This window comes from Prionailurus bengalensis, chromosome B1 (assembly GCF_016509475.1).
Source record: "Prionailurus bengalensis isolate Pbe53 chromosome B1, Fcat_Pben_1.1_paternal_pri, whole genome shotgun sequence".
NCBI classification, from domain to species: Eukaryota; Metazoa; Chordata; class Mammalia; order Carnivora; family Felidae; genus Prionailurus; species Prionailurus bengalensis.
The window spans coordinates 202,040,017-202,161,912 of record NC_057344.1 but is presented as its reverse complement, the minus strand read 5'-3'; the positions used below and the strand labels follow the sequence as shown (position 1 = coordinate 202,161,912).

General features: G+C 51.1%; 1 protein-coding gene and 1 long non-coding RNA gene across 7 annotated transcripts; one reads left to right on the top strand and one right to left on the bottom strand.

Annotated features, from left to right (window-relative positions):
- Window positions 1–4,689: 4,689 nt before the first annotated feature.
- On the bottom strand, window positions 4,690–99,184 carry KIAA0232 (KIAA0232 ortholog). 6 transcript variants are annotated; one of them, XM_043573025.1, is made up of 10 exons: window positions 98,932–99,184; window positions 64,921–65,417; window positions 46,723–46,860; window positions 35,021–35,087; window positions 33,726–33,807; window positions 28,396–31,693; window positions 26,639–26,710; window positions 22,044–22,152; window positions 17,091–17,188; window positions 12,617–15,130 (listed from the first exon to the last, which is right to left on the bottom strand). In XM_043573025.1, the coding sequence occupies exons 2-10, from the start codon at window positions 65,149–65,151 to the stop codon at window positions 14,951–14,953; spliced, it is 4,275 nt and encodes a 1,424-aa protein (XP_043428960.1). In that variant the 5' UTR covers window positions 65,152–65,417; window positions 98,932–99,184; the 3' UTR covers window positions 12,617–14,950. The 6 variants fall into 6 exon arrangements, with proteins under 6 accessions (XP_043428963.1, XP_043428960.1, XP_043428961.1 ...); XM_043573028.1 differs by lacking the exons at window positions 12,617–15,130; window positions 17,091–17,188 and adding an exon at window positions 4,690–4,819 and having other exon boundaries at window positions 98,932–99,122; XM_043573026.1 differs by lacking the exon at window positions 26,639–26,710 and having other exon boundaries at window positions 98,932–99,122.
- A 358-nt stretch (window positions 99,185–99,542) lies between these two features.
- On the top strand, window positions 99,543–103,474 carry LOC122479076. Its single transcript, XR_006296225.1, has 3 exons — window positions 99,543–100,265; window positions 101,472–102,137; window positions 103,168–103,474. It is a non-coding gene; the product is annotated as an uncharacterized LOC122479076 (long non-coding RNA).
- The last annotated feature ends 18,422 nt before the right edge of the window (window positions 103,475–121,896 follow it).

Here is a 121,896-nt window from a genome sequence, read left to right as displayed (position 1 = left end):
ATTGCCCAGAATGATGCTCACTACCGTGGTTCCCCGTGAGGGCCGCAAAGCCATTGCAGAGGAGCGAGCGGTGGCCGTCAGCTCCCTCCGCTCAGTTCCAGGCCTGGGACTGGCCGACCCCTCCCCGGCTGTGCCCAGAAGCCTTCCCGCCTGCCCCAGCTTGCCCCACCTACAAGGCTCACTGCACCTTCACCGCGCAAGTTGTGTGAGGGTTAGAGACAAAGGAAATGGCAGTGACGGCTAAATGTAAAAAATTGTCTGGCTTTGTCAGTTTCTGGCATGTTTGAGGAGCTCTTGGCACCTCCCCAGTAATATAATGCGCAGAAAGTGTGTTGGTCAAGGGTGGGGGGAGGGGTGCTGGGAGTCCTCAGAGACCCCACCCCATGGAAGGTCATCTTCAAGCCTTGACCTCTGAGCCTCCCTGGCAGGGAGGCTTCCTAAGCAGGAGCAGGTGTCTGATACCCATGGAAACCACCCCTATACCAGCCCCACGCTGGGCTCTGGCCACACCAGAGCCACTGACCCCCCACAGTTCCTGCCCTCACGATCCCCAGTCTCAAGGGGCGGATAGACAGGCCACCTCCAAATTCAGCGCCATCTCCTTGTAGGGAACATGGTTAACCGACCAGAGGCAGACCCCAGAGGGTCATAAGCACAGCGTCAGGACGCTGACAGGTCCTCAAGGCCATCCCTCAGAGGGGAAACTGAGGCCCAGAGGGCAAGTGGGGTAGGAGGTGGGCACAGGACGCGGCCAGAGGTCTCCTGCCCTGCCAAACCACCTTTGCATCCCTTCTCAGGAGAGGGGGATCTAGTCTCCCAAACGCACATTTTCTCAGACTCTTCCTCAGCCCCCAAATGTGAGCTCCATAAATATTTGTTGATGGATGAATAAATGTTGCCCGTGGCTGGCCCCGTACCCGGTGCCATCCCAGCTGCTCTGTGCCCTCCTGGCTGTTCACCCCATTAGCACAGTTGAGCCCCACAGCCCACCAAGCTGGCGCAGTGACTGGCCTTTTGCAGGTAAGCAAACGGGCGCTGGGCAGCGAGGCTGCTCGGCCGGGAGCCCCAAGCTTGTTTTCTGCTGTGCAGAAGCTCTCGCCCGCTCGCCATCCTCCCGCCCACCCTCTGCCACCCCAGCCTCTGTTCAGAGCCACCAGGGCCAGACTGTCCCCGCGAGGTGGAGGCGGAGTGAACAGCTTGGTTTATTTCAAAGGAGCATCCCCCTGGCCACGCGTTTTCAGAAATCCACCAGAAAGCATGTCCTTTCTGCCTTTGTTCCTTGTTGTGTTAACCTCCTTCACCACGGACATGGGAGTGCTCATTTTCTTGGAAACAGGGCCTGGAATTTGGGGTTCTCTTGTTGCTTCTGGAAATCGAGCGAAATGATTAAAAAACAACAACAGAAAACGGAGACGGGGCCGGAGGTCAGCCTTCCCACAACCTCAGGCCCAGAGAAGAAAACCAGAGACAGAGACTGAAAAGTGCCAGAACCAGAGAAGCCACCGTGAGCCTCCGCGCTTTGCTGCCAGAAGCAGGCCTCAGGCCCTCACCCCAGAGCCTTCAACCGGTACTCTACCCACTGTTTTTTTGTTTTGGCTTTTTAAAGTTTACTTTTCGAGAGAGCGAGAAAGAGCGGGGGAGGGGCAGAGAGCGGGAAACAGAATCCCAAGCAGGCTCCGCACCGCCAGCCACAGAGCTGGACTTGGGGCTCGATCTCATGAACCCCGTGAGATGCTGCCCTGAGCCGAAACCGAGCCTGGGACGCTTAACCAACCGAGCTGGTGCCCCACTCACAGTTTTAACGGGTGCAGTGACCTGTTTCCTACCAGTAGTAGATTAAAATCAGTGAACGCAGGGAGGCAGAACTGGTAGTAACACAGTCACGAACAAGGGAAGGCACGGCTCCAAAAAGGAAAAGGCAAAAGAAAAAAATTATAACGTAGAATCTCTTCGGTCTAATAACACACCTGAAAGGAGCTACCCTGATAAAGTTGCCCCAGGGGCCTGGGCGGCTCACTCAGTTAAGCGTCCGACTTCAGCTCGGGTCATGATCTCCAGGTCTGTGGGTTCAAGCCCCGTGTCAAGTTCTGTGCTGATAGCTCAGAGCCTGGAGCCTGCTTTGGATTCTGTGTCTCCCTCTCTCTCCGCCTCACCTGCCCACGCTCCTCTCTCTCTCTCAAAAATAAATTTAAAACCACATTACAGTATAATCAAAGAGTATGGAATATTCCACAGGCATTAACAGGAAGAAACGCTGACGTGAGTGAGTATCAGAACACAAATGATTATCTTCTGTCCCTACACACTTTGAAGCTGTTAGATTTCCCGACAAGTACGTGCTCTGTTTATAACGAAGACGTACTAAGATGTCCACTGATGGGGAACCAGTGGATTTCAAGAAGCACAGTCAACCTTCGGATGAGGGCTGTGCGGCCCGGGCCCCTTCGTACGGAAGCCCTGAGATAAACGAGGCAAACCCCATTCCCGGGCTCGTGCTCCAAGAGGCTGGGGACTCCGTGCACCGCCAGACAACGCAACAGAGCCGCGTGCCTGTGGTCTGCGTGGTCCACGCTCTGCAACAGCGTCTCCAACCATTCTAGCAACCCTATGAGGCTGTACTGTTGTCCCATTTTACTGGGAATGCTTGACCCCAGGTGGATCTGGCCCCACATCAAAGGTCGCTCATTCCCAGAGCACCCCACATAATAGATGAGAAAAAGTGAGTTCCGATGAAACCAATGGACCTTCCAACTTATGGAACGCATGGCCTTGCTGGGGCGAGGGGGAGCCCCCCGGGGGCCCCCTGTGGCTTCTGGCTTCCTGAATCTTAAGAGGTGCCCAGGACTGGAGGCCTTTAAGGCTGTGGGTACAAAGGAAACAGAAAGTGCCTGGGGGTGGAGATCCGCGTTCCAGCATACCACAGTGGAATTTTCCAAATAGCCTCGTTTTTTTAAAGGCATCACTCAGTCGCCTGCCACTGCCACCATCAGAAAGCAGAGCCTGATTTAGAAGCTGTGGGGTCAGGCCCCACGTGGGAGCGCACGAGGAGGGTGCAGAGGGGGCAGCTCTGTCCCACACGTGATGATCCACCGTGGGCCACTCCTCGTGGCCACCCGTGAGGCTCCGTCACCGGGCCTGAGGTCTCTCCAGACTCAACCCAAACTACCTGGGTGGTCCTCACATCCGAGCTGTTGCCCCGGCTCTGCCCTCTACCCGGAAGCCCTGACTCCCTTCTTGCTCTAGGGCCCGGGCCCTCCAGTGAGTGACTCCCAGTGTTACCCTGGGTGCTGCCGTCCCCCAGCAACCGCACCCGTGTTGGGCTCCCGGCCGCCCTCCCGGATACCCCGTTGCCTTGTAGGGTCTCCGCACAGTCCTCCGGTCCCTCGGAGGCAGCCGGGACCCACACCGAGGAGGGCAGACCACACCTCACGTGTGTCTGCTCCCTTCATCCCTGCACCTGCCTGGGTCACAGAGAAGAAACTGAGGCTCAGACAGGGGAACCTTCCAGGCCAAGGCCCCACAGCAGCTAAGTACACGGGCAGGATCTGAACCTCCTGCCCCAGGGGGTGAGACCCCACCCACACTACACTCACCCCTCGCTGAGTCTTGGTTTGCTCACCTGTAAGATGGGGCTGGCCGTCGATCACCACATCCGTGGGCTCTTGGGAGGACTTGGGAAGACAGGGCTCCTGGGGAGACGGGGGGCCGAGTGGGATCAGGGAGGGGCAGGTGGGGGTCCTCGCGCAGGAGGGGGCACGCGCAGCACCACTCAGAGGAGGTGAGGGGGTGGGTTCCGGGGTGCACGGACTCGGGTCCACACTCTGGGGGACACAGAGGCCGGCCAGCCTGCCTCAGCTCCCCATCAGGGCTCCAAGCAGGTGTCTGAACCGAAAACGTACAAGCGCAGGAGGCCCCCACAAGCCCCTCCAGAGGCTTTTGCGGGGAGACCACGGAGGGTGAGAAAAGAGGCCCAGGTTCAGAGCCAGGACCCGGGGCGCCGTCCCAGGCTAACGGCTCACTACACCGGTGCGCTGATGCGGGAGGGGAGGGGAGTTTAACACATCTGGCGGGAGTCCCGAGGTCTGAAGGGTGGGAAGGCTCTTCTGTCTGCCCCGCATCGGCCTGGCCCTGGGAAGTGAAGCCCAGCAAGGCTTTGGGCCACCCGTGTAGGGGCGCGGACACTGGCCCCTCCCTGGGGCAGACAGGGCGTGAAAGCCTTGCTGTCCGTCGGCCTCTAGGAACCCAGGGGAGGGGCGCCAGTGCAGGCAGGGGTCTGCAGGCTCCAGGCTCCAAGCTGTGTCAGCCCAGAGCCCCACGCGGGGCTCGAACCCACCAACTGGGACATTCGAAGTCGGACGCTTAACCGCCTGAGCCACCCAGGTGGCCCGGCAACGGTCCCTTCTGACCCCACCTGGACTCGTCAGAGTTAGGCTCCACTGCTGAGCGAAAACCTCACTTTCCCCACTTCGGACTTACTTGTTTTCATCTTCAGAACCAGTGTAATTGTGGAAGGTGTCAAATCTCTACCAAGGAGCCATCACGGTGCAGTGAAGCCCCAGGCCCGCAGCTCAACCCTGACCCTCCCCACACACGGGGGTCTATTTTCCCTGCACTTTGAAGTGTATCTCAGGTCACAGCCTGGTCTATGCACATCCCCAGCAGCAGTCTTTTTCTTGGCCTTCTTCTGTGTTTCGATTCCTGTTTCAGAGAATGGTGGAGGCTGGTGAAGAAATACGGACCGTGTCGGGCCACGCTGGTCTCCGTGTCGCCCAGTGTCGGTGGATGTGCTGCTCAAGTGGGCACAAAACTGTCAGCACACCTGATAAAATTAACAAGAATTCCTCAATATATCCCAACGTCCCAATTATCTTTAAAAATGTCTTTTTATAGCAGCCAAATCAAGTTTCAAAGGCAACAAACTGCACTTGGTACATAGATCTCCTACATCCCTTTTAATCTAAATAGTTCCCCCTTTGATGGGGCGCCTGGGGGGCTCAGCCGGTTAAGCGTCCGACTTCGGCTCAGGTCATGATTTCACCGTCTGTGAGTTTGAGCCCCGAGTCGGGCTCTGTGCTGACAGCTGGGAGCCTGGAGCCTGCTTCGGATTGTGTCTCCCTCTCTCTCTGCCCCTCCCCTGCTCATGTGTCTCTCTCTCTCTCAAAAAATAAATAAACATTAAAAAATTAAACAAAAAATAGTTCCCCCTTCGAAACAAAAGCAAAAATGAACTCTTGGGACCTCATCAAGATAAAAAGCTTCTGCAGAGAGAAAGAAACAAGCAACAACACTAAAAGGCAGCTGATGGAAGGGAAGAAGATATTTGCAAATGACATATTGGATAAAGGGTTAACCGACTATAAAGAACTTACCAAACTCAACACCCCCCAAAAATAATAATCCAGTGAAGAAATGGGCAAAAGACATGAACAGACACTTCTCCAAAGAAGACATCCAGATGGCCAACAGACACATGAAAAGATGCTCCACGTCACTCATCATCAGGGAAATAGAAATCAAAACCACCATGAGATACCACCTCGCACCTGTCAGAATGGCTAACATGAACAACTCAGGCAACAACAGATGTTGGCGAAGAAGCAGGAGAGAGGGGAACCCTCTTGCGCCATCGGTGGGAGTGCAAACTGGTCCAGCCACTCTGGAGAGCAGTGTGGAGGTCCCTCAGCAAGTTGAAAATAAAACTACCCTAAGACCAGCAAGTGCACTACCAGTCGCATCAAGAATGAAATGTTGCCATTCGCCACGACATGGATGGTTCTAGAGTGTATTCCACTAAGCAAAATAAGTCAGAGAAAGACAAATACCATATGATCACTTTCCTACATGGAATTTAAGGAACAAAACAGAGGAACATAAGGGACGGGTGGGAACAGAAGAGAGGGAAATGATAGGAGTCTCTCTTTTTTCAGAAGAATCTATTCATTTTTTTTAAAGTTTATTTTTATTTATTTTGAGAGAGAGAGAGAAAGCAAGCAAGGGAGGGGCAGAGAGAGAGAGAATCCCAAGCAGGTTCGGTGCTGTCAGTGCAGAGTTGGACGTGGGGTTTGAACTCACGAACCGTGAGATCATGACCTGAGCCGAAATCAAGAGTCGGATGCTTACCCGACAGACACACCCAGATGCCCCCAAATCATAAGGGACTCTTAATGATAGAGAAAAACCTGAGGGTTGAGGGAGGGAGGTGGGTGGGGGATGGGCTGGATGGGTGATGGGCATTAAGGAGGGCACTTGTGATGAATCACTAGATTCTATTCCTGAAACCAATCATTGCACTCTATGTTAACTAACTAGAATTTAAACAAAAATTTGAAAAGAAAGACAAATAAATAGCTCCTCCTTTGTTTCTCCTGTGCCATATATTTGTTGGTGACACGGGATCGCGTATCTTGCAGAATTTTCCACATTGTGGATCCGCCTGGTGGTGGCATTTAGCAAGCTCCTCTCCCCCCACCATTTCCTACAAACTTAGACTTTCATCTCAAGCTGTGGTTCTCAGCCGAGGGCGATTTTGCCCCCAGAGGACATTTGGCCAAGTCCTCTGAAACGGGTCCCTTGGGAAGCTCTGATTTGGGGACAGAAGCAGGGACCCGTCTCGGGGTCACTCCGAGAGCCCAAAGGTGTACTTCCTGTACGTCCCATGAGGAGTCAGCGGCTCGCCTCACTTTGAGTGATGTCACCTTGGACTAGCGGGTCCCCATGCTGTCAGTGTCACCACCTGATGGGTTAGCATCATCTCGGTCTAACCACGAGGGCTGCAGAATATGGGGAGACCTGTTATTTTTAGCGGAATGCAGTTATGACTTTAATGCTCCCTCACACACAGTTTCCAAAGGGCTTTTCCATCCAGGACCAAATAGCCAAACTCACTGCTATGCTGGAGGCGGGCTGGATGATCTCCGAATGATTTTCTCCAGACGAGGAGTCGGGTCAGAACAGGGACACGGACTGTGTAAGACCCCGTAGGTCAGCAATAGCACCAGGCTAAGCCCAGACAGGTTCACCTGCCCAGAGCTCCATTCACAGGAGTCTCCTGAGCTCGCCCGACTGTAGGAAAGGGAGGAAATGCCACCGCGAGCCTCTTTGAAAAGCTGCAAAAGTTCTAGAAGATTCTTTCGTGTCAGCTAATTCTAAAATCTCTCTCCATAGGTGGGGGGATGGGCTAAACGGGTGATGGGCATTAAGTGGGGAGGGCACCTGTGATGAGTGCTGGGTTTTATATGTAAGTGATGAATCACTCAATTTTACACCTGAAACCACTGTTACACTGTATGTTAAACTAGCTTGGATTTAAATAAAATTTAAAAATCATATAAAAATAAAAATGCTTTTAAAAAATAAAAGAATCCCTATCCAAGCTCGGAGACCACTGTTCTGCCCAGAACGAAATGGTGCCCCTGTTCACACCCCTTCATGCTCCCTGTGACCTCTAGGATGAACCCTTCCCAAGAGGCATCCCCACCTGGACGCTGCCGGTCAGACTCCCATCCACTCACAGGGATGCTGGTGTGGTTTGACCAGTTGACTCTGGTGGCCACTAGAGGGGAAATCGCACCTTCCCAGCACCTATTCGTGCTTTCCTCTAAACCTGGCATAGGTCTTCCCTTTCTGGTTTTACAGAGGAGGAAACTGAGGCTGGAGAGTGTGAATGGCTTGCCAAGGGCCACATGGCTCGAGTTAGGACTAATGGCTGGAGGCGTTGGCCCTGGGAAGGGAGGGCGGAGGCTCCTCGCTGCACACTCCATCCGGTTTCCTAGGCCCAGGGAGGCTGTGCCCGAGCAGCGGTTTCCCCTGCTTTCCGAGATCGGTGGCCAAAGCCGGAAAGCCAGACGCTGCCAAGAAGGAAACCACTCTGTCAGCTGCCCATCTGGACAGTGATGGCCGGAGACAGAGCCTCTCCAGATGAAACGGGTCACTCACTCTGGAGGAAGGGCCACGCCCCCTCCGAGTGTGTAGAATCAGCGGTCGTGCCTCCCTCCTCCCCGTGCCCTGCCCGGAGATGCCGCATGACCTTGGCGAGGCCGCCCGGCCGGTCGGGGCCGAGCTGGGCCTCACCACCAGCCTCACCTCGGGACTTCCCGTGGCCCCAGACAGGCTGCCAGGCAGGGAAACTCAGGGGTAAGATAAGGAAGAGTCTTCTGATGTAGAGGGCTCCCGGGACTTGGAGGGGTCCTCACCCCTGCCCTCAAACCCCTTTAGGAATGGTCGTGGCTCGGGTGGGCTGGAGAGACCCTCTGAAGGTTGCGAAGGAGAGATGAAGAGGACGCTGTAGGACCTTTATCGCCAAAGAACCAGGACTGAAGGAGGTTTACGGACTTAGAAAAATAAAATGTATTACCGGCACCAGCTTTTAGGGCCTGGCGCACAGTAGGATCCTCATACAGATCTGTTGAACGAACGAATGTTTCCAAACCCTATTTGAGACCAAGGCCAGAGATCAATGTTTCCTCCCAATTAGCAGCTTAATGCCAACATGAAGACACCCGGGCCCCCAAAAGACCCCAACTCGCGGTCCCCAAGGCTCACCAGCCTTGTCCGGGTAACAATGTCACCCGTGATGGCACTCAGTTTGGGAGAAGCGTATGTGAGTGGGGGTGACCCAGGTTCAGCGTGAGGAAGTCACCCAGAGATCAGCGTCTCTCCACTTCCTTCCCCCTCCCCCCTGCTCAGGAAGGGGTGGTGCAGGTGGGGGGTGGGCGTCTGGGCACACTGGAGGGGGGTGGTGGGGAGGAGCCCAGGACCACCAGACCGGCATCCTGGCGAGGCCCTTATGCGGTGAAGGGCGGGGGGGAGGGGGGTGGGCCGGGAGGGGGCTGCCAGGTGCCTGCAGGCTCCCCAGGGTGGGGTATCGAGGCCTTGCAGGTGGGGGTGGGGGGGGGGTAGCGACCAGATCAGGAGCGCAGGGCAGCGAGGAGCCAAGGGCCAGGTCTGCCACTGACAGTTGGGGGTCCCGCACGTCTCTGAGCATTTCCCCGGTCCGTGATCACTGGGCCGGAGCGAGGCCTGAGAGCGGAGGCTCGTCAGGTGGCCTAGCAGGGAGCCAGGGCACCGGGCTGCCCTTTACCGCTGGCTGGCAGCGTGCGTTTGCAGGAGGATGTGGTGGACACGGTTGACATTTGTGACCAGCAGGAGTTGGGGCCCCTGGCCTGTGAGAGGAGCTGGAGTCAAGCCCGGAAGGGGGTCAGGACTTGCCCGAGGCCCTCGATGACCCCCAGGGAGCCGTGGGGTGGAGCCTGGGATTTAGGGCACCCGGGCCAGGCCTCCTTCAATGCCCCTTCCTCTTCTGCAAAGGGAGAAGGCAGCAAAGGAAGAAGCCGTCCCCTGGCTGGGCCAGCGGCCTCAGGCTCCCCCACCAGGCCAGGCCCACGGTGGGTCAGGTTCCCACGGGGGGGTCTCCCCTCTGCCTGGGGGTCTGAGGAGGGGCTGGGGCAGTGGGGGAGGGGCGGCCACAGGGGCGGGAAGGCGGGCCCCGGGCCCCAGACCCTGCGGCAGACTGCAAGCTCGGCACGGGACGGGCCTGGACGGCCGGGAAGGGCCCGGACGCCGGGGACGGGCTCTGGCTGAGGCAGTGGTCGGATCAGAGCAGGAGCCCGGGGGTCGGCGGGGGAAGTGGGGCTGACTGGCCCACGACACAGGGGTGTGTGGAGCCGGACAGAAGCCTGCGGAGATGGAACTCCCCGGACTGTGCCATGAAGTGGCCCCGCGTCTCAGCTGCAGCCGCCCACGTACCTGCCCCCTCACCCCAGACTCCGCTCTGACGGGCCCCCCCGGCCCGGACACCACCCGGAGCAGGGGGGACAGTGGGACCTCACCCTGAGGCCGGGGCTTTGCTCCCCCCCGCCATCGATGCAGCAGGGGAAGGAAGGGGCCGCCTGGGGATGGGAGCTCCTTCCGAAAGGTACCGACGGGGGTGCGACAGCCTCCCGGGCGGCCGCTCCAGGACCGCACCTCGCGGACTGTGGCCTCGCTGCCCGGCTGTGCCAGTTCCTCTTTACAACCGACTCCACGGGACGCGCGGTTACGGTCGCCACTTACACGCAGTTCGAATCTTGGCTCCACCTTTCAGCGGGTGCCAGACCTTAGCGAGTGCCTCGGTTTTGCCGCCTGTAAAACGGGGCAAACGCACCCACCTCTTGGGGTTAACAGGGCAGGACACCTGGAAGAAGGACACAGGCAGGCGGACACCGTCCCGGTGTGAGGCGGTGGCATCCCCGCCGGTCACCGCTCGTCAGTCGGGTGGGGCGACCGCTCCTGACGGCGTCTCTCCCACACCAGTGACGCAAGGCCGGTGGCGGGAAGCTGGGGGCGGCTGTGACGCGGCAGCTCCCTTCCCGGCCTCTGTGCCCGCAACAGAGCCCGCCCGTGATGCCATCCACCCGCCGGCTGGGCCCTTCTTTCCGTTCCTGGACTGCTGTGCAGACACAGGCCACCGGGCGCTGCACGGCCACTTACCCACGTGCCCGGAGTCTGCCGGGGGTGGCGTCTGCGGTGACAGGAGCAGCAGCATCGGTCACAAGAGCAGCGGCTGAACGCTTGGCGTACTTTGAGAGAGGGCTTTACGCCCTGGGTGTGAGCAGCACTCGGCTGTGATGCCACAGTCCCGGGGACAGAGCCCAAGCTCCGGGTGGTCACGCGAGGAGCAGAGGCCCAGCCCGGCACCCCCACCCCCCGCTGGCAGGTGCGGGCACCCAGGCAGCAAGTACGCGGGCCACGGGGCGCAGCTTCCGGGGACGATCTGTGCACCTGCACAGGGGACCTCCCTGCTGCGCTAACATCCTCCACTCCTGCCTCGGGCACTTCCGGGGAGCTGGCTCTCCGCGCCACCTCCCCGCCCGAGTGGGCACTGCTGCTCTACCGGTGAGGGCTCAGGTCACACCCCTGCAGTCATGATTAAGGTAGGCAGATCCTGAGGGCGCCTGGGGGGGCTCAGTCGGTTAAGCGCCTGACTCCTGGTTTCGGCCCAGGTCATCTCACGGCTTGGGAGTTTGAGTCCCGCGTCGGGCTTCACGCTGACGGTGCGGAGCCTGCTTGGGATTCTCTCTCTCCCTCTCTGCCTCTCCCCCTGCTCACTTTCCCTCTCAAAATAAATGTTAAAAACTTAAAAATAAATAAAGAGGTAGATCCTGGAGGTCTCCTGAATCCCAGCGACCGGTCAGTCAGAAGCTAACACTGAGAGTGCTTACTAGGCAGGAGACCCTGTTGTAAGCATCTGACTTGCATCAGTTTACCCAATGTCACACAGCCAGCAGTTGGACCTAGGTTTCCACATTAAGAGGGCCCTTATCCAGGGGTCACTTCAGATATGGGGCGCAGGGCGGGGGGGGGCACGGGATAGGGGCTTTATAACAAAAGGAGTTGGGGCAGCCGTCCAACTAGCTGGTAAAAAATGAGGCTGAATCCTTAAGCCTCGCTCCTGGTATAAAATACACACGCTTCAAGGATCAACTCTACAGGGGCGCCTGGCTGGGCCAGTCGGTAGAGCACACGACTCTTGATCTCCGTCCAGGTCGTGAGTTCAAGCCCCACCACGGGGCATGAAGCTTACTTAAGGGGGGAAAAAAAAAATCGATTCTACATAAAGTATACGGGTTCTAGAAAAACAGAGAAACGTATTTTTATACTCTTTTAAAGGTGAAGAAAGCATTTAAAAAACATGCCTACACATCCCAGAAACCATAAAAAAAATGGATGAAACAAAATTTAAATGATTCTCCTCCGCCCCAGATTAAAGACAATGCCAACCTGAAAAGGCACCGGCCTCAAATAACCCGAGCTGAGTGTCCGCTGACAGGTGGAGAGAAACAGGACGGACAAGGGGCGGGGGACGCTGTGACAGGCACGGGTGCTGCACAGGCTAGGGGTCTCCCTTCAGGAGTGAGCGTACAAGGAAGGGCACACGGGTTTGAAGGTGTCCGCATTAGTGCTATTCAGGATACGGAATACACATAAAAGGAACGTTCTTAAATGTTGAGCAATGAGGAAAGTGTTGTATCTACAGACTGGAATAACGCAGCTATAAAAAGTTAAACAGGTCTACAATTCCTGCCACGAAAAGACATCTGAGTAAGCACCTATTTCCCACGTCACGGGGCAGTGTAGCTCCACCTTGTGCTATAAGCTTCTCTCCGTATGTTCAAACATACATTCAGCCGTCGAGAAAAGTGTTTTTGCAGAAATGTTAGCAGCGACCATCTCACGGCGATGGAAGTAGAGTTCTCCCTTATACTTTTAAAAATACACTGATTTCTTTTTCTACGATAAACATCGATGTTTATATGTACTCCCCGTCCCGCCCCCTCCCCCCGGAACAAAAAGACGAAGTTTTGTCTACAGCTACAGACAGAAATCCGTGTTCTGTGCAAGATTCAGGTAGTAGTTGGGAGGGAGGGAGGAGGGATGGACCCATTTCTCAACAGACCACCCCCCTCCCTCTGCAGCAAAGCAGCAGGCCAACACTTTGAGCGAGGCCCGTAAGAGCTAAATCAGCTTCTTCCGAACGAGGTGAACCGGCCACTTCCCACCTCCCGCCGCACGGAGCGGAGACAGGCCGCGCCTCTTCAGAAAAGAGCCTTTGCCGTGATAAATGAAGACAGCCAACCGTTTTTCAAATTTTTTATTTGGTGTTAACTCCACAAGAAAACAAAAAATCAGTTACTCTGGTGTACGTGAAATCAGAACAATACAACCACGGGGAAACAATCTCAGCCCAGGAATGGAAAACGGGTACTTCAGTGCTACGGGTACGCAATGCGCTTCATACCACAGTGCGTTTCAGCGTTTTGCCAACTTTTTAAAAAATGCTTTTTCTTTGTGATCATCCATTCACAAAACTAAAAACCACACTTTCAACTCTGCTGCTGAAAGCCTCCAGGCTTCAGCCACTTAGCTATGAAAACAAATAAATACATAATCTGTTAATCCCCCTGCCCACTTATAATCCAACCCCATCCCCCCCCCTCCCGCCCCCCCCCCCCACCCCCGTGGAAGATGCAGGGTCTTCCTACCGGTGCGAAGGGAAGTCGGCACCTTTGCCACCTGGAGCCCTGTCTTGATAAAAAGCAGCTGTCCAAAATCAACTGAGCTAAAGGTTGTGTCTGAAATATATTTATTTGGTCTCTGCTACATTAAGCAACGATTTCTAGAATGATCGTCACCGTAGTGATTTTAGGAATTTACAACTTCCAATTCTTTTTTGCCTTTGCTGTTAAATTGTATTTCAGTGCAGATGCTAATCACTTTTTAGGAAGCTCCGGAAGAAAGAAAAATACATAAAACCTTATAAAGTCTGTAAATAAATAACAGCAACGTAAACCTTACACACGCGCGCGCACACGCACACACACGCACACACGCCCACTTTAAAGTGTCAAAAGATGTGCTGTATAAAAACAAACCCTGCCGTGGGGCGAGATCCGAGCCAACCGTCCATCAGGTCTCTCACAGCGAGGACACACACAACCGGGACGACCCCAGAGCCTCGGGGTCGCTCGCCCGTGTCATCAACGACGAGAAGGGCAACACCACCCAGCGCCCGAAGCACATCAGGGATTCCTCGGCCACTTCACCCCCAGCCGGTCACCGCACACGTGTGCTGCCCGCCGAGGGCAGTGGTGACGCGGTCTCGTCTGTGTCACGCTTTTCTGCCATTCCTGACGACACAGACGTGCCAAACTGATGCTACAAATTAGGTTGTTTTGTTTTGTCTTTTTCGTAAGGAGTTAGTTTAAAAGGAAACACAATCTGGTTTTACAAACACCGCTCCTCCCAGCTTCACCTGCTGCCCGGCGGCGTGAAAGCGCGAGGAAGTGGCCATCATGAGTGGACGGGACTGGTGTGAGACGGACTGACCCCTGGGTCCCCACGAGAGCGGAAAGCGAGTCCCATGAAGCAATCGCACAGGTATGGGAGAAACTGTTACTCCCCCCGCCCCCAACCCACCACACAGAACTTGCCCAGAACATTCTCTCAAACACAAAATGAGATCTAAGCTCTACTAAAATCACAGCCACAACGGGAGCTAGCTGCAGCAGCCGAGGTTTCTTCGGGGTGACGAGGTGGCCTTTACTGCACGTCAGACGTTTCTCATTTAGAGTTCTGGAGGCTTCGAGTCAATGGAGGTCACCAGCAAACCATAATTTGCAACTAAGATCCAAACCACAAACAACCCGGAAGGGGTGTTTTGGCATAAACGTAACTGCAACGTAAGAACGGGCTGGGGGTACGCTCTCTACCCCGCTGGGCCTCGTACGCCACCCGACACCCCAAAGCCTTGGCTCCTTCAGCTAGCAAGAAATCACACACCATAGTATCTTCCATGATACTTGGGGGGGAGAATCCTAAGATAGAAAACACAGTATCGTGTAAGTCTCTAAAAGCACACCCTTGCGGCTCCCACTTCAAATGCACATGAGATCTGACTGAATGAAGACCGTGGATGAGTCACTCATGCTTCCCTCCTGCCTTCAGGAAGGCACCGATCCATTGCAGGGGTAGGTGTCTAGGTCCCAGTTCTTAGAGAACAAAGCCTAAAGGTCCCAAAGCTCAAGTCTCTGGAGAGCGGAAGTGGTTGCGGACACCGCGGTGCTAGGGTAACAGTGACCGGGCTGCAGCCAGCAGGACCGTAGCTGCAGTCGAGATGCGGAACGCAGGGCTACTCCTAGACAAGCACATGCACACCCATTCTGGATTTGACAACACAATCTAGTCTATTTCAAATAGCCAAGAATTTAACAGCTTGGAGGAAAAAAAAAAAAAAAGTTCAACAGGATAGCTGTCCTCAACTCTAAAATAAGCAAGAAGAGAAAGATAATTACTGATCTGAATCAGTTAATTGAAGAAGAACCCTAAGTTGTTGTTTTAGATTAACAGGCCTCACAAAAGGGTAATTTGCCATCACAGATCGTTTTCAAAAATTAATTTGCACTACGCTGCAGGTTTAGAGATGAGTTCGAGAAAAGAGCTCCTCTTCGCCAGGGTCCGCCCACTCGCCCCCACCGTCCGAGCCGGAGCCTTCCGAGCCGGAGCTGGCGCTGGAGGAGATCTTTCTGTGGAAGCCGTTGGGTTTTGCTCCGGCATTTCTCTCTCCTGCACACCTTGCTTCATAAACAGAAGACACCTGGGATGAAAGGAACAGTTTCAACAGATCAAAAGCCAGGTTTTTTTCACAAGGGCTACGCGAAATACTCTTGACACAGAGATCAAGTAACAAGTCCATGGTTTTCTCGGGGAGAGTTACACACCACGAAGCTTCGCTGCTTCAAAGCAAAACCACCTCTCCTTCCTGATCCGTAAGGCGTCCAGAACCCTAACTCGGTATGTTCGGTCCCTGGGACAAAACGTTCTGTACATCAGGGCTGCCCAGAAACAGCAGTCTAAGTGCCGACCACGGGTGGGGACGAGGCTGGGCGTGGGGACCCCCGCCCTGCCGTGTCTCCCTGCCACGTGGGGAGAGCCCCCAGCAAGCAGACCAACCAACGCAACCACACGCTGCGGTGCAAACCAGGCGACGTGGCCAACGGGGAAGGGGAGAAAGGACACACACACACACTCCAGACAGGTGGGCAGGGAAAGAGCTCTTCCAAAGAGTCCTCAGCTGAAGGTGGAAAAGTGAGCCCCATAGGAGTAAGAGCCAGAGGTTGTCCGGGAGCCTGGCCTCAGACACGGAGTCCTACAAACCCCCTGTCGTGTGGGACAGTCCCCCCACCCCCCCCCACACCAGGTGGTCAGCACCTCTGTCCCCCAGGACACTAAATGCAAATGGCAGCCCTTCCCTAGTCACAGGAACGACCAGTGCCCGCCCCCAACTCAGGCAGAGTGATCAGCAACAGCACCCTCCCTCCACAGCAACTAGCAATGGTCCCCGACCCCCGAGGTGACTACCAAGGCCTCCTTCCCTCCCCCCACAGTAGCCGGCAACGTGCCACCCCCCACCGGCCGCTTCCCCCCCGGGTCACCTTAATTAGCAACGTCCCCACCCCCATAGCAACCAGCTCGCCCCGTCACGGCAACCAGCGGCACCCCCTCCCCCCGGCCACGGGAACTAGCAGCCCCCCCGTCATACTTATGACACCCCCATTTCCAGTTGGGCAGCGCCACCCCTGGTTGGGCCCCTGAGGCGGAAGCAGAAAGACAGCTGCGCGGAAGGAGGGAGAAGGGAGGGTGCGAGGCCAGAGGCACGCGAGGGCAGAGCGCAGTGACAAGAGGCCACCGTGGTTAGGAGCGTGAGTCGCAGAGTCCCAGCAGAGGCTACGGCTCAGGTCTGCACTTGCGGCCAGACACGCGGTCCCCAGTCTGTGCGGAACAGCACAGTGGCGGCACCGGTCGGGCATCGCGAGGGCCAGCGAGGGGACACCCGACCCAGACGGGGCACGGGAGACGAGGCGGAAAGAGGTGCAACAGCTGACGGGTGGGGCGGGACGGCGTGTGCAGGTGACAGAGGCCGGACAGCGGCGGCTGAGCTCGGGTGCGGCAGGGCGCCATTCGCTGAGGTGGGACAGACTGGTGGGGGGAGGCCCACAGGCCTGTGGGTGATTTGGGGGAAAGTCCTCGCGGGACCTGAGCTGACACGGAGAAGACAGACACGTTTCCTTCGGTTCACTGGCCTGCCTGCCGGGAGCTTGTAGAAACCCGACGCGGCCCGGTGCCAGGGCTGAGACCAGAGCGCCGCACTGGGCGTGTGGAGGGGACAGGAAGGCGGAGTCTGGCCACAGAGCCCAGCTCGAGGGCTCTGTGGTGGTGCCCACCCAAGGGCTCGTTGGGGAGCGACAGGTCCACCAACTGGTGGGCAGAAATGCCCGGGGCGGCACTGGGAAGGACAGGCTGGGGGAGCGAAGGAGGGGCTGTGGGAAGCCTTGGAGGTAAGCAGACGAGGAGGGAGGCGATGCAGACGTGGGCTGAGGGCCACGGGGAGGAGGAAGGTCACACCCACAGAGCTGGGTGACCCGGGACAGTGGGCGGGCGGGCGGGCGGGCGGGAGCTCCCAGGGCTCTCGGGCTGTAGCCTGAGTGGCAGAGATGGGGATGGGGTGGGGGGGTGTGTGGCCGTTAGTAAGTTAGTAAGGAGGACAGTCCACTTACCCTATTAAAATCTAATGGACGCTCTTCGTTACTGGGCATGTCTTTACCATCTGGACACTCTTCTATACCATTCTCTCCCTTGGCATTTGTATAACATTCTTAATCATTTTGAATGGAGAGGGGAAAAGAGGGAGAGGGGGGGAAATTTCATTAAGACATGGTTATGAAACATACATTCCTGTGTCATTTTTTGCTGACAAGTGAGATCAGTTAGGTCTACCAGCCCTTCGGCGAGTTGGACTAGTCACTAAGAGCAGACACGGTCACCACTGGCCAGCCAGGTGTGCACGAGCAAACTGCTACGCCCATTTAAAAATTCTGATAAACCGTTTATCGAGTTTTTGAAAAACAGGCTGGCATAACACACGCGCCTGTCATCCCACCGTGAGACACCCGTTCAGCAAATACTCGCACCCGTAATGTGACAGGCCCTGGGAACACAGGACGAAGACCAACAAGGCCAAGCTCTCAAGAGCGTATGGAGCGGGAAGGGAGACCGACGATATACTGTACGTGGTCACACGAGAAACAAGCAGCCAGGAGGAAGTGACAAGAGAGAGCAGCAGCCTTGTTTGCTCCCCCCAAGTCCACACCACGCTGAAGGACGCCGTTACGGTATCTGGACAACAGGGAAGGGAAAGGCGGCTAGTGGTTTGGGTAGGTACGCGGCCCCCAGAAGGGGACGGATCTGGAGGCTACGATTAGAAGGAATCCGCAATCGTCGAGCGCAAAGCTTCTCAACGCTGGAGCTTTAAGCAGAGTCTGCCCAGGCCCCACGTGAAACCCCGACTGAGCCGCGCGCTGGGCCCGGGTCCAGGCAGCAGCCGCGACAAGCCCCCCAGGTGGTTCTGACGCCCTCCTGTCTTTGTCTAGACCAGCCCCCGCACCCCTGCACAGACACAGTGCCAGCCTGACACAGACCCTGGCTTTGAATCCCTGTGTCCAAGTCCCCTAATGCCCCCAACCGAGCATCCGTTTCCCGCCGCCTGCGGTCCAGCTACGGGGCGTTCAAAGGCATGGCGCGCTCCCCGTGCGTGAGACCAGGGACGACAGGGTCGGCGCTCCAGGACTGCTGTGCCCAAGGGACGGCCTTTCACCGAGGCCGCACCGGCCGCACCACGCTCCCCATGACCTCTAGCTCTCTCTGCTGTCTCAGGACCTCGAAGTTACCAGCTCGGGCTCTGGGACTAGACGGACGTCACAGCGGATCCCCCGTTCTGCCACACACCTGTGACGTGACACGGCAGATCACTGTCCCTCTTTTGAGCCCCAGCTCCCGCATCTCTGCCACGGGGTCCCCCCTCGCCCTCACACAGTCCTGTGCGAGGTAAAGAGACGACGCGTGTGCAGCCCCAAATGTGGCCCCGGCACTCAGTGACACCTTCTACCGCTGCTATGAACCCAGACCCGGGCTTATTCATCCCTTCTGGGCAGTCACCGGACCAAGTTCTCGCAGTCCCCACGCCCCACCCAGTTCGTTACCACGTGAACCAGGTGAGCGAGTGTCTCAGGGAAGGTGACTAGTTCCTGGACTAGAAGACGCGCCCAGACAGCTGCATCCAACCCCACCGCGATCCTTCCTGTCCTGCTTTAGGAATTCTGTACGTCCAAAGGGAGTCTGTGCTGAGCGCGGACGACGTTCCTCACGATGCTCATGTGGACGGTCCCCACGTTCTAGGCTAGGACCACGCACCAGTCCCACGCCATGCGTGTCACTCCTCGCGAGTATCCCCTCGGGGAGGCACGATCTGCAGCCTCCTTTTACAAGCGATGGAGACACACAAGGCCTGGTCACGGCCCAAAGGTCTGGCCATGGAAGCCCTGGAGTCCTGGTCCGTTTTGTCTCCCGAGCCCGTTTTATCTCCACGGAGTCCCCGCACGGCCTTCTCTGTTAAGACTAAATAATACCCACACTTACAATGAGCCTTCCAAACATCTCAACTCCAGTGCGGGAGAGCTCTAGAGACCCCCATCCGGGAAGATCTGTCAGGACACAGTGTGCAGGGCCCTGGTGCTCCGGCTCCTTGCTTCTGGCCAACCCCGTCCCCCACCACACTCTCACACGGTTCCCCCTTGGCCGGGCCCCCCAGGCTATGCCGAATGCATCCAGCTCCCGCACCAGCCAGGGCTTCTCAGGGGGCACCTCTCCCCGCAGGTAGCCCCAACTGTCACACGGCTCACGTCCCTGCCCTCTCCGGTCTCTGCACAGACATTCCCGCAATCAGGAGAGCAGGAAGGAGGGCCGTCTGCCTCTGCGTTCCCAGTGCCCGGCACGAGGGCGCGTAAGACATGCTGGCCGCGTGGTTGCGCGTGTGAACGCACGGCAAGGCCGGCAGGAGGCAGGGTGCGGGGCGTGGGCCTCCAGGCCAGACGGGCGCCCCCGCCGCAGGGCACCTGGCGCTGCCCTACTGTCGAAGGGCACGGCCCCCTCTCCTTCCCAGCGAGGCCGAAAGCTTCCAGGTCAGCCCCTTAGAGCAGCACACGCTCATTATCAATCATCAGCCACGCTGGAAGCTTCAGGGGCAGAGGGGAAGGCTGAGGCTGCCTGGTTTCCTGGCTGACCCGCTCCTGAGACCGCACGCCCCCCCCCCCCGCCCCCGCCCCCACAGGCCGACAGAAGGCGGCTGTGGCGCCACCATCAGCACAAGGCAACTGTGCAGGGATTTAATGCAGTTGTGAGTGGAAGGTCGTTCAAAAGCCTGGTGAACGTTACTCATCCACTGAGAATTTCTGTATTTGCCACCTCACAATTAAAAAAGCATCACGCACTGACCATTGCTTACGACACCTACCTGGGACTGTACTGGTCACCAGGGACCCACAGCTGAGAGTCGGGACGGACTCCTTACTAACACACGAAACTAGACTAAGGCTGTGCAGACGGCCCTTGACACACTAACAAAAGCATGAACTCAGTGTCTGAAAAATCACCCTAACCTCCCAGAGGGATTGGTCTTCCTAGACCCCTGGCCCTGCCTGCTGCCACATCCCTCTCTCCCTCTGGCACTTTCTGGGTGGTCCTCTCACTGCCCTACTCTGGGCACTCAGCCTCCCCTACCTGTATTCCTGTTAACTCATCTCTGACTTAACACTCACCCGGTGCAGCACGATGGACATACGCCAAGGCCAGATTTGTGCTCCCATCACCCCGGCGCCCCCCTGGGCACCGCGTACAGACAGCTACCACAGAGAACGAAGCTTCTGGACCACAGGAAGACAGCCTGGACGCAAGCCTGAGCTCGATGGCTAATACGCATGATTCGGACAAAGTACCAAACCTGAATCTTAGAGCTTCCTCATCTGAAAACTTCAGCTGACATCTCACAAGGCTATTGTGGGGCCTACGTATCAGATTGAGAGCACCTGGTAAATAATAAAAGGGGACCCAGATATTAGCTAATGCTAAGGCAACAGGCCTTTAATAAATGCGGTTAGGTAAGCAAAGATGCTACAACTGAGGCCCTCGCCCTGCACTTTGGGAGCCAGCGAGCCTCTGGGAAGGAGGAAGGCGAGCTTTGGGGGAGGCGATTTGGGGCTCACAGAATAGAGAGAAGCAACCACCCCGCCTCCCGCCCGGGCGGAGAGGCCGAGCTGCAGAGGGAGGCCGGCGCAGGCGTTCTGCGCGCCGGAGTGCGCGAGGCCTGGTGGCCAGCGAGGAGTGTCACTGGCTCCACGTTCGTTACAAAACAACCGGAGACGGGGCAGACCTGCGGACGTATAAATGCTAACAGGCGGCTTACGTGCCCCTTCCAGCTCTAACAGGGGAGACCAGACGCTGCAGCCGACAGGAGCCCCCGAAACAGGAGCCCAGAGTCTCCCTGGGCCCACCCCCTGGAGCGAGCCCACGGCCTTCACAGTCCTCGCCTCGCCCCGGACTTCAGGTCAGGACTTTCTATAGCTTCTGGGCATGCTCACCCGAGAAGCCCACAGACCAAATGTGCTGCTGCCCCATGTCCCCCACCGCCAGCCCCCTCCAGCCCCACCCTGCTGCTCGGCCCTCACAGACTCACTTCAGTGAGCCCCGGCCTCCTCTCCGAAACCTCTCCTCGCCGCCCCCCCATCTACTCCCCCAGCAGCGCCTGAGGCCAGGCACTGACCCTGTCACTCGCAGACCCCTGCAGGGGCCTAGAGCCCCAGTCGGTACCTTCGGCTTTTCAACTGCTCCTCAATCCCCTCTCCGCTCTGCTGATAGAATGGTTTTAAAACACACACCTGGGGGCACCTGGGTGACTCACTCGGTTAGGTGGCAGACTCTCGGTTTCGGCTCAGGCCATGATCTCACAGTTTCGTGAGTTCAAGCCGCGCATCGGGCTCCGTGCTGATGGTGCGGAGCCTGCTTGGGTCTCTCTTTCTCTGCGTCCCTCCCCCACTCTCTCAAAATTAATAAATCAAAAAAAATTTTTTTTAAATAATAAAACACACCTCTGCCGAGATACCCTCCAATTCGCAATCTTTTAAACGACCTTCCCTTCCTGCAGGTTAAACCTGACCTAATTCGGCAGAGCTCCCAAACCTCCCGATGGGCTCCTTCCCTGCCTGCCTGTCCAGCCTCAGCTTACAACCCAGCTGGGCCCGATGGGTCCCTGTTCCCTCCACCTGCCAGAGATCCTCTTGCCCCAGCATAGGCTGTTCTCTTTCACGGGCTCTGCCCTTGCCCGGCTTCCCCATCTGGGCGTCTTCCTGAAGATCCCCCCATAGCTGATGATTTCTGCCCCACGATTCACTGGGATCCTGCCCGGATGCGGTCAAAGGTCGGTCCTGCTTTCAGGAATCCGAATGCCTTTCCCCACATCAGGCTAAGGGCAGGATGTAGTTCTCATCTCTGTGTCTCCAGTGTCTCACAAATGCTGGCTACACGAAAGCCTCTTGGTAAATGTTTTCTGGACTGATACTCATAGTGGAAGAATTGCTCGTAACGAATTAGAAATCTGAACGAAAGAATCAATGACCTACCTTCACACTCTGACGCAGGAAAAAGAGGAGAGTACAAGGCTTTTTCCCACCAAGTCTGTTTTTCTTGACTTCTATTCATTCCTTGAACATCAGTGTTCAATACAGGAAACTGTTGAGGTTAAACAAACACAGAAAGAAGTTTACAAGCTTTCAGGATAAAAGAGAAAATTCAAGAATTATTAACTATGAACTATAAATCCAGGATTTTTAAATGATGACTATTTTTTTTTTTTGAAGTAGGCTTCATGCGTCTGACTTCAGCTCAGGTCATGATCTTGCAGTCCGTGAGTTCGAGCCCCGCGTCGGGCTCTGTGCTGACAGCTCAGAGCCTGGAGCCTATTTCAGATTCTGTGTCTCCCTCTCTCTGACCCTCCCCCCTTCGTGCTCTGTCTCTGTCTCTGTCTCTCTCTCTCTCAAAAATAAATAAATGTTAAAAAAAAAAAAAAAAAATTTAAAGTAGGCTTCATGCCCAGCACAGAGCACAATGTGGAGCCTGAACTCACGACCCTGAGATCGAGACCTGAGCTGAGATCAAGAGTTGGACGCTTAACGGACTTGAGCCACCCAGACACCCCAAACTAACATTTGTTTTTGTGTTTTTAATACTATCCTAGACAAGGTGAATTTATTTATTTTAAAGATTCTATTTTTAAGTAATCTCTACACCCATTGTGGGTCTTGAACCCAAGCGCCCCAACAAGGTGAATTTAAAAAGCCAAAGTGTTCGTAGCACATAAAAGAAGTTTTTCTTAAGAAGCATTTATATTGGAAGTGGAATGAAAATCTTTTTAGAGACACAACAAAAACTCTTACGAGGCAGAATATTCCCCATAAACATCCCCAGGTAAGGCAGATTTCTGTATTTTGGAAATGCAGAGAAGTAACAGGGCAGTCCCAAGTCTCCACTGGTGTGCAGTGCTCTGGAGAAAAGGGAGGACCCTCTTCTTCACGCGCGCGGGCAGGAGGGAGTTGAAGACGATGCGGGACAGAAAGAAACGGTACAGGCAGAGTTACCAACCTAAACGTCTTTGTAACTCAAGCATCTGCTTTGCTGAGACCAGAGGACGGTGAAACTAAATCCAAATAAAGGACTGTGAATATTGCACGCGTCTTTACTGTTTTAGAGAATGTTCTGTTATTGTTAAGTGTTCAAGGTTGAAACCTGAGCTATTTTAGCAACCAATGACCATCAATCCTGACAGGATTCTGTTACTCTCTTACGTATAAGTTGTTTTATGGGTCTAAGACTTTTTGATTCAATAATGGATTTTTTATTATTTACCTAACGGGAAACACCACCAAGTCTCATTTTTCGCTTAACCTCGCGGAAACACTCTTAAATGAGAAACTGAAGAACCCAGCGAGGCCAGCGAACCCTCACTAAGTTCTCCCCCAGCTTATTTCAACGCTAGCGGTCAGTACGACTACTTACTAAGCAGAACTCACAGGGCTAGCCTCACGCACATGAAGCCAGCAATAGCCAAGGTCTACAGCGTTCAAGATAATTAACTGTATCCAGCACATTACTTCACAGAACCCTAAGATCTTTCTGGAAGGGCCTTGCCTTCGCTCCAAGGCCCACCTACTCTATGCCAGATGGCAGCTCAGTGCTACCTGGGAGCAACACAGTCACCCTCACCCCCAGAGCACCACTGAAAGCAGACGGATTTGGAGGCAACAAGTTCCTACCTGCAAAAGAAAATGTCCCAGGCAGCGGTGGAGGGATCGGTGTTGACTCGCGCAAGGGCAGCTGTATGGCTCACCGTGAAACCCTGTCTCGAGACCGCGGGGGTGGGGGCCAGGTTAAGAAAGGGAGAAAGAACTCATCGCGGACGGTGGGAGGCAGCTGGAGAGCAAGCCGGAGGGGCCGGCATGAATGGAGAGGAGGCTGGAGCAGGACAGGCAGTGAGCTTCTTACGGGCAGGGCCCATGTCTCACGGATCTGTGCACCTCCGGGCACAAGGCACACTCAAAGCAGACACTCGATGCCTGCTGGCCTGAAGAAAAGGCGCCACCTGCATGCAGGTCCCTGATCATCTGGTGTGCCATCCTCTGCCTCCCCACGCCGCCCCCCCTCTCAGGCTGAAACCACTGTTAAAGTCACCCCAGTTTCTGCTATGCTTTTAGGATGTTTTCTGCCTCCTCCCCTGAATGTCAGTCAAAGGCACAGACTTCTTTGTGCCGTTCCATGCTACACCGAACACACACCCGATGAACCTGCACTATCTTACGACCTCTTTCCACTCCGCTATCTACAGCTTCTGGGTTGGTCAGCAAAGATGACCACGCTTTGCATAAAGGACGTCCACTGTATGCACGGATTCAACTTCTGGTTGGCGGAGAACGGACGAAGGGAAAGCAGGCGAGAACACAGCTGGGACGGGCCGGGCGCCTCTGCCGCAGCTCCGCTCTGCCTCTCCCCCAGACGGCTTCTCATCTGCAAGCCTGTCTTCAAATCACACCTTGGCTGAGAGCCGGCCCCGAGCACCTACTTCTTGGCAAGTCCTCCAGGCACCCCGACGTGCCCTCTCCCTGGCGCAGGCACACCAGTGAACACTATAATCAGTCACATGCTGTCGGTGAATGTCACCGGCAAAGGCAGGGCTCCGTGCGTGTCCCCAGCACCCAGCCCGGCGCCTGGACAGAGTGGGCTCCCGAGAAATATTCAATGAATGAAGGAAACAGTGCAAAAACAGAGAAGACATGTATTTGGGCCAGAAAGCCTGACCAGAAACGTTTCTGCCACCAGATGGGACACTCAAATTCCACTCTTTAGGAGCCGGAAGCTGGGTAGAGGCCCCACCCAGAACTCTCACTGAGCTCCTGGGTCTGGGAGAACAAAGGTGACTGGTGGTCCTGAGGCTACTCCGGGAAGAGTACTGTGGCCCCCCGGCCACAGTCAGCCCTCAGGTATCCGGGTCACGGGAGGAAAGGAAAGCGAATATAAACGGAGGGACGCGGCGTGTGCACAGAGAACGGGTTCTCCTTTACTGACAGCAAGTGGCAGGCAGCAGGAACCACTCGGGCTCCGTCCCGGACCCTGGGGTCAGTGGCACACGTGGGCCGGGTGCCATGCCCCAAGGGCCAAGGACGGCCCCCCCACCCGTTCATCAGAGCCTCTGACCGCCAGGCGTCCTCTCCTGGCCGGACCACAAACTCCTGGAGACGGCTCGACCCTCTGCTGTCTCCCCACGCTGCAAAGAGCACGGCACCAAGTTGGCGACCGAGTGAACAACGAGGAGACCATTTACGCCACAAACTTAGGCACAAACGGACACCCGAGGCACGCTCCGCTGCTCCTCACCTCCGTCCTGTACTTGAGAAGCCACGAACTAACTGCTGGCAGGTGGTCTATGGACGCGAGAAACTCCAAGCCTTTTCACCTTTGCTTGTGCTGTCCGTTCTGCCCCGAGCGCCCTGCTCCTTTCCCTGCTGCCCTGGGACACTCAGGGGTGTTCAGAGAGCCTCTGGGACCCTCGCTGCCGGGAGGGCTCTGCTCTGGGCTCCCACGGCAGCCTGTGCTCACCTCCGCCACACCACCTACCGTGTGGCCTACAATTACATTCGCCCAAATGCCCTAAAAGATAAGGAACCGGCTACGTAAATCAGAGCACATCTGTCCACACACTGGAACCGAAAAGGAAAGGCGATTATAATAAAATGCCATTTCTGTGAAAAGAAAAAAAGAAAGAAAAAAAATCTATGCAAATGTGTATTTGCTTCTACGTGCCTAAATATCCTGGAAGGACGTACCAGAACACATGCTCATGGCTGCTGGGGAGGGACCTGTTCACTGTGTGTATCCACCCTCCTGTACCTTCGGAGTTTGAGCCCTATGACTAAAGTGCCTATTTCAATTAAAATAATCCGCTTGCAAACTGGTCTTCGTAACAAGACTGAATTCTTCAAGGGCAAGGATGATGTCCTGTTCATCCAGGACATCTACCTTAGCGATAAGCAGGTAACAGGTATTCAAAACATGTTTGCTGAAACTGACTGAACTGAACTTTTGAAAAGAATCCACACTCCTGGGCACCAATGCTATTAGAATTTCTACATTTTAAGTTTTCTGTTTTATTTTGTCATTTCCAAGGAAACTCTGCACCCAACCCAAGGGGCTTGAACTCACCATCACCACCCTGAGATCAAAAGTCAATGCTCTGCCACTGAACAAGCCAGGTACCCCTAGAATTCCTACACGTTAGTCCACCCGCTCTGAAAAGGTGGCCTTTGAACAGTGACCTTCACAACGGGGCTCCCAGACTGCCCCCTCTTGGGAAAGGGGGGAAGACGACCCTCGTAGGGACTCCCCTAGACTGACCAGGCAGTGTGGCGGTGGAAAGGTATACCCTCTGCTCCAAGCCTGGCTCCGTGCTGTCCTGTCAGACCCTCTCCCAACCTCCCCGTGCCTCAGATCAATCTATGATGGGAGCTCTGACCCCACTCTACACCCCAGCACCTCTGCCCAGAGGCCGGGCCGAGAGCCGCTGCTGCAGGGAGACCAGCAGACAACCCCACAAGGCCCTCTGAGGACTTTACTAGAGGCCTTCCAAGACAACCCAGAATGCTCATAACACGTAAATCCATCAACATACTAGAAAGCGAAGGAATATGGCAGTGGTATGATGTAGAATCTCGCTTCTTCCCTCTTTTTCTTTCTTCCCAATCTGGAACCAGGTGAAATACAAAGTACATAAAGGAAAATTCGAGGATAAAAAGAGGGGCAATAAACAGACAGATAAAGGCTAACAACATTATTGGTTTTCTTTCTTGGCAGCTCGGATTTCAATGTTTCAATGGGATTCAGTTCACACCTACAGGTCTCTGGGCAAGCTAACCAGAGCAGTGACTCTCTGCGGGGCTTCCTCCCATCACGAGCGCCCGCGTCCCACCTAGGCACTGACCCCGCAAGGGAGGAAGGCAGAGTCTATATCCGTAAGGAGCTTATAACCTAACAAGAAAAAGTACATACGTGACTCACGAAAAATGGGAAATGTGGGGCGCCTGGGTGGCTCAGTCGGTTAACTGTCCAACTCGGGGTCAGGTCACGATCTCGTGGCTCAGGAGTTCGAGCCCCGCGCTGGGCTCCGTGCTGACAGCCCAGAGCCTGGAGCCTGCTTCCGATTCTGTCTTCTCTTGCTCTGCCCCTCCCCTGCTCACACTCTGTCTCTGTCTCTCTCTCAAAAATAAGCAAGCATTAAAAAAAAAAAGGAAAAAAAAGGAAAATGCAATAGACAAAGAGGCACAGGGTGCATGAGAAGAGAAGGGAGAAATTACTTCCGATGCTGGTGGGGGTGGAGAAGGAGAGAGGGAAGGAAATCAGGGAGCGGGTCAAAAGGCGGTAGGGTCTGGAGAGCCTCTTGGTACAGGGGGGTACAGGTAGGATTTAGACACAGAAGGGGTGGGTGGAGCGGGCACGGGGACAGATGGCAGGTAGGACATCTAGTGGCTCTCTGGCCACTCGCGGCAGGACTTGTAAACACCTCCAACTATCTTTTTAATAAGCTGCTCCTGGAAAAAGGCCAGGCACGGCCAAATAACGGTTGGGAAACAGGCAGATCACTGTGCTTTGTTGTGAAACAGGTTATTACCTCAAGTGTGATTTCTAGCGCACTCAACTGAACCTCGAACCACTTCTCGGGAACAAAGGGGATCGTGACTCCCATTCACAGAACGACTACTACTAACGAACCTCGTCTGACAGACTCAACACGCAATCCACACAGCTCGAGGAGTATGTACTTGGTACAAAGCGAGGAACGTCATCGTGGTTCTGCGGAAGCCCTTCTGCCACATCTGGACCGTGGGCTGGTTTTCACGCGTACCACAATCCACGCGAGAGCACTCGACATAGACGTGGTTTATTTTACGTGTGAAACTCAGTTTCAAACCGATCAGCCTCTCGGAGGCCCTCGGGCGGGCGGGCTCGCTTGCTCGCTCGGAAACCGTCCGCTTCGGCTTCCAAAGGGCAAAGGGCAAAGGGCAAAGGGCCTTCTGCGGAGTTCGGAGCCACTTCCCGATCCATCACCTTCCCAGTCTGGAACGCTTGAGGATGAAGGATGAGGTTCTGCCTGATGCACGGTACGTGCAGACCAAGACAACACTCGAGAAGCTCCTATCCTGTGATTTAAAAATGTCTTTCCTCTGCAGAAGACGTCTCCTGTCTGGCTCAAAGTTATAACCATCAAATGCACCTTAAGTCCTTACGTAAAGTCATGAGAACGTAAGTTTTAAGACATTCAAGCTGATTTCCCAACAACTGAACCCTATCCCTCACCGCCCGATACGGCCGTGCTTACACTCAAGCCCAATGCACAGCTTTCACCACGTAGCCACGCGCGCACACACCTACCTCTCCCAGCTGTCCCGCAGAAACTGGATTATCTTCATAAGCAGGAAACTGACAACCTGCTTTGCAACTGCAGAAATTATTAATTTCTTCCTCGCATTGTGCCATTATTTTACAATTTGCTTCTGAGCTTTCTAAAGCAATTTCCGGAGATTCGTTCATGCTACACTCCAAACACTGATTCCGCTTCCCCGCTGGCAGGATCCCGGCTGATTCCTCCTGAGAATCCAGCGATGTCTGAGCGCTCTTTTCCATGCCAGACTTTTTTAACCTGGGAAGGAATTTTCCAGACTCGAGCTCTGATTTTCCATAGTAATGGCCTTCTTTCTCCGCATCTTCTTCCAGCGGCTGGAGATCTGCCTGTGGATCTTCAAACGCATCGGCTTGAGAAGGAACGGGGATATTTGCTTCCTCTTTCTCAGATTCAAATTCCGACTCACTTCCTCCTCCTGGGGACAGCTCGGACGCAGAAATGGGGCGGAAGTGAGTCCTCGGAGAGATCCGAATGGCCCTGTACTGTGTTCTGTCGACGCCACATATCCTGGGGTGAAAAACTTCGCCGTCCGAATCAGAGCACAGGATGGATTTCGGCTTAAAACTGGGGCTGAAAGAGGCAATCCCTTCGGGTTCGAATGAACACTCCACGTGAAGGACTTGTGAGAACGGATTGCTTAAGTCAAAGGAAGAGAAGGAATATTCAAGCCCAGGATCCTCAACCTGAAAGTTACCACAAGCTCCTAGTAAGTCTTCATGGAAGATAAAAGAAAATCCCTTATTTAATCCATTTTCCCCACTCCTCGGCGGATCGTTCTGCTCAAACGACACGAAGGGTTTCCACAACTGCCTGTGACCGGGAGCGAAACTGTTTCCCGGGGTCATGAAGACATCCGTACCTGCTATGGTCACCACGTCAGAGGCCGCACACTGCAGCAGGCTTCCTTTCGTGGGACCGGGCGGGACGACCGCCCACTCCCCGTCGCTGCTGAAGGTCTTGAGTTCTCCGTAAACTCCTCCGAGAATGAAGGTGTTCTCTTTGTCCTGGGCCACGTCCCAAGGTTTCGAGGGTGTCGTGTAGTCGCCACCGTCCACCTTCGACAGCTCCCCGGACGCGAAAGCTCGCTTCTCCGGGCTCTCCTTCTGGCCCTCCCACAGACGGTACTCCGACCTCTGCACGGCCTTGCTGGGCTCCCGGAGGGTCTCCGCCTCGGCCTCGGCGTCCAGGCAGCAGCAGTAGTTGTTGACATCTGTCGGGAACAACTCCTCGTCCGTTCGCTCCACGTCCGCCGTAGCGACAGAACCCCCGTCTGCCATCTGTGTCCAAATGTCTTTAATGACCCCTGAGCTGTAACCGCCTCCACGTGGACCGCTCTCGCCACAGCCTCGCGCAGTTTCCAAGGTCTTGGGTTCCGTCTTTTGTTCCAGCTGAATACCGCAGACAGATTCTAGCTTCGATGTTTGTTTGAAGACTAAGGTGGGAATTTCTCCCAACGTTCTACTGTTTTGCTGGCAAGTTTCGTCTTGCAGGAAATCTAGGAGTTCTTCATCTACATAATTTGACGAGACTCTAGGAACCACATAATTCATATCTTCTGCGTTAAACTGCGTGGACTCTTCAAACTGAATATTTAACGTCTCGTTGTCTGAACGCGTCTCTTCCGAATGGGACCATGGGCTACAAGTTCTTGTTGAGAGATTAGAACAGTGTTCGTTTTCTTCAAAGGCACTATTTTTGGTCCATATTAGCAATCTAGACTGTGTTTTCCCAAGCATATTAGCACTAGAATCTGTATTTTCATTCCCCAAGTTGAGTGTTTCAAAAGAAAACGGTAAAACAGAATTACTGCATTGCACTTCAAACACTGAAAAACAAGAGTTTATACCAGATCCTTCATTAATATCTGAAAAGAGCTCCTGATTGCCAGCAAGCAAATGTGGGTTGAGCGCCGTGCTGTCCAAGATCGGGGAGAGTCTGATTGGAGAATCCCCCCCAAAACTCTCCCCGTCGGCATCGCCCGAGCTGGATGAACAGCACTCCCAGAACTGAGCCAGATTGCCGAGGTCTTGCAGGAATAAGCCCTCGGCGCCCACGGAGCTGGTAGAATCTGTCCATATTGCACGTTCCCCTTGCAACTCCATTCCATCTAACACTATGCAACATTCTGCCTCAAAATCGGTTTTCTCTTTGCTTTTTTGTCGAATCATATTCAAGATCCGACTTTCTCCTTGCGTGGTTTCTGAGGCACCAGGATCCAACATGGATTGATCAATGTCCACTTCATAGAAGTGTGTTAATTCTGACAGATGAATACCATCCAGATATTTGTTGTCCTCCGGGAGAGGACAGAACGAGGTCCCAGTGAGGTCAACGTCCTCATTGATGACCGCAGGCATTTCTACAAAATGACCATCAATGAAAGTACCTGCTGCGAGGTATGTTTTATGCATATTATTGTTGCTGATACAAAGACCGTGCACGGACTCTGACAACTCGTCCACCGCCTCCGACGGCAGGTCGCTCGCATCCGGTCTGTTTCGGTAGGTGGTCTCTAGCTTGCTTTTCCTGCTCAGAGGAACGAAATACTCGGCAATCGGCTCCGTGTACCACAGCGGCTCCTCCTTGTACTCCCTGTCGTTTCTGCTCTCCAGGGACGGGTCTCTTCCTTCGGCGCTCCCGGGGTCTCTCCTCCCCGGGTCCTTCAGGGGCCTCTTCCCGCGCCGGCACAGCGGCTTGACGGAGCCGCCGCCACCCCCGCTGCCGCTGCTGCTGCTGCCGGCGGCGTGGACGGCCCGCTCGGCCTTGTCGCCGGGCTTCAGCGACAGCCTGCCCGGCCCGTTCCGCCCCTTCTTGTTCCGAACTTCTCGCGTCTTGTGTCGGACTTTCACGCACTTCACGGAGGCTTTTAGTTCTCCGCGAGGACCGCTCGAACTTGAGCCCGCTTCACTCGAGCCGGAGGACCACGAGCGAGGGCGAATCCGTCCCTCAGGTTTGTGCCGGACCTGCTTTTTGTACAGGCCGGGCTTCTCTTCCGTGGCGCCGTGCCCGAACCTGTCCTCCTTCTCGCTTCTGCTCTTGCTCTGGGCTCTCTCGTGTGCGGTGGTGCCCGCCTCGCGGCTTCTCTCCTTGCTCGCTTCGCCTTCGCTGTTGCAGTCTTTGGGGGAGGACGTGTCTGTGCTGGCGGGGGGCGCCGTGGACGACGACGAAGAGCTGGAGTAAGAACAGACTTTAGACCTGTTCCACACGGTCATGATCTCCTGCAGGCAGACCGGCTTCTCGGACAGCGGTGGGAACGCTTCGTAGTACCTGAAACACAGAGGGAAGGCTTCAAGGCGGGCACTCAGACGTACGAGACACAGCAGGCGACGTCGCCTCCCGTTTTAACAGCCACCACCGACGTCACCCACGAACCATGAACTTTAAAGCCAAAAACGAGCGACACAGCAAAACACGCCTTACGTTTAGTCCCGTGTCTTGAGCGACTTTATGTCCAGCACGGACACGAGCCCTCGAAGGATATTTAGAATATTGGGAAGAGGACGGTTTTCGCCCTTAAGGTCTTAACTGAGAAGTCACAAAGGACAAACACAATGCAGTGGCAAGCAAGTCATCTCTTGGTAAGAAATAGCTGCATCTGAGTCTCCGCTCACGTGACTTACTATGCTGGTGACTTGAAGCTCGTTATCTGCGGTCCGTCCCGTCCGCATTCTCAGCCGTACAAGGGCGGCCACGGGACTTCTCTCCCGAGGCCCTGTGGAGCACGGGGAGGGGAGGAATTTGAAAGCTGGAGCGCACGAGCTCTGAAGCCACGCTCCCCGACTGGGAACCTTGACGCTGCCCTGACTAGCTGTGTGACCTCAGGCATGTGACAGAACGTCTCCGCGGCCTAGGAAACACACGTAATACTTTTAACTGCCTCACAGAGCTGTGAGGAGCAAAGGAATTAATGCACGAGAGGAGCGGGAATATTATGGGACTGTCGTCACCGTTACATTTTCTCAGGAGCCATGCCCGGCATTAAGTCAGACACGGCACGGATGAGGAAGGGTACTCGGGTGTTCTGGCAAGAGGATGCTGGTGCGGCCCAGAACCATTAGGAAAAGTGGACCACAGCAGAGCCCTGACGTTCCAGAAACGTCGCAGTCTGGGGAGTACCGCTTGTGAGGCACAGGAACCTGTGTGCACACGAAACCCGAGGAGGCCAGCGACTACTGGAAATGCAGGGTAGGTAGAGCCACGGAGCCTGCTTCTGCAGGGCCTGAAAACAAGGAAGACGACTTTCCAATCTGCCAAGAAGCCGGTAGTCCCGGCAAATCTTAGAACAAGACGGACTGCCAAAGCAAGAATCTAGAGTCGGGTTGCCTACCAAGGGCACCGTACTCTGGAGGCAACAGTCAAGGTCACATGTGAGGGGACAAAAGGCCATGTTTTCGAAGGGCCTATGTTTGATTCTCCTTTCCAGTCTCTACCAGAGCTGTCTAATGGGAATACATCGTGAACCTCACAGAGCATTTTTAACCTCCTAGGAGTCACATTAGAAGTGCAAGAAAACACAGGTGAAAGGGAATCCAATGATGTAGTTTACTTAACCAAATATATCCACAACATCATCCTTGCAACATATAATTGATATTTTAAAATAGTAATGTAATATTTTACATTCCTTTTTATACCAAATTTGTAATCTCGTGAGAGTTCTATATTTACAGCACATCTCAATTTGAAGTGGCCACACTTCAGGTGCTAAACAGCCACACGTGACTTACGGTGGCCACACTGGACAGCAAGCACCCGTCCACATCAACCAATAAAAGCTATTTTCACCTGAAGTTCTACAAGTTCGTAAGATTCAAATAAACTGTACAATAAGCAAGTTCTGCTTATAAAGCAGCTGATTTTACCGGCCATCTACAAACAAAGGACTCAGAGCACCTTCAGGAGACAAGCTTGACAAGGTCAACGACTCGCCCACACTTCGTTGTACGCAGCCGTGGAACCCCGCTTTCCCTGCGTGCAGAACAAGGATGAGCCCACTTTCTCACAGCCGTCTCCGGGGACTGGTGTGACGGCACACTGGGTGCACAGTCAGTAACAACCGTGTTTCATTCGCTCACCCGGTTCCCAAATCCTGATTCAGTACATATGACAAGGACACGACCGTCTCATTCACCTCTGAATCCTCCGTGTCACGCACACAGTAAGTGCTCAACACGTGTTTCCTGGATTATAAAATGGGAGACTGAATACGAGACAACAAACAAAACCAGTAAAGCACACAGCAGTTATCAGTCGGATTTCGAACCATGCACATTTTGTTAATGAATACAATCTTACGTACATTTCCACTTGGTCCTTGGCGGTAGGGGATAATTCTGCCTCTGGAGAGGGAGACCCCTCTAACTTTTTGTGAATCTTCTCTTCTGTTATGAAACAAAAATTCAGAAAGATTGGTCTTATATCTAGTTAGCAAATGATATATATATATATATATATATTTTTTTTTTTTTTTTAAGTTTCTCAAGGAACTTTAGTCGGAAATCATATAGGCTTAGTGGCTTGAAAAGAACTCTATACCCATTTGCCTTCTTATCAATAAAGATCTACTTCTTCACGGCACCAGAGGCAATTCTCTAGCCTCACCATACTGACGGGGGGCTGAGGGGTGAGAGCTGTTCGCCTCATCACTGACACAGGGCTCTAGAGGCACCTGACTGACAGACTGACGTCCCCTATTAATTACAGCAGAAGCAGAGAGACCACCTGTTTAATTCCAGAAATTATTTTCTCGCTAAATTCCCCACTCAAGGACTTTGTACTGACTCCTCTCAACCGATACGAATCTGTTAAGAAAATCCATTACGATCAGCTCTCTTACAGCATCTCTGAGCAAGGGCTGTGTTTCAATAAAACTGAAGCAAAGGGCTATACTCTCAGCTTAGCTCATGGTACCTACTGCCTTAGGTTAAAAACAAACAAACTGTGCCCTTAGAAGGAAGGCTCAAGGGTCACTGGGCAGCAAAATGGCCATGAAGAGGGCAAGAAAAACAAAGACCCTTAACTTTAACACATAGCTTTCACTCCAAGGGCTTGCAGAAAAGTTGGCCCAAGAAGCCGTGAGGATTCACGAGTCGAAAAGACTTTAACGAGCTTCAAAGACTGCCCTTCCAAAAAACCTCCAAGAGTCAAGGCAGAAATTCCTGTCAAATCTGAAATAATCACTGTCAACACCCTCGGAGGCCTTGATGTCAACGGGCAGATATTCACGGGGGACAAGGATGGGAAGGAGGAAATATCGCTCCCGATCCCGATCCCTGGATTTTGATGTGAACGTGACACCAAACATCCCTTCATCGTGAGCGCGCCCGTGGATTAAGTGACCCCTCTGAGAGCAGGGACCTATCGACAAGGGACAGCTAAGGGTGACCCAGAAGCCACTAAGAGCTGAAGACACAGCATGATGCTGCCATGGAGACACACTGAACACAAAGACTTTCTTCTTCTTGTCTGTCTCTGGCCGATCCTAGGGTGTCCTCGACCATCTCCCTTGGTGCCCGCGGCCCTGGTGCGAACGGCCCGCTGTGTGCAGGGCGCAAACAGCCTACTGTGTGCAGGCCCTCCAGGGGCTACGCTCACCTTGCTTACTCTGCAGGTCTTTCAGTCTGGAGCAGAGCTCCTCCACCAGAGTCTCGATGCCAGAGCTCTGCGTGAGAACAAAACACACATTAGTTTACTGACGGGTGTATACAAACTCAGGTGTCTGCACACCCTTGCTTTCACATACAAGTCTGACAAACCTTCCACGTTCCAAATGAAATGCGTTACCAATACGTAAACAACACAAGAGTTGAAAAGCTACAGACAGGTTTGCTGATCCAATTTAGTACACATATTTTACTAGTAAAGTGTATTCAACGGCACCTGGTGATAAAATGTGAAAGTATGAATGTACCGCCCAGAATGGCTGGTCTTCCCCGGGGGTACGGCATGTCACCCACGGTGCAGCCTACGGACCTGAACGCTCATCGTATGGCCAACGGTCACCATCAAAAACAATATTTGATATCTGCGTGAGGAAATCTCGTACCGGACTCAGTACAAAGAGGGGGAAGAAAGTCACAAACATCGCGTGCAGCTCCTCTGGGAGCTCACGGTCTAGAGAAAACAAGGCAATTGTGTTCTTTTCTCCAGTGAACACTGACGGCTGCAACAAGAAAGCACTCGGAGCCACGGCCCTGAGCGAGTGAGAGAGCCTTGTCTTCTTTTAAAGGTCACGAGCAGGGCACAGAAGAGCCTGAAACTGGGAGGGGAACAAGAAGAGCCAAAGCTCCCGGAGGGACAGACGCTGGAAACACGCACAAACAAATAATCGTTGGCTACGAAGACTTTGAAACTTGGAAGTTTTTCTATTTCTCACAGGAAGAAAGAAAAGTCCTTCACAGAGTATGAAAAGGGAAGACGAATTTCCGAGGACCTTTACTCAGTGGTCGAAGGTCCTATTTAAACCGGAACGGAGTCTCTCTCCGGTGGGCGCCATCCGGACAGGTGCACGGGACTCCGCTCCACCCGCCGCCCTCATGGGGCCTTGAGGGGCTAAAATAGAACTGTTCCCCATTCACTGAACTCAAAATGACTCAGCACAAGTATTACAGACATCCTAAACAAGAAACCACACAGTTCCATCTGAACAGCAGGCAACAGCGCAGTGAAAATGGTTAATTGTAGACGCTGCCAGTTACACTCTATCCCTGACATATCACAGCTTTTAGTAGGGACGCAGGACAGAGGGCGACAGGCAATGGGCCACAGAAGGGCTGTCCCTCCCTTAAAAACACCCCTAAGACCCGTGGCAAATGTTAGTCACAAACGCTGCTCTGACCACATAATTCCATCAGGAAGACTCTGCTTACCATAACGTTCAAGGTGTGATGAATATGGCTGTTTTAGTCCATTTCCTCCAGACCACGAACCTAACACCGGTGTCAGCTGACCCGCTGCTCGCTGCACGCTGTTCTCTACAGCGAGCCTATGTCACTGTGTTTCTAAACCTAGTGCCAGTCTCCAGTGCCGAGGGCCGAGCCTCTCGGGATCACCATTCAACTTCGCTCAGGTCCCTGCGACGGCCGGCCATTTACTATTCTACACGGAATGATCCTCCTCACTAGTGACTACACAGTATTTCTTTTTTACGCTTTGTTTTGGAAATTACCTCCACACATCTGTGAAGTCTACTCGCTCTGGACAGTAAGGCAGCTTGAAGTATACGCATCTGCTCTCCTAGCCACGTGGCAACGAAACGGGGAGCTTACTCCCAAACACGGCTACGAGCACGCTCCACCCCCCAGGTTCTGTCCTCTTTCCCCGACTACTGCAGCATCCTACTTAGGTGAAAAATAATCATCAGATCGCTGGGCTAGGCCTGAAAACTGAGGAACAGAAAGGGCCACCGAAAGCAGCCTCGTCCCCGGTCGTCTCCCGGCAGGTACTGTTCAGTGTTCACCTGGAGCCGGTGGCGAGAAATTCTGCGTACTTTCCCAATTCTGATATAAGCCGTTAGATGTTTTACGAGTACACCACGTCCACGAGGGCACTCAAGGGTACTTGAGAGCCTGTGGTGTCCAAAGAAATAAAGTAAACGAGACCGGTTTTAGTGACGGCTGTAAGGGAGAACACGCTGTAGGTGCACAAGATGCTCCCGTTCCCGCCGAGCTCACACACTGCTGTTCCTAACTGCACTGCCTACAGGTACGGCCCAGGATCCCAGGAGCGCGTCTAAAAAGGCCCCCCGCACAGTAAGAGCAGCTAAAATTCAAGGACCGGAACTCCAAATCTGGAAGCTGGTGATGCACACGTGGGGACTGGCAAGTTTCTGAATGCACGACCATTCACTGCTTTATCACTGGCTCAGGACCCACGTGACCCACGGACAGGCAGGACCCTGTCCTCTAGGGGTTTACACTGTAGTAACGCCTACTTCTCAGAAGAAACGGGCTCCCACGTCCCACCGGCCTGGGTCTGAATTCGCACCCCGCCACAGGTGCACTGGGAAGCAGGGTCCACGTGCTGCTTTACCCGTGACCCTGAGACCACGCTTTCCCCCTCAAAAGGCTCGAGGCCCAACAAGGATGACGTACATGTGAGGCCCCATCGGAATGCCCGTCACATCAGTCATCTAAACGTCGATGCCACTTCTAGATTTTGTTGATGTTTTTCATTTTCCAGAATGTCCCTATTGGATTCCCAATTTCTAAAATGCCTTTAAATTCTGCTCTGGGGGCACCTGGGTAGCTCAGCAGGTTAACTGTCCGACTTCGGCTCAGATCGTGATCTCACGATTCATGAGTCTGAGCCCCACATCGGGCTCTGTGCTGACAGTTCGCAGCCTAGAGCCTGCTTCCGATTCTGCGTCTCCCTCTCTCTCTCCGTCCCTCCTCTGCTTGTGCTCTCTCAAAAATAAACGAACATTAATAAATAAATAAATTTTACTCTGATTGGAGTTTGAGGTTGGAGGAGTAAGAAAGATAATTAACCTGACCCAGAGAACCCCAAGTCCTCTGGATTCTGCCCGGGGAAGGGGGCCCCCACATGGCCATGCCCTCTCACAGAAGCTCGGGGTAAAGCTAAAGGCCCGGGCTTTCCATGGAGACCCAGCCTCGGTCAGACTCTGCAGCTACTGTCCCACTGCTTCCGGCAAATTCTCTCGTTGGTTCCCATCTTCAGGATGTCTCCGCCCTCTCCACGCCAGCCATCCTCCTCATCGCCAACATAAAGGAAACACAGTCAATCGCACGCACTCCCCCACCCCGTTCTCTCTCCTCTCCACGTCCAGAGGTTTCTGTCGCCATTCTAACCAACTCAAAGGTTCACCTTTTATGGACAGATGGTTTGAGCTGGGAATTTCCTAACTGCTGGACAGACACTCCCACCCCAGGCCTGCGGTCACTAACCAATGACACTCGGGGACCTCGGGCTGCCCGGTCCGCTCACGGTGATGTGAGAGTCAAAACAGGTCTGGGTTTGAACACCATCCCAGGGCTCGCCCCGTGACGCTCCCTAAATCGTTCACCCACCACAGACTCGCTTTCCACACCCGGAAAGTGGTGTGGCAAATTCCGCGGGGGATTTCCTCCGCTCCACTTTCCAACCCTTGTGCTGAGCTTCTTCGCTTGTACTATCACATTCAGAACGTGATGAGGTCATCCAGTCCCCTGAATGTCTCTTCCTCATCCTCAAGGCTGCGGCAGCTGGACGGCGATTCGGACAATTCGCGGGCTTTCATTCACTCCCGCGTCTCCATTAAGGTATCTCACACCCTCCCTCCCGGGAGCCCGGTGTCCCCTCCTGCCTCCATCCCCACCAGGATGGAAAAGTGTAGCACTCTGTGCCGCCGGGAACCGTGTCTGCAGGCATGCAGCCCCAGCACCGGCCCCAGCCACGGTGGGGCGCCAGCCAGGGCCCCCCACCCCTACCCTCTTGGAATGCTAACTCCTGGGCCCCCTGCACGTACAGACCTACGCTGGCCGTGCGGCCGTCACAGCCAGCCTCCCCGCCGGGAGGCCAGACAAACGAGGAGAGCAGCCTGGATCTTCCAGTCCCAGGGCCACTGGACTGCAGCAGCGTGAGACCCCACACAAGACCAGCCACGGAAGAACCTCCCAGCCGAGCCCTGGCTCACCCACACGACTGGGAGCGAGCCAGACGGCTAGTGTAAGTCACCCAGCTGTGGGGTATTTTGTCATGCGGAAGCAACCCAGGTACAGACGGCCCGACACTCCTCTGCTCAGACCCGCCCTGCATGGGCACGGAGCTCTTTTACAATTTTTCAGATCTCGGGTTTTAACTTCTAAAGCAGAGTTGGAAGATTCGTGGGAGGAAACCCAACTAGATACCGAGGCAGGATTACTGGTGACGATTCACTGTGAAGGGCCACTTTCATTTTAAAAACCTTTTTGAAACTTAGAACTAAGTTAACGTTAAGCCAGTAAACAAAAGAGCACCAGGGGAGACAAGGGAGAACGGCACCAGCGTTCACGAGCTCACGCCTTGGGCAGCCAGGGAAGTCAGAGGAACAGGTGAGGCGGTCGGGCATGGCGCAACAGGAAGTGGTGGGTGAGGCGTGGGCTGTGCGGAACCGACATCCCTGGCCTACGGCCGAAGATTTAAAAAATGTTAAAAACCCAAACAAATGAAAAGCTGTTTCTGCCACGGCACCCGCATGAAGGCTGTGATTCCTGCCCTCGACCACAGGAAGAGCTACAAAAATGTACCCGCTGGCTACCTCCAGCTCTCACGTACAGCTGCTCTCTAGAATATGATGTGAGAGAAGAGACACAGCCACCGGATAAATATTGTCACATACCCGGGAGGACAAGATCTCCATCTTCTTAGAACGATGGGCAAAAGACAGTTATTTGTCACAGAAAGTAGAGGATGTCAGCCTCTGTTGTAAGTAACGATCAAATAGATTAATCAAGCCTGAGAAAAAAGTTAACTGTGCTCTGTATCGTCTTTAGCGGGGCAATGGGACTCCAGGAGTGCGTGATCCGGGTGCGTCAGGCGCGCCGTCCCGTGTAAACGCCAGACAAGTCATTGGACTTCTCTGGGCCCCCATCTCACTGTCTACAAAGAAAGAACGCTTCAGCTGGAGCAAAGCTCTTCAACCCTCCTGTTCCATCGCCACACCTCGTTTGTTTAGGCAGACCCTATGTGTAGAAAAATGTTCTGTTGCTTACTTTACTTTGGAAACGGCAGTTTCTTTTCCCTTCAGACACCCACATTCCTCCGGTAGGTAGCAACTAGACTTCCTGAAGGAGGTTCAGGCACAGAGGCTTGTTGGGCTCTGGGTCAAATGTTCGGATACACTATTCCTCACACCTCACGGTTCGATTAACAAGAGTAGCCCAGTTCCTCAACACAGAATTTAACAGTTATTTTTAAGCTAGAAAGCACGATCTCTTCAAGAGGCCGAGAGTGGGCACATAAGGAAAGAATGCACGTAACAACAGGTTAGTGTATCTTTCTGGTTAGTCCCGTAGCTTTCACCAAATAAAAGCCCGTGATGGTAAAACAGTTAAAACACCCTGACTCTAATCCAGCAATCTGACGTCCACATATCAACTCCAGAAAAGCCATGTGTGCACAAGGATGTGCGTGCAGAGCGCTCCCCGGACGACCTCTAGAAAAGCCCTGTGTGTGCATGAGGGCACACGTATGCAGGGTGCTCCCCGGACAAGCCTTGCGTGTGCACAAGGACACGTGTACAGAGTGCTCCCTACTGTACTCTTTATTAACAGCCAAAAACGGGACAGAATCGAAAGGTCCGTTGCCAGAAGAATAAACAGCTATATGGTCTTACAACGGGCAACTGTTTAGCAGTGAAAAGGAGTTAATCGCATTATCGAACACAGATAAAACTTCAAAAATGTTGACTAAAAGAAGTTGCAAAATAGGTGCAGTGTGGCTCCGCTCACATAAAGTTAACATGTGAAAGTCTCCCACTGGTGCGCTCCCGAAGCAGTGTTTGGTGAAAGTATACAGATATGCACGGGAAGGACAAGTCCACGTTCAGGACAGCGGGAGCACCTCAGAGAGACGGACAAACGCGCCATCGGGAAAGGGCGCAGCGTGGGGAGGGGGGCTTTGCTTGTAAGAACTTACTTCTGAAGCCAGGCACACGGCTATTCAATGCCCCGTATTCTCTGTACCTTCCCCCGTCTGCCTCTGCACCCTCGCGCACTCGGTCCTTTTTACGTCCCACGCCACAGCACCTCACGTGCCTCTGTTTTGCCCTTTCACTCCCCTCAGCCACAGATTTTATAGCAGCTGCTCCCCCCGTCTTGCCTTTCTCCCACCCTCACTTCTTGACATTTAAAAGTCAGGAATTTCCTGCAGAAACCACAATTTCCCACCTTTCCTAAAGCGAGCTCAGAAGTTCTGGCCCCATCAGGACCACATCTGCCACGGCGGCAACCAGCTAGTGCGGGGCTGGGCCGGTGCCCCACAGGCCTCACCGCACCTTACTGTCTTCCTTATGCAGCTTCCCACCTGGCCCCAGAGACAGGGGCGCGCCAGGTCTGGGCGAGATACACGCACAAGCCAACAGTCTATTGTCCAGCCTCCTCCAGAACCACCCAGCCGCCTTCCAGAGTCTCCACTTGGCCCCCTCCCTGGGAGCTCACATTCAAAGCTCTAGTCGCACCCTCACCCACCCACCCACCCACCCACCCACGGATTAGTGTTTCTTCCCTGATTTCCTTTCCTCAGACACGAAAATTCCATTCTGGCAGCTGCTCAGACCAGAAACCTTGGCTATCCCTCGCTGGGTTCCTCCCTGTTCTCCACTCCAAATGGGGCCGTCAGCTCTACCTTCAAAATATATCTAGAATCCAACTGGCGCTGACAGTCCTCTCCCTTCCAGACCACCGCTTTCTCGGAGTCTTCCCCTGCCCCCCCACCACCCCCAGCCCAGCGGCCCGTGGGGCCCTATCAGTGTCAAAGTCAGGTTACACTAGCCCCTGCTCCAGACCCTCCAGCCCTCTGCCACCTCCCCGAGGAAGAGCCAAAACCCTCCCAACGGCCTCCAGGTGCCCCTGAATGCCCCTCCCTGCACCTAGAGTGAGGAGATAAGGCCAAGGCTTCTTCGGCAGGGCTGGCTGTGACCACACAACCACCGTGAGCCTTCTCAGCTTTAGCCACGGGCTTCTCAGGGGTCTGGCCTATAGGGGGAGCACAGCCTCACCTCTTGCACAGCTCAGAATCTCATACGTTGTAAGTGCTCCATAAACGTTAGTTACCATCGTTCTGATCCTTGTTTTATTATCCAGAATGAGTTAAGTTCAGAAGTCAGTGTGCAAATACATCGTCAAAATTAACAGTAAACTGCCAGGAAACACGTAACATGGTTTTCGTATCTTGTATATCCAACCCGGCACAGCCTACGAACAACACATATGCGAATACTACGATGGAGTATCACTCTTACTGGCGGGTTTCGGTCAGTGTGAGAACATGAGCAACTGAAGAAGGGCCCTGCTGTAGCCGGGGCATCAATCCTCTGCGAGGCTCTTCGATGGGGTGGGTGGGGCAGGACGACACCCAAAACGTAAAGCTATACTGCCTCTGAGCCTCACTTACGGCCCCCTGACGGCCGGGTGCAGCTCCTCATCTTCCAAGGACGCCCCCAAATGGACGGCGAACTACCACCTTTAGTGCAGTTTTCAGAAGCTCCGTTAAAACAAGCAGAAATAGAACTACTTATTATGAAAACAAAACTAAAACAATATGAAAAGCCTTAACCCTGGGGACAGAGAAGGCAGAGCCAACTAAACTTGAGGATTGTAAATAACGATAGCTGACAAACCTCAATGCTCTTTTATGTTTCTTAAAACGGGGCAAGGGATCTGGATGTATTCAACCTCAGGCACGTGCCGCGTCCACTGACAACAGAGACAGAGAGCTCAGGAAAGCATCACTTAATAAAAGCACATTTGGGGGATGTGTGAGCTGCACCAGCCCCATTACGGGCCCTGTTACAATGCAGCCACAGCAGGTACAAAGCATGCTACAGAAAATGAATGGCCAAGGGCTGGGGGAAGGTGGGGGGGGGGGTTTCAGTCGGTTGAGCGTCCGACTCTAGGTTTCAGCTCAGATCATGTCACAGTTTGTGGGTTCAAGCCCCGCATCAGGCTCCGTGCCGACAGCACAGAGCCTGCTTGGGATCCTCTCTTTCTCCCCTTCTGTCTGCCCCTCCCTGCTCACACACACACTCTCTCAAAAATAAACATTCAAAAAAAAAAAAAAAAAGAAAATGGCTGGCCAGAGAACTGTGTGTTATTTGCACGTGCAAGCAAAGGGAACTGGCAGAGGCAGTTTCAGCAGAACCTACCAAACAGCAAGGCCCGTGAGGGTCACGATCTCCTGGAGGAATAAACACTCGCCAACCGCCCAAATTCTTTGCCAAATTTTAACAATGTGTACAGTTAAGTTTGACATAACTGTGTTTCGTGCTGTTTCGGCGATGCCTCTGTGACAAAACATTGAGGTGAGCAGGTCAAAGCTGTGATGTGGGGCACGACTTGTCGCAGGGACAAAGCGGAAGGAGACACAGAGTCACATGATGAGCATGGAGAGGCACAGTCCGGGAAGTCAGCCTCTCCACGGCAACCATGACGCGCTGGAGTCTGACGCTAAGGCTGCTTTTACAGCAACGACTAACGCCGTCCCTGTAATCGTGACACAGGCACACGTGGAAGTCACGAGACAAGAACTCATCTCCCAGGTAACGCTTAACCTCACCTCTACCGGCCTACCCGACAGAACGATAGCAGCACTCAGGTTACCCTCACGGTTACATCACTAGCATTTCCGTCAGACTGTAAACTGTCTAGCGGCTTTTGATTCTGATCAGCTGGCAGTGGCTGGGTGGGAAAGCGCGGAACCACGTACATCACCATCCTCAGTCCTAGGAAATGAACATCACACCCATAGGCCAACATTCACTGTGGCCCAAATAGAGAGCAAAACGTTAGCGTTCTCATTTCCTAGGTAGGACCTCTTTGTCCTTTATTTTCACTGCAGCCAGCAGGCAGAGTCTAGAAAGAAAAGCCTGGGGACGTATAGCCTATAGTTTATGAACATGCACAGTGATTCCCTTCTGTTGTTACAGGCCACAAAGAAAGAGGATTTTTCCCCCCAGGTTCTTTCCACTGACTCCCCAAAAGGCAGGCGGGGCTTGAGAACTTCCTTCTTCCGCTTCCTTGGTTCCCTAAGCTCGCACCCAGCTCCTGGCACATGCCTGGCGGGTTCGTTTCCTCAGCTGATTTTCAGTTGATAGGATTAAAAACAATCACTAGGAAAACGCAATGCAACAATTATTTTACAAAATAAGAAGAAACTGGACAAGTATACTTCACTGGGTTTGTAAACAAAACTCCCAGCTTTGGCTTCCCAGCAAAGAAAAGCATTTCTGCAAAACAACAATGTCAAGAAACGCCCTCCTCTGTCTGCGCCGCACCGAGTCTGTCCACCGCGCACCAAGGGGCCGCCAGCACTTGCCACGCCCGGCCAGCATCAACCGGCCGAGAGCTCAGCAGGCCGGGGAGCAGGGGCCCACACTCCTCATTCTTCGACCGTTCGCTCGGGGCGCCCTTGTTTTCCACTCAGCTTCCCTCCGCCATGAGTCAAGGCAAGAGTCATTTCACAGCAACTCTGGTCCAAAGCAGAAATAAGATCCCTTCCCAGACTGAAACCCTCACCTCGCATTCTCCTCCCAACCATGACTCAGCAGCTTCTTTGGAATTTGCTCAAAGAATTTACCTGAACTAACCTCTCCTTTAAAAAGGCACCTGCATTTTAAACTCCAAATCACTTTCCCTTCTGGGTCGGGTAGAAAATGGCTTTTGAGGAAGCATCCGACCACCCCCTTTTCTCTGTGTGAGCACTGCCCCTGCTCAAGGACGGGACCCCCCAGGCAACTCTGCCCCCTCCTTGCCACGCATCCAAACCGGTGGACTCCCGGCCACTTGGGTTTCTCCCTAGGTGACAGGTGCTGGGTCCCAGCTTCCACCAGCCTTCAGACGAGAGGGAATGACCCAGAAGCAGAGAGAGAAGCGAAGGAGAGATTGTGGCTCATTAGAGAAAATGACTCTGGCTGTCCATCATTTTGCTGGCCGTTCAGGCCGCTTCTCCGGCCCTGCGTCTCCAGCACTCGGCGTCGCGAGTCCCCTGTGTGCTGCAGGTGTATTCCCACTCCTTCGACCAGGCTCATTACGTCCCACTTGCCAAAACGAAGCGGTACCTGATCAAGACCACCCATGAGCGGTCACTTCCAAAGTCCTATCCCACAGTCTACGAGGCAGCAGTTTCGAGAGATCAGACGTTAACAAATCAAAGGGGTGGGGAGGGGAGAGGAGAACAGAGGGAGAGGACAAGGGCAGGACGACAAGGAACACTCCTGAAACACCTGAGCATTCAACTCCGTTCAAGAGAAATTCGGTACCGCCAGTGATCGTACTCGCTCAGTTAGGTACCAGGACATGAACACACGGGCAGCTCACAGCCTCAGTCCCCGAGGAGCACCGTGAGCGTGGTGACGAAGGGGAGCCAGAACGAACACCCGCAGTGGAGGACGTGAGGCAGCACGAGGCAGCGGGAGCCCACGCCAGGGGCCTGGGCTCTCGCAGACGATTCTGAGCAGGAGGAGAACACACTGCCGGGAAGCACTGAACAAACCTCAAGAGGCATGCGTGGTGGGCGGCAGCCAGAAAGAATACACCTCTGTAGATTATCAGATGTAGCAACCCTGGTTACCCCAACATCAGCCTTTAGAGGACTCAGCTCAGGAGGCAGTTTCGGTAACTTGTATGAATCCTCCCAATTCGACTCTGCTTTACAAAGGTACTTTTCGAACCGCACCGTCGCAAACAGTGGTGGAAGCAACATAATTTTCTAAGTGGCTATGATCTCAGAGAGTACGTCTTGTCCTGAGTAATAAGAATTGCATAGTATTAATCTAAATGGGTGATTTTACTCTAAATCTATTTTGTTCTGTCAGCATGAAGGACAGGAGAAATATTTTACGTGAAGTATTAGAAGATGGATAAAAATAATCTTATAGGGGGCACCTGGCTGGCTCAGTTCGTAGAGCAACGTGACAGGCATGGAGCTAAAAAAAAAAAATTTTACGATATTTTCTAAAAAACAAACAAAAAATTATGAATCATAAACAAAGACAGTGTCCTTAAAATACCAGCACTGCTACCCCACTTATGGGAATGCAGCTAAAAGTAATACAGGACACAGAAAAGCCACACGTGGAAACACTCTGGAGAGCGTAACAAAAACTCAAGGGCAAACTAAGTAGGGGCCCCTGGATGGCTCAGTCAGAAGAACATGGGACCCTTGATCTTGGGAGTTGGGAGTCTGAACATAGAGATAACTCCCCCCCCCCCCCAAAAAAAAAAACACTAAGTAAATAGCCAGTAATAAAGAGTATATTATATTGCTGTTGGAATATTGCTTGAGGAAATATAACTTAGCCACTAAAAAGAATGAAGATAATGTAAGAAGATAGAACATGTTAAATCGGAAAAAAAGGACATAAAATTTTGTGTATACTCTAATAGCACTTATGAAAGAATGTACTTTATAAAACTCAACTTATGAAGAAAAATGCCAAAAAGGAAAAAAGGACCGTGTTCACATCACAGTGGTAAGACAATGAATAGTTTATTTTTCTAAGTTGTTTTGGTCAAGACGTTGCATTTGTGTACCTTTAGCCCCACCCCCCGCCCCGCCTCTTTCTTCTTCTCGTAAGTATTAGAAAGAAAATGCAAACCTACTTCATCAGAAGCAGAACGGAGACACTGGACAGCAGCCTGTTTTTTCATTTCTTCTAGAGTTAGATCTGAGCACTTTTTCTTACTCTTTCCCCATTTCTTATAAGCTCCTTTTTCCCAGCCCAGGAAGATGTCATTCTCCTAAAATGAGATTAGACAGAGTTCAATGAACAAGATGAAATAACAAGTTTCATACTCTATTATTTCCCACACGCTCACACATACATTCCCTACCAGGTATGTTCATCACAGAATGGCACCCGCTAATAAGAGACCACAGAACACTGTCAATCAGAGCACTTGACGAGAATCCATTCATTTGGCATTATTGAGATTATCATTACATTATTTATGATCTTGATGAACCTGACCCACTGACAAAGTAAATGCTAATGAACTCAGACATTTTTAAGTAAATGCAAGCATTGTATATCTAAATTTCAGTATAAATTCCAAATCATTCACAATTAAATGTCTTCTCTTCTGTGCTTCCCACTCTTTTGATAGTGTTCATATAACTACCAGATTTTAACAGTTAACAGTTAAACGGTTCAGTCCCTATTTCTTCACCTTATCGTCTAAAAAGCAACACACATAAAATATTTTATGCTGGCATTTTATGTTTCCCCTTGGTTACATATGCCCGTTAAAAAAATTCGAAGAAAAACCGAAGAGCAGGAAGGAGGCAAAATTATCCGTGAGCCTACCATTCAGTGAAAACTAGAATAATCTGGACTGCTTCATTTGGTCTTTTCTGTATGCTTTAAAAAGCAGAGATTTGAACTCACACTATTTGTAGAATATTGTAATTGTACTTAACTTACTGATCTGTAAACCTTACCCCCATGTTACCACAAATTCTTTGGCTATATAATATTCCAAGATGTAAGTTTATAGCTCTTTCCCTCAACTGGGACTTTAAGTAGTATCTTTAATTGCTTTGCTACTTTGTTTTGCCTTTTAAAAAGGTTTCCAGGGGCGCCTGGGTGGCGCAGTCGGTTAAGCGTCCGACTTCAGCCAGGTCACGATCTCGCGGTCCGGGAGTTCGAGCCCCGCGTCGGGCTCTGGGCTGATGGCTCAGAGCCTGGAGCCTGTTTCCGATTCTGTGTCTCCCTCTCTCTCTGCCCCTCCCCCGTTCATGCTCTGTCTCTCTCTGTCCCAAAAATAAATAAACGTTGAAAAAAAAAAAATTAAAAAAAATAAAATAAAAAGGTTTCCATTTAACAAATTATGATTAAAACCAGTGGACAATAAGGGAAAAAGATCAGAATGACAGACAAAGGCAACATTTTAAAAATTACTTAGAGGACATGGCCTTCAGTGGGTCGTCAGGAAACAGATATGAATATATGAATAAGATGAAAAAAGAAGGAAAAGCATAATAATAATGAACTCAAAAGATTTTAAAAGATGTAGGGCGCCTGGGTGGCTCAGTCGGTTAAGCGCCAACTTCAGCTCAGGTCATGATCTCATGGTTGATGAATTTGAGCCCAGCATTGGGTTCTGTGCTGACAGCTCAGAGCCTGGAGCCTGCTTCGGATTCTGTGTCTTTCTCTCTCTCTGTCTCTGTCTCTCTCTCTCTCTCTCTCTCTTTGTGTGTGCCTCCCCTGCTCACTCTCTCTCAAAAATAAATAAAAACATTTTAAAACATTAAAAAATAAATAAATAAAAGATCAAATCACACGCCATCAAACCCAATTTTTACTTTGATCCAATGCACAGAAATCACTTTTATTTCTTATCTGTGCCACCAGATAAGAGCGGGAGAACAATCCCTCCATCTACACCCATCATAATTAGCACACTTCTACTTAATTTCTTGGGCATGTCTGCAGATCTCATGAACCTGCAAACCAGATTTTTCTGGCCGAGTGGTGTCAATTCCAATTTTCCAAAGGAAAATGTGTTTGATGGCCAAGTAAGTATATCAGTATATTTCCATTATCTAATGTGTTTGGCTGGACTACACCTGAAACCGGACATTCCTTATCAGTGATATCTTCCAGAGACAGGGCTTGTCCTCTGACAGGGAGAGTGGACAGAACCATAACAATGCAGACTCGAAGCTTCCAAAGGCAGAGAGAAATGTCATTTTCTCTACTGTTCATAGTATTTAGAGCAAAGAGGGCAGAAACGTTATTTAATTATGGAAAAAGGGACTCCTTGTTGTTTGAGCTGCTGGGATTGGCTCTTTCTCCTTCTTGAGCAATACGAACATCTCTCTACCCGGCAAAGGTAACACCTTCAAAGATCCCAATCAAATTTATTAGGCAGACAGAAGGCACTTTCAAACTTCACATGGACAGGTGCTCTTTCTGAAGGGCAGTCTGACAACACGTGTCCAACTTTTCAAACATGGGCATGCACTTTCAGTCTAATAATTCTACTTCTGAGAATTTATCCTAACCAAATAACCGCCCTCGTGTGCACGGATTTAGCTCCTGCAATGCTGATCGGACAGCGGTCAATCAAGGCAAACCAGCAGAAACAACTGAAATGTCAAATAAGGAGGACTTGGTTAAGTAAGTTACGATTCATCCAGGTGATGAGATATTATAGCCATTACGGAAATTACGAAGCATATTTATTGACACACAAAGCCATTCACAGTGTACGTAAGACAAACAGTTTATACAAAAGGACGATCTCATTTTTTATTAACGCATTTGCACATACGCACACACTGATGTGCATTAAAATGTCTCAGAAATGAACTAAGAGGTCACTAAGGAGCTTATCTCTTGGTGAGTAGGAGGAGGACACTAATTTTATTTTCTGATTTTTCTTGTAATTAGGCCATACTCCCTTAATAGTCAAAGGTATACTGGGCGGGGGGGGGGGGAGGCGCCGCGCCTGGGTGGCTCAGTTGGTTAAGCCTCTGACTTGGGCTCAGGTCGTGATCTCACAGTTTGTGGGTTTGAGCCACACGTCAGGCCCTGTGCTGACAGCTCAGAGCCTGGAGCCTGCTTTGGATTCTGTGTCTCCCTCTCTCTGCCCCTCCCCCTGCCTCTCTCTCTCTCAAAAACAAATGAACATTAAAAAGAATTTTTTTGGGGGTGCCTGGGTGGCTCAGTCGGTTGAGTGTCCAACTTCATCTGGGGTCATGATCTCAGGGTTCGTGAGTTCAAGCCCCCCGTCGGGCTCTGTGCTGACAGCTGGGAGCCTGGAGCCTGCTTCGGATTCTGTGTCTCCCTCCCCTGCTCATGCTGTATCTCCTTCTCTCTCAAAAATAAATAAACATTTAAAAAATTTTTTTTTATTTTTTTCTTAAAGCTGTATATTTTTTTTCATAGAAAACGTATTAGGTCAAGAATATGGAGAAATGAGAAAAGCTCCTGCAGCTCTTCACTTACAATGGGAATCTGGCATTAGCTTCATGTTTCCTGTTTGGCATCCCGAGGTTTATACACGAATGTGGATTCACCCATTCATCCAGTAACGACTGAAGTGTCTTCTTTAGGCACTAGGGATTAGTCTGCTTGCCAGACGTGCACAGTCTGGTGCGAAATACAGACACAGAAGCAAATGACTGGGGTACGGCTGTTGCTATTAGAAATGGTACAAGAAGCACTTGGGAAGCTCACTTGGCTGCTAAGCAGAGGCTTCCCACGGAAGGAAAGGTGGCTGAAGTGGAGCCTTGCGAGAGCGAAGAGAAGTTTGGACTAGAGAAGGGGAGACACCAGGCAGAAGAAACAAGGTGCTAGAGCAAGGGACCAAGGAACAGCAAACGTTTTCTGTAGAGAGCCAGACAATATTTTCAACTTGGCAGGCCAAGAGGATCACCAAGGATATAATTATAGGTACTTTTACAAAAAGCAGAGAAAGTCTCACAATGTTTTTATTGATGGAATTCAAACTATAATTCAGTACGATTTTCTGTTCTCAGCCCTACTGATGAGAAGGACAAAACTCTTGGGGAGGAGAGGAGATAAAACATTTGCTTCTCTGGGGCACATAGTTAATGTTCCCTACCATCAAAATCAAATACAAATGTTCATCTGTTAATGCTAATTTTTTACAATAACAGTTGTATTCACATACCACAAAATTTACTCTTCTAAAGTGTGCAATTCAGTGATTTTCAATATAATTCAGTGGTGATTAGGCAACCCTCACCACTATCTTTTTTGGGTTTTTGGTTTTTTTAAGCAGGATCCACACCCAACATGGAGCCCAACGCGGGGCCTGAACTCATGACCCTGAGATCAAGACCTGATCTGAAATCAAGAGTCAGGCGCTTAACCGACAGAGCCACCCCAAGCACCCTTCCCCTATCTCATTTTAAAACCTACTCATCTGGGAATGCAAGCTGGTGCAGCCACTCTGGAAAACAGTATGGAGGTTCCTCAAAAAAAAACTAAAAATAGTGCTCGCTTCGGCAGCACATATACTAAAAAAAACCTAAAAATAGAACTACCCGACGACCCACCAATTGCACCACTAGGCATTTATCCAAGGGATACAGGTGTGCTGTTTCAAAGGGACACATGCACCCCAATGTTTACAGCAGCACTATCGACAGTAGCCTAACTACGGAAAGAGCCCAAATGTCCGTCAATGGATGAATGGATAAAGAAGATGTGGTATGTATGTATGTATACACACACACACACACACACACACACAACAGAGTGTTACTCGGCAATCAAAAAGAATGAAATCTTGCCATTTGCAACTACGTGCATGGAACTGGAGGTATTATGCTAAGTGAAATTAGAGAAAGACAAAAATCATATGACTTCACTCATTAAGGACTTTAAGAGACAAAACAGATGAACATAAGGAAAGGGAAACAAAAATAACATAAAAACAGGGAGGGGGACAAAGCGTAAGAGACTCATAAATATGGAGAACTGAGGATTGCCGGAGGGGGTGTGGGAGAGGGGATGGGCTAAATGGGTAAGGGACACTAAGGAATCTACTCCTGAAATCATTGTTGCACTATATGCTAACTAATTTGGATGTAAATTAAAAAAATAAAACACTAAATAAAAAAAAACCAAAAAAACCCTACTCATCGCCTCCAATGAAACCCTGTACTATTAGCAGGCTAACTACTGACCCACTGTCTCTGCAGATTGGCCTACTCTGGACATTTCATACAAATGGGGAGGATACGATGTATCTCCTTCTGTGTCTGGCTGCTTTCAGTACAATGTTCTGAAGGCTCATCCACGCTGTGACACGTGTCAGCACCCCACCCCTTTTAGGGCTGAATATTATTCCACTGCAATCACACACCATATTCTGTCTATTAATTTGTTGATGGGCATTCGGATTGCTTTACCTTTTGGCTATTACGAACATTCATATACAAGTTTTTGTATGGGCGTATGTTTTCTCTTCTTCTGATTACACACCTAGGAGTGGAGTTGCTGGGTCACAGGCATCTCTGTGTTCCACCTTCTGAAGAACTGACAATTTTCAAAGCAGGTTTATATCCCCTGCTTTTCAGGGTCCCACTTCCTCCACATCCCCACCAACGCTCCTCACCGTCTGGGTTTTATTTTAGTTACCCCAACGGGTGTGAAGTGGTGTCTCATCACGGTTTGCATTTCCCTAATGACGAGGGAGCATCCTTTCATGTGCTTACTGGCCGCTTGTGCATATTCTCTGGACAAATGTCTATTCAAATACTGGCCCATTTTATAAGTATCTCTTCTGAACACACATCCCATGAGATACAGGATTTGCAAACATTTTCTCCAATTCCAGGTTTGTTTTTTGTTTCACTTTCTTGATGATGTCCCTCGAGGCACAAAAGTTTTTCACTGTGAGACAGTCTAATCTATTGAGGTCTTCTTTGGCTGCTTGTTTTGGTGTCAGATCTTAGAAATCACTGCCTACTCCAAGTCATGAAGCCTTACTCCTACGTTTTCTTCCAAGAGCTTTACAGTTTTAGCTCCTTTCACTTAGGTCTAGAAACCGGCTGGAGTTCATATTTGCGTGAAGCAGGAGTCCGACCTCCTCCTCCCACACATGGCTGCTCTGTTGTCTCGGCACCTCTCGCTGAAAAGACTATCCTTCCCGCACAGCACGGTGCTGTTCAAACACACGGAACACAGCGAATGCTGTTTCGTTTCATACAGCTGCATGCGCGCTGCCTTGTAGGAAGTTCCGGGGTCAGAAGCGCGAGTCCTCCAACTCTGTTCTCCTCTTCCAAGATTTTTTGGGCTATTCTGAGCCCACAAGTCTATATGGACTTTAGGATCAACTTGCCAATTTCTGCAGCACAGGCAGCTGGGACTGGGTGCACATCAGCGCGCGGGGCTCCACGGTCTTACGAACGTGGGCTCTGCTGGTCGTGAACACGGGAGGTCTCGCCACTTACGAGGGCCTCCTTTCATTTCTCTCAATGACGTTTTCAGCTGACAAGACTTACTCCTAAGCACTTTGCCCTTTCTGATGCTACCGTAGATGGAATTTTCTTCCCTCCTTAGGATTCCTTAGGATTTCCTATACACAAGATCGTTTCATGCATGAAACATACGGGTTTCATTCTTCCTTTCCAATCTGGATGTCTTTTCTTTTCTTACCTAACTGCCCCGTTAATGCTGATCTAGAGGAAGACTTAACTAACGTAGTTCATCTTTGAAAAGGTCTTTTCACACAGATACTGCCAAACGCTGGCATTAACCCACAGGCGTGAGTTTAACACGTTAATTGCCCAGAAAGCATTCATAAAACTGTTAGGTTCTCCTCTTGTGTGCCTTTCAGCACATCATTACAGTGCAGATGAGTCTCGTCCACGTGAAAGGCAGGTAGAAGCCTCGCGACTGAACAGTCACACAGACTGTAAGATACAGACGTTTCCTTTGCCCGGTGTCAAGCGGGAAACCGCGGCTGGATCTGCAGCGTGACCTTGGACAACACTCCGATGCAAAGCCGGCCGGAATGGGGAGTCTGCGGGCTTTTACTTCCGACAGAATGAAAACGTACAAAGCAGCTTGCCGTTATTTGTGACCCGAACAGTGGTGTTATTAGTTTGCTGTTAGAATGGCCTCACTGCATTATAAATTTTGCAGATAAACGCTGTTTCGCCTTATAATTTTAGGTTGACTTCATTAAGAAACATCAAGTCTGTAGCAAAAGGTACACAGCAGCATAGTGGGTACACTTTTCTTTTTTTCTTATCTTTTAACGTTTATTTTTAAGAGAGACAGAGTGTTGAGTGGGGGAGGGGCAGAGAGAGGGGGAGACACAGAATCCGAAGCAGGCTCCAGGCTCCCAGCTGTCAGCACGGAGCCCGACGCGGGGCTCGAACCCACGAACCGTGAGATCATGACCTGAGCCCATGTCGGACACTCAAACGACTGAGCCACCCAGGCGCCCCATAGGTACAGTTTTCTGCATTCTGTTTTTTCCACTTATATTTGAGAGCTCCCTTACTCCATTTTTTCCCTGGCTTCCTGTACTGTGTGAATGTATTGTTCAAACAACAGCACTGAATAATCAGCTTTTAAAAGAACACAGTATAAAAAAACAGGTCAAGACATTTCTATCTTGTTTACGGTTATGTTTTTAGTCTCCTATGCTACACTCATTGCAAGTCCACTTAGAGGCAAACGTACAGTATTGGACATGTGCCAAATATTTGCTCAATAAACTCGGTAAAATCAAGCACGATTTTTCAAAGCCATGGTCTTAAAGACAGCACACCATCACCGAGTACCAGAAGAAGAGACGGCTGAAGAACTTTCTCAGCATGAAAACCTACTACCAAGTACTTTTCCAGACACTACTGTGAGGTGACATAAGGCCAGAGTTTTGATTGACTTCCTCTTGCTGCCTTCTGTCAAAAAGGAAACTGGGAGCGGGAGGAAGGAAAGGAACACACGCCACCCTGAAGTACAGCTGGGATAATGACGTCTGCCGGGAGCTGCGAGCATCCACCCCTGCCACCCACACCTTCCGGCTAGCAGCGCCCTGAAAAACCCAAAGCACCGAGTGCTTGAATGAGACTGGTGCCACCCCCACCTTCAGGCCCCAATTGGCTTCATACAAATCAGCGTCGTTTCATCCCTTCGGTCACAAAGACTGGCTCAGACACAGGCATGCGACCAATCAGAAATGGGCACCTGAAAGTGAGCAGAAAACAAAGGGGGGGGGGGGGGATGCATCCTCCGGATGCCAGAAGCACGCTCCCTGCGACTGGCCCCCCACCTCCCTGGAAGCTGGCTGCAAAACCCAGCTGACAGAGGGGGGCAGAAGACAGGCAGGGTGGGAGTCCCGGGGACACTGTCAAAGCTCTGAATCGAACAGGCTGGGGCCACCCCTATTAGTTACAGGAGACGTTTTTCCCCCCGGAAGCCAGTTTAGGTTAAAATTTGGGTTGCCTGCCAAGGAAAGATACAGCTAGAATGTGAGGAAGGGCCTTAGTAACAAATCCACTTCTCACTGCTCAAAAGAGCGGCGACTTGCCTCTAAAAACCAGCATCATTTCAGGTTAACGACATCTGTTTTTATAACTGGGTCCTCCACCAACAGTGACCACTCCTCGCTGGCCTCCCTGCCCTCAGGTGCCCAAGCAGCTTACCCAGCAGCTCACAGGCCACCCTGCGATGCTGGCTGTCGAGAGCCAAGGGTCTTTCTGTCTTGGGGACTGAAGCGCAGCCCCCAACGCGGCACATCGGGTTCGTCAGGGTCCCCCTGCTCACCCTGCCCGTCTCATCGCCCGCTCGCACCCCTGCCCTGCTCTCCTCTGGCCTCATGACATGAGGCCCTTCCTGTTTCTGTGACCTCGCATGCACTCTCCCTTCCTTCTCCCTCCACCTGCCCAAATGGTCCTTCCTCCGCCATTCCCCCTGCCCCCACCCCCGCACGCGGTGTCCCAAGCTCTGCACAGCCAGAGTGTCTCACAGATCCCGCACCTGCCCGGACCATCCCGTCAGCTCTGTATGCCTGGTGCCTGCCACAGCGTCTGGCATGTCACGGGCACCCACAAAAAGCAGAAATGCACGTTGTTAAAATGCAATTACTTATATTCAAAACCATTTCTCTATTCCATGAAAAGATTTTACCCCCCAAAAATACATTTTATTATGATATCTTAGGAAGTCTGTAGTCCCACTCTGACTTTATTTTCGTATTCCCTATGTGTAAGGTGTATTTAATCGATGTGTATGGAGTAAATGTATGCTGCAATACAGCCTATGCGGTGAGACACCCGAGGAAGCCGGGGCGGGTCAGCTGCAGCAGTACCGTTAAGGAGGACAGCAGTCTCACAGGGAACACTGGGATGCGAGCTCTCCCCCAGGCAGAGAAATGCTAACCTACTGCCGGCAGGCTGCGAGAGCACGTCACTAGTGGCCCCAAGAATAAAGAAGTCATCAGCCCTCCTCAGTAGTCAGTACTGGGATTATTCTTTCTTAACCTCTGGAAAATAGAGATAATGCAATAATACAGCGACACTTCTAGAATGACGGGCTCTGAGCTAGAAAATACACCTCAGTTAGGAGATTTAAAAGGAGCTGCAACAAAGCTACAGTAACCAAAGCAGCGTGGTGCTGGCATAAAGACAAAGACGAGACCAAAGGAACAGAACAGAGAAACCAGAAATAGACGCTCGCAAAAACGAGCAAGTGATTTTCAACAAGGGTCCCGTGACTATTCGACGGGGAAAGGACGATCTTTTCAACAAATGGTGCTGGGAAAACTGGGCTTCCACTTACAAAAGAATGGCAGTGGACCCCTACCTCACACCACACACAAAAGTTAGCTAGAAATGGATCAAAGGCCTAAACTAAGAGTTAAAGCTGTAAAACTCTTAGAAGAAACGTAAGGAAAGCTTCACAACATTAGTTTTGGCAGTGATCTCTCGGACAGGACACCAAAGGCATAGGTAACAAAAGAAAAAATAAATAGGACTTCATAAAAATTTTTAAATCAAAAGACACTGTCAACAGAGTGAAAAGGCAACCCACGGGATGGGAGAAAAGATTTGCAAACTGTGTACCCGATAGGGGGTTAACACTAAGACATATGGAGAACTCCTAACATTCAACAGCAAGAAACAACCCGATTCAAACACGGGCAAAGGACTTGGACAGACCGTTCTCCACAGCAGATACCCAGATGGCCAATAAGCACATGAAAAGATGTGCAACATCACTAAACATTAGGGAAAACGGGAATCAAAACCCCAATGAGATACCACCTCACACCCATCAGGATGGCTACTATAAAAATAAGTGACAAAAATAAATAACAAAAGTGTTAGTGATTTTGCGGAGAAATTGGACCTGTGCAGTGTTGGAGGAACGTAAAATGGTACAGCTGCTGGGAGTTCCTCAAAACATTTAAAACAGAATTAACAGAACCACCGTATTACCTAGCAATTCCACTTCTTGGTTATACACCTCCCCCCCAAAATTGAGAGCAGTGTCTCAAAGAGATACTGTTTCATGTTCACAGCAGTGGTATTCACAATAGCTAAAACATGGAAGAAACTCAAGTGTCCGCTGAGGGATGGAAAAGCAAAATGTGGCATTTTCATACAATGGAATATTACTCAGCCTTAAAAAAGGAGGAAATTCTGGGGCACCTGGGTGGCTCAGTCATTTGAGTGTCTGACTTCGGCTCAGGTCATGATCTCATGGTTCATGGGTTCCAGCCCCGCGTCAGGCTCTGGGCTGACAGCTCAGAGCCTGGAGCCTGCTTCAGATTCTGTGTCTCCCTCTCTCTGCCCCTCCCCTGTTCACGCTCCCTTTCTCAAAAATAAATGAGCATTAAAAAAATTTTTTTAAAAGGAGGAAATTCTGACACATCCTATACCAGGAATGAGGGCTTTCAGTACCTAAACAGACAAAACCGTGGTTTACCCAGATGATGGAATACCATTCAACATTAAAAAGAAATGAGCCATCGGACTACAAAAGGACCTAGGGGAGCTCAAATGCTCATCACTAAGTGAAAGAAGCCAATCTGAAAAGTCCACACTTTGTGCGATTCCAACCAGATGACGTTCTGGAAAAGGCAAAACTATGGAGGCCACGAGGAGACCCATGGATGTCGGGGCCTGGGGGAGAGGGGGATGAGCAGGTGGAGCACAGAGGACGTCTGGGGTAGTGAAAGCCCCTGTAGGACACTGTGGTGACAGATACAGGTCAGTCCCCATGCACCTGTCCAAACCCAGGCAGTGTCCAACACAGACAGCGAATCCTAACACAAGCTATGGAATTTGGGTGATTACACAATGCAGGCTCAGTACCGAACGTACCTCTCGGGTGGGAGAGGGGGACAGTGGGGTAGCTCTGCACGTGTGAGATGGGCATGTACAGGAAACGTCTGTGCCTTCCTCTCAATTTTACTGTGAACCTACAACTGCTCTAAAGAAGTCTTTAAAAAAAAAAAAAAAAGTGGGGCACCTGGTGGCTCAGTCAGTGAAGCGTCTGACTCTTGATGTCGGCTCAGGTCACGATCTCACAGTTCGTGAGATCCAGCCCCACACTGGGCTCTGGGCTGACAGCGTGGAGCCTGCTTGGGATTCTCTCTCTGCTCCTCCCCCACTCACACTCTCCCTCTCTCTCTCCCCACCCCCTCAAATAAATAAACATTAAAAAAAAAAAAAAAGGTCTGGCATCAGACCAGTTACTATTTAATAATAGTCTATATTATAGACTATTTAATAAGGTCTCCTGCCCAGACTAACCAGAAAAGCCAGGTAAAATATGCAACCAAGCCAGCATACAAACCTGTGCTGAAGCATATGGTCCTGTTGAAGCATCCAGGCCTTGAGAAGACCGGAGCGGGGGGCGGGGGGGGAGGCAGCTGTCCCAGGCAAGGGCAGCCTACGGCAAGCACGGGAGCACTGACATCTGTGCCCGCTTTCTCCTTCGGGAAATGTGCCCCTTCTAGGCCCAGGGCAAGACGTGGAGGAAGAAGACGGCCCTGTGAGAGACAGAGAGACCAGGAGAGCCAGGGGTGGCCTCTCAGGTCAGGACAGAGAGGCAAAGTGCCAGGAGGAAGGGGTGGGAAACAGGCCACACTACTGGGTTCTCCCCTGGACACACGAAGCAGGTTGAGGCTGGGCAGGGCACACGGGGACTCGTGTTGACGGGAATGTTCTATTTATCTACCTGAGTGTCATTACATAGATATGATCTTCGTGAAAATTCGCCCATCACTACCCTGGTCGGGATGTACTTTATGCCCCAAGGAAAAAAAAAAAAAAAAAAAAAGCTTAAGGAAAAACCCTCTTGTATTTTTGTGCAGAATCGATGGGTGCCCCCTATCTGGAACCTAAAAAGACCTAACATTGTAAGAACACCTAAAGCGATCACACAGACTGAGGGATGAGCACGAAAGGACAATCTTGGAGGAGGTGGACAAAGATAAAACTCCTCAAAGAAAGAAACAAAGAGAACAAATCACGAAGAGTGGATAACACAGCAAGCGGTTTGTTTCAAACACAAATCTCAGAGCGTGTTTCCCCAAACTCGGGCAGCATTTTAGAAGAACGTGCTACTGGGGCACCTGAGGGGGCTCGGTCGGGTGAACATCCGACTCTTGATTTCAGCTCACGTCGTGATCTCACGGTCCGTGAGATTGGGCCCCACATCAGGTTCTGCGCTGCTGGACTGAGGCCTACTTGGGATCCTCTCTCCCTCTCTCTCTCCTCCTCCCCTGCTTGTCGCTCTCTCATTCTCTCGCTCTCAAAATAAATAAATCAACTTAAAAAAAAATAGACGAAAGTGTACTTTGCACGCAGGTACTCTGAGAGGGCTTCTTTTTGGTGGCTCAGCCGCCTCATCACTCCAGACTTCCTCCGGGGCACCTCCTCTCCAATTCTTAGTCCCTACGCTTCCAGGTGCTTGTAGCCCAGCCAGCAAAGTCCCCTCATCCTAGGAGCTGGGGTCGAGGATGGGGCCGTGACCAAGTTGGCCTACCGGGACGAAACCCTGCTCTTCCTGCTGGACTCTTACAAATGAGGGTGGGAGGGGCGCCCGGGTGGCTCGGTCAGTTGAGCGTCCGACTTCGGCTCAGGTCATGATCTCACTTTGTGGGTTCGAGCCCCGTGTCAGGCTCTGTGCTGATGGCTCGGGGCCTGGAGCCTGCTTCGGATTCTGTGTCTCCCTCTCTCTGACCCTCCCCAACTTGTGCTCTGTCTCTGTCTCTCAAAAATAAAGGTAAACAAAACTTTTTAAATGAAGGTGGGTCTGGGCTTGCAGCGGGGAGGGGACGGTGAAGCTTGAAAAGCAAAGCAATAGAGAAGGCAAGCTTCATGGTGGGGCACTGATTCCACGGAAGGTCCTGTATCCAGCTGCCACTGAGGCCAGCCCCAGCCTCTGGACATTAACAAAGGATCCCAAGTTGACTAGCTGTGTGACCCTGGGCAAGTAACTTAGCCACTGTCTCTAAGCACCTCCACCCCTGGGGCCAGGAGCACTGGGCCTGAGTGCTCTGACGCGTGGCCATACGCAGGGTATGTGTGCTCATTGTGAGCGCTGCTGCCTTTGAAGCTAGACCAAGCTGGGCTTTCTGTCATCATCACGGGCTGCTGATAAAGCTTTCACAATACTGAGAACATTAAAATATAAAGACCAAAAAAAACGCTGTGATAAATTCTCGGATGATGGTTTTCATTTAATGATGAAGGAAGATTAAGAATGTGGGGTTCTACGAATGACATAGTGAAAAGCTATCTTCCTCAGACGACTCTTCCTACTCACGACAGATTACAGGGAACCTGGTGTTGACCATCAGCCCAGCACAAGCCCGAGGCAGGAAAAGTAAACTCCCACCTTTAAATTATGGCTTTACTACAGCTTCCCTTCGAGCCAATCGTAAGACTGTAAAATATTTTTTAATAATTTAACTCCAGTCTATTTTAAGAGTTAGAGACGTGATGCCCCAAGCTTCCCCGCAGCACACGCTGCCCTGGCACTCGCTTTCACCCTAGAGGGACTCCACTCAAACTTCAACTGTGAACTAACAACGAACTTCCCCCCAGTTCTACAAACCACAAGTGCATTAAAAGACAATAAATCCATTCCACATGGTTTCTAAAGCCTGCCTTTGCGATAGAGTGTTCTCACATTGTTCATTCAATAATTATTTGTTATGTGTGAAAACAAAAACAGCAAAACTCTCTAATATAAAAGTGGGCACACGTTGGATCTGACAGACAGGAGTTTAAATCCCAACTGACTGCTGTGTGGCCTCAGGCAGATCACCTAACCTCTCTGAACGTGCACTGCTACACCAGTGGAGACAGAGAAAATACTACTTCCCTCCAAGGTGCGGTATGGAGGCCAAATGAGGCAGGCCTACATGAGAAATGTCCGGCACTGCCCTTGGCACACTGTGGCGTTCTCTACGTGACCGGGCTACTGATTTGAGAAGGTAAAGGCATTACAGGAGAACGGCCACTACGAAATGTAGCGGGATAACGGAGTTAGAAAAATCACTACTTTGCAACCATCAAAGTCAACAGGTGATTCAGGTGGAATCATCTACGGGTGAGAAAACCGCCAGTCTCTCCAAACGGGTCACCTGATGGTTACACAGAAGAGAGCGTCCAGCTTCCCATGGGAGAAACCTGGCAGACGTGCCCAGACCAAGGCCAGCACTGCCACGATGCAACAGACGGACGTCGTGTGCATCTGCCACGACGCACGATGAAGAAGGAAACTTGGTGGCTTATGGGAGACACATGTTTATGCCATAAACACGTAAGCTGTCTCTGCACAGAAGCAAACGTCAGGCAGACCCAGAGTTAAAGGATGTTCTGCTAAGCAACTCTCCTGTTAGCGTCAAAAACGTGAATGTGGTGAGACACAAAGGAAAGCTATGAACTATTCCTGATTCGAGGAGTGAAGAGGTGCAACCGGGAACGTAGGCGCACAGTCTCGACCTGGAGCCTGGGTGGGGGCAAGTTACGATGAAGGGCATCACTGGGCAGCTGATACAAGGGGAAAACCGGCAGGGTATCATGATGTGCCCACGTTAACCTCCCTGAGTCTTCTAACTGTATCCACGTGGCGAGGAGAAAGCCCAATCTTAAGAAACACACGCTGATTTATTTAGGGTAAGAGAGTACCAAAGGAGGGGAGAGAAATAAAGCAAAAGCAGGAAAATAGGATCAACGGGTGACTAAGAGTACACCAGAGTTCCCCGTCATGTTCTCATTATTCCCACGTTCAAAATTATTTCACAAGAAAGCAAACACTTTTCAAAAATGAGTGTCTGATTTCTGCTCCAGGACCTTCATATCTACTGGGAAAGAGAATACATTCTAATAACCAGAACGAAGAGATCGCCAGTGAAAACATCACGTTTGGAAGCAGACGGCGTGGTCTCCTCAGGAGCGAGAAGGACCCGCGGGCAGTGGCGGCTGGGCCCAAGCCCGGGTCAGGACAGTGGTGTACATTTCCATCTGGAGACAACACCGGTGAGCTCCAGATGGCGTGAGCGGGCATTTTCCAGAGTCTGGCGGCCACGACCAAAAGAAGAAAGACACGAAGAGCAAAGAGAAAGAAGAACGTGTAGAAACGAGGTGACTGTGGCGCCCCCAGGGCACCCGCGGGTCGGGAGGTGCTGCTCGCTGGGGCCGCACGGGAACCGCCGGGGCCACCGCTGCATTACGATCCTGCTCAAATCACAGGCTGGCGCTGAACTGCTCGTCCTTCCGGCTCAACCAAGACCTCGGTCTGATCAGCCTCACTTCCCACCCAATCATCCTGTGCAGCTGAGACCAAAGTCACGTGCAAAACCCTCCTGAGAACTCAAGAGCTCTTGGTGGGTGTGTTTTAACCAAGATTAGGAAAACTGAGGGATTAAACATGGCAGATAAGGCTACAAGCTGCAGCAACGGCCTTAAAACTGGCCGTCTTCAAGTCAAGGTTAGACGTACTCACGAACTGAGGGTAAGATGGGAGGAAACAAACACCCAAAGGTGGAGTCGTTTGGCCCCCCAGATGAGGAGCTGGGCCACCACACGTCTGACCCAGACATCAGGGACTACACCTGGCCAGGGAGCAGGGCTGTGAGCTGGCATCTGAATCACAGAAGGTGGGCAAGGCCCCCCCCTCCCCCTACTCCCCTTTCTCCTACCAGGGAGACTGCCCTCGGCTCTGCACTTGGACTCCCTTTCGGGGGTACCGTGAGCGCATCCTCCCCTTGAGTCATGAAAAGTAACATCAGGTCTACCCGATCTCCTAGGTCACCTGTTAAAAACAAGTATCATCTGCAACTTGACCTTCCCCATCAGCATGGCACTTGGCACTGGGCCGAGGGGAGGGGTATTTTAAAAGCCCCGATTTCCCTTGGATTCTCCTTGTAACTGCACACAGGTTCTGTTTTCACCAGCCCTCGTCCTCCCGCTCCCTAAAGATGAAGCAGAACTCTGGAAGGTGGATCCAACAGTTGGGCACAGAGAGGTGCCCTGCCCCGGCCCCCCAAGCCCTACTAAGAGAGGAACCAGAGGAATCACAAACACATCTCCTCAGAGAGGTGCTCAACTATAAGCTTAATCTCTGTGCTACAGCACGCTGGACATAAATACTTCGTGCTAATAAACTTACTAACGTTGCCAAAATATTCTAGGTGGATACTGTTAGCACACAACCCTAAGAGTACATGATTTTTGAGTTAAGAGAAATATCGTCCTCATTTCCGGAAATAAAAATTCTTCCAGGGGCACCTGGGTGGCTCAGTCGGTTAAGCTGCTGACTCGATTTCACCTCACGACCTCACAGTTTGTGAGTTCGAGCCCCATGCTGGGCTCTGCACTAACAGTGTAGAGCCTACTTGGGATTCTCTCTCTCCCTTTCTCTCTGTTCCTCCCACTTGTGTTCTCTCTCTCTCAAAATAAACAAACTTAAAAAAAAAAAATAATAATTCTTCCATGTTTGTAGATTTAACATTTTATTTGCCTCTAAAAATATTTTAATTTTTTTTTTTAATGTTTTATTTATTTTTGAGACAGAGAGAGACAGAGCATGAGCAGGGGAGGGGCAGAGAGAGAGGGAGACACAGAATCTGAAGCAGGCTCCAGGCTCCGAGCTCCCAGCACAGAGCCCGACGCGGGGCTCGAACTCACGGACTGTGAGATCATGACCTGAGCCAAAGTCAGACACTTAACCGACTGAGCCACCTAGGCGCGCCTCTAAAAATACATTCTTTACATTTACTGGAAAGAGGATGGAAAATAGAGCCTTAGTAAGGAAATTATACAAAATACTGACTGCCAAAATGACACATTTCCTGATTCTTAGGTTCTAAGTCAAACCCCTGAAAATGCCAACCTCATTCCCACCAGCCGGGGCAGCAAGCAACCTGGCAGCAGGGAAAACAGCTGTGTCCAGCTGGAAGAAAACACGTCTGTAACAAGTGATGAGGGACCAATGTTAAAACACGCTGGCAAAATTCTGTACTTATAGACAGGACCTGGAGGCTTCTCCGTGGTCTGGAAGGCAAAGCCAGCTTCTTCCGTCAATGAAACTTTATCCCTGCTTTCAGTGGTAGTGACGGTGGGTTTAAAAACCAGCAACAGAAACTGCCCACCAAACACTCCGGGTCACATGAACGTGGTACATGGAGGTCACCCAGAGCCCGTGTGGTCCCCGGTGACGACCGTGTCGCCCTCTCGGTAGGCCTCACTCTCAGTACCTCCTCTGGGAGGGGGACCCTGAAGTCGGACTTACTCTTTGGAGAACCCGGATCTGCCTACTTTTCACTTGCAACTCAGCACTGAAGTCAAATGAACTGCGTGAGGGCCGACTTCCCGGGGGATCTACAACGACGTACCGCAAAGTCACGTGCTTCATGTCACACGCTTTGCTAAACAAGCAGTTTAACAGGAAAATGAAACCTTAACCTTCAGAACGTTAAGAAGTGTAACAGACACAAAGATGAAAAGGTCTCGTCCCGACGTGTGACGTTCCTGATGGCGGACACCAGCACCCGGCGCCGTGCGGCTCACAGGCAGGGGGCCGTCAAGCCCTCACCGGGCCCTGGCGAGAGCCGGGGGGCCTGAGCCAGAGTGTGATCGACGGGGAGAAAGGCCAAGAGCGGAGAAAAGCGCTGTGCTAAACAGTGTGCTGTGACCCAGAGCATCGATGCCCCCTGGCGGGTTCAACGTCTGCGGACCGCGGCAGTCCGCCAGCCTGCTCCAGAGTGTAAAAGCGCTCCCTGAAGAGAAAACACAAACCTGCAGACACAACCACGCATGTTCACAAAACACGTAAGACACGGAAGTACCTGTTCCTGTAGGTCGTAGTCATAGCTGTCGTGCAGCAGGAGGCTGAGGACATACCGGGTATAAATCATGGCGTCGATGCCACATTTCTCCAGCTCCTGTCCCAGCCAGGTCTGCACTGGGCCCAGAGCATGGAGCAGAGACATCTCAGACACAGGTACGGGGCCTGGAGAAGAGGCTGAGGAGCTCTCAGATGGTAAACCGTCCACGACAACTGTGCACACAGGGCGCATGAATTTAGGTTGCTGACATCCTTAAAATGCGAGGCATTTTCTGCAGGTGACGTTCTGTTGGTATCTGGAGGGGATTTTCACTCCAGTAAAAAGGAGAGACGCCGGACATCTAGGATAAGCATCTATTTTCGCGGGCTGTCAGCCATCTAGACCAGAATTTCCCTCTTCAGACATGACCAATGAATCAGCATCCTGGGAGCAACACACACACAGATGTGGTTTACTTTACTTTCACATTGAGGCCAGATGGAAGTCTCCGGCAGAACCTACGAAATGAGAGAGAAAAGAAAGGCACGCGTTATATACAGATATAAACTAAGTCACTGACCTTTTGGAGCAAAAAATCCAAAAAAACTGTCTATTGAAATTTGGTGTCTTAGAACACTGATTTCTTTTTGCGGTAATCTTTGACATCTGAAGCCAAGTGACATTTCAAACCCTTAAAAGCTTAATACCATTCAAAAGAAAGGAAAACTCAGAACTTTATACTGTTTTGCTTACGCTCAATCCCAACGACACGTATCTTGCTATCTGAAGAGACCGGGCTAGTAAAACTTTGCTCATCTGTAACGCTGGAAGGCTGTGTGTGGTAACAAATCGCTAGTCCATTTTTAAGTGTACAGAAACAGGCAACTGAATTGTCATTTCGTTCAGACGCTGGTTAAAAATGAGTCCTTTTTATTGAAGGTTTCACAAAGACAATCAATCGCTTCGTCTGGCTAAAAGCTTTGCACAGCTGCTCACCACTTAACTTATTTCATAGAAGTTAAGGTAAACCATGGATCTGGCTCAGAGCCGCGCCAGCTTGTACGGTTATATTTGGTGCAGCTTCCACACCTTGGCTGATGGTTTGCTTACTTGTGCGACAGATGCCATGCTCTTAACAGTCTTTTCCCCTAAGTTAACCTACTTTGCATATGTCAAACTAATCGAACAGTGGCCTTATCAAATCATAACATTCCTATGTTAGAGCTCTGATGAACTTACTTCACCAGAAAATAAAAACCACCACAACGGCAGGTAAAATCTCCATGGCTCAGCGTTTGCATGAATTTTAGCAGACAATAAGAGGGTTACCAAAAGTGACTTTTAAAAAAGTATTTCTGAGGTTAGTAAAAGCATCAAGTCAAAAAGACTTCCCCAAAGATTTAAGTCTCCGTTTCTTGCATTTCATGAAAAACTACACAGCGAGTTTTACAATCATTAAATATAAAGAGGGGCGTCTGAGTGGCTCAGTCGGTTAAGCGTCCAACTTCAGCTCAGGTCATGATCTCACAGTTCATGGGTTCGAGCCCCGTGTCAGGCTCTGTGCTGACAGTTCAGAGGCTGGAGCCTGCTTCGGATTCCGTGTCTCCCTCTCTCTCTGCCACTCCCTGCCTTCTCTCTTTCAAAAATAAATAAAACATTTTAAAAAATTTAAAATATAAAGGAAAATGTTTAAATCTACCACAGGACTAAGTTATTAATTTGTCATTAACGTATATTCTGCTTTCTAAAATTTTCTTTACAAAACTGTCTTTTCTGATTTATGGAAACTAGATAAACTAAAGCAAACTTTTTCTATAATTTTTACCTGCTGAAATTTTCCAGCTGACTCTCAAAACACTTTTCATAAGTTCTTTGATATGTTTGGCACTCAGGATGCCAGACAGATCATCAATTAAGCAAGACAGGGAATTCTGGGGACATCACTTGAAGCAAGGTGACAAGCCGGTACTCATTCAATGCAGATCAACCAAGACAGAGGGAGGACTTTTAGCAACAGCGGAAGGAAGCAGATGAAAGAATGGAAGGCAGCTTGGGCTCACAGGACACGGCACCAGAGACTGCTAGAGGGTGACCCTCGAGAGTCCAACACCCGGGCGTGCATGGGAGGAGCTGCCCAAGCACAGGAAGGGATCATCACAAACAGGACCTGACGCTCAGTATGGTGAGGGATGGTGCCTGCTTCCCACCAGCCAGACTGGAAAACCTCCTAATTCAGGGACACTGGCCACTCAGAAAGCTCCTGACTTAGAGAGAGGGAAGGAACTGACTCTAGACAGAATGGCGCCTGCCTAACACATCCTAAAAGCAAGACCTGAAAGGACCATACCATTGCCAACTAACTTCACTTCAGCCCCAGAACAAATCTCGAGAAATTTATAGGAACACAAAAATATGCAGCACCTAAGAAAGTAAAATTTACAGGCGCCTGGGTGGCTCAGTCGGTTTAGTGTCTGTCTGCCTTCGGCTCAGGTGGACGATCCCAGGCTTCATGGGTTCAAGCCCCGTATCGGGCTCCGCGCTAACAGCACAGAGTCTGCTTCCAATACTCTGTTTCCCTCCCTCCCTCTCTCTCTCTGCCCCTCCCCTGCTCTCTCTCTCTCTCAAAAATAATATAAACATTTTTAAAAAGTTAAAAAGGGGCGCCTGGGTGGCGCAGTCGGTTGAGCGTCCGACTTCAGCCAGGTCACGATCTCACGGTCCGGGAGTTCGAGCCCCACGTCGGGCTCTGGGCTGATGGCTCCGAGCCTGGAGCCTGTTTCCGATTCTGTGTCTCCCTCTCTCTCTGCCCCTCCCCCGTTCATGCTCTGTCTCTCTCTGTCCCAAAAATAAATAAACGTTGAAAAAAAAAAAAAAGTTACAAAAAAAAAAAAGTAATATTTACCATGGCTCGCATCTAATAAAATATCAGCAGACATGCAAAGAAACAGACACAGAGGAAGGAGAAATGAAGAGATAAATTAATTGAAACCAACTCAGAATTGACACAAAAGTTAGAATTAGCAGAAAAGGACCTTAAAGCAGTTATGACAAAATGCCATATGGGGATGAGTAGAGAACAGAAGATATCAAGTCAAACATCTACAGATGAAAATGACAGTATCTGAGGTGAAAAGTACACAGGATGGGGTTAATAACAGATTAGCCATTTCAGAAGGAAAAATAACAGAGGTTTTTTTTTAATGTTTATTTATTTATTGGGGGGGGGGGGGGCAGAGGGAGAGAGAGAATCCCAAGCGGCCTCTGCACTATCAGTGGGGCTCGATCCCATGAACCATGAGACCTGAGCCAAAAATCAAGAGTCAGATGCTCAACCAACTGAACCACCCAGGCGCCCCAATTACAGAGTCTTCAACTACAAAAGAAACCATACGAAACGAAACAGAGAGAAAGGAACGAATTCACACAGCCTCAGCGAGCTACGTGACAATTTTAAGAAATCTAACATACGTGTAATTGGAGAAGAAACAGAGGCAACAAAGATATCCAAAGAAATAATGGCCAACGTTCTTCCAAAACGGATGACGGCTAAACACAGAGATCCAAGTTCAATGAACTCTCAGCACAAGAAACGTGAAGAAAATGACACCGAGGCACGTGGCAACAAACCCCTTCCAACAAGTGACAGAGGAAGCATGCTTCACACCAGACAGAGAAGAGACATTAGGTGTAACAGAGCAAAGAGAATGAGGACACCAGGTTTCTTGTTGGAAACAGGCAAACGAGGAGACAAGGGGGCAAAAAAGACTTGAAAAGACTGAAAGGAAAAGCCAGCAACTTTCAAAAAATCTTCCAAAACAAAGGGGAAACAAAGACTCTTCCAGACATGCAAAAGCGGCAGAGACATCAGAAATGATAAAGACAGTCCTTGGGGCAGAAGAAAATGACAGTAAAGCAAAACGTGGACCCACTCAAAGGAACAAAGGGCACCAGAAACATTCTTATTACTTGAGTATCTTTAAAAGATAATTCAGTGATTGAAACAAACATAGTAACTATCTGTTGCGAGGTTTACAACATACGTGTAAGCAAAACCCAGGACCACACAGCAGGAAGAGGCGCGGAGAAAATGTAATGCGATTCCCGGCTCTCCTGTCGCCCTACGTGGAATGGTAGAATGCCACTTGGGAGAGACTGGGATTAAGACAGGAGCTCATAACGATCAACGTAAACAGTCTAACCAACCAATTAAAAGGTAGAGGTGGCTGTGTGGGTGGCTCAGTCGGCTGAGTGTCTGACTCTTGATTTCGGCTCAGGTCAGGATCTCACGGTTCCTAAGGTGGAGCCCCCATGATGGGCTCTGTGCTAACAGCGCACGGCTTGCTTGGGATTCTCTCTCCCTCTCTCCCTGAATCTCCCCTGCGATCACATGTGCTCTCTCTCAAAATAAATAAACATTTAATAATAATAATAATAATAATAATAATAATAATAATAATAGGTAGAGATGGTCAGATTGGACTCTAAAACTGCAAGACCCAAATATATGCTGCTTACACAAATATCCACATTAAAAATAAAGGCACAAATAGGTTAAAAGGACGGAAAAAGATACATCATGCCAACACTAGCATAAAGCAAGGTTGAGTGTCTACAATAATGGGATAGATTTCAGAGCAAAGAGTATTAACAGAGGAAAAAGGTCATTTCACAATGATAAAGGGGTCAATTTATCAAAAGGATATACCAGTCCTATTTATTATAGATCTAGTAGTAGAGTTTCAAAATGCGTGAATAGGAGCATGTGGGTGGCTTGGTCGGTTGGGTGGCCAACTTCGGCTCAGGTCATGATCTCACAGTCTGTGGGTTCAAGCCCCACGTCGGGCTCTGCGCTGACAGCTCAGAGCCTGGAGCCTGCTTCACATTCTGTGTCGCCCTCTCTCTCTGCCCCTCCCCCACTTGCACTCTGTCTCTGTCTCTCAAAAAGTGAATAAACATTAAAAAAAAATTTCAAAATGTGTGAATAAAAACTAACAGAATTTCAAGGAAAAATAAACAAATCCACAATTATACTAGATTTCAAAACCTTTCTCTTAATCATTGAAAGAAGTAAATAGAAAATCAGTAAGGATATAAAAGACTCGGCAGTATTATCAATGAATTCGATATAAGACTATATTCTGGGCCATAGAGAAGGTTGCAACAAACTTTTTTTTTTTTTAATTTTTTTTTCAATGTTTATTTATTTTTGGGACAGAGAGAGACAGAGCATGAACGGGGGAGGGGCAGAGAGAGAGGGAGACACAGAATCGGAAACAGGCTCCAGGCTCTGAGCCATCAGCCCAGAGCCTGACGCGGGGCTCGAACTCACGGACTGTGAGATCGTGACCTGGCTGAAGTCGGACACTTAACCGACTGCGCCACCCAGGCGCCCCTGAGAAGGTTGCAACAAACTTTAAAAGGACTAAAAAATCACAGAAAATGTATTCTCTGACCACATGGAACCAAATTATAAATAACAGAAACGTATTACATAACTCTACATAACAGAGCAAAGAAGAAATTAAAGGAGAAACTAGAAAGTATTCTGAACCAAAGGAAAATGAAAATGCAAGACATGATATTTCTAGGATGCCACTAGAGCAGTTTAGGGGAAAACTAGTAACACCAAGAGCATGTAGAAGGAAAGCTCTCAAATCAATGACCCCAGTTTTCACCTTAAAAAAATAGGAAAGAATGGGGCGCCTGGGTGGCTCAGTCGGTTTAGTGTCCAACTTCACCTCAGGTCATGATCTCTCAGTTCGTGAGTTCAAGCCCCGTGTCGGGCTCTGTACTGACAGCTCAGAACCTGGAACCTGCTTCAGATTCTCTGAAGCAGAGCCTTCTCTCTGCCACTCCCCGCCCCTTGCGAGTATGTGTGGGCGTGTGTGCACACGCATGCGCGCGCGCTCTCTCTCTCTCTCAAAAATAAATAAAAACATTAAAAAAAAAAACTAGAAAAGGAAAGCAAATGAAACCAAACTGAGCAGAAAAAGGCAATATTAGAGCAGAAACCAGTGAAACAGAAAACAAAACACCACGAAACCAAATGCTGATTCTTTTCGACAAAGTCCTTTACAAGCCTCCAGCCAGACTGTTGAGTAGAAAAGACATAAATTACCAACATCAGGAAGGAGAGAGGTGAGATCACTACAGACTCCACAGATTAAAAAGGATAACAAGGGGATGTCAGAAAAACTTTACACCAATAAATTCTACAAAGATGAACTGGCCAAGTTCCTTGAAAACACAAATCACCAAAGTTCACTCAAAAAGAAAGAATAAATAGCCCCGTATCTATAAAAGTGACAGAATTTGTAGTTTAAAACATTCCCACAAAAGAATCTCCCAGCCCAGAAGACTTCAAAGCTGATTCTCACCAAATATTAAGGAAAACGTGATGCCATGTCTATCCACACTCTTCCAAAAATTAAGGAGAACACTTCCCAAATCACATGATGAGGCCAGCGCTATCCTGACCCCAAACCCAACACATTATAGGAAAGGAAAACCACGGACTAATATGCCGCATGAACACAGATGCAAAAATGCTGAACAAAACGCAGGAAACCAAATCCTAGGATGTATGTCAGACCCAGAGAGTAGGGACATCCAAAGAAGGCCGTTCATGACATCGACACACTTGTCTTTGCAACAGAACCTTTAAAATACTAGTTTCACACTAAACAACTTAGTGTAAGGCTTTTTTTCATTATTTAAATGCACTAAGGCCTTAAATAGTCATGCCATGACAGACTTTGTTCACTGTGAAGACAGAGAGAAATGCTGTTTTAGTTGTTGTTATGTACCCTTAAAAAATGTTTTTAATGTTTATTTTTCAGAGAGAGACAGAGTGTGAGCCCGGGAGGGGCAGAGAGAGAGAGACAGACAGACACACACACACACACACACACACACACACACACACACACACACACACAGAATCTGAAGCAGGCCCCAGGCTCTGAGCTGTCAGCACAGAGCCCGAAGCCAGGTTCGAACTCACAAACCGTGAGCACGACCTGAGCAGAAGTCGGACATTTAACCCACTGAGCCACCCAGGCACCCCTATTATGCGCACTTTAAAACATGGTTTCAAACCAACCATAGAGGTTTGTTGTCATTAAGAGATTTCACCCTTCTTTAGCCAAGTTCAAGGATTCAAGAAGTGGGTGAGAAAAAAAAGTAAGTATACAAATGCAAAATGAAGCAAAGCACGCTGGCCTCCCAAGATCTCACCAAACTGGTTAAAACCTTCCCTTGCATTCTCACCTCTAACAGAACTCTTCCTCGAACTTGTTCAATAGCTGATTCTATAGGGCTTTTTATTTATTTTTAACATTTATTTATTTTGAGAGAGAGCGAGCACGAGTCGGGGAGGGGGGGAGAGGGGGAGAGAGAGAATCCCAAGAAGCCTCCGCACTGTCAGCACAGAGTCCAACACCAACACTGGGCTTGACCCCAAGAATCGTGAGATCATGACCCGAGCCGAAATCAAGCAAGCGTTGGACGCTTAACCGACAGAGCCACCCAGGCACCCCATATAATTTTTGAATAATGGGCCAGATCCCTAGACTCACTAGCGATGATGATCTTTTTTTATCCCTGATGGTTCCGACTGCAGAGAACCACAGAAAAAGAGCCCAGGCTGGTAAGTGTGCTACCACCAGACGCCCTGGCAGTTGTCTGTGCGACACCTCTGAGTGAATCCTGGTAGCAAGGGATCTGAGGCAGAAACGGTACAAGATGGCTCTTCCTGCACCATAATAGCAGGTCTGAATGTTCCTGGAGCCAGAGGGTGTCCGTGCTCCTTCTTCTGAACCCCAAACTGCCAGGTACAGAAGACTGGGCCAGAACTAAGCTTCCTCTCCCTAAGCAGCAAGCCTTCAGTAGAGGGGTGAAGGCTGGACCAAAAGAGAGTCTACTTCCGGTTCTGAACGGAAAGGAGACTCCTAGGTACGCTGGCTCATGATTTTTGTTAAATTAAAACTCATTTGGGGTAGGATCTATCACGTGGTCAAAACGACGGGAGGGGCCTGACAAGCAGAGGCAAAACCCGTGAACGTCCCCCTGGCAAGTTCAAGAACACAGCTGGCAAACACCCCAATTTCAAACTGTCTATTCATCTTTTTTTTTTTTTTAATTTTTTTTCAACGTTTATTTATTTTTGGGACAGAGAGAGACAGAGTATGAACGGGGGAGGGGCAGAGAGAGAGGGAGACACAGAATCGGAAACAGGCTCCAGGCTCTGAGCCATCAGCCCAGAGCCCGACGCGGGGCTCGAACCCACGGACCGCGAGATCGTGACCTGGCTGAAGTCGGACGCTTAACCGACTGCGCCACCCAGGCGCCCCTGTCTATTCATCTTTATACTCCTTTCCAAATGTGAAATTTAGCCAGTATGAAGTTAAATTCCATTCAATCTAACTAAAATCTCCAAAAGAGTTTTGAGGAAAAAGTATCACTGTTTATACTCAAAAAGTTTTTGTTTTGCTTCATTTTTCAACATTTGATTCTCCAGAGGTTCACAGAGAAGGAAAGACCCTTGGACCATCTCGAGTGTCTGTCTCCCAAGCAAGACTGACCCAAGTCATCCTAAAGACTGGGCTGCATTTGGTGGTAATTTATAAGGTCTCACAATAATATACTTATTTTAGAATACCTTTTTTCTTTTTTACATCAAATTGTAAATGGTTTCCAGCAAGGACTCAAAATACACATATAGCTACAATTAAATGAAGTTTCTACCACTTATGGCTTTAAATTTTTTTTTTTTTTTTGATTTTGATTTTTTAGAAACAGAGTACGAGTGGTGGGGGAGAGGGGCAGAAGGCGAGGGGAAGGGAGGGAGAGACAGAGAGAGAATGAATCCCCAAGCAGGCACAGCTGGGATCATGGCCTGAACCAGAACAGAGAGTAGGACACTTGACTAGCAGCCCCCGGGCGCCCCTCTTGTTCCGTTCTTGAAGGCAGCAGGGACAGGTGGAGAGCACACGGCCCAGCAGCCACCACTCGGAGCTCTCTGTAGTCACTCTCACCTCCGCTACTTACTAGCCGGTCTTGTGCCTGTAACTTCCTGGGGTCTGTTTCCTCACCTGTAAAACCGTAATACACACCTGCCCTCCCAGCAGCTCAGAGCCTCACGACGCTGCTCAGCGAGCAAATGAGACCGACATCTATGTATTTATTCTGTGGCCTTTGCATGTCCTACAGTGTCATACAAACGGCAGGTATTGTTACCAACCACCCCCTCGAGTTGTTACATTTACACCTACAGGCGCCTTCACTAATCGGATCCCGTGAAGAATAGTATTTGTGGAAAATTTATTTCACTTTTAGGACAAGAAATACTCGATTTCCTTACTATCCTTAAGACAATAAAGCATGAGGGGAGGCTGGGTGGCTCAGTCCGTTAAGCGTCCAACTTCGGCTCAGGTCACGATCTCACAGTTCATGGGTTCGAGCCCCGCGTCGGGCTCTGTGCCGACAGCTCAGAGCCTGGAGCCTGCTTCAGATTCTGTGCCTCCCTCCCTCTGCCCCTCCCCTGCTTACGCTCTGGCTCTGGCTCTCTCTCTCTCTCTCAAAAATAAATAATAAATGTTAAAACACATCTTTTTAATAAAGTAAATAAAAAATAAAGTGTTTCCCTTCTTTTTTTGTAATAAAGTGCATATAGTTTTAGATTTGCCGAAAACACATAAAAATTATTTCAAAAGCACCATCTCTGGGGCGTCTGGGTGGCTCAGTGGGTTTAGCGTCCGACTTCGGCTTAGGTCATGACCTCAAGGTTTGTAGGTTCGAGCCCCGCATCGGGCTCTGTGGTGGTGACAGCTCAGAGACTGGAGCCCGCTAGATTCTGTGTCTCCCTCTCTCTCTCTCTCTCTCTGCCCCTCTCCCACTCACACTCATGCTTGCTCGCTCTCAAAACTAAATATTTTTAAAAAAAATTTTTAAAGCATCATCTCTGATATGGTACATACCTACCACGTGTGGAATGTTCTCGATTCGCCTGCATTGCAGCACAACTGATCATAAAGAGCACCAGCCAACAGTTCTGACTCATGCTTCCGGGGCAGTGGGAGGTGCAGATCTTTTGGAGGGAAATCTGTTCAACCAAAAGACTCACTCTTTTTACTCTCCAAAACTCCTGCTTTTCTGCTCAAGTGGATCACACTTTCGAAAGCTACTTTCGTTACAAAAGTTTGTTAAAGTTCTTACGAAACATGAAAAGAGAGGGACACCCACACACAATTTCTCCATCAAAATATAACTCACTGTTCGTATTTTCATGTGGTTATTATCAGTGTTTTCTCCCTCTGTAGAGAACTTAAAATGTTTTATGATTTTAACATGTTAAATAATAATATAGACTTCTGTATTCTGCATTTTTCACCCAACATTACATCTTCTCGGTGCTGTTCTAGGGTCCAATATGGCAGCCACCAGTCAAATGTGGCTATTTATATTTTAATTTAAATTCAGCCATGCCAGGGGCACCTGAGTGGCTCAGTGGGTTAAGTGTCCACCTCTTGATTTCGGCTCAGGTCATGATCTCATGGTCAGGAGACAGCACGCTGTGTCAGGCTCCACGCTGAGTGTGGAGCCTGCTTAAGATTTGCTCTCTCCCTCTCCCCTCTCCCCTACCTGTACATGCACGTGCATGCTCTCTCAAAAAAAAGAAATCAGCCGCACCAGCCACATTTCAAGAGCTCAAAAGCCCCAGGTAGCTAGTAGCTAGTGGCTACTGTGCATACATAGGACATTTCTATCACTGCAGAAGTTCTACTGAACAATACTGGCTTGATTCTCTCCAGCAAATGAATTATGTCGGACTAAACACAAAGTCATTGGCTCTTTTCAACAGAATCCACGTACTCTCCCTAGGTACCTGCGGACTGGACAAGACGGTCCTCCTCATACCCAGAAGACAGAATGCTAAGCACAGCCATTCCGAGGCAGCACAATGCGCCAGAGGGGCTGTTGAAGGAAAGCGGAAAACTTCTGCCTTTGTGTTTGATAGGTCTCAAGTTTCGCCAGGTCAAATGTCATTGCAAGCAGAAGGTCATCATGGAAAGCTGGATGACAACGTCAAACTGTATAAAGAGCAGCAAGAACCATGAAGCTCTCAAAGCAGAAAGAAAGCTGAGAACAACCAAGAAGGAGGCCAAGGTTCAAAATTCGGGAAGAAAGGTTATTGAGTCAAAATAGGATGGATTATGCTGCAGAAACAAACAACCCCCAAATCACAGTAGCCTCACATAAGCTTTAGGTCCTGCTCCTGCCCCATGGCCACCCAGACTGGCCGGGACGCTCGGCATGATCACGGCACAACTACTCTGGGGGACCTGAGATGACGGTACGGCCAACCCCGAACGAACCCTGCCAGCCCCGGAGCCAGGGAAAAAGAACACCTGTGCCAAAGGATGTCCCAGCGCTTTGGAAACTCCCTCCTGCCAGTGAGCCCTCCACCGCATCAGTCAGAGCAAGTCTCATGACCTCGCCCACGCGAGGTGGGGGGGGGGGGGGGGGGGGGGGGGCGGGAGCACGCCCAGGGAGGAGGGGAACAGCAGTCGTGGGTGTCAACGGCCCTAAAGACTGCTTCCAGGGGCAAAATGTGGGCCTCTTGATAGGCAACAGCTCTAAAGTCTGTTGAAGCCAGCCTTCTGGTAAGGTGAGGTGGCCTCCTGGAGGCAGATGAACTAAAACACTGCAAAAGAAAAGTAACCCCCACAAAAGGACTAACATGCTCAGGGAGGTTTTCAGAAGGCAAGTCCGCTGCTGAAACACCAACGCCTACATGGCAACGGGGCCAATTCCTGCCCCCTCCCCTCTCAGAAGCTGTCCCTAATTACTTAAGGCCACACTGCTCTCTTCCCGGTGACGCTCGGGGCACTCACTGTCCTCCTCCCCGCTCTCTGGCTTTCAAAGATGAGCAGCCATGCTCTTCTCCCACTGCTTCCAGCATGTGATTCCTTCACGAGCAAGGCTGAAGGTTCTTCAAGACCAAACCTGCGACACGGTCCACATGCTAATTGGCAGAACGCTTAGGCCTTGGCAGGTGGGCAAAACTGTACCAAACCGAACAACTGCCAAATCCAAACGGGTGAAGGAATTCTGAAAGACCGCCTTGGGAAATCAAACAACATTCGTACCACTAGCCTGTGGGGGGAGACACGGAGCTCCAGTCAAGTTCTCGGCCCCCAGGCGGAAACGCCTCTAACCCAGGAGCCCCACGGAGCGCTCTCCCACCACCCACACTTGTCCTGGAGGCTTCTTGTGTGTCTGGTGCTGCGCATGCTGTCAGTGATACAAAATCAACGCCTTCCCGGTTTCCTCCCCCGTACTTACCACCCTAGGTCGGTTGGCTCTGGTCTTCACCCTTGGGTTATCAGCCTGTACTTCTTCCCAGGGAAACACCCTGCCTCCCGCTTTCCCTCTGACCCAGTCCGGTACTTTACAATTTATGCCTCATGCTAACTACATATTTTTAACTAGTCTTCCTCACTACGTACTTCACAGCAAATCTGACAAAGTGCTCAGTATTCAAGGGTCTAAATTACCCAAAACTGTCTTTGCCTAATTCTTAATTCCTAATTCCTCAAACTGGGTGTCAAATACAATTTTCACACACACACAAAAGCCTTTAAGGGGAAGGGGAAAGGATATAAAAAACATAAATAGAAGCAAACAGAACAAAGAAAGTGGACGTTTGAACTACCAAGACTCTGACTTTCAGATTCTATTCTACTACTTTTCACCACGATCCTCAACACCCGCCTGGCCGATCAGAGCGCGCACACACGTATAACGAGGCAGTCGTACACACACACATAATCCTTGCCCGTTACTTTCTGGTCTCAGTGCATCGATTTGGAACACAAGATATTGCTCATTTTCTTTAGCAGGTAGATGCCTCCAGAGCGAATCTATGGCCAGAGAAGGAAACGCATAGAAAATCTACACTCTCGGGGCGCCTGGGTGGCGCAGTCGGTTAAGCGTCCGACTTCAGCCAGGTCACGATCTCGCGGTCCGTGAGTTCGAGCCCCGCGTCGGGCTCTGGGCTGATGGCTCGGAGCCTGGAGCCTGTTTCTGATTCTGTGTCTCCCTCTCTCTCTGCCCCTCCCCCGTTCATGCTCTGTCTCTCTCTGTCCCAAAAATAAAAATAAACGTTGAAAAAAAAATTTTTTTTAATAAAAAAAAAGAAAATCTACACTCTCAACTGGAACTGACAAGTGAAGAAACGACAGGCTGAAAGCTGATCACACAAAACCGTTTAGCTTCTGTACCCAAAAACTATCGTCGATACCATGAGACCTGAGCCTCTTCCCCATCTACAAATGTGTCAAGTGCCAAGAAATAAACTAGCTTTCTTTTTAAGATAACATAATCCATAAAACTAGCATGGGACCTGAGTGCTTTCTACGCAAAGAAGAACTGCATAAAGATTAAATTCCATTTTTACCAGCCAGGTTATCAGAAATGAACTCAATGTATATTCTCTCCACTGACAATTAAAATGAATTCTTTTCATGAATACAGGATTGTTCTTACAGACAAGACTTATTTGACAGAAACAGGAACTAGCAAATGTCTTACTAAATTGCAGACAAGGAACAGACCTGGTTGATCTCTGATGTAGGAAACAAAGGCAAAAGGAAAAAAAATACATTTCCTTACAGCTTTACAGCCCATTGACAAAGGGTGGCCTTCCTTGAGGAGCTCAAATACCTCAATGGTGACAACACTTTGCCAAGGGCAAAAGGCAATCTTAGCTTAACATTCTCCCAACCTCCAGGATCCTGTAAGTCTGCTTTAACATATAAAAGTTCCTCTGGAAACTTCCTTTATCTCCACCGCCCCCCCCCCCTCAAAAAAAATGTTAGCAATCATCCCCCAAGCCTATGGCCCACTGATACACATCTGAAGGGTCTCATGACTAAGGTTTTTCTGGAAAGTAATAAATATTTCTTAACAGCAGCTAGCCCCCTCAAGGTCCTGGAGATCTTGCTTCCAAATTCCTTAGAGACTTACGTTGTCCCCCCTACCTCCAACCCCTACCCCACCCCCACCCCCGCCCAACTTAAAAGTATATAATCAGTCATCCATCACAACCCCAGCGCAGCTCTTTCTGCCCATGGGTCCTGTCCCCGTACTTTAATAAAACCACCCATTTGCAAGGAAGACGTCTCAAGAATTCTTTCTTGGCCGTCGGCTCTGAACCCCAACATTTCCACATCAATCTCCCTGTTGAAAAGATAAGAAAAGGATGGGGTGGCTCAGGGGGTTAAGCGTTCAACTTTGGCTCTGCTCATGATCTCATGTGGGTTCGAGCCCCGCGTCGGGCTCTGTGCTGACAGCTCAGAGTCTGGAGCCTGCTTCGCATTCTGTGTCTCCCTCTCTCGCTCTGCTCTTCCCACACTTGCTCTCTCTTTCAAAAATAAACATTATGGGGCGCCTGGGTGGCTCAGTCGGTTAAGCTCCAACTTCAGCTCAGGTTGTGATCTCGCGGTCTGTGGGTTCGAGCCCCGCATTGGGCTCGGTGCTGACAAGCTCGGAGCCTGGAGCCTGTTTCAGATTCTGTGTCTCCCTCCTTCTCTGACCCTCCCCTGTTCATGCTCTCTGTCTCAAAAATAAATAAACATTAAAAAAATAAAATTAAAATTAAAAAAATAAACATTAAAAAAATAATTTTTTTTTTTTTTTTTTACAATAAAAAAGGAGACAAACTAGATAATGAGAATCAACAGGTGAAAGCACTCGTTCTGCAGAGAATCAGAAGTACCGGACAGACTTCCACTAAAGCAAAAACAAATGGGAACGAGATCACGTGTGTAATGAGACTAAATTAAAGAGAAGAGTTTTCAGTGCAACCTGGATAAATTCTCCCCTGCTGGTGTGCCATTGTCAAATGCTGACAGAACTCAAAGTCCAGATCAGCCTCTGAGTTCTGAGTTTTAACTGGCCTAACCGGAGGGAGATAAACTGCTTATGCAAAGTAACATTGTTTTCTTTCTAACTTTTACTCCGAGGCAGTTATCTGATGATTCATACTCAAATGCTAACATTTCTGGCTTGAAAAGCTGGCCTGATCTTCCCCGATTGAAATCTCTTTGCAGGTTATCACATTACAATAACCAGTGAGGGGGTTATAATTCATCTGGATCTATCAGACACCAGAATTCGTTAGCAGCGCTACAAAATGGCAGTTTGTATGCCTTCAAAAAAGTCCATGTTGAAGACTTACAGAAATGCCATTTTTCCCTAGAAGGGGAAAACTTCACATCAGGCAGCTGACAGAATGAAAAACCAAGCAGAAAGCCACGTGGGTCAGGGGAGGCGGTAAACGTGTGCACAGACACCTGAAAGGCAGTCCTCCTGCGAAGGACAGAGCAGCTACCAGACAAAATCCAAACATCAAAACAAAGCTCATCATTAGGAAATCCTAAAAGCTTTCGGAAAAATTGTTGGAAAGCAATGAAACTAATTTTTAGAAATGCAAAACCTCCCATAAGGAGAAACTAAACTGACCTCCCTCTAGGAAATCAAAAATTTCAAAAACACTAAGCAGGTTTATTTAGAAACAAACAAAAAAATGTGAACAAGCAGAGTTTTCGAATTTTTTAAATGCAAAAGGCTCTAACATGATGAAAACCACTTAGTCAAAGATAAAACATTTTACCACATAAAATACCACACATCATGGCATATTAAAGTGTATGTCAAAGTGACACCTTTGTGTGTCAAGTGTCTGTGCATAAAAATGCTACAGCTTTCAACTACTGGCCTCAAAATTACAAAGTGATCTGTCTTCTGAGTTTCGATAGGTGGGGGGAAAGTGGCCTGAAATTCTGCAGCTGACCGGTAGGACAGTGGGCCAATTTTTTTTTTAATTACTTCAGAAAGCTGTAAGTAATACATACTACAGTTCTCCAAGATGAAATTAGGTAATGAGCAATACTGTGGTAAGAGTTTGGTATCCGTCAGTAAGAGATACCCAATTCAGTATAAAAATTTTGTGTGGATTATCTGATTCACATCCTACTAAGTTAGAAATTTTGAAGGATCAGAATAAAATTCTCCATTTGATTTTGCAAAAAGATACACATCTGAGAACGCAGAATAGGTTCGAAGCACATGTATTTTTCACCCATTGAGTCACATGCTTCAAAGATTACATCAAGTCTGTAGCTGTGACTCGTAGGATAACTTACAGCCCCTAGGAAGCTATCGAAATGAACAGTATCATCATTTAAAGTATAACCCGCTACTGTTTCCCCAAAGTGTGTATTCTGGGTGACATAAAGTTTTATTATTTTTGCTGTGGAAATTCTTCCTTTTGCAGAAACTAGGGAAGCTCCAGGGCTGAAACAAAAGTAGGCTTGTTTATTTTAGGACATCTTAGAACTTTTAATATGGTAATGTACATCTGGAACCTCCAGGAAGGAGACACAGTAGATAGCATTTTCCATACTTCTTTAATTATAGACCTCTTTTGTGTTCCTCAGAACACACTTTGGGAAATATGACCTTCTAAGCAGAAAGAATTAACATATTCCCTAACGGCCAAGTCATAAGTCAGACACAGATCATCTTAGGGTCCTTATATCCTAAATTTCCTAGAGTTGACAAGTTAAACTGAAGATACCATTTAGGAATAAGATCATTAAGTATTTCTTTCTCCTTTACTTTCCTTTAAATAATCTGCAAAAAGTATAGTTCTACATAGTAAATCAATCAGTACTCCTTTTTACATGGTATCCGAAGCTTACAGATTTCCCCCCTTTCCCCTGGGCACGCCTCGATCCTCATCTGGGATCACATATACTGAGGGAGGGTGGATGCCTGCATCAATGCATACCAATTATCCACCAACGCCTATTACAGGCACAGCAGCAAAGCCGGCACCTGAGTGTCAAGGAGGTGTTGACAGCCATTGAAATGATCCTGGGTTTATTTCCATTGACAAAACCACCAAGCTGCTCTTTAGTGGATCAAACAGGTATCTGACAACAGGATGCTAATGGCAGGGCCACCACCAGGAGTGAACTCAACTGGCCAGTGGCTCTCCAACACAGGAAGGCAGAGTGTGGTGCTCAGAGGGCATCCTCCAGGGCCCCCCGGTGGAGGGTCAAGACAATGGAGATGTACCCGTACTTAAACATCTGCTGGGGTCAAGCACAGCTGCTAACAAATTTAGAAACGCTACCAATCTGGGGGCACCTGGGTGGCTCAGTCGGTCAAGGGCGTGACTCTTGACTTCGGCTCAGGTCCCGATCTCATGGTTCTTGAGATGGAGCCCCGCATCGGGCTCTGCGTTGAGAGCGTGGAGCCTGCTTGGGATTCTTTCTCTCCTTCTCTCTGCCCCTGCTCCTCCCCTTCCCCTGCTCACGTTCTCACTCTTTCTCTCTCTCAAAATAAATAAATTAACTTAAAAAAATAAAAGAAAAGCTACTGATTTTAAGTATACTTTGAGGCATCCCCGAATCTGGGAAACATGCTGAGAAGCCCCACTACTCTTAGAGGCCAAGTACAGTGGCATTAATATGACTGTTGATCTATAGAATTCTCCCTACATCAATGACATCTGTCAAGACCAAAAACATAAATAATTTAAATATTTGCATAAATTAAATAATTGCAATATTAACAATGCAATATTCTCGAAAATACACTTAATATACCCAGCGACCTGCACAGGTCCCAACCTGCCTGTGGTCTGCGGTTGCTATCCGCCTCAAGCAGCGAAGTAGAGAAGACAGCACCTATGACCACAAAGTCCAGACTTGAGGGTTACCTCCAGGACTCATCACTGTTCACCCAGCCCGTGCTTCAGGACAGTCACAGAAGTGGATTCCTTAACAATAAAATAATAATAATACAGTTTCAAAAAATAAAATAAAATACCCAGCAAAGTAGGACACAAAGGTGACAGAGTTTGGATTGGAATTTACACTAATTAAAACCCTTCTCAAAAAACAGACTGAAATGATGATCTGTAGAGCTCTATATGGGTCAAAACTCTTTAAAATTTCACTGATATACTCAAGTCATTAATATTATTACAAAGGGAAATGTAAATACAAAAAGTAGCAGAAATACACCCTCACATATACCCCAGGAACATACGCTCACAGCTGAGAAAAGCATATACACAAAACCAGTCAAGTATCCAAACACTGAACATAAAAGTCAACTTTCAAATGACTCCCATTAAACATGAAGTTGGTTAGGGCGGGCTGCCTCATTCAGTTCAGCATCCGACTTCGGCTCAGGTCGTGATCTCGCGGTTTCTGAGTCAAGCCCCACAGCACAGAGCCCGCTTTGGATCCTCTGTCCCCCTCTCTCTCTGCCCCTCCCCTGCCTGCAATCTCTCAAAAGAATAAATAAACATTTAAAAATAAATACGAAGTTGGTAATGCTTTTCTTACAGATTCTGGTCAAGTTCTCGCTCGTGAAGTATTTCATTTGGGGGTTAGCAGTAAGTATTCCAGTCAAGTGAATATGAAATTAGACGACTCTGGAAAAAAGGGATTGTAATCTCTAGAAATGTGTAATAAATTAGAGAAATCTTCTCCAGAAGCATCTTCCAGGTGTTATCTAACCAAGGAACCGGAGCTACTGGAGCGATTTTGGCCCTGAGGTGTGTTGGAGATCCTGGAACATTCATGTTTCGACCCCTCACTGACAAGGTCAAAGGTCTGTGTAATTTATGCAGAAGTCACTACCGACAAATCAATCCTCCTACCCTGACCTCTTAGCCTCAGATTCCAACCCTCCACCGGACATTTGTTTGAACGTGAGCTGGCTGGCCTCGTCCTGTGGGAGAACTGCACACGTATGCACTCATGTTCAACTGCCATCTTTTCTCCGACGTTGCCATTCCTTCCCGAAACAATCTCACACCAATGAATTTCCATCTTCCGTGCTCTCTCTCCATCACCAACCTCCTACACCTCCTCGCTCCGTACTTGAGTCACCACTGTGTAACCTATCGTGTTACAGCAAAACCCCCTTTGTGCCCTTACGTCTTTGGGGGAGACAAAGACGAAGCATTCGGGCTGGATTCAGCTTCCACAACAGAGTCGACACCACCCGGGCCTCCCACAAGGCTAACTAGCGCCCCAACGTGAAGGTGCTGGGAAAGAGGCAGGGGGCCTAAAACTCAAAGGAAGGGCTGACTAAAATAGAAGGACCCACCCCCCACCCAAGGGTGTGAGCTCTTTACTACGAGAGCAACGGAGAACAGGCCTTAAGAGGGGAGAGAGTCGCTGTGCTGGCGGACTTTACAGGTCAGAGCTTACTCAGACCCGCCGAATCAGAATTTGCATTTTACCCAGTTCCCCAGGGGACAAATGCACGTTTTTTCTTAAGTAACCTCTAGGCCCAATGTGGGGCTTGAACTCGTGACCCGGAGATCAAGAGCTGCGTGTTCTACAGACTGAGTCAGTCAGCCGCCCCCAAATGTACTTCACAGTTTGAGAACACCTGCCCTTAGACACCTTTCCCCACCTCAAGGTCAGAAAGACGCCCCTCTGTATTTTCTTCTAAAAGTACTCCAGGTTTTCTTCTCCTGTTGTGGCGACCTGAATTACTGCTCCCAACTAGACCTTCCCTTCCACGTCCCGTTACACAGCAAGGCCCTACCGTCGCCGTGGGAAGGACTGGCAGTGCCTCCCCGGACGTGGGCCGAGTACGCGCCCTGTGCTGCTCCCCGTGACCCCGGTGTGACACACACCACGTCCAGGCGGCTTCAAACGTGATGGAGTGATTAGGCTCGGCCTCTTCCGGTATCACAGGAAGAACGTGTCCCAAACGCGACAGCCTCAGCCCGGGTCTCAGAATGACAAGACCGTGGCGACCGACTCGCAGCCGCCAACGTGTGACGTGAGCCAGGGAGGACCGTCTGGTGCTTCAGCCACTGAGAACTCGGGGGTTCTGTCACCACAGCACAGCCTTGTAAAACCTAATGAAACGTGCAAGTCCTTGCTCCATCTCCCAGTTACCACACCTAGGACCAGGGAGGCAGGCACCCGACTGCACGTTTTTCTGTACGGAAAGGGCCAGCGTCTCTGCAGGATCAGCCCTCCACCCCGTGGGTGCTGGCACTTCCTTCCCGCAGCAAAGTCCCCCAGAACCGCACGTCTGCCCGGGGCCCTCTGCTGTGCTGCACACACTCATCCCCAGGCGACACCACGCACTCTTAACTGCTGAACTCTCGCGTGAGGTACCGGGAGTCTTCCTCACGAGGGTCCTCCCTATGCATGGCCCTTGGCTCCGTCTTACAATTTCAGGATCGGCCACCACCTTCGGTGAGAAACCCTGCCGGGGTTTTCACTGAAAACGCACTGAATGTACAGATCAACTTGAAAACAGACCCGCAGCGTTTACACTACTGAGGTTCCTTCCTAGTTATGAACGACGACCATCTCTCCATTTCTTGAGGTGTCCTCCCAGATCTCTCAAGTGAGTTTTCAGGTTCCACACACAGATTTATTCCTAGAGCCTAGGCCACAGGCTCTCCTAGGTTCTGTACGAAGGAGAAGTTTTGTGTTTCTAGCGGTGCAGTCCTTAGGCAGGTCAATGCCGCTCTCTGGTTGTGGGGCCGCCCTCACCTGGGCGGGGCAGGGAAGAGAAGTGTCCTCTGTCCGGAACCTGATGATACAGGAAGTGTTTCCACACTTCCTCATTAAAACCAATGTTCTCTGTAGGTTTTCTGCAGACACCCTTTACTGGTTAAGAACATTTCCGTCCACTGGCAGTCTGCGAGGGTGGCTCTCGCTCCGTCACCTAGGTCTGGAATCAGTGAAGAAAGGGACTTCCTTCCTTACGACATCCACGTGGTTTTCTCCCAGCGACAGCAGAAGCAGCTTGCTTACGGGCTCTTTACCACCCGAGCGTTCGACACGCTCGTTCTTTGCATCCCAACGACCCATGAGGTAGACACCGTCACTATTCCCTTTGAACAGATGACGAAACGGGAACTTAGAACAGAAACTTAGTTTCTCCAAACATCAAGAAAGAGGAAGAGTCGGGATCCGGAAGCAAGCGAAGCTAACCCCAGAGCCAGGCCTCTGGTCACGACACACCCTCTGGCGACAACTCACAACCACCCAAAGGGCGCTTCTGGCCCCAACGGGGAGGCCCGCGGCAGCAACGGTCTGCGTCCAACTCTGGCTTTCCAGCAGTTACGCTCTGCTCTGACCAGTCCAGTTGGACCACAGATGCCTTCAGAAGTCCTGCAAATCATCAAAGCAGGACAAATCCAAAGAGGGGAAAAAGGAAGGTAGGACTAAGTGAATCAAGAATTTTAAATTCACATGAAATAGGTTCCAAAATTTTGAGAATGAGCTACTGTTCTAAGTACCTTTACGCCACTGGTAATTTTTCGAAAATATGTATAGCTAAAGAACACCCAGAAGTCTCAACCACACCAAGAAAATCGCAGGTTAGTATAGACACCACGTGAAATCACATTAAGTTTAAGGAAATCGGTATGTTTCATCGGGGGTGGGGGAAGCTTACTGCACACACTAACTGCTTATGCACCTGCCACACACACATCATACGTGTAGTGGGCGGGAGCAGGGATGGTGGCTGAGGGGAGTCGCAGAGAATGGGGAACAGGCTTACCCTACATTTCTTCAGAAAGACAACCGACAAGTGACATCAAATCAATCAAGTTTTCTAAGAAAATGACCGTCCAGCTGTGGCAGACACGGACGTCCCACCCAGACACCCCCAGTGAAGCATGAGCTGCAGGCCACCGCACACCCCCAGTGCCGTGTGCGGGCGCCTCTCGACGGACCGCCTCAGCCACAGGGCGCTGCCCCTTGCCCGAGAGTGGTCTCCATCCGACAACTGATGAGACTGTGCAGGTCTGGTCATTTGGTTCATTCTGGGGCAACTCTCAAGGGCTATTCTAGCTGCCAGCCTCCCCACGGGGTTGGCCAAGGCTGGGCCGGGCCTACAAGGCAGCCCAGTGTCTCCTTCCTTTCTGCAGGCACGGACCCCGCGGGTTCTTCTTAATCAACATCGCACGCTGAACCGCCTACAGCTGCTTTGCAGAGAACCCACTTCCCAAAGAACCGACTCCTCCATCAGATTCAAGTGACCCTTAACTGTATTCGAATATCAGAAACCACCACCATTTGGTGCGTATGCAAGACACAGTGGGCGTGACAAGGCATCTGGGGGGCAGTGGTGGCACGTTCTCTAGTAACTTTAAGGCTAAGAGAATGTGATTTCAGCACGTGCACAAAATAATCATCCTCAACGTCCCACGTCATCATTTGCTCTGCAGATCAACCAGAATCCACATTTCTATGTTCCGTGTTTAGCAACATGGATTCGCTCACCAAAGTCCTAGGTACCACAGTCCCTTCAATCAGTAACTCCTTTCCACTCTCCTACGACCACCGTTCAATCTACCTCTGTTCGGCCCCTAACCCAGTAACCGTGTCCTTACAGGATGAGGGAAATGTGGACAGAGACCCACGGAGAAGGCCACACGCACAGAGAGGCAGAAACCGCAGCGAGGGGCAGACAAGCCAAGGAACCAGAAGCTAATAGAGAGGCACAGAACAGGTCCTTCCTGAGAACCTCCAGAAGGAAGCAACCCTCCCGACACCATCTTTTCAGGCTGGCAGCTTCTACAGCTCAGCAGGCAGAGAGGAAGGATCACTCTGTTGTTGCAAGTGCCCAGTAGCCCCGGGGAAGTCCTGCGGCACTTCCCACCTTACGCGGGATTGGAAGGGCATTTCTGCTGCTGCAAATTCCACCTCCTGAAAAGCACACGGCATGTGACAGTGAGGAGAAAGGACCCGGCAGGCGTCAGAGTCAGGAGCACGCCGACTTTGCGCTCAGAGACATCCTCTAATCTGGTGCTGTTCAAACATTTCTCAAAGAAGCAAAACCCAACACTGCGCCTGGAAGCGGTTCCAGGGGGCACAGGCGAGGAGCAGGGGAGCTGCCCCAACTGCGTCTCCCCACCCCGCCTCCAGAATTCTCTTACTCATTTGTTCATTCAAAAAACATGGGAACTCCTGCTCTGAGCCAGACATGCTTTCACAGCAGGAAAAAACACCAAGCGAAAGCAAACCTCTGCATTTTCCAGAGGAAGACGCCTAAACGTATTCAGGGTCCCACGGCGGGTCCACAGCAGAGCCGCACCGCACGTGCAGCGGGGAAGCTGGTGCTGCTTCCGTCCCACCGCTGCTCCTCCTCCGTCCTGCAGGCTTGCCGTCACACAACTCTGAAGGATCAGAGCAAAGCCTTCCTACTTTGCGTTCGGTGGATCCTTCTTAATGAAAGCTTTCGGTTTGGCCACTGCTGTTCACCACTCCCAAAGACCTAGAGACGTTCTGAGAAGCTGGCAGACCTGAACCCTGGGCCGGAAGGAAAGTGAGACCAGCGCTCACCCCACTTCAGCCAATGGCAGACTGCGGGGTGCTACCCGATCCTTCCCCAGGTCCTCTGCTGCCTGCCCCGGCAAGGCCCGAGAGAGTCCACTCGGGGCACTTTCAGTCTCCGGGCCACCGCTAGGGGAAAAACAGTTATAAACGCTGCTCTGAAATGTGCACTTATGTTTCTGGAAATGGGAGAACGAACTGCAGGGGGAAAAGTGTAACGTGTAAGGGAAGAAATCTTCGCCTCATATCAGGCAATCCAGGCACACAAACACAGCCAACGACGCAGTAAGCAGCAGCCGTGAGCCGCGCCGGCCAGGTCCTCGGACCGACCTGGATCCTCTCAGCATGAATTTTCGCTTGCCACTCGTGTCCATTTGCCTACTCGTACTGTCAGGACAGAGCAGGGCTGCATGTGTGTGGTGACCATGGGGGTGCCCCGCTCAGATGGCCCTGCAGGAGAACCCACTGCCGGGGGCCGAGCTGACCCACAGCCTCCTGCTGCTGCCGCACATTCAGAGTCACCGCAGCGACAACGGGCCCACTCCCAGCACTGCTGACCAGGAAGGGGTACTAGGTGACCTAGGCCACCCAGCCTGCGGCAGCCCCCCAGTAGCCTGACCAAGGCTCTCTCAGAACCGCCCTGGCCTGAGGCGGCCCCCACCCAGTCCCTCCTCCCCTGGCTGCCTTGCACAGGGTCTCACCTGCACAGAGGTCAGAAGGCTGTCCCTCCACACTCCTGCTGCGTCTCTGCCCTAACGGAGGCGCAGAGCCTGATTGGGATTCTCTGCCTCCCCCACTCGCGCTCACATGCATGTGCACGCTCTCCCCCCCCGAACAGTAAATAATAAACATTAAAAAAAAAAAAAAAAGAATTTTGGGCCCTGGTTCCACCATATATTATTTGTAACCTTAGAGAAGCCCTCCCGGCCACAGCTGCACTGTGTGCAGAACGGACAGGATACCACCCGTCCAGGGTCGGAGGACGACACAGGAGTCCGTTCCCTGCGGTCCCTCACACCAGGCATGCGGCACAGGAGCTGCTGAGCAGGCGAGGGCTCACCCACCTCCCCACCCACTCTCCCTAACCGTTTCTAAGACTCCTTTCCCTTCCACCAAGAAATCTGACTACTTTGTAACCAAATAAAGCTCCCAAATAATCCTACATACCCACTAGTGATACCTTGTTCAACTGAGCCTAACTGATGATTAAACTTTATTTTCATTCCTGACTTGCCTGTGGTGGGCTTATGGTTTATTTTACTAGATTTTAGAAAACAAAATATCATCAGAGATAGAGATCTTAACACTCTTGAAACTTAAGCTGTTTCCCTAAAGCTTTAAGCATGCTTTTTAGAAAAAAACAACCCAATGCAAAAACCTAAAACTGGAGTTCAGTACCACCTTCCTACTGCTGGTTTTGCAGCTCCTTTAAGGTTTGTAGCACTCTAGGTTATGAGGTTTATTATTTTTTTTATTTTATTTTTGAAAGAGAGCTCAAGTGGGGGAGGGGCGGGGCGCGGGGAGACACAGAATCCGAAGCAGGTTCTCTGAGCTGTCAACACTGCACCCCACCTGGGACGCAAACTCACAAACTGTGAGATCATGACCTCAGCTGAAGTAGGAACCTTAACTGACTGAGCCACCCAGGCGCTCCTCTTTCAAAAATTTTTTTAATGCTTATTTAATTTTTTTAATCTTTATTTATTTTTGATAAAGAGACCGAGTGTGAGCGGGGGAGGAACAGAGAGACAGGGAGACACAGAATCCGAAACAGGCTCCAGGCTATCAGCGCAGAGCCTGACGCGGGGCTCGAACTCACTAACTGTGAGATCATGACCTGAGCTGAAGACGGCTGCTTAACCGACTGAGCCACCCAGGCGCCCAGTTTATTTACGTTTGAGAGAGAGAGAGAGAGAGAGAGAGAGAGCGAGCGAGCGAGAACGTGCACAAGTGGGGGAGGGACAGAGAGAGAGAGGGAGACACAGAATCCGAAGCAGGCTCCAGGCTCTGAGCTGTCAGCACAGAGCCCGACGTGGGGCTCGAACTCACGGACCGAGAGATCATGACCCAAGCCGAAGTCAGACACTTAATCGACTAAGCCACCCAGGCTCCCCCAGATTATGAGGTTTTTTCAAGAAAATACACACTGACTTTGCACACTTAATTACTAGCAGTTTTAAAAAAACTCAAGAATGACATACATGCACTTACATATGCAGTCCAAAAAGCTTCCAAGCAGATAAACTAAATTGTTGATGGTGGTTACTCACAGGGAGCAGGATTAGGTGGTGTAAGGACGAGGGATACTTCCCTTTAAACGCTTCTTTTAAAAAGTCTTTACAGGGGGCACCTGGGTGGCTTGGTCAGTTAAGCACCCAACTCGATTTCAGCCCAAGTCATGATCTCACAGTTCGGGAGTGTGAGCCCTGCATCTGCTTCAGATTCATTCATTCTCTTTCTTTCTCTCTCTCAATAAATTAACTTAAAAAAAAAAATCTTAAGAAAAAAGTCTGTACTGGACAGGCTACATAACTGGTAGGGTCCAGTGCAAAGTGAAAATGTAGGCCCTTTGGTCAAAATCATTAAGAGTATCAAGACTGTGCCAGCAGAGCACTAAACCAAGTGAGGACTGTCTGTACAGGCTGCCGACTCATGAAGCTGACCCTGAAGCTTTATAGTTTTCTTTTTTAATTCACACTCAAGTTAGGCAGCATATAGTGCAATAATGATATCAGGGGTAGAATCCAGCGATTCATCCCCTATGTGTAACACCCAGTGCTCATCCCAACAAGTGTCTTCCTAAATGCCCCTTACCCGCTCGGCCCATCCCCCCACCCGCAACCCCTCAGCAACGCTGTTCTCTGTATTTGAGTCTCTTCTGTCTTGTCCCCCTCCCTGTTTTTATGTTACTTTTGCTTCCCTTCCCTTATGTTCATCTGTTTTGTATCTTAAATTCCTCAGATGAGTGAAGTCGTACATATTTACCTTTCTCTGACTAATTTCTGTGTAATTTTTAACCAAATACTCAATGTGCAATACAAAGAATTTGTCTTCCTTAGTAGTACAAAATTAGATCACAGGGCTACCCATGATATAAGAAGAAAATATCCAGGCTGATGTCTGAAGTTATTAAAATATACCCACCAAAAAAATTTTAACATGATCAATGATAATTCAGAGAAGTTAGAAACTTTCTGGTCTTTTTTTTTTTTTTTTTTTTTAGGCTGCGTTACAGTAAGAAGGTTATTCACAAAAGTTCACCAAGACACGTGTTAGGAATGTTCACAGCAGCACTGTATGGAAGCCCATCCCATCAAAGAGTTAAATTCTGGCACATTCATACAGTGGACTATTAGGCACATTAAAAAAAACAAAACAAAAACAAAAAAACACAAAACACAGTGAAGTAGGTCTGTACACAGAGATCTGTATGTGCTGATATGGAAAGCGCTCCAAGATGCACTCCAAGATACAAAGTTCAGAGTTTGCTTAAACACAGAACACTCTACAGAGACTCTGTTTTTTGGAAGTACTGGAATGCAAAAAAAAAAAAAGGAAAAAAAAAGCATATTTTTTTCCTGTGACATTCAAGAAACTTGATCAGTGGTTCTTTAAGTACAGGATGAATACAGGAGGGGAAGGAGAGCCAAAGAGGAGACTTACTTTTCATCTTGTAACTTGATGCTTTTTTAGATTTCTTAATGTACTTTTTTTTTTTAAGTTTTATTTATTTTTGAGAGACAGACTGAGAACACAAGCGATGGAAGGCTAGAGAGAAAGAGAGACAGACACAGAAGCCGAAGCAGGCTCCAGGCTCTGAGCTGTGAGCACAGACCCCGCGTCCGTTCAAATTCATGAACCAAGAGATCATGACCTGAGCTGAAGTCAGAGGCTTAACAGACTGAGCTACCCAGGTGCCCCACTTAACGTGTACTTGGAAAAATCTAAACAAGTTTTACAACAGTTACTAATATTTGGAACAATGTTTTAATGAATCATCCAAAATACACCTTAATTGTATTGAATAAAGCTTTTAAGTTTATAAAAACAAGAAAACTTCTTTGATGGTACTAGCAAAAATAATAATAATAATAATAAAATAAAAAAAATACCACCAGTACTCAATTATCTACGGTGGTACCCAAGAAAGCAGCGGCAAATAACAGCAACCAAAAAAAGAATTTAAAAAGCGTCTCTTCCATTTCAAACCTTCTCTCGATTACAATCTTCAGAGAAGATGCTAAGAAGCAAAATGTTAATCAGACACGAGAGAAAGCTAGTAACTGAATAAAGAAAACCAAATAAAGGGCTTGAATAAATCCCCAAACTGGGCAAAGGATTTTGAAACAGTTCCGTACTGGCTATTAAGATTCCAAAGGTACTCTGGAAAATGTAATTGAGCTGGAAACCAACTCCTGCCGGAAAGGGAAAATAAGCCCCGCCCCCCGCACTTGCCACCTCCCCGCCTTTCGGAGCTGACAGCCACGGGGCCAAAAAGACCCGTGAAAACGCGCTGCCACGTTTCTTTGTGCTTCCTTATCTCCGCAATTCTTTTCTCCAGAGGTGGTGGACTCATGTCAGCATGTACTGAGCGACCAGTCCCCTGTGCCAGGCACCAGGAAGACTACAGGCGGTGTCAGTCACGAGAGGCGCGCGCGCACGCGCACACACACACACACACACACACACACACACACGCGCACGCGCGCGCGCGCACACGCACACACGCACAGCGCCTGTATTCACAGCACTCCCATTTCTTTACCACTCTAGCTAGAAACACGCACACACAACGCAGCATGTTCTCAAGCATACTGTAATCAATGAACTATTGCCTTTATTTCTAATACAGATACTAGTTCATCCGCTGGGATAGCCCTGCCATCCCCTCAATTCTTTGGGGCAGGTTTTAAGAAAGGTTTATTAGGAATATATAGATTTTCAATGATTTCTTTTAAAAACCTTCATAATCATAAACACAGTCAATGTAAATTAAATAGCAATACATACTCCTAGGTTGCTGGAAATAGGACATTCCGTATTACATGAGGACCAACAGATATTACTTTTTAAAGTTTCTAGATGCATCTTTCCATCAATAATACATATATATTTGAAAGCAGTGACTGGGGCGCCTGGGTGGCTCAGTCGGTTGAGCACCCCAACTTCAGCTCAGGTCACGATCTCACAGTTTGTGAGTTCGAGCCCCGCATCACTCTCAATGCTGCCAGCATGAAACCCGCTTTGGATCCTGTGTCCCCCCTCTCTCTCTCTCTGCATCTGCCCTGCTCACTCTCTCTCTCAAAAGTAAACATTAAAAAATAGAATAAAAACAATAACTATATACTTAATTAAAAGTTTCAAAATTAATAGCTGGTTTTCCTCACCTAGTTTCTCCCTCTCCAGCCAGGGGTTAGGACTGCTGACCAAAGGAAGAGACAGAGGGTTGTGGGAAAGCCTAGTGACTGAGAAAGCTTTGGAGATAGTGTCAAATTCAGACTTTCAACAGTCACTCCAAACATTAAATAGAGACATTCTGTCACTTAATAATTACGAGATATAAGATTAGGGGCACCTGGGTGGCTCAGTCAGTTAAGTGTTCAACTCTTGGTTTTGGCTCAGGTCATGATCTCACAGCTTTGTGGGTTCAAGCCCTGCATCAGACTCTGTGCTGCCAGAGCACAGAGAATTCTCTCTCCCTCCCTCCCTCCCTCCCTCCCTCTCTCGATGCCCCTCCCCCACTCATGCTATCTGTGTCTCTCTTGAAATAAACCTTAAAATTAGAAGAAAAAAAAAAAACAAGATATAAGATTAAGATGAAAACATGTGCTTTACTGAAAAACAACATGTAGTGTGAAATTTAACAATTCCCATTTTCCACTTTCTTAAGCCACATTCAAAAAAAAAACCCAGCTCAGTTAGGTTTGCTGCTCTCCAGAGGAATTTAGGACAACTGTCATGAATCTGCTTGTGCAAAAGTCCTCTCCAAACAAGTACTCACTTTCCTGCTTACTTCCAAACTATCGAAAGAACAGGGTTGCAGTTGGAAAAGCCAAATGATTTCTGTCTTTACACACACCAGAATGTGGGTGCCCCAGAAACAAATCTGCAAACACTGTTACAGTAAACCAGCATATACCATCTATCAACCTACCCAACCACTAGTGTTGTCTACACCTGCTCAAAATAATGGCTAAAAGCTGCTACTAACTGAGCACTTACTATGTGCTGGGTCCTGTTCTGTGTCACGTGTACTCACCAAGCTCTGGCAGAAAGCCTTCCAACCCTACTCCCCTCTGCCGAAATCAGGGACCGCAGAGTGAGTGACCTAACTCAGTCGACCACTTAATGGGCAAGTACAACGTAAAAGACTACACAGCACACTAGAAGGAGTAGGGGATGGAGAAGATTTTCCTCTCTTCCCTGGAGAGGTTTATAATCCAGCAAAGAATAAACTAGAATGTCACAAGGAAAAATAACTGAGTGGCAGCATCAGTCAAGCACTGTGGGGGAGAATGACGGGAGTTCATTCTGAAAGTCAGAGGAAGCTTCTTTCACGGAGCAGCAGCATTTAAGCCAAGCCTTCAGTATTAAGGCTTTCGTCAGGAAGAAAAAGGCGCAAGGAACTGGACACACGCTTCCCTAAGTGGCGGAGGGTCTAGGGCTAAAATACAAGATGGCGAGAGTTGTGCAGTCAAGACGGAGCTTACAAGTGAATTGAGGCCAGGTGGCATGGGTCTCAGTGCTTTCTTTCTCACTAATTCCCAACCGGTGGCAGTGTCTCCAAGGTGAAGATCTCTGTAGGGGAAGCCTACCGTCAGAACAGAACGAGGCCACAAGCCTCAGGTGTGCCAGGATGGGGGGGGGGGGGGGGGGGGGACGCTGAGAACCCCCGTGGCGCATACTTGGCAGGTGGGGGGCACGGCAGGGTTTGATTCCCACTCTGAGCAACTCTGCAACAGAGCGCGGGAGGACCAGAGAGGAGAACAGGAGGCCAGTCGGCAGGCCTACAGCAGCCACCTACACAAGGACAGCAAGGGCAGGCCACAGGAAGCGCCGAGGAGGAGACGTGGGGAAAGGTCTGCTGAAACCCTGGTCAAGCAGCAGAAGGCTCAGTTTCCAGCCCCGGTAACGAGGAGGGCAAATGCGCTGTGCAGACACCTTGTCACCTTCTGTGGGAGCAAGGACGTGCAGAGCACGAAGTACAGCCACTTTAAGTGACACTGCAGAGCAAAAATAGCACGGACACGACTGTTCTCATTTCACAGAACAAAGACACTGAAGTCCAAGAGAGATTTCACCGACTTGCCCACGGTGACACGGGGACAGAGAGGAGCCAAGACACCAACCTGAATCTTGCAAATCCAAGTGCCCCCCAAAAAAGCCAGCTACCTTTTCTAACATAGAACAAATCTCCAAAACAGAAACAAAAGCTTTCAAGAAAAAGCGTGTAATCTGCTGCAAGTGCGGTTTTATTCCAGACACAGAAGAAATACTGTGGAACTCGTGTTCTGGTTGTCTCTACCCAAGAGACGGGGTGCACGGACTTGAGAGCAGGGCAGGCTCATGGACCCTGAAAGTTCGGACACAGAGGAGAAAGGCGGCTGTTTGTGCTTTGTATAAAAACACCACCTGGTAGGGGCGCCTGGGTGGCGCAGTCAGTTAAGCGTCCGACTTCAGCCAGGTCACGATCTCGCGGTCCTTGAGTTCGAGCCCCGCGTCAGGCTCTGGGCTGATGGCTCGGAGCCTGGAGCCTGCTTCTGATTCTGTGTCTCCCTCTCTCTCTGCCCCTCCCCCGTTCGTGCTCTGTCTCTCTCTGTCCCCAAAATAAATAAAAACGTTGAAAAGAAAAAAAAAATTAAAAAAAAAAAAAAACACCACCTGGTAACTGAAAAGAAAGATCTCAAGTGTTAACTATCTTCAAGGTAGTACAACATTTTGAACGTCATGGTTGGTACTCTTATGTCTGCTTATTAAAATACTTTGTAACAATGACATAGGAGGAGGATGACAGGCTGGGACTTTATTTAGCAAACATTTGGCCACTTTAAGGTTTAAGCCCCTCAGCAAGGGCGGGGGGCGGGGGGGGGGGTGTAAAATAATGCCATGGTCACCACAACCAGGGCTTAACGTATAGGATACAATGTGACATAGGTAATAATGAAAGTAAAAATAGAGGATTATGACGGCAGCAACGAAAAATGCACGTCGACAGGACTGCCAAAGGGTCCCAGAGGACATAAAATCGGGCGTGGACCTTTAAAAACCAGAGGGGGCAGGAATGAGACAGAGCATCCCAATCAGAGAAAAGGATATAAGCAAAGGAGGGAGGGAGCAGCTTGGCACATTCAGAGAACCAAGCAGAGTCCCATTCGGTGGAACACTGTGGCGAGAAGACATGTAAAGTTCAGGGATAACGAGGGCCAGTCAGTCCCAGGGGCCTTGAACGTGATGCTGGTGTGTCCCGAGTCTAGGCTCCAACAACAAGCGGTCTTCACTTTCTGAGCCAGAGACTGGCAATATCAGATCTGTGTTTAGGACAGAGGACTGCAGGCAAAGTGTGCACAGGAAGGGGTGGGGAGGCGTCTAAAGAGAAAGCATCAGCCCAGAGCGGAATCTGCAGTTTCACGCGCTAAGCAGTAATCTAATTAATATTTTAAAAGGAGAGGACTGTTGACACAATTATTTCGCATCTCCCCTCCCCCGATCATCGGAAGCACCTCGAGACAGGTATCGCCATTCCTTCATTTTATGGACCGGAAAACCAGCTAAGAGGCGATTAACTGCCCCAAGTCAAATGCTGCCAAAACAGGAAGAAAACCCAGGCACACCATGCAAAACGAAAAGAATCCTTCCTACTGCTTTCGAAAAGTGCCACTGTAAAAGCAGAGTGATCTATAATACCATTAGGGAAACGCCAAAAACCCATGTAATTTTCCTAAAGGTTTGCAACTTGTGTAACCAATAAGCTAATCACCCTTAAAATAATTACAGACTTGCTTCATGTTCATGCCACGTTAAAGACCTGTGCTTTTCTTTAAAAAACAAAACCCTTCAATTCCACTCCCCATGGAATTAAATACTTAAAAGTAGCATTCCCCCCTCCATTCCATGTTCCAGTGGCCAAACCCGTAAACAGGCTAACGTAACAACTAACGCAGGTGCCCAAACTGAAGCAGTAAAATACTTTTTGAAAAATGAAAAATGCATTATCTAGTAAGTACAGCGATTGAATCTAGTATACTACAGTAAGTAATGACTGCAAAGATCTTACCTAAAGGTATGCAAAGGCACAATTCCGGAAAATGGTTTGTCACCCAAACCCCCCCCCCCCCCCCACACACACACAAAAGGCCTAAAACGATCCTGAGACCCACTTGAGAATGGATCAACCCAAAGGAACCGAGGACGGAATACTTGACCTTCAGGACGCACAGTGGGAGATTCCCCCCACCCCCTCCTGTAAGTTCATAGTCTAGGAAGCGGTCAAGGTGTTCTGGCACGGGTCTCGCGCGGCACAGGAGAAATCTAGCTTGGGGATTTGGCTGCACAATTTTACCCACAGCAACATCACCTATGATCAAATCGGCAGCCCCCCCCCCGCACCCCCTCATCAATCTTCTACCGTTTTGTTGTTGTCTTCCAACAAGCTAAAGCCCAAAGATGGAAAACGCGTCCTCAGAAACTTGGGACAATGAATGCAAGTGTCCAACCCAGGTAATCATTAGCAGCAACCACAATCACATCGTTCCAAGGAACCGCACGTCTCTCCCCCGCCTAATGGGCTGTACCTTTTACCAGGTTAAGCCTCTCTGCACCCTGCCCACAGAGGCCCCAAACTGGAGGGCGGCGGCAGAGAAATCCAATTCTGCCACGAATCGGGGGGTCTGCTCCAGGACCTCGGCAGGCCCTGGCACCTGCGCGCCGCCCGCGGCACACACGCAGAGACCTCGGGCGGCAGGCGACATTCCACACGCGACCACCCCGTGCCCCCAGCCGGCAGGCGCGGGGAGCTGGGCAAGGCCGCCGCGGCCGCGCGAGCCCCACCGGCGGCCCGAGCCCGCGAACTCCCGGGGCCCCGCCGCTCCCTCCCGCGGCCGTCACCTTCGCCGGACCCCGCGCCCCGCCCGCCCCGCGCCACAGGCCCGCGCGCCCGTCAGTCAGCGCCCGCCCCGCCCCGCCCCGCGCGGCCCCTCCCCCGCCGGCGGTCTCCCCGCCCGGGCCCCCCAAAGGACAATGCTGGAGGGGAGGGGAGGGGCGCAGGGGCGCGCGGGCGCCGAGGGCGGCGCGGCGGGCGCCCACCCGCCGGCCGCAGGGGGAGCCCCGCCGCCGCCCGCCCTCGGGCCCCGCGCCCCGCCTCGCCTCCCCGCGGAGAGCCGCTCCCAGCGCGGCCGCACCGGCCCATTGTGCGGACTCATCGTGCGGCCCCCCGCGCGCCCGGCGAGCGGCCGCGCGGGCCGGGGCGGGCGGGGGAGGGGGGGGCGAGGAGGGGGGTCTCCGGGGCCCGGCCGGGCTTCTCGCGGAGCCCGCGGCCCGGCGGGGCAGCCCGGCCTCCCTCCGGGCGCCGCCGCCGCCGCGGCCCCCGCGCCCGCCCGCCCGGGCCCCCGCGCCCGCCCGCCCGCAGTACCTGCCGAGCGGCCGGGCGGCGCGGCGGCCGGCGGGGGCGCCTCCTCTCGCGGCGAGGGCTCCGAGCGGCTGCCGAGCGCCGGCGGCCCTGGCCTGCGCCTTACGTAAAGCGGCGGCGGCTCCGGCGCCACTCGGCGGAGGGCGGGAGGCGGCGCGCCGCGGCCGCTCCGCTCCGTTACCCGGCAACTGGCCTCAGCGCCCCGCCAGCCGGGCGCGCTCCATATCCTTCCGCCCAGCCGCCGGATTACATCAGCGCCGGCCCGCCCCGCCCCGCCCCGCCCGGCCCCGCCCCCCCCGGCCGGCCGGCCCTGTGGGCGGGACCCGGCCGAGCCCCGCGCCGGGGCGGGGGCGCCGGGCGCGGCGCGAGGGTGGAGGGCTGCCGGCGGGAGCCCACCCCCCCTCCCCCACGCGCGGGCCGTCGGAGGGGAGACGCCCCCCCTCCCCCTGCGGAGGGGCGCGTGGGGCGGCTCTGGGCGAGAGCCCCTGAACTCCGCCGCGGCTGCCCCACCCCGGACCCCGGATCCCGGACCCCAGACCCCAGACCCCGGACCCCAGACCCGGACCCCGGACCCCAGACCCCAGACCCCGGACCCCGGACCCCAGACCCCGGACCCCGGACCCCAGGCCCGGCTGGGGCCGCGCGGCTGGCGGTGCGCCGCCCCGCCCGCGGCCCGGCGCAGCCCCCGCCTTTCCGGGTGCAAGCTCCACCTGTCTGCGCCCCCTCCTAACCGCGTCCTGGGATGGCTGGAGTGGGCGGTTTAAAATAAAGACTTCAATTTTTTTTTTTTTTTTTTTAAAGAAACCCAGAAGACAAGCTAAAGAAATGTGACACGGCTCTTTTTATTAAGTAGGCAAAAATAAATTCTGGAACATTCGAAAGTAGGAACCAAAAATGAGCACTAACCTTTTAATCAAAGTCTCTTCACACCCACCCACCTGACTTAAATGTGATTCCCAGTCCTGTCCTTAAAAAGCGAATACTCAAGTACGGTAGGAGGGTGGAGCCCGGGAGATCACCAATTTACCGAGAGGAAACCCGTCCGGAGGAGGGAGTGACCTGCCTGGGGTCATTGTTCATTGATTGATTTATTGAGCACCCACCGGGCGCCAGGCGCCGAGCTCTTCTGTTCAGAACTTGCAAGGCGACCAGCTCATGGGCTCATGGCAGAAGCGGAAGCAGAACCTGGGAAGAAGGGGCCAGCTGGGCAGTGCGCCGGCTGCTGGAGGGATGGCTATGGAGAACTCTCATTTACATACTACCTACAAAGTGGTTTTCTGCACACATTTCTTTTACTCTTCGGAAGAATCCTGGATGTTGTCATCCCCATACCACAGGTGAGGAAGCTGAGGCTCAGAGAAAGTGATTTTTCCTAAGCCTTGATGCTAGTGGGTTGGGGAGAGGGGGAGGGGGACGCTTCTGACCTCCGTGTACCACGCTGCCTCTCAGAGGAGGCAGGATTGGAATCCGGACTCCGGGCTCTGAGCGCTGGGGTCTTCCCTTGCACGGCTCCGTTGCGTCAGCTTGCTCACAGTTTTGTTTTGCGACGTTCAGAGGTTCATCGCGGTTGAGTGTGCCTCAGTCACAAATCACAGTGCATTCATTCAGTCAGCATCTTCTGAGCACCTGTGCTGGGTTTGGCTCCAGGCCAGGCCGGGGTGGCCCAGCCTTCTTGGAGCTCAGCCTAAAAAAGGGAGGGAGAAGCAGGAAGGGTGTGGAAAAGCCAGGGTGGTCTGGAGCAAGGGAGAGCCAAGTAAAGGAGCCGAGCTGCCAGGTACCCCCAAACCCGGGATTTCCCAGACCAGTGAGAGCTCCCTCCAAATGGGAGGGATTTGCAGAGCGATCAACTTTGAATTTTTGCCACATTGGTAACGTTGCTGTCATCTACACTCATTTTGGGAAAGAATTTATGAACGGGCAAAAAATAAAAATAGTAACAATGTATCTCGGATATGCTCAGAAGAAAGGAAACTAGGTTGGCAATGTTATAGCTATACACACAAACACACAAGAGTTTACTAATCTTATTTTTCTCATTTTGCCACAGACCAGGTTTTCTAAACCATGAGGTAGTGAAATCAGAAGGCTTCTTAGAGGGCAGAAGTATTTAAACTGAGCAGGAATTAACTAGGATTAGTAGGATTTAGAGATGGTGGGGGAAGATTCTAGATTAGAGAATGAAAGTGTCTCGGTTACTTTGTTTCCTTAACAAAATAGCTCCCTGTGCCTCAGATGGTTTTGCTTTGAGAAAAGTCCTAGAAGGTTGGGCTGACTCCAACCCCAGGGACTTTGCACTTCCTGAATCATCTCTCCCCCATATCTTTGCATAGCTGGCTCCTTCTTGTTTCAGGGCTCAGCTGCAATGTCCTCTGTTCAGAGACACCTTCCCTGATCCCCAGCGTAGAGTGATCTGCTTTCCCGGTCGTGATGCAACCGCCCTGTTTTTGTTTTTTCTTCCTAGTTCTTATTAGTGTATGAAATCATCTCGATTGTATGTTTGTTTAGTCGTTAAACTCAGCCTTCCCCCCACCCCCAACCCCAAGACCTGCATCCCAGGAGAGACGTCATCTTGTCCGCAGCGTTCACCGACCCATCGTGAGACCTGCCGGTTTGTGGGCAAATGACCGAATGGCCATCTGTCCCGTAGTCCAAGAGGACATACGGAGAGAAAACAACCCTGCTCGCTCAGGTGAGCAATTGGGAACAGCGTCTCCAACAGGAACCCTGCACTCTCTACTATGCCACCCTGCCTGAGACCTTTCTTAAGGCTTCTGAGATATGATCAGCTGAGTTCAAACCAGAGTAACAGTAGTTCCTTGGCTCTTGAGGGCTGTGATCCGCAGGCAAGGAAAAGAGGCCGGAGGACTCTGGCGTTAAGGCACAATCAGTATGGATGTGCAGGAGCCCACTTCAGGATTTTCTCAGCATAAGTCGGCAGCCATTCATTTCCCGTCTCCAGCCCCAGGACCCCGGGCTGCCGCTCTTTGACCCCTCCATGAGGGGGTGGCGGTGAGAGCGGGAACAGGACCATTCCTAGTGCCCTCTGACCTGGATGTCCCGGATGCCAGCAAGGATTCAGGCCCATGCCAGCTGGGGCAGTGGTTTTGTGACCACACCCGTGAGTCCGGAATGCTTTGTGATGCCGCACAGCTCATGCGTGCCCACTGGCAGAAAGCAGGAGCTGGGCCTCCTTGGCTTTCTGACCTGGGGTATGTATGTAATCTCCCTTTCTGGGGCTCAGTGTCCCCTTCTGCACAACAGTGGATTTAGGCAGGAAGATTTCAAAAGTATCTGCCCGTTTTGGTTTTTTTCCTCTGAGTGTTGGAAACAAAATTTCAATGAAGCTGACTTTGGTAAAAGGGAGAGGCCATGTGGGGGGTTGAGGGGGGGGGGCGGGAGGTATGCAGGAAATCTCTGGGGGCACCTGGGTGGCTCAGTCTGTCCGGCGTGTGACTTTGGTCGGCTAAGGTCACGATCTCGCAGTCCGTGGGTTGGAGCCTTGCATCGGGCTCACTGCTCTCAGTGCAGACCCCATTTTGGATCTTATGTCCCCCTCTGTCTCTGCCTCTCCCCCACTCATTCGTTCTCTTTCTCTCTCTCTCTCAAAAATAAATGAAAATAAATAAATAAATAGTCAATAAATAAGTACGTACAAATCTCAGGTGTCCCCCACACAATATCTGCTCCGTTATTGAGCCCAGCTGCACGCCAGGTGCTATATATACTCACATTGTCCCAACCCCTGACAGTGGTCAGCTGGGGGAGGCTATTCCCATTTGCAGTTAGAGATGTGGAGGACCCCCCCCCAAACAGGTTAGTGGCTTGCCCCGGGGGCCACACTGCTACTAAGTGGCAGGTTAGGGGGCTTGCCCCTGGGCCACGTGGCTACTAAGTGGCAGCTTAGGGGGCTTGCCCCTGGGCCACGTGGCTACTAAGTGGCAGCTTTGGGGGCTTGCCCCTGGGCCACACGGCTACTAAGTGGCAAGCACCAGCATTTGATTGTAGCCCTGCTCTTGCTACTGTGCCAGACGTTTCCATTAAAGTCCATCCTGAGTCAGCTTTGAGTGACTCAACGAATGATGCCCAGATGAGAACCCCAAGCTGAGAAGCTCCCCCTTGCCTCCCCACGGGCCCAACACCCTCATTTAGGATTCTGACTGGTCTTCTCCACTCAGATGCTGTCAGTCAAGGCCGTGAATGAACCCCTCCTTCTTGACTTTTTCCATTCGTCTCCCCAAGCCTACAGCCCCTCCGGACACCTCTCCTCTCAGCGGCCCTGCATCCCCTTCAGGAGTGGTAAATGCTACTCCAGCATCTGAAGAGTTGAGGTCAAGCCTCTGACACAGCCTCGCACTATGACCTCGAGGAGCCCGCCGACCTCCATAGGGCTTCCATTTCCCAGTATCCGAAACGGTGGAGAGACAATGGCCTTGTCCTGCTCATCTGTCAGTTATATTAAGGGCTGAACAAAGTCAGACGTATGATGTCCTCTGTAGACTCTATACGCATGTAAATGTCAAGTCTCATTACCCTTTTTTCAAACTCATTCCAAGGACTGATGGCTTTATCCTCACTCCTGCCCCCTCCCGCCCCCCTCCCCCCCCCCCCCCCCCCCCCCCCCCCCCCCCCCCCGCCTCCAGTTTGGAGAAAACTCAACAGAGTCACCAGCGACCATCTAATCTAGAGGTTGGGTGGCATGCTGGCCAAGCACACAGGCTGGACGGCTGGGTTGAACCTGGGCTTTACCACTTACTAGCTTGCCGACACAGATAAGCTATTTTGCCTCTCGGTTTCCTCATCTGTAAAATGGGCATAATATAGTAGAATCTACCTCAGAGAGCTGTGTATAAGCGAATCCACTGAGGGGGTCAGAACAGTGCTGGGCACACAGCAAATATGCAACGAATGCCAGTCCTTTACACGTGAACTCTTCTCTGATTCCCTCTTCCTCTACCCAACCCCAACCCCCCCCCCCCCCCGCTGTCACTCTGCATGCTCCAGGGTGCTTTCCTCCACCCTGCAGCCTGAACTCACATGGAGACGGACCCTGACCCTTTTCCGAGGTCCCAGACCTGCCTCCCACACTTGTCCCCCCTGCCGGTGAGGCCTGCACCCCAGCATGTCCACAGCTGACCTTGTGCCCTGATCTGTGCCTTCCGCACACAGCCTGTGCCCCCGCGCCCTTCTCCATTTATGGCATTGCCCTCTGCCCCTCTGCTGAGCTAGAGCCCCCATGCACTGCTCTGCTGAATCTGCTTCAGAAATGAACGTGCGGTCGGGCTGGCTATGAGTCTGGCACCACCACTTGACAGCTGTGCAACCTTGAACAAGTTCCTTCCTCTCTCTGAGCTGGTCTCCGTGTCTTGAAAACAGAAACAACCAGAGATCCCTCGGGTAGCAAACACTCGTCTCTTGATTCAGCCGCCCAGGACACGGAGCCCATTCTGATCTTTAGGGAACCCGCCCACCTACCAGTCCAAGTAAGAAGCGAGGCCAAAGTCTCTCTACAGGAGCCCAAAGGCTAGACATTGACCACACCTCCCTCCCAATCTCCCGGCCTCAGCCCCGATGGCTTGCCATCAGTGACAACACAGAGCACTTCAGGAGGCTTCCTCTGCCCAGGTTTGCTTTTCCATCCCCAAGAGGACCCTGCGTCTGGGCGATTGGCGCATAAAGGGCTTGGAAGTGATTTTTAATCAACATTTTAAGCTATGAGCATAGCCTACCGGTGGCTTGTCAGCAGCCTGGCCTTTTGTAGGAGAGGATGTCCCACCCAGCTGATATTTAAAGGCCCGGAGCAGGTGATCTGGAAGGTCGTTCCTCCCTTTTCTCCATCAAGGGAGGCTCCCCGGCTGTCATACCAAGAGGAGAAGGCATGGGGAGGAATGCCGTGCAGAGAAGCACGGGAAACCTGGGGGTGGACAAGATCCTCTCCATTTACCCCCGTGTCTTAGCCTGGACAAGTTCCCTGCACCTTTCTTCCCAGAGCACAGCGTGAAGCAGATCCCAGCCAGCCAAGGACAACAGGAAATGGACCTTTTCGTCCAACCACTGAGGGCACAGGGCTCTTACACGGTCACCGATGTGTTCTAGCACACTTCACAAGCACTCATGGGCTTGCTCTGTGCTGCATGTCGGGGACCGGGGTGAATCAGACACCGACATCTTATAAGGCCCTGGTCCTACTGGATTAGGGCCCCCAGCCCCCCCCCCCCCCCCCCCCCCCCCCCCCCCCCCCCCCCCCCCCCCCCCCCCCCCCCCCCCGTTCTAGGATGACCTCATCTCAGCTAATTACATCTGCAAAGACTCTATTTACAAACAAGTCCACCAAGGGGCTGGGGGTTAGGAGTTCAACATGTTTTTGCTGGGGGGGGGGGAGGCGGAGGGGACACTGTATAACCCACAACACCTACTCTGTCCTTGGCCTTGCATCTTATACACTATCTCACTTAACCTTTACCTCTTCTTGGGAGGTGCTATTATTGTCGTCTTACTTTCTGGGAAACAGCCTCGGAGAATTTATTTTTAATTTTATTTTTATTTATTTTTAAAAAATTTTTAAATCCGAATTAGCATCTAGTGCAACAGTGATTTCAGGAGTAGATTCCTTAGTGCCCCTTCCCCATTTAGCCCATCCCCCCTCCCACAACCCCTCCAGCAACCCTCTGTTTGTTCTCCATATTTATGAGTCTCTTCTGTTTTGTCCCCCTCCCTGTTTTTATATTATTTTTGTTTCCCTTCCCTTATGTTCATCTGTTTTGTCTCTTAAAGTCCTCATGAGTGAAGTCATGTGATTTTTGTCTTTCTCTGACTAATTTCACTAACATAATACCCTCCAGTTCCATCCACGTAGTTGCAAATGGCAAGATTTCATTCTTTTTGATCACCGAGTAATACTCCATTGTATATATATGCCATGTTTTCTTTATCCATTCATCCATCGACAGACATTTGGGCTCTTTCCATACTTTGACTATTGTTGATAGTGCTGCTATAAACATGGGGGTGCATGTATCCCTTCAAAACAGCACACCCGTATCCCTTGGATAAATGCCTAGCAGTGCGATTGCTGGGTCATAGGGTAGCTCTGTTTTTACTCTTTTGAGGAACCTCCATACTGTTTTCCAGAGGAGCTGCACCAGCTTGCATTCCCACAGCCTCGGAGAATTGAAGTGATTCTCCCAAGTCCACAGCTGAGCTGGCTGTGCCAAGCCCAAGGACCCAAGCCTTCCAGGTTTCTCCCCTCCCTTCCTTCCTTCCATCCATCCATTCAGCAAACACTTGCTGAGCTCAATCTGACCTGCGCTGTGCTGGACTCTTGGGAGGCAAGGGTAAATAAAGTCAGCCTGGCTCCACAGAGCCTACAATCTAAGGAGGAGGAAACTATAAAACGTTTACATGTGTCATTGCTAACTGTGATAAATGTTGCAAGAGGCAGCAAATGGGAGGAATGGACTCGGCTGTAGCTACTTTAGCTTAGTCAGCGAAGGGCTTCTCCCAGGAAGTGCTATTCTGATTGAGTCTTAGAGAACGGGAAGAACTGGGTTCTTCGCGGTCAGGAGGGGAGGGGAGGGGGAGTGTTCCGGGCAGAGGAATAACACATGCAAAGGTCTGGAGGCAGGAAAGGTCCTAGTGCATTCAGAAACCGAAAGCAGCGTGGACATGGCTAGAGGATTGCAGAGGACTTTGGAGAGGTGGGGTGTGTGTGTGTGTGTGTGTGTGTGTGTGTGTACCTGCGTGAGTGTGAACAGAGTGCGGATCAAAGCCAGAGCTTGTAAGCTATGGCAGGGAAGACTAAGTCTTGGCTTTGGAGGTATTCGGAGCCTCAAGACTCGTGAGCGCCAGGTCAAATCCGAAGCCGGAAAATGTCCCCCGTTCCCGAGGTAGCCTGCCTAGGAAGCAGAGCAGTGACTCGGGAGGAGTTGGGGTTCTGAGCGCGGCTCGCTGGGTGACCCCGGGCAAGTTGTGACCCTTCTTGGGGCTCCTGCCTCCTCCCTTGCAAAGCTCTCGGTGCTGTGTGCACCCTCAGAACCTCTGAAGAGGGAAAGGGGGCAAGCCCTTTGGTGACCCGCTGCCCTTGACCTCTGACTACATCTCAGGCTCACGTGAAGTTGCAAGTTCACATAGCGTCAGGAGCCACACTCGGGCTGAAGCTGCCTGACTCTGGGTGGCCGCTGAGGCTGTTTCCTCACCTGCGAAAGAGTATTAATAATGCACACCTTGCACACGGCATGAGCCTTTGGAATTCTTGCTTCACCTGCATTTGCCTTCCAGGAAGGCCCTACGTATTTGTACCGTTAGCAGCAAATGCTCTTAGGGAGCGCCTAGTACGCGCAGGTGCTGCGCTAAGAATTTTCACCTGTGTTGTATGTCCGCGTCACCCACCCCACAGGTGCGGACGCTGAGGCTGAGAGAGGAAGTGACTCGTCCAAGGTCATCTCTCCTCGTCTCGTGCCCTTTCCACTTCAAGCAGCCAGAGGTGCCCCAAGATGGGACAGCCCTTCTGAGGAATGGCGAGCACCTCGCAGGCGGAGTCTTCGTGCACAGCCCGATCCCTTGGCTGAGATCCTGGAGGAGATAGTGAAGCACCTGCTGTGGTCTGGACAGGATGATATCCAAGGATCCTTCCAACCCTGCAAGTCTGAACAGGATTGAAGGGTGGCAAAAGAGTGCATTTACTGGGGGCGCCTGGGGGGCTCAGTGGGTTAAGCGTCCTGCTCTTGGCTTCGGCTCAGGTCACGATCTCACAGTTCGTGGGTTCGAGGCCCGCGTCAGGCTCTGCGCTGGCGGCAGATTCCCTCTGTCTCTCTCAACCTCTCTCTCTGCCCCTCCCCCACTTGCGTGCGTGGAGGAGGCAGGGAGGGTGGTGATAACAGTTGGAGACCCCAGGGGCCTGGAAATTCCTGATACCGCATAGGTCATCGTTGAGTCTCCTGGCTGTCCTTGCTCTCCCCCCCAAGGACACTGTGCAGACCCAGTAAAAAGGGTAGCATGTGGATGCCTTGACTAGGTCAGGCTGGTGACAATGCATACGAAATGCTTCACCACCTCAGGCCAACCCAGGTCGTGTTTATCTGAACTCCGAGCCCAGAGGACCAACTCCTCCACTGGTCAGATGCCTGGCCTTGGGCAAAGTCTGTTCCCTGCTCTGAGCCTTAACTTTCTCACCCATGAAGTACTTATGAAGACAAGAGTGTCCAACACCTAAGTTGTCGTGGGTCTAGAGGGAGACCGATGATCTCTGTAACAGGCTTGCTCCCTGGCCCAAAATCTGGACCACAGGAGTTAATGTTCATGATGACAATCAGGAAGGCTGGTGTCATTGCCCTGGGGCTGGCAGAGGCTTTGTTTGGTTGTCACAGACTTTGCCTGGAGAGGGAACTAGTGGCATCTATGGGTAACGCATTCGGAAAGGAGCTGAGAGATCTTTCCAGACCTGGCTGAGCAGGAGGCGCCATCATGGGAGCCGACACCAGCCACAAACAGGACCAGATGGTTAGATGCACAGAGCCCAAGAGCCAGGACATTTACCTGAGACTGCTGGTCAAGCTGTACAGGCTTCTGGCCAGACGAACCGGCTCCACATTTAGCCACATTGTGTCAAAGAGGGTGTTCGTGAGTCCCGCCAGTGGTGGCCTCTGTCCCTTTCCCAGATGATCAGGAGGATGAAGCTTCCTGGCCGAGAGGAGAAAACAGCTATGGTTGTAGGGACTGTAACCGACGAGGTGAGTGCCCAAAAGGTACCCGAACTGAAGGTGTGGGCAGTCGTCCCCAAGCCGCATCCTCAAAGCCGGGGGCAAGGTTCTGGCCTTTGACCAGTTGGCCCTGGACAACCCCCCACCAACGGGCTGTGGCACCGTCTTGCTCTCTGGTCCGTGCAAGGGCTGAGAAGTACACAGGCATTTTGTCAGGGACCTCAGAGAAGTCCACACCAAATCCCACAGGAGATCCAAGGGCTGGAAGTTTGAGCTCACCAGAGGCCACCCAGCCAGCTGCAGAAACTAGCCCCAGATCCTGGCTTGTTATTAAAAGGATTTTAGATGCAGGGGCACCTGGGTGGCTCAGTCATTAGGCATCCGACTTTGGCTCGGGTTATGATCTCACGGTTCGTGGGTTCGAGCCCTGCATCAGGCTCTGTGCTGACAGCTCGGAGCCTGGAGCCCGCTTCGGATTCTGTGTCCCCATCTCCTTTTCACACTTTGTCTCTCTCACTCTCTCAAAAATAAATAAACGTTTAAAGATTTAAAAAAAAAAGTATTTTGGATGCAAATTAGGGAAAAAAAAAAGAAGAAGGACCTGAGATGTTTAAAGAGGAAGGGAGGACGGCATTTGCTGGGCGTGTGCTTTGAGACTTCCCCTTCTGGTTTCCCACCAAACCTTCAGTAAAGCATATGAGCCTGACAGTGCTTTTGGAATCAGATTTGATCTTGGGGGGCATATAAAGTGGGCTTCCACCCCCCACCTTTTCAGTCTGTTCTCATCTCAGCAGCCAGCATGGTCTGATTATGGACCACATCAGATCATGTCATTCTCCTATCCTAAACCCTCTAGTAAAGGGCAGTCCTTTTGCCACAAAGGCCCTCCCATCGGGCTCCTTCTGACCTGCTCTCATAACCCCCAGTGCCACCTGCAGCAGCCACATGGTTTATGCCCTTCCCCAAGTCTGCCCAGTCGGCCTCAGGGCCTTTGCACTTGATTTGCCTCCACCTATAATGCTCTTCCCCTGCATACCTGTGTGGGTTACTTCCACACTGAGTTCAAGGTGGGTCAGAAGTTATGAGTATTAGTTTCCTGGGGCTGCTGTAACAAAGTAGCACCAACTGGGTGGCTTAGAACAAAAGAAATTTATTCTCTTAGGATTCCAGAGGTCTGAAATCAAGGCAGCAGCAGAACCACGTTCCCTCCAAAGACTCTAAGGGAGAATCCTCGGTCTCTTCCACCTTCTGATGGTTCCAGACATTCCTTGGCTTGTGGCCACATCAGCCCAATCTCTGCCTCCGTGGCCACTGGGGCCTTCACATCGCCTTCTCCGTGTGTCTGTCTTCTCCTCTTCTTATAAGGACACTGGTCATCAGATTTAGGGCCTCCCTGGACAAATCTAGAATGAGCTCATCTCCAGATCTGTCACTTAATGACATCTGCAAAGACCTCTTTTCCAAATATAGCCACATTCGGAGGTTCTGTGGACATACTTCTTGTGTCCACCGTTCATTCCACTAGGTTATGTCCCTAATCATCGTCCACGTCATAAAATCTCACAGCCTTTCCCCTTCGCCCTGTGTTACCTGGGTTTTTCTTCCCAGCACTAGGCATCGCATGCTTCTCTGCATATTTATTTGTCTCTGGCCCTCTGCCTGCTCTAACTATGAACTCCAGGCAGGGCTCTACCTGCCGGGTGCACTGCTGTGTTCCCAGCCCCTAAAACAGGGCCTCACACACCGCAGGCACTCAAATAAGGACTCGCTGAATGAATAAATAAAGATCAGAGGGTGCCAACGATTTACGGCTCTGTTTGGGTCATCCCTAAGAATTGTTACTAACAGCTCATGATGCTGCAGTGTTTACAGGGAAAATGAATATAATTGATACTCATTAACATGGATATTATATTTATGTTTATATGCCGTAATTATGTCATCGTCTGATGACAATGCTTAGGTGTGCTTGGAGGAAGCTGGCATCTTCCAGAAAGAAGTGACCGTAGGTGAGGACGTACATCAATCAGGTGCGCTCACGGCTCAGAGGCGGGGGTTTTGCTTCTCAGAGCCAACATGGAAGAGTTGGACAGGGTGGGTTTCTCTGCCTGGCAGTTGCATAGACTTGGGCAAAGCTCCTTTCCTGCTGAGGCCCTTCGAGCTCAGCCCGGGGGGACATCGGGGGGCAGGAATGCCACCTGTCTTGCCTCTCCTGACCAGAGGCACTTTTTCCACCGCTTCCCCGGAGCTTGGGACTTCCGCAGCTGAGCTGCATCCCTCCGGAGGTAAAACGGAGAGGATCTGGGGCCACCCCTAACCCTGAGCTGGAATTCTACTCATCCTCAGCCATCATTTCCAGGAGCAGAAAGAAGGTCCCTCAAAGCATGACATCCAGGATGGAGTGTTTCCGACGGGTGGAGATTTTAGAGGCTGGGGCTGGTAGGCTCCGTGCGGGGATGCTGGGGTCCCAGAAGGCGATTCTCTAGTAAGAGGGGTGGGCAGCCAGTGTAGGTGAAGGGGCTTGGCCAGGAGCCGAATGGAGCAAATTCACCCTTGCCTGCCCCCGTTCCCCTGGCACGCTGTGGTCCAGCAATACAGGGAGGCACAAGAAAGAAACCCACACCACCGAGCCTCTGCTCTGTCCCTGCATCATCTCATTTCACACTCAAGAGTGCTCCCATTCGTCGTGCAAATGGGGAAACTGAGGTTCACCTTAACCAGGGTCACCTAGCATACAGACCTCGGTCCAGGTTTTGTTTTTCATGTAGTTCCGCGTTGGGCCCTCAGGCCTTCCCCCGTGCTGTTCCCCAAGCTCGGGGTGCTTCTCAGCTCGGACAAACGTACTCATCCTCCCGAGTCCGGCTCGTGTGTCCTTTTGTCCAGGCAAAGGTGCTCTTCTGTCCCCCTCCCCTGCCCCGCAGCTGCCCTGTCTGTCGTCCCCATGAGACTGGGCCTGCGTGCTCCCTGTCTCCAGCACCTCCCTGCCAGCTGGCAGTCTGTGCTCAGTAAGGGCTTGTGGAACCAGGCTCAGGGCCGGCCCGAACGCCACCCCCTCCAGGATGCCTTTCTGGGGCCCAACCAGACCTTCCCTCTCCACCAAGAGCTCTGTTGGCCTTGCTCCTGAAAAGCCCTACCCCATTACCGGTCTTCCCGTCTTGGCAGGATCTATTCCTGTTTATTTACTTGTCTACTGCCTGTCAGCCCCCGGGTCAGGACCTGGCCCAGAACAGAGCTTGGTGCATGGTTGGTGTTCGAGGAAGCAGACCGTTCCCAGCACCCAGAGGATCCTGGGGTGAGGGAGGGCTCTCAGGCCCATTGAAGCTGTGAGAACACGCCTGGGCCAGGAGCCGAGTGGATCCCACCCACCCCTAGACGGTCGAGCTGGAAGGCCCCTGACGCCCTACCAACCTAACCCTCATGTAGGAGTTGGAGACACGCAACACAGAGAAGGTGTGTTGTGTGCCCAAGCTCACACAGCAGAAGTCACCTGACACCCCCATTCTCCTGACTTCATGGCCACTGATCTCTCCTCTCTCCCAGGTCGCATTTTCTGTCTTCCCTTAATAAACTATTCAGCTCTTCCTGGAAGCCACCCTCTCCCCCTGAATTTTACCCATTCAACAGGCACATGGCCTGGAAGTTTCTGGTGGGGGGCCACGGGCAGGGGAGTCACTCAGACCTGAGTCTGAATCGTTCCTCTCCTGCTTCCCAGCAGAGGGACCCGGCAAGTCGGGTCATTTTTTTTTTTAATTGTCTTAATCGTAGTAAAATACACATAACACAAAATATGCCATCTTAACCATTTCTGAGTGCACAGTTCCGTGGTGCCAAGTGCATCCATAATGTTGTGCAAACTTCCCACCATCCACCTCCATGATGTTCACCTTGCCAAACTGAAACTGAACACGGGGAGCCGCCTGTACCCCCCCTCCCCGCCGCCCCACCTCTGCGCTCACCAGCCGCCATTCTGCTTTCTGTGTCCGTGAGTTTGACGCCTCTCGGGACCCCGTGTCAGCGGAGTCGCAGCATTTGTCTTTTTGCGACTGGTTTATTTCGCCGAGCATAACGTCCTCAAGGTTCATCCGTGGTGCAGCAGCTGTCAGAATGCCCTTCATTTCTAGGGCCGAATAACGGCCCACTGCACGGACGCACCACACTCCGTTCACCCCTCGATGGACACTTGGCTCGCTTCCTTCCCCCTTTTGGCCACTGTGAATGCTGCTGTGGTTCATTTCTTTCTAGGCCCTTATCTTTCCCTTGAAAAACGGTGTCCTTGTCCTCATATGCTTACATGAATTCGTTTGCCTGCTATTTGCCTAACGAGCCACGGAGGCCTTGTTTTTCTTCTTCTTATTTTAGAGAGAGAGAACGCGCGTGCAGAGGGAGAGAAAGAGAAAAAAAAATCTTAAGCAGGCTCCACGCTGGGCCTAGAGCCCCGAGCCCAATGCAGGGATCCGTCCCACGACCCTGGGATCATGACCTGAGCCAAAATCAAGAGTCATTCGCTCAGGGCTCCTGAGTGGCTCAGTTGGTTGAGCGTCCGACTTTGGCTCAGGTCACGATCGCACAGTCTTGAGTTCGAGCCCCACGTCAGGCTCTGTGCTGACAGACAGCTCGGAGCCTGGAGCCTGCTTCGGATTCTGTGTCTCCCTCTCTCTCTGCCCCTCCCCCGCTCATGCTCTGTCTCTCTCTCTCTCTCTCTCTCTCTCTCTCTCTCTCTCAAAAAGAAATAAACATTAAAAAAAAAAGAGTCATTCGCTCAGCCAACCGAGCCGCCCAGGCGCCCCATCACGGAGGCCTTCTTAAGCGGAGAAAAATGCTAGCGTTTGCTGGCTGCTTTGTGTGTATTTACGAATCAAATCCTCACAGGCCTATGAAGCACTTGCCATTACTCTCTCCTTTTACCGGAGCAAAAGAAATAGAGACCTGGCCCAAGGGAGAGCAACAGCCAGAAAGTGGCAGAGTGGTGACAGGGACCCTGGCCTCAGCCACACGTTCCGCCCCGTGACTGGGTTTATCCCATGCGCCAGGCGGGTGCGGCGTGTTCTCGGATTCACGGGGGGCCCTTCCTCATAACGTGCCGCCGCTGTGCCCCTGGCTTGTGTGAAGCTTGCCCGGTGGCAGTCTCAATCCCAGCTGCCCTGGAGAAAGACTCTAGAAAGTTCTGCGGTGCGTCTAGTTGGCGGAAAGATGCGCAGTCTTTTGAAAAACAAAAACCCATCTTTGGAGACACAGAACAGCCAAACTCATACAGGAATTAGGTGGAAATTCCTATTTCCTACATCTTTCTTGAAAAAAAAAAAATGTCTCGAAAACCCCACATTCTTCCTTGTTGACACCATCCGAGGGAATATGGAACAGTATTCACAGGGAGGCATTAATTTACCGCCCAAACCGTCAGAACCCATCCCCTAACTCGTTTCCAAGGTCAGTTGGAGGGGAGGCTGGAGGCGATGCCCCAGAAACGTTGCCTGAAGGGGCAAATTGCCATAATATGACCACACCCTCTGTCGATCTGACGCCCTTCCCGACTGTGGCTTGATTTATAGCATCACGTTGGAATTTCTGTCTCGAGACCATCTGGCCTAATTACCCCTGTGGCTTGCACAGGCCCCTGAAACTGTTGCTGGTTTGGAGGCGAAGGTCCTAGTGGGTCCTCAGAAGGGCCCCTCCTGGGTAACCCCAAAGCCTCAGCAGCCTTCCAGGCGGCATCAGCATTGGCCCCACCTTGTCCGTTGCACTGGGATTGGAGAAATCAGCTGGATCTTTGCATCCAGGAAACAAACAAACAAACAAAGCTCTTTTGCCCCTAAGCAGTTGGCAGCTCGGGGAGGCAGCACAGCATTTACTTCTTGTTATTCTTTTCTCTAAAGGAGAAGAAGATAACAAGGGCTAGAACTACCTGGTCCCTGACAACAGCTCTTGTTTCCTGAGAGTCTGCTGTGTGCCAGGTATTTGCACCCGTCCACTCTCGGACCTGCCCCGTGGTCCCTCCAGGCCCGCACCCCCTTATCAGGTGAGGCTCTGAAAGGACCAGCAAGTCTCCCAAGGCCACCAAGCACGGAAGTGCCGAGAAAGGAGTCGAAGGATTCGAACCACGCCCCTTCTCCACCCTGCGTGTGGCTTCAAGTCCCTTCCTGGCTTTTTGCCTCAATTGCCCTCAATTGCCCTGAGGTTGCAGGGAGTGAGGCTTCGGTCCGGGGTAGGGACTTGGAGGAGGTGATTCAGGGTAAAAGGTCAGCAAAACCTAACATCTGTGGCGCCTGAACTGCCAAGAGCCTCAGAGAAGGGGGGAGAAGGCCGACCAGGAGCCTGGGGTGTGCAGAGCGGAGTGAGGGACCAGCATGAAGGTTTGGGCTTCTTCGTGTGGCCATAACCAAGCTTTATGGCAAAGATTCAGTGCAAATGGTTTATCAGCAGAATCATGGTACCCAAAGATGTCCAGCTCCGGATCCCCAGAACCTGTACATCTGCTACACTACATTGGCAGGAGGAACTTCACAGGGGTGATGAAGGTTCCGGACCTTGCGATGGGGAGATTACCCAGGCCAATAACCTGATCACACTGAGTCCTTAAAATTGGAAGAGGGAGACAGAAGAGTGGGTCCGGGAGACGCAGTGTGAGAAGGACTTCACCTGTGGCTGTGAAACTGGAGGAGGGGCTACGAGCCAAGGAACCCCAGAAGGCTCTAGAAGCTTCCAAGGCTGTGAGCTCCTGTCGGCAGGGCAGCTGTGCCCGACTGGGCTCTGCCTCCTCTAGGAGAGGTCAGTCTCCCCACCACAGGGGCCCCGGTTCCTGGTGATAATGGATGAAGACCAGCAGAAGCATGAATTCTGGCAGCCAGAGAGAGCCCTCGGGAAGAGCTGCAGGTGCTAGAAACTACTGGAAGTTGGTCAAGAGGCCTCCATGGCATCTACGCAGGGGCACACAGGGACGAGACGGCGGGCCCCCCCCCTTGGTGTGACTGTCTCGTGGAGATCGGGAATCCAGCCTTTCAAACGTGTTATCCCCTGCTGGGCAACGTCTCTTGGCTCCCCATTGCCCCACAGTCCCGTCCAGCCTCTCCTGCTTCCCCAGCCCAACCCCACATCCTGCCCCACAGGCACCCCACCCCCCCAGTGCACCCGGCCACTCACACTCCTCAGGGGGTCATATTTGTCACACCTCTCTGCCTTTGCAAATGCTGTTCCCACTGCCTGGAACGGACCCCGCACCTCTTCTTAGCAGCTGTGTTCTCCCATGTGACCTATTTCTGGGAACCCTTCCCTGCTCCCCTCCCCCACCCCCCGGGCTGAGTGAGGGGCCTCTCCTGCACAGTCCCCTGCACGCCAGCCCCTCTCGGGCCCCCACCCCTCGGTGCTGCACGGGACACGTCCCACCCCCAAGGCTGTGAGCTGCTGCGGGCGGGGCAGCTGTGTCTGACTCGGCTCTGCCTCTGGGCACCCAGCCCAGGGCCTGGCACGCACGGGCTCAGGGGAAGACTGCTCTACAGAACCCGAGTCATGGGAAAGGCACGTGTTGCTGCCCACAGCCCAGCCCCTGGCCTCTCCGCCTGGCTATTTTTATTTCTTCCCCCCGCAGAGCTGGGGCCTGTAGGGCAGGTTCTCAAACCGAGCCAGTGGGACCAGCCAGGCAGAGTGAAGGCACTTGTCCCTGCCACCCCAGCCAGAGGCCAGCAGGAACGGCCGTGGGGGGCTCCTCCCCTGGAGCACGAGGCCATGACCTCAACCAGAGAGCTGCACCTCAGAAACACTCCAGCGCCTGGAGGTGCCAGCTCACCGCCCGGCGGAGTCTCCTAGGACAGAGCCGTGTGACCTTGAGTGGGTCGTGCGCGTCACCTGTCTGCCAAGTGGGTGGGGTCCAGCCCCCCTCCTGCAGATTATTCTGAGGATCACGTGATAAAGCGATAGGTCCAATTAGAATGTCTTTTTAAATAGGTAAAACAGTCACGTGATTCAGGATCCACGCGAAGAAGAGGGGGATTTACAAAACCACGGCGAGCTATCACCTCACGCCTGTCAGAATGCCTAAAATCAGAAAGACAAGATACGACAGGTGTCGGCGAGGCTGGGGAGCACGGAGAACCCTCTTGCACCGTCGGTGGGGATGCAAACCGGTGCAGCCGCTCTGGGGAAGAGTGTGGAGGTTCCTCGAAAGGTTAAAAATAGATGGGGCGCCTGGGTGGTGCAGTCGGTTAAGCGTCCGACTTCAGCCAGGTCACAATCTCGCGGCCCGTGAGTTCGAGCCCCGCGTCGGGCTCTGGGCTGATGGCTCGGAGCCTGGAGCCTGTTTCCAATTCTGTGTCTCCCTCTCTCTCTGCCCCTCCCCCGTTCATGCTCTGTCTCTCTCTGTCCCAAAAATAAATAAACGTTGAAAAAAAAAAAATAGAACTACCCTGTGATCCAGTAATCACATTACTGGGTACTTACCCAAAGAATACAAAAACACTAATTCGAAGGATACATACACCTCGATGCGTATAGCAGCATTATTCACAGTAGCCAAACTTTGGAAGCTGCTCGTTGTTCATCGAGAGATGAATGGGTAAAGATGTGGTGTATGTACCCAATGGAATATCAGTCGGCCATAAAAAAGAATGGAATCTTGCCATTTGCAACAACATGGATGGACCTAGAGAGTATAACGCTAAGCAAAATAAGCCCGTCAGAGAAAGAGAAACACTAGATACTTCATTCATATGTAGACTTTAAGAAACAAAACAGGGGCGCCTGGGGGGCTCAGTCGGTTGAGCTTCCCACTTTGGCTCAGGTCTTGATCTCACAGTTTGTGGGTTCGAGCCCCATGTCGGGCTCTTTGCTGATGGCTCGGAGCCTGGAGCCTGCCTCGGATTCTGTGTCTCCCTCTCTCTCTGCCCCTCCCCCGTTCATGCTCTGTCTCTCTCTGTCTCAAAAATAAATAAACATTAAAAAAAATTTAAAAAAAAGAAAAGAGAAACAAAACAAATGAACAAAGGCGGGGGGTGGGGGAGGGGAGAAACAAACCCAAAACAATCAGACTCTTAACCATAGAGAACACACTGATGGTCACCAGAAGGGAGTTGGGGGCGGGAGGGGGGCAATGGGTAAGATAGGTGATGGGGATTAAGGAGGGCACTTGTCGTGATGAGCCCTGGGTGGTGTGGGGAAGGTGTCGAATCACTGGATTGTACACCTGAAACCAATACAACACTATGTTGACTCTGCCGGAATTAAAATTAAATAAATACATAAATATAAATATAAATATAAATGTAAATATAAATACAAATATAAATACAAATATAAATACAAATACAAATATACATATATAATTTTTAAAAGAATGTAATTTGGGATTGTCACGGCAAAAAAAAAAAAAAAAAGAGAGAAGAAATGAGTATTTTACTCAGTGCCAGTCCAGCTCTCGTCCTCAGGACCCAGCTGGCCAGCTTCCCTGAAGTCCGTCCCTGTGGCTGTTTTTTCTCTTGCTCCCTTTTCCCCTCCCTCCTTCCCTCTCTCCTTCAGAGGCTGTTTATAAGAATATGTATGTTTGTATTTATATTTATACACACACACATCACCATTGTGAAGAACCTATTTTGTGCCACATGCTTTGACACAATGTCGGTGCTCCTAAATGGGAGCTTTTTTTTTTTTTTAACATTTATTTATTTATTTGTTTATTTATTTAAAATTTTAATTTTTTAACGTTTATTTATTTTTGAGACAGAGAGATACAGAGCACGAACGGGGGAGGGGCAGAGAGAGAGGGAGACACAGAATCGGAAACAGGCTCCAGGCTCTGAGCCGTCAGCCCAGAGCCCGACGCGGGGCTCGAACTCACGGACCGCGAGCTCACGGACTGAGCCGATGTCGGATGCCCAACCGACTGAGCCACCCAGGCGCCCCTTCATTTATTTATTTTTGAGAGAGAGACAGAGAGACAGAGAGACAGAGTGCGAGCTGGGGAGGGACAGAGAGAGAGGGAGTCACAGAATCCGAAGCAGGCTCCAGGCTCCGAGCTGTCAGCACAGAGCCTGACGCGTGGCCGGAACCCACGAACCGTGAGATCATGACCTGAGCTGAAGTCGGACGCTCAGCCGAAGGAGCCCCCCAGGTGCCCCGATGAATGGTAGGTTTTATGCTTCACTGTCTGTCATCATCAGCTTCAAAATTACCAGCTGTCAGCTGCTGTTTCCTGAATGAGTAGCTACCAGGCACTGTGCTAGGTTCCCCGCAAATATATGTCCATTTTATGGATGAGGAAACTGAGGATCCGGGAGGCTGGGTAACTTGGCCAAGGTCACATAGGTGGCTGGTGGCAGGGCCAGGAGTCAAGCCCCGGTTTTGAACCCCAAAGCCTGTGCTCAGAGCCACTCGGCGTCACTCCTGTGGCTGCCGTGACGCCTGACCCCAGGGAAATTGCAGCTTTTTCTGCACGTGCTCCGGGCAAGCGTCTCTGGTTCCAGATACGACAGGCGCACAGAGGCTGTCCCACATATCCGCCAGGGCCTTACCTGCCTCTTGGCGTCACCAGTGTCAGGCTGGAGGACCCGTGCCAGGCAGCCCACCCCCGTGTGGTGCCCTAACGTCCAGAGAGTGCAGGGACTCATGCTAAGTCACAGGACAGGGGAGTGACAGGCCCAGAACCAGAACGTAAGCCAGCCCTGCCCACGCCTGTCATATGGGAGAGGGAAATGTTTAATCTGTGCCGGTCTGGAAAGGGTGCTGAGCTGCCCCTTATCAGAGCCCCGCGAAACGTCGCTGAGATTCCGACTCCCGGGTCTGGAACGCTCTCATTAAACCCTGAGCTCCTCCGGAGCTTAGTTATCTCTGTGGTCCCACCCTGCGCCACCCCCCACCCCCACCCCCAGGGCTGCAGGGACAGGGCCTGGAATGAGGCTAGATGGATGCGTGCCAAAGCCTACTCCTCTGACCTTAGGCATGGCTGATTAGAATCTAGACTCATAAAATAGTAACTCTCGGGATGGTGAAGTTCTGTAGTGTGGGTGCCCTCCCACGCCTGGGGCTTGGGATCAGAGGGCTTCTTTGAGTTCAAGTTCTTCCGCTTCCAGTTTCGTGACATTGAGCACGTCGCTCAACCCCTCTGAGCTCAGTTTCCTCATCTGTATGACGGAAGTAATAAAACCTACCGTCCAGGTCCTGGGGAGGACAGAGTCAGGCGGTTCAGGTGGAAGGGTCTGGCAGGTAAGGCTAAAAGCGTCAGCGCCACAACAACCCTAACACGAATGGGGCCCCGTCGATGTGCCGATGCAGTGCTGGGCTCTTGAGGTCCTTTCTGCGGAGGATGGGGTCCTCCGTACAGTTTGCTCTGAGTTTTCACATCTCTTACATCCCTCAGGATGGAATCCGCCTGCTAGTTCCTTCATTGCCTGCTGTCCCTGCGCCCGAATGCCAGGGCCAGGACGGCAGGGACTGCTCTGTTCGGCTCGCCACTCCATCCCCAGCGACAGGAACCACCCCGCGTGCTTGCGGGAGCTGTCTGTTAAAGCTCCTTTTTTTTTTTCAACGTTTTTTTGTTTGTTTGTTTATTTTTTATTTTTTGGGACAGAGAGAGACAGAGCATGAACGGGGGAGGGGCAGAGAGAGAGGGAGACACAGAATCGGAAACAGGCTCCAGGCTCCGAGCCATCAGCCCAGAGCCCGACGCGGGGCTCGAACTCACGGACCGCGAGATCGTGACGTGGCTGAAGTCAGACGCTTAACCGACTGCGCCACCCAGGCGCCCCCAGTAGGGCTTTTGTATTGAGCTGACTTTGATTCGGTGCCTAGTGGCACGGGGCTCTGGGTGACCCTCTCCGCGGCTTCCGGGTCCAGGGTTTATGCACAGCTCATGTCTAAGGGGGAGCAGTCCGATGTGCTGCTTTCCACCATGGGGGTTGGTACGAAACAGGTGGCCTGAGTGTCGGAGCTAAATTTGAGTCCTGACTCCACTGTGTGATTTTGGGCAAGCCACTTAATCTCCCGGAGCCTGTTTCCTCTTTTGGAAAGCGGCCTAACGTGGCCCTGGAAAAGGTTAGTCAGTGTGCGCCTTGGGCTCAACAGAGGACAACATCTTCCCAGCTGCGAGGAGGGGGCGCTCTTTCTCACCCAGCTCTGGGGACAGAGCTGAAGACTTTGGGAGGGGACCGCAGATGGCCGGCGGAGCACCCAGGAGGATGGGAGGTGCCCACTGAGGGTGCCTCGGACGTGAACCTGGGGGAAGCGACACCCCAGAGAGGGTCTGGCAGAGGGAGGGGCTCACTGTGCCTCTCAGAGGGCAGGGGTCACGAGGACAGAGAGACGAGCTCAGGGCGACAGAAAGGGGAGCTAGGAGTGTCTGATGGGCCCAGGGTCCCCTCAGAGAGCGACCATGATAGTCCCGAACCTTGGACTCTGCCCATCTGCTCCTTGTCAGCTCTGCCTGTGTCCCTTAAGAATAAGGAGGGCGGTGCCCTTGGTTCCGGGGGAAGGAGAGGGCAGTGGCTGGCTGAGGAGGAAAGGAAGGCAGCCCGGCCCTGAGTCAGAGGGAGGAAGCCCAGCTGGGCCACGAGGAGTGCCCCAGGGCCTAACAGTCCAGTTTCCGGTGAGTCCCCAACGGCCTCCCGTGGGCCTCCCACTTGGGTGCCCTGAAGCTGAGCCCGACTCGGGGCAGGGGCTCCCAGCGGGGGCCTGGCGTTCAGACACGAGGATCCGGGTTCCACGGCTGCCCAGGCAGGAGAACGGGCGTGCCCTTGTGTGTCAGGAAGCTCCCTGGACGTGGGGTCCTGGACACTCCCTCTGAGGACGCTGGACACGCCCTGGGGAGACGTTATCACATCAGGGCCCTCAAAGAGCCCGGAAAAGAATCCTCCCCGAAGAGGCGTGTGCTGGTTTGATTCCGTGTCTCGGAGGGAGGCTGGGCGGCCCTCTACAGTGACCCAGCCCAACACTCGGGCTCTGTGCTGACGGCTCGGAGCCCGGAGCCTGCTTCCGATTCTGTGTCTCCCTCTCTCTCTGCCCCTCCCCTGCTCGTGCTCTGTCTCTCTCTCTTTCTCTCTCTCTGTCTCAAAAATAAACATAAAAAAAAATCTAACAAAGGGGGCCGCCTGGGGGGTGCAGTCCATTAGGCTTCTGACTCTTGGTCTCAGCTCAGGTCTTGATCTCAGGGTCCTGAGTTCGGGCCCCCTGTTGGGCTCCACACCAGGCAGGTGAAGGCTACTTAAAACAAACAAACAAACAAGAAAACACAAGAATATATTAAAGAACCAACTTGGGGGGGGGGTGATTGGAGGAACCAAGGAAGGCTTCCCTG

Excerpts from the sequence above, each read along its gene's own strand:
- KIAA0232 (XM_043573025.1), bottom strand. The coding sequence starts at position 65,151 with ATGCGCCCTGTGTGCACAGTTGTCGTGGACGGTTTACCATCTGAGAGC. Across the intron at positions 22,153-26,638 it reads CCATATTCCTTCGCTTTCTA|TTTCCTGTATTGAACACTGA; the intron begins GTATGTTGATGG and ends TAACCTCAACAG. Across the intron at positions 17,189-22,043 it reads TCCTGCGTCAGAGTGTGAAG|AATGTTATACAAATGCCAAG; the intron begins GTAGGTCATTGA and ends AAAATGATTAAG.